Genomic DNA, 144,179 nt, shown 5'->3' with positions numbered 1-144,179 from the left:
AGGCCCAGTAAAGACAAGGGGATTAATCCCCCCTTGATAAGGGGGAGAAGGCCGGCGAGATAACCGCAACAATATTGTGGTATAACAATTTCACAAAGCCTATAAACTTTTCACCAAAACCAAACTTTTGCAGAACATGGAACATGTAAGTGTGATCAATGCTATCAAAAGCCTTTTCAATGTCTAGGAAAATCAACCCAAGCCCCTCTTCCTCCTTAAGGCCACAGTCAATCAAGTCTCTAATTAAAAAGACATTATCAGAGATTGATCTTCTTGGAATGCTGTAACTCTGATCAGGATGGACAACAGTGCCAATGACAACCTTTAGCCGATTGGCCAACAATTTGGAAAAAAGTTTGTAGTGAGAACACCGTAATGAGATGGGGTGCCAGTTCTCTATCTGATGGAGATCACCACCTTTTGGGAGAAGGCATACCACTGCTCTTCTACAGCTGAGGGGTAGTATGCCAGAGCGTAAGCTTTCTTGTAGCACCAGCAGTACTTCTGGACCTAAAATGTCCCAAAACGCTGCAAAAAAATTCCACTGGAAGGCCGTCTATCCCAGGGGCTTTTCCGTGTTCAAAGCTACGCAGAGCTGTGCTGAGCTCCTCCAAAGTAAACGGCTCTTCAAGACCTTGACACTGGTCACAACTCAACGAAGGCAGGTAATTCGTCATATCATCAACCATATCTTTACACACAGCTTTCTCCGCAAATAAACCAGAAAAAACCTTTTTACAAGCATCTTAACATCACTTTCATTTTGTGTAATATTCCCCTTCTAACAAGGAAAACATTTGCCTTTGGGACTTCTTAACCCTTTCTAACTGGAAAAAACTTTTGTTTGGGGTGTCAGAGAACTTCACATTTTGGATTCTGAGTCTAACTGACCTCCCTCCCCATTACGTTTTCATGAATCAGTTCTGTTAAATAAGCTTTTTTCTCCAATAATAACTGAAGTTTCCTGCCATTTTGAGACTTAGCCAAGTCTTCCTCCAAGTGTAAAATTTCAGTTTCTAAGAGAGAAACAGCAATCTTACTCTTGCTTGTGGAAAGGGACTTAAAATATTGACAAAAGACGCGAATCTGGGCTTTCACGTTATCCCACCATAACTGAACAGAAGAGTAACAAGGTTTTCTTTGGATGAGTGTTTCCCAAAAACTACGAAAAGCATCCTTAAAACAGCAATCCTCCAACAGGCTGGTATTGAAAGTCGAATACGCACTTTTACGAGTTGACTGAGAAAAGGATAGACCAAGTACAACCAGGTGGTGATCAGAGAAAGTAGAAGGGAAATGATTGCAAGACACGCGTACGTTTCTAAAAGTGGAATTAATATACCATCTATCAAGCCTTGCAAGTGTTATTAACCCACTAGCAATGTAGACTGTTGAAAAAGAAAGAAAAATTTTAATCAAATACAAAATGTTTGCCTAATAATGGCTAAAATTATTTATTAATTATAAATTAATATATAAAATTATATCGAAAATATTATTTTTTTTAAATTTTATTAATATTGATCATGCAACATCTGTTTACTTATTTTGAGGTGACTGATCTCAACTGATTGCGTCAACTTAGACCATAGGAAGATGTGCATTATCGTTCCATTTCGTAGTCCCTTGCTTGGTATTACAATATGAGCGCATGTAAATTCGTTAAATATTATTTCTGAACATATTATGAATGTTGCTTGGCGTTTATAACGAGCGTTTCCGAGAAAATGAAATAAAATCACCGATAATTATTGTAAAAATTTCATTGACCAACATCTAGCTCGTCCAATTAAATCGCGCCGTAGATCGGTTCGTTGGCCGTTCATGCCGTCCGTGAACCAATCAGCGTTCGTTTCCTGGATATTGAGCAGCCTCGGTCGCGCGCACAAAAATCTTGTTGACAGCTAACATGGCACTGGCCATGGCGTCCCACGTCGTTCCGAAGTGGTGTTGTATGCACCGAAAGGGGATCTAATTGCATTTAAGCAAAAAAGCTGGAAGAAGTTTCTTGAATGTGGATCACGCTGGCAAAGTATCGCGTATCGTTTCGCGATATCGTTATCGCGTTATCGCGATATCGTTATCGCGTATCGCAAAGTATCGTTCAGAAGGTGCAACTATCCTGAAAGCATCCCAGTTACTGAGCATCAATTTCAACGCCGACATTGCCGATGGCGATGTGTTGCCGTTGGAAACACCAATTGAGGTTGCTGTAGAAAATAGGGCCGGCTATCATCGTGAGTGTTATCAACTTATTTGCAACATCAGCAAGCTAGCAGCAGCGGAAATCAAGAAACGAAAAATTGACGAAGTTGACGGTAAGCTTAATTGTTGGTGTTTTAATAGAGATAGACATCGTGCCATGGCGTTCAAAATAATAAATAAGCTTCAAGTTCACATCATTCTGACCAGGCATGACTTGAGTCACTTGAGTTGAGCATGTTGACGATTGTTTACAAATTGCAACCTTGAAGTGAACAGAGTCCTAGTTGGGCCACACACACAGTGTCTCTCTGACTAAAATTTGTCTCTTATGTTATGAACTACCGATGTCTGAATGGCTATTAATATGACCATCGTGTATAATGTAATTTTCAGAATTATAAATAAAAATTAAAGATTAGCCAGGCCCAGGCCTAGTGTTTTGCTTTGCCCTTGGGTACATTTTCTTTCTGTGCGGATACAAATGCATAGAAATCTACTGCTCTTCGTGGTGTGTCATTTATTTGCATGTAGGCCTAGATCTAGATCTATTTGTAATTTCTGGCCTGTGCCTAAGACTAAGTAGACCTAGAGGGACCATGCTGTCCGTTGAAATTTAAGCATTTTTTTTATTTATAGGTATGCACAACTTTAAGATAAAAATTCAATTCCTGAAAGTGGAGGATGTTGACCATGTAAATATTTGTGAATCATCAAGCAAAGTGAATCACTTGTTGAACAAACTTCATTGTGTATTTCTTCAAAAGTGTTGTATAATCTCATGAATGCTAACATCCCATCTAAATTAAAGTTCCAGAGAGATGGTCAGTCAATTGAATGCAGGGTAGAATAATTAAATACAACTGTAGGCCATACTTCATTTCATCTTGAGCTTGGTTGTGATGTCAGTGCTTTTATGTGGTTGCGTCGTAAGCGTGCCGACAAACCACCTTGTACGCGTGTGTACACACTCCGCGGGATTAGGTTACCATGTGTGATTCAATACTGCGACGAGCAAAAAATGCAACTACATTACTACCAACCTTTTTGTTGTCCTTTTGGGTTAGATTTTGCTGAGTTTTTATGTAAAAAAAAAAGTGCAACAATTGGGATAATTTTAATAAAAACAGCAATTTCCAAGTTCAAAAACACGTAAAAATTAGTATTTCATATAAGTAAGACAAATGCCAAGACTCTCTAGTAAGTTCCAAATTGGGTTGAATATACTGTAGGCAAGTATATTCTGGTGTTGAATTCTGGTATTCTGGTGTTGAGCCTGGTGTTGGCTTAGCGGTTAGGGTGCCGGCTTGGGATCCTAGGATCCTGGGTTCGAATCCCGGTCGATCGCCGAATTAACGCCAGGGGGGTTGACTCAGCCTGTCATCCTTCCGAGGTCGGCAAATTGAGTACCAGCTTGCTGGGATGAATGATCCCGGTGTGTACCCCGGTTTAGAATAGGTACACCGTATCCCTGCGCATTGTAAGAGGCGACTAAGGGTTGGCGACAGGAAGGGCATCCGGCCATAAAAACATTGCCTCAAACAGGGAACCATGATTGTCATGGGGCCCGCAAGGCTAACCCCCGCTTGAGCGGGGAAAATGGCCTTAAAACGATCATTCATTCATTCATACTGTAGGCAAGAAATTGGGGAAGAAATTGATGTTCGCAGGGACGTTACAGATTTGGGGGAGAATAGACACAATCCTGGTAAGAACTGCAGACTCTTTTCATTGACTATCAAAATAATGAAAATAATGCAAGCATGTTTATTTGTCACAATATTTAATTGTCAATCCAGAATGCTCTATTTCCAAACAATATACAATTTCTCAGATTACTATATCATAGCAAAATGGTTTACTACACAAAGTGAGCTTTATTTCTTATGAGTAGAATCATTGTGAAGTGTACCTATACTTCATTGGTAATATGTTCCATCAGGTATGTTTGCAAAGATTTGGTTTTAACTACAACCAAACGGAAGCAAGCAAAACAAAGTCCACTTAAATTATTTGTCGTCACCAGCAGCATATTATTTTAAAGTGAAGTATGACCACTTCAGTAACAATAAGGTAAAGATCTACACTTTGTTATGTACATACATAAATACATTTATCATTTTTCATTTGTTAAATTATCATATTGTACACACAATGAAAGCTGGAATTAAAAGTTGATAACAGCAAAATAAAGTGGTTTCCATTTGCATTGTTTTCATGTGTTTTTTTCTGAATAAAATCACTGAATTGTTTTTGACCTGTATGCAAACATTTAAAAAGAATTGTCAAGGCGCAGAAGCGAAAAGTACGTAATTTCAAATTCTTTAAATCGGGTCAAAAAAAGTATTTTTCACTGACAACATTGTAAATTTACATCAAGTTCACGCTGTTTTACCTTAACTGTACCTTTCGGGTCCTGCATCATCTCAGTTTGATAGATGTCATTGCAAAATAACATTTTGAGACTCACTGTGCCTGCATAAGCTGTTTAAAAGTTTTAAATACAATTTTGGATGGAAAAATAGTCAAATTTCGAAGAAAAACATCAAGTGACCGTTATAATGAAAACGTGCAGATTTACGGCTTAGCAGCATTCATATTTGGATTCAGAACCATTAAATCTACTTGATCTCTAAATTTCGTGTAATTCCAAGATGGGGATCACAGTTTTAAAAAAAATAGGGTATATTCACCTTTTCATCCTATGGTCTAACTGTAGACAAGAAAGAGATGGCTACCTGTGTGCTGTGCCTGGAGGAAATTAACCTGGACAAGCCTCAGGATTATGCAAAGTTGACAGAAAAAGGCTGTATTGGTATTACTAATGCCAATAGACTGCGCAAATTAGATGTTCCAGACATCATATACACTGAAAACTGCTGCCTTGTTGTACACAAAGAGTGTCGACGTAAGCATATTAACCCAAAAGCAATCAAGGCAGATCAAAAACTTGGTGCATCTACAGATACAGCTCAGAAAACACTTCGATCACATATTACATCATTCACTTTCAAAACTGACTGTTTTCTGTGTGGTATTTCTGTTGACCAGGATGCTGCATACAAACATCCACATAGACGTGTACTTCAGTTCAGCCATGTGATGACACTCGACTTCCAGAAAAACATTGCATCACAATGTGCCCAGAGACACGATGACTGCGCCAGGATGGTACAGGCACGTATTGTGCATATACATGACCTACCAGCTGAGGAAGCTGTCTATCACCATGAATGTGAAACACACTTTTGCTTAGGGAGGCATATTCCTGCAGCATACACTAAACAGGAGGCGGCTCCACCGAAGGAACAGAAACTTGGACGACCAAAGAGTATGTCCAAGATGGCAGCATTTGAGATTGCCATTGCATACTTACAAGAGAATGATGATGAGACTATTACATTAGATAATTTACATTGCATTATGAAAATAAGAAGTGGGCTGAGCGATGATGAATTGTACACGACAGCTCAGCTGAAACGGGAGCTGGCGAATTACTATGGGAACAAGGTGTCCATAACTACAATTAGGCAACAGCCTAACATTGTAACTCTTACATCGAATGTGAACAATACCATACAAGAGGCACGTGTAAATGCTGCAAAAGCCGACCAATCCAACATGGATGACTTGATCAAAATTGTGGGAGAATACATTCGTTCAGAGATAAAAGGTATGGACAAACACGACGATGAATATCCAGACTCTGATCAGATGACATCGATTTACAGAAATCTTGATTATCTCCCACATTCATTTATAATTATCAGACGCTGCCAGATTCCACAGCCAGCGGGTCTACCTCCAAGTGCAGGCCTGGCTCGGCAACAACATGGAGGCGACACAATGGGGCTGGGTGCTCTGCAAGACCCAGCACGAGTCTATCTTGAAGCCACACAGAATGGATCAACTTGCTGCACCTGCATCTCTACTCAAGATCATTAAATCTGTACTGGAATGTGTGCCAAAAACACATGCTCCCGCAGGAAAAATGGACTCAAATGTAACTTGGTGTGTGGTCACTAAAGGGATAACATGCACAAATGGGCAAATTCATGATTCCAGTGACACCACTGACTAATAGTGATGCACTGTGCAACTTTGAGATAAGACATTGTAGGTGCAGAGAGGTATGCTAGTATTAACCTTAATCCAACAATTAAAGTGAATAAGAACATGTTTTAGAGTTCCATTGACATTATAATTTTGTCATCAACATTGAATATATAGATGTCAGGGGTTTGAATATGCTAATTGTAAATTGATAGAGATTTCTAACCACTTTCTAATGCCGTTAGTTATGTACATGTAGATATATTTATTTTGCATTCTTCATCAAATCTTGGTGGCCATTTTGCATTTTATGTAACATTGAACTTGAAAATTACATTCCATAACATGTAAATGTATATGCTGATATGAATAGACTCAGCATACATGTTTTTATCTTGGCTGGTTCCATATTTGAAATTTTTTCCACTTTGGTTAGTTTTGATGGCGGCCATCTTGGGTTTGGCCTATTTTCAGGTAGTTCCCCATGTCATATTTTGGCAAACTTTTTTTTTGTTTAAAGTAGAGGTATCAAAGAGGTGAAACCCATCGAGAAACCTTTTGTACAAATTTTGTTGAACATTGTGGCGGACACAAAAGCCCACTGGCGTGGTGACATCATTCCACGCACCAAGTGGGCGGTGGCCACGCCCGAGGGGTAGGCGTGGCCTCATGATATACACCGGGCGACCAGCCCGGAGGAGTTCAGTGTTACAGTGTAGTCTTACAATAAAGACGTTTATATGTTACCGCTTGTCCGCTTCCTCCTTGCTCACAAGCAGCGCGCGTAACGCCGCGCTTTACTGGTGACCCTCGACGTTGGATCTGCCGGAGCGATCCTTCCACACGCGACGCCATCGCCATGGCCGCCTTCGTCAAACTTCCGGAATTTTGGGAGGCTCAGGCCGAAGTCTGGTTCGTCCAGGCCGAAGCCCAATTTCAGCTTCGGCACCTCACCGGCGATGACACGCGCTACTGCCACGTCGTCGCCTCCCTCGGGCCCGGCACGGCCGCTCGAGTTGTGTCCGTCCTTCGCCACCCACCGGACGGCCACAAGTACGAGGCACTCAAGCGGCTACTCCTAGCCACGTTCAGCCTCACGGACGACGCACGGGCCGACCGCCTCCTGGATCTCCCCGAGCTCGGTGAGACGCGCCCGTCGGTCCGAATGGACCATATGCTGTCACTGTTGGGCGACGAAGCCCCCGGTTCGCTATTCCGGGCGCTTTTCCGTCGCCAACTTCCAGCGCAGGTTCGCCTCGCGTTGGCCGGGACCGGGCTAACGGAACCCCGAGCATTGGCGGCCGAGGCGGACAAGTACTTCGCCGCTTCGGACACGCGGGCGAGCGTTGGCGTGGCCGTCACGGCCTTCGACGCTGATGTTCCACAGCATCATCTTCTACAGCATGCTGAAGTTCAGCAGCATGCTGATACGCACCTCGTGAACGCCGCCACGCCCCGCCCACCGCCGCGGCGAAAACCGCCACCGCGGGGAAACCCGTCGACTCCACCGGCCTGGCGGAGCCAGCCGCGCTCCTCCAGCTCCACCACCTGGTGCTGGTTCCACGCCAAGTTCGGCCACGAAGCTCGGCGGTGTCATCCGCCGTGCTCCTTCACCGGGTCGGGAAATGCCCGGGCCGGCGCTCAATTGTGGCGATGAGCGCCGGCCGTTCGAGCAGCCTGCTGTTCATAACGGACACCTTCTCCGGGCGCCATTACCTGTGCGACACGGGAGCGCAGGTGAGTGTCATTCCCGCCGGCACGTCAGACAAGCACGCCGCGGGTGGGGGCCCCGCGCTGCTTGCCGCGAACGGGACGCCCATCCGTACGTACGGAAAACGCTGCCTCTCTCTGCGGTTTGGAGGGCAGGTTTTCCGATGGACGTTCGTCACCGCCGACATGCCCATGGCACTGCTTGGCGCGGACTTCCTGTGCGCTAATGGGCTCCTGGTCGACGTCAAGCGCAGACGGCTTGTCCAGGCCGATACGTTCAGCTTGCTCGCGTGTGCGTTGCCCAGCTCAACGAGCGGCTTGCCAAGCGGCTTGCCCAACGATTCGGTTCCGGCCACGTTGGTCTGTACGCTTCCGGCAGCGGACGCATTCACCCGCCTCCTCGCCGGCTTCCCGGCCCTCACGCGGCCCACCTTCTCGGCGGGGGCCGTCAAGCACGGGGTGGCCCATCACATCCCCACCGCCGGGCCACCGGTCTACGCCCGGGCACGCCGCCTCGAGCCGACGAAGCTGGCGGTGGCAAAAGCGGAGTTCGCTACCCTGGAGCGACTCGGCATCGTTCGGCGCTCAGAGAGCGCTTGGGCGTCGCCGCTGCACATCGTGCCGAAGCCCGGCGGGGGATGGCGACCGTGCGGGGACTATCGCCGTCTCAATGACGCCACGACTCCCGACCGCTACCCCGTCCCCCACATTCAGGACTTTTCCGCCCGTTTGGCGGGCAGGTCCTTCTTCTCGAAGGTGGACCTCATACGCGGCTACCATCAGGTCCCCGTCAGGCAGGAGGACGTCCCGAAGACGGCGGTCATCACGCCATTCGGACTCTTCGAGTTCCTGCGCATGCCCTTCGGTCTGAAGAATGCGGCTCAGGCGTTCCAGCGACTGATGGACAGCGTCCTGCGCGACTTGGATTTTGTCTACGTCTACCTGGACGATATCCTCGTCGCCAGCGCGTCCCGCGAAGAGCACCTACGCCACCTCCGCACGCTCTTCGAACGCCTGGGCCAGCATGGCCTGATTGTGAACCCCGCAAAGTGCCGGTTCGGCGCCGCCACAATCGATTTTCTGGGGCACCGTGTCACCAGGCACGGCGCCGTCCCCCTGCCGGCCAAGGTGGAGGCGGTGAAGGGGTTTCCGCGCCCCCGCACGATCAGAGGGCTGCAGGAGTTCCTGGGCATGGTGAACTTTTACCATCGGTTCCTGCCCCGTATCGCCCAGCTCCTGCGCCCCCTGCACGAAGCTCTCCGAGGTAAGCCGGGCAAAGGCGACGTTACCTGGACCGAGCAGATGGACACGGCGTTCACGGGCGCGAAGCTCGCCTTGGCTAACGCCACCATGCTCGCGCACCCGGCGCCCGATGCACCGATCGCCCTCACCACCGATGCCTCGGACTACGCGGTGGGCGCGGTGCACGAGCAATGGGTGCGTGGAGCTTGGCAACCGCTGGCATTCTTTAGCCGGCAGCTTCGCCCGCCCGAACGCCGTTACAGTACCTTCGACCGCGAGTTGCTCGGACTTCACTTGGCGGTCAGGCACTTCCGCCATCTGCTCGAGGGCCGGGCGTTCACTGCCTTCATCGACCACAAGCCGCTGATCTTCGCGATGGGCAAGGTCACCGAGCCGTGGTCGGCCCGGCAGCAGCGTCACCTCTCGGCCGTGTCCGAGTACACGACGGACATCCAGCACGTCGTGGGGAAGGACAACCGGTGGCGGATTGCCTTTCCCGGGCCGTCGCCCACGCAGTCCACCTCGGCATCGACTATGCCCGGATGGCAGCGGACCAGGCCGCTGACCCCGACGTCCAGGCCTTGCGGACCGCCGTCACGGGCCTCCGCGTCACCGAGGTGCCGTTCGACGGCACGGGTGCGGCCCTCTTGTGCGACGTCTCCCTCGGGCGTCCTCGCCCCATTGTGCCCGCGGGCTGGCAGCGCCAGGTGTTTGACGCCATCCACGGCCTGTCCCACCCGGGCGCGAGGGCCTCCCAAAGGCTGATCGCCGACAAGTTCGTCTGGCACGGCCTCCGGAAGGCCGTCCGCGGCTGGGCCAGGACGTGCCTCGCGTGCCAGCGCGCCAAGGTGCACCGGCACACCCAGGCCCCGTTGGCCCCGTTCACGGTGCCGGAACGCCGGTTTGACCACGTCCACGTGGACCTGGTGGGACCTCTGCCCCCCTCGCGGGGTTTCACCTACGTCCTCACCATGGTGGACCGCACCACCCGGTGGCCGGAGGCCGTGCCCTTGGCGTCGACAACGGCGGCCGATGTCGCGCAGGCTTTCATCGCCACCTGGGTCGCCCGGTTCGGCGCCCCCTCAGACATCTCATCCGACCGCGGCCCCCAGTTCACCTCGGAGCTCTGGGGGGCGGTTGCGCAGGGGCTCGGGGTCCGGGTGCACCGAACCACGGCCTACCACCCCCAGGCTAACGGCCTGTGTGAGCGATTTCACCGCTCATTGAAGGCCGCGCTCCGGGCCACCCTCCGCGACGGCGGCTGGGTCGACAGGCTCCCCTGGGTCCTGCTGGGCCTCCGGACGGCGCCCAAGGAGGACCTGCGCGCATCCGCGGCGGAGTTGGTCTTCGGGCAACCGCTGCGGGTGCCGGGCGAGTTCCTCCCCGACTCCACGGCACCATGGTCCGCGGCACAGCAGCGCTCCGCTCTGCAAGAGACCGCCCAGAGGTTCGCCCCGGTGCCAACGGCATGCCACGGGCACCCACCGACGCACGTCGCCCCGGAGCTTCGCACGGCGGAGTACGTCTTCGTCCGCCACGATGCCCATCGGACACCACTGCGGCCCCCGTACGACGGGCCTTTCCGCGTGCTGGAGACCGGGGCGAAGCACTTCACCCTGGACATCGGCGGTACTCCTGACCGCGTTTCGGTAGACCGCCTCAAGCCGGCCCACCTCGATGTGGACCATCCACCGCCAGTGGCCCGACCCCCACGTCGGGGCCGCCCTCCTGCGGGCGGACCCCCGGCACCGCTCAGCCCCGCCGCCACGGCGCCCCCCGGTCCTGCACCCATCCCAGGGGCAGCCAGGGGCATCCCACCTGGTATCCCTGCACCCCGGACGCCGCCGATCGCCAGGGGGCGCTTCGGCCGGGTCATTCGTCTGCCCCGCAAACTGGCCCTCCAGGTGCGCGGGAATTCTGGGGGGGGCGCTTGTGGCGGACACAAAAGCCCACTGGCGTGGTGACATCATTCCACGCACCAAGTGGGCGGTGGCCACGCCCGAGGGGTAGGCGTGGCCTCATGATATACACCGGGCGACCAGCCCGGAGGAGTTCAGTGTTACAGTGTAGTCTTACAATAAAGACGTTTATATGTTACCGCTTGTCCGCTTCCTCCTTGCTCACAAGCAGCGCGCGTAACGCCGCGCTTTAACATCAACTATTTAATGACCGGACTATACTCACATAATCATCATTACAGAATACCAAATGACTGAGATGGAAGGCTCTACCAGTTATTGGAGTTACAAAACCAGATTGTAACAATTTAACTATTTCTTACCTTCTTTCTGCATACACATCATGCTCCTTTAAATCGGTCTTAAAAAAAAAAAAAAATACTGTGAATACTCTTGAATTTTTGTCCTTTTTGACGAATGATATCGTTCCGCTTCCGCCATTGTTGTTGTTGGTGTTGTTGTTGTTGATGTTGTTTTATCGGGAATATTTAAATGACAATAACAGAAGCTATACCGAAAATACTGTCCCTAATCGATATCCATCTTGTTCAACAATGTTTAGTAACTAACAGATTCGGATTTTTGACATAATGTGTTGGTACACTTCAAAAACGTATACATAATTAAACACTTTCAGCATTTTATTAAATGTAATTGTTGCACATTTTACGTTTAATTTTAAAAAAAAATACTATTCAGTATTCGGTAGACTAACCTACCTTATTATATACTAGCAGAAGTACCCGGCGTTGCCGGGTGAGGGGGGAGAGAGGAGGGGAGGAGGGAAGGGGAGGAGGAGGGGAGGAGGGAAGGGGAGGGGGGAAGGGGAGGGGAAGGGGAAGGGGAGGGGAGGGGAAGGGGAAGGGGAGGGGAAGGGGAAGGGGAGGGGAGGGGAGGGGAAGGGGAGGGGAGGGGGAGGGGAGGGGAAGGGGAGGGGAGGGGAAGGGGAGGGGAAGGGGGCGGGGAAGGGGAGGGGGAGGGGAGGGGGAAGGGGAGGGGAAGGGGAGGGGGAGGGGAGGGGAAGGGGAGGGGAAGGGGAGGGGAAGGGGGGAGAGCAGGGGGGAGGGGACGGGGAAAGGCGAGGGGGAGTGGGAAAGGGGATGGGGGGGAGGGCAGATGGGGGGGGGAGGGCAGATGGGGGGGGGAGGGCAGATGAGGGGGTGGGGAGGCATGAGAGGAAGGGGGTTCATGTATATGCTGGTGGGTGAATGTGGCTCACGTTTCTGCATTAAGTGTGAAGCCAATCAGGAAGAAGAAGAAGCAGTACTACCAAATTCGTTTTCTTCCGGAATTGTTCGATTTATTTGTATTCAAATGTCTGGTGAATGTTGTACACCGCTCCTTTCCTATGCCATCTCCAGGCATTGCAAATCGTCATTGCCGGGCACCAAAGGGGGCTCGGCAGTGACGCACGCTGAAAGAGAGTACTCAGTTTTCACTCTGGTTTCTTGTTTGTTTGTTTTCTTGGTTGTCCGGACGATATCTCAGCCATCCTTTGAGCTAGGAAGCTGAAATTTCGGCACAGTAGTGAGCAAGTCCTTTGTCAAATACGGTATTTTTTGTTTTTTGAATAATCAATTAATTGAGGAGTTATTTAATTATTAGCGTTTAATTAAGTACTTATTTAATTAATTAAATTTCATTTCTCTTCTGACCATTATTAACTCAGGCACCTTTTGAGTTAGGAAGCTGATATTTGGACATGCCAATGACCAGGTGATTTGGCTGCAAAGGATATTTTTGATTTATTAATTAATCAATTAATCGATTAATTATTTAATTATTCGATTAATGACAAAAAATTTTTTTTTTTTAAGTTACAGATTCTGATGAAATGGTGGTGGTTTATGTGTTCTCTGACCAAATTGATTAATAATTTAATTTTTTTATGATTATTATTTATTTATTTTCATTATTAATCATTTATTTATTTTCTTTCTCATTTGGCCAATATCTCAGGCACGTTTTGAGCTGGGAAGCTAATATTTGGACATGAGTGACCAAGTGATGTGGCTATCAAGGATATTTTTGATTTATTGATTAATCATTTCATCTATTAATTATTTATTGATTAATCGATTAATTATTTATTGAGTAATCAATTAATTATTTAATTTTTTATAAATGACTTATTTAATTAAATTTCTAAAAGATACATCTTCGGATGAAGCACTAGTGGTTTAGTTATGCGATTGGCCAATTGATTATGAAAATATTTTGTGATAATCTTTTATTGATTTTAATTATACAATTAATCAATCAATTAGTGTACACCCCTCCCTCCCAATGCAGCCTTAATGAGCTGCACTGCGGTATTGCCGGGCGCCGGAGGCGCCCCGGCAATGCCGCGCTGCAGCATATTTAATTATTTGGCATGGGGCGGTGTACTTTGAATGTATGTGTACTTGTTTTGTATTTATTTATGCGAATGTGTACTTGTATATAACTGTCATTAATTTTTTTAAGCTTAGGCACGATCGAGCGATTTTTTTTTAACTCCAAAAAACCGATCTTTTTTTTTCAATTTTTTTTTCAATTTTTTTTTTTGCCTAAAACACACCCAGGCACTCACTGATGAACCTCTGAAAGTTTGACGATCCGTTCAGCCATCTCTAAGAAAAATGGTGACAGAGACGGACAGACATCGATATTACATAGTAGATGTGCCCTGTGGCAAACGAAAGAAAAGGCCCCTAAATATGGTGTGTGCCATGCAACAAACTATCGAAAAGGCCACTTTATATGGTGTGTGCCATGTAACAAACTATCGAAAAGGCCACTTTATATGGTGTGTGCCATGTAACAAACTATCGAAAAGGCCACTTTATATGGTGTGTGCCATGTAACAAACTATCGAAAAGGCCACTTTATATGGTGTGTGCCATGTAACAAACTATCGAAAAGACTCCTTTATATGGTGTGTGCCATGTAACAAACTGTCGAAAAGACTCCTTTATATGGTGTGTGCCATGTAACAAACTATCGAAAAGGCCACTTTATATGGTGTGTGCCATGTAACAAAGTATCGAAAAGACTCCTTTATATGGTGTGTGCCATGTAACAAACTATCGAAAAGGCCACTTTATATGGTGTGTGCCATGTAACAAACTATCGAAAAGGCCCTTATATATGGTGTGTGCCATGTAACAAACTATCGAAAAGGCCCCTATATATGGGGTGTGCCATGTGACAAACGAAAGAAAAGGCCCCATTTATATGGTATGTGCCATGTGACAACAGAAAGAAAAGATAGGGGGTGGGGAGGAATGGAAGGAGAGGGGAGGGGAAGAATGGGGGAGGGGGGAAGGGGAGGAGGGGAGGAAGGGGAAGGGGAGAGAGGGCAGGAGGGCAGGGGGAGGGGCATGGTGGGGAGGAAGGAAGGGTAGGAAGGGGGTTCATCACCTTTTCGTTAAATATATGCTATTGAGTGAATGTGGCGTTCATACCGTTTCGGCGATAAGTGTGTTGCGGAACAGAAAGAAGAAGAAGCCGTACTACCAACTTTGTATACTTCCGGAATTGTTTGATTTATTTGTGTTCAAATGTCTGGTGATTGTTTTGTATTTATTTATGCGAATGTGTACTTGTATATAAGTGTCATTAATTTAAAAAAGCATAGGCACTATCGAGCGATTTTTTTTAACTCCAAAAAAACGACCTTTTTTTTTCTTTTTTTTTGCCTAAAACACACCCAGGCACGCACTGATGAACCTCTGAAAGTTTGACGAAGATCTGTTCAGCCATCTCGGAGAAAAATGGCGACACACAGACAGACAGACAGACAGACACACACACACAGACAGACAAACATCTCTCTTATATAGTAGATTGTATTTGCAGTGGAAAATTGTAGAACATTTCAATGCACGAGAGTTTCGTTTCCACATTGCGACATCACATCGTCGGTTATAAACACATGATCACATGTCAAACTAGATGGTATTCATAGAATACTTACCCTGCACAGTCAACTTGTTGCGAGCCAACTCTTCTGTTTTTTTACTTTTTTTCTGTGATCCAATATGGCTGCCAGACAACGTGAGCGATGACATCATAAATTTATATTCTCTAATATAATTGTTGCATAGATCTCGCTCAATGCATTTCAAACTGATCAAAATAAGCGTTGTCCCTGTCGAATTATGACGTCATAATTATGGCACCAATGACGTCATCGTTAACAGTACCTATTCCCCATATGGAGTTCTTTACAATGAGCCATGTTTCAATTTTTTCCATGCAGCGGTTTTGGAGATATAGAGGTGCAACATTTTTCGTTTTTTCCAAGATGGTGCCTGTACCACATGACCGATGACGTCATGATTATCATTAAAATATTCTACAGGAGGATGCCCTTCCATGGTGAAAATTTCGTGGCCATCAGAAAAACAGTTGCTGAGAAAAAAAATTCACAATGATTGGATAAGTGTTGTACTTGTCGAATTATGACGTCACAACGAAGGCACCGATGACATCATCATAAACATATCTAAATCCCCATGAGGAGTACTTGACAATGAGCCATGTTTCAATTTTTTCCATGGAGCAGTTCCGGAGACATAGAGGTGCAATTTTTTTCGATTTTTTCCCAAGATGGCATCTGTACCACGTGACATATGACGTTCTAATTTATCATTAAAAAATTATACAGGTGAAAATTTCGTGGCCATCAGACAAACAGATGCTGAGAAAAAAAAATTCACAATGATTGGATAAGTGTTGTATTTGTCGAATTATGACGTCATAATTAAGGCACCGATGACATCACCATCAACATATCTTATTCACTATGGAGAGTTCTTTACAACGACCCATGTCTCAATTTTTTCTCTGCATTGCTTTTGGAGATACGTATAGAGGTGCAAAGTTTTTCGGTTTTTCCAAGATGGCACTCGTACCACATGACATATATGTGATGTGACCTATAACTGACTTTGACCTTTGACCACTTGGCCCCAAATTATAATCGGTTAATCTTTACATAATTATACATACCTGTACCAAGTTTGAATTGCATCAATTCAGCCGTTCTCAAGTTATAGATCTATAACAGACTTTGAACTTTGACCTCTTGGGCCCCAAATTATAATCAGTTAACCTTTATATCATTATACATATCTGTACCAAGTTTGAATTACATCAATTCAGCTGTTCTCAAGTTATAGACCTATTAGGACTTTGACCTTTGACCTTTGACCTTTGCCCATAAAATCTAATCAGTTGATCTTTACCTAATGATACATACCTGCACCAAGTTTGAATAAGATCCCTTCAGCCGTTCTCAAGTTATCGTGGTAACGAAAACCTATCACGGACAGACGGACGGACGGACAACCTGAAAATATAATGCCTCTGGTGACTTCGTCAACGGAGGCATAAAAAGACATGGGATGTCAAAGCCCCCGTGGTTTTAGTATTTTTTTTGCCTCTGCCCACGAAGGTGGCCGGATTCATTATGTTTCAGGTTGTCCGTCCGTCCTTCCGTCCGTCCTTACGTCCGTATGGGCTAAACCTCCTTTTTCTCAGCAACCACATGGTTGATTGAGACAAAACTGTCAGGGTAGGAGTGACACCTATGCAGAATGTTTTTATGACAATTGTGACGTCATAGGTCACGTGGTATGGCAGCCATCTTGGATTAAACGCAAATAATTTTAAAAATATTTCTCAAAAACCGCTGAATGGAAAAAATTGAAACTTGGCACTGTCAAGAACTCCCAATGGGGAACAAAAGCATGAGAATGATGACATCATAGGTGAAGTGATATACCAGACAAAATGTTTTAATCGAATTCCTTATCCTAAAAATCTGAAATTGCATGCACATGATCTATGACCAATGTGTATTGGAATAATAAATTTATGACATAATTGGTCACATGGTTTGGCAGCCATATTGGATTTATTTAACCTAAAACCCTTAAAAAAAACCTTCTCCCAAACCACCATATCGATTGACTCGAAACTTTACATGTGTCATTGACTAGGCATGGTGATTAAAAGTTGATCAAGAAAATATAATTGGTCACATGGGGTGGCAGCCATATTGGATATAAGAAAAATATTAAATAATTATAACTCTTATACCGCTTACTCTATCGATGCTAAATTTTACAAATATATTCTAACAACATTGTTGCACATCGTTTGAAAATTATGATGTCGTAGGTCACGTGGTTTGGCAGCCATCTTGAATAGAAAAAGGAACCTTATCCGATCAACAAGAAACTTCACAATGTGACCCCCTGCCCAAACATATACAGAGTATACATTTTAAGGTCGTATGTCACGTGGTGTGGCAACCATATTAGCTTGAAAGCCACTATTTAAAAAAATCCCTTATCTGAACGTTTGACCGATCGATGTGAAACCTGTCATGGCTGGTGAAAATGTGATAATTGAAAACAGCTGAAGGGATTTAAATCAAATTTCTTTATTTTTAGGACAATGACCGAGGGCATCTACCCATTGTGGGACCACGTGGAGGCATATTGGCAACACAGTCGCATTGCTCTAGTTCTGTGGCAACCAGCATTAAAGGCCATATTCAGCCATCTTTTGTCCGATTACACAACAAACTCTTCTGCATATGCACATTCTCATGTATTGTCTTTGTGCCAAGTTTGAACAAAATCAGTCCATGCATGTCCGAGAAATGGTTGGGGACACGTTTAAGTAATAAAATGGCTGCCAGTAGCCATCTTGGATCAAACTCGAAAAAAGTGACGTGCATATGTAACTCATCTTTCCTTATCTGCGTGCTATGCTTGAACAAGATCGGTAAATGCATATCCAAGAAATGGTTGAGGACGTGGAAAACGTCGGGCTTTTTACAACTAAAATGGCCGCCAGTCTACCAGCCGGCCATCTTTGATCAAATCACATAATAAAGTGAAGTGCACGTGAACGCCATCATGTGCTGTGCTTGTGCCAAGTTTGAACAAAATTGGGCCATGTTCAACAAATGGTTGGGGATGAAGGAGCTGTGCTCCCACGTAATCGGAGGAATGGACGCGACAAAAAGCTGGAATTCGTCCGAGTTTCTTTATTGTCACAAAACAACTCGGGTACTCTGAAAAGCCCGTTTATCGGGCAGCAATATATATACACACATTATCCCGGAGCGTTTGCCCGGGAAAGGCGAGAGGGGGCGTGGCCGGGCGTCCTGGCCGCGGCCTGGCAAGTCGAGGGCGGGCATGCCCGGGCATGCCCGGGTGTCCCGGACGCGGCCTGGCAAGTCGAGAGCGGGCGTGCCCGGGCATGCCCGGGCGTCCCGGCCGAGGCCTGGCAAGTTGAGCGCAGGCCTGCCCGGGCGTCCTGGACGAGCCCGGCATGGTGATCGCTCCGCATCCTTGGTAGGTGCAAGGCGATTGTGTAAACCCAGCGGTAGCCGCTACACACGTCCCCCCAGAATCGACTTGCACCGGCAGGGTCAATTTGAGGGGGGTCCTGATGACCCGGCCGAAGCGACCCCTGGCGGGTCGTGGGGGGGGGTCCGGTGTGGTGGTGGGCGGTCGAGTGGGGGGCACCGTGGACGGGGGGCAGCCTCGCCGCGGCGGAAGGGCCAACCGTGGCGGTTGGTCGATGTCCACGTGCGCCGGCTTGAGGCGGTCCACCGCAATCTGGTCCGACCTGCCGCCGATGTCGATGACGAACGACTTGTCGTCCCGTCGCAGGACCCGGAAGGGCCCGTCGTACGGCGGCCGGAGTGGCCCCCGATGTGCGTCATGACGCACAAAAACGTACTCCGCTGTGCGAAGCGCTGGGGGGACGTAGGACTGGGGGTCACCGTGGTGGGATGTTGGCACGGGGGCAAACCGTCGGGCGGCCTCCTGGAGGTCCGAGCGCTGGTGAGCTGCGGACCAGGGACTGGTAGCGTCGGGCACGAATTCGCCCGGGACGCGTAGTGCCTGGCCGAAGACAAGCTCGGCGGTGGATGCCCGGAGGTCCTCCTTGGGGGCCGTGCGGAGGCCCAAAAGGACCCACGGCAGCCGGTCGGCCCAACCGCCGTCTTGAAGGCCGGCCATGAGCGTGGCCTTCATGGAGCGGTGGAATCGCTCCCACAACCCGTTGGCTTGGGGGTGGTAGGCCGTAGTACGGTGGAGCTTGACCGCCAGGTTGCGGGCGACCACGCCCCACAGCTCGGAGGTGAACTGCGGTCCGCGGTCTGACGAGATGTCTGCCGGTGCGCCGAAGCGGGCGACCCAGGTGGCGATGAAAGCCTGCGCCACATCGGCGGTGGTGGTGGACATGAGGGGAACGGCCTCCGGCCACCTGGTGGTCCTGTCCACCATGGTGAGCAGGTGTGTGAACCCCCGTGATGGGGGGAGGGGGCCCACCAGATCCACGTTGACGTGGTCGAAACGTCGTTCGGGCATGGTGAAAGGTGCCAGCGGGGCCTGGGTTTGTGGGTGGACCTTGGCATGTTGGCAGGCTGTGCAGGTGCTGTTCCAATCGCGGACGTCCCGTCGAAGGCCGTGCCAGACGAATCGCGCTGACACCAGCTTCTGGGAAGCTTTCCGGCCCGGGTGGGAAAGGCCGTGGAGGGAGGCCAAGATGCGGCGTTGCCAGGTGATGGGCACGATGGGGCGAGGCTGGCCTTGGGAGACGTCGCAGAGCAGGACAGTGTCCGCGAAGGGGATGTCGGCCAGGCGGAGGCCCGTGTCTGCCGCCCGGAGGGCTTGCACCGTGGTGTCGGTGGTTTGGTCCGCCGCCATAAGCGCGAAGTCCACGCCGAGGTGGACCGCGTTCGCGCTGGCCCGAGAAAGACAGTCGGCCACGGCGTTGTTTTTGCCGGTGACGTGCCAGATGTCCGTGGTAAACTCCGACACGGCGGAGAGGTGGCGCTGTTGGCGGGCCGACCATGGCTCCGTGACCTTGGCCATTGCGTAAACCAACGGCTTGTGGTCGACGAACGCCGTGAAGGGTCGGCCCTCCAGGAGGTGGCGGAAATGGCGAACGGCCAGGTGTAGACCGAGGAGCTCCCGGTCAAACGTGCTGTATTTGAGCTCGTTCGGCCGGAGCTGCCGGCTGAAAAAAGCGAGTGGCTGCCAAACCCCGTTCACCCATTGCTCATGTACGGCGCCCACCGCGTAGTCGGAGGCATCCGTGGTGAGGGTGATGGGAGCGTTGAGCACCGGGTGAGCGAGCAGTGTTGCGTCGGCGAGGGCCCGCTTTGAGCTTTGGAAGGCCGCGTCCATTGCTGCGGACCAGACGATGTCGTGCTTGGCCGGCTTGCCCCGGAGGGCTTCGTAGAGGGGCCGCATGAGTTGAGCAGCGCGGGGCACGAATCGGTGATAAAAATTCACCATGCCGAGGAACTCTTGTAGGGCCTTGATGGAACGGGGACGCGGGAACGTGGTGATGGCCTCGACCTTGGTCAGCAGCGGCACGGCCCCGGTCTTGGTGATGCGGTGGCCCAAAAAGTCAACGGTCGTCGTGCCGAAGTGGCATTTGGCCGGGTTGACAATTACGCCGTGCTCGCTGAGGCGACCGAACAGTGTTCGGAGGTGGAGGAGGTGCTCGGCCCGGGACGTGCTGGCGACGAGGATGTCGTCCAGGTAAACGAAGAGGAACGGCAGGTCACGCAGCACGCCGTCCATCAAGCGCTGGAACGCCTGAGCCGCGTTCTTGAGGCCAAACGGCATCCGTAGGAATTCGAATAAGCCGAACGGCCTTGATGACGGCCGTTTTAGGGACGTCGGCCGCCCTGACAGGTACCTGGTGATATCCCCGTATGAGATCGATTTTTGAAAAAATGACCCGTCCTGCCAGACGGGCGGAGAAGTCTTGGATGTGCGGGATCGGATACCTGTCGGGGGTGGTAGCGTCGTTAAGGCGGCGGTAGTCGCCACATGGGTGCCAGCCGCCCCCTGGCTTTGGGACGATGTGTAGTGGCGAAGCCCACGCGCTATCGGAGCGCCGCACGATGCCGAGGTGTTCCAAAGCGTCGAACTCGGCTTTGGCCACGGCGAGCTTGGCTGGGTCGAGGCGGCGGGCTCTGGCGTAGACTGGCGGGCCCGTGGTTGGTATGTGGTGCTCGATCCCATGTCGTACCGCGACGGCCAAAAACGTCGGCCGCGTGAGGGCCGGGAACTCCGTGAGCAGGCGAGCAAACTCGTTCGCCGCTGGGAGGGCGCGTGCCAGCTCGGTCGGAGTGGAGCTGCTCAATGTGCATACCAGGGAGCTGAAGGTCTCGGCGTTGATGAGGCGACGCCGTTGGACGTCCACCAGCAGTCCGTGTGCGCAGAGGAAGTCGGCGCCTAGCAGAGCCATGGGCACGTTTGCGGTTACAAACGTTCAAGTAAAGCGTTGGCCGCCGAAGCAGAGGGTGACGTTGCACAGGCCGAAGGTGCGGATGGCTGATCCGTTGGCCGCAACCAAGGAGGGGCCGCAAACCGCGGACTGCCTGTCCTGATCAGAGGCGGGTATGACGCTCAGTTGGGCGCCGGTGTCGCACAGGAAGCGCCGTCCGGACGCTTTGTCCGTGATGAAAAGTAAGTTGCCTGTGTGGCCGGCGCTCATGGCTGGTAATGAACGCCGGCCCGGCCGTTTCCCGGCCTGCCGAAGGTGCACGGGGGTCGGCATGTCCGGGCCTTCTGTCCGAACCTGGCATGATAGTAACACCACGCTTGGTCAGGTGGAGGCCCCGGTCGTCGTGCTGGAGGTGGTCGGCTCGGCGTTGCGGCCGCCAATTGTGTCGGCAGTTCGGTCGTCGACCGTGCCGGGTGCTCAGGCGCCATGGGCGTTGCGTCGGATGGCGGTGGGCCCCAGGTCGCTGCTGCAATGCGTTGGCCTGCCGCGGAGATCTTGTCGGCTTCCCTGGCGAGGGCGCGGGGATCCGTGATCGTCGTGCTCGCCAGGGCGAGGCGTACCGGGCTAGGCAGCTGACGGAGGAACAGCTCCCGGAACAGGTATGCCGGAGAGTGCTCGCCGAGCAGCGAAAGCATGTAGTCCATTCGCTCGGACGGGCGTGTGTCGCCGAGCTCGGGCAGGTCGAGCAGACGCCGTGCGCGTTCCGCCAATGAGAGGGCGAAAGCTTCGAGGAGGAGCTTTTTAATCGCGCCGTATTTGTCAGCGGCTGGCGGGCTCTCGAGGAGGCTCAGGGCACGGGCCGCGGTGGCTGAACCGAGCGCTGCTACCACATGGTGGAAGCGGGTGTCGTCAGCCGTGATGCCTCGCAGGGCGAACAGGGAGTCCGCCTGGGCGAACCAAACCGCCGCGTGAGCCTCCCAGAAGGTAGGCAGTTTAAGGGCAACTGCCGTGTCCATGTCGGTAGGTCACCAATGAAGGAGCTGTGCTCCCACGTAATCGGAAGAATAGACGAGACAAAAAGCTGGAATTCGTCCGAGTTTCTTTATTGTCACAAAACAACTCGGGTACTCTGAAAAGCCCGTTTATCGGGCAGCAATATATATACACACATTATCCCGGAGCGTTTGCCCGGGAAAGGCGAGAGGGGGCGTAGCCGGGCGTCCCGGACGCGGCCTGGCAAGTCGAGAGCGGGTGTGGCCGGGCGTGCCCGGGCATGCCCGGGCGTCCCGGCCGAGGCCTGGCAAGTTGAGCGCGGGCCTGCCCGGGCGTCCTGGACGAGCCCGGCATGGTGATCGCTCCGCGTCCTTGGTAGGTGCAAGGCGATTGTGTAAACCCAGCGGTAGCCGCTACAGGGACACATTTAAGTAACAAAATGGCTGCCAGTCAGACATCTTGCATCTAATCTCTAAAGGAAATGAGGTGCCTATGCAGGCCATAATTCTTTATCTGTGTGCCAAATTTGAACATCATCGGAAAATGCAAGTCCGAGAAATGCTTGAGGACGTGTTCAATGTCAGGTTTTTTACAACGAAAATGGCCGCTAATCGGCCAACTTTGATTGCATCGCGAAACAAAATGATGTGCATATGTATACCTTCATGTATTGTCTTTATACCAAGTATGAACAAAATCGGTCCATACATCTCCGAGATTCCACAGCACAATAATTTTTTTCTCCATGGTGGTGATTACGTGGTGGTGAGGTGTTTTAAATTACGTGGTGGTGATGTGTTTTTAATTACGTGGTGGTGAGCTGTTTTTAATTACGTGGTGGTGAGATATTTTAAATTATGTGGTGGTGAGATGTTTTTAATTACGTGGTGGTGAGGTGTTTTTAATTACGTGGTGGTGAGGTGTTTTTAATTACGTGGTGGTGAGGTGTTTTTATTACGTGGTGGTGAGGTGTTTTAAATTACGTGGTGGTGATATATTTTTAATTACATGGTGGTGATATGTTTTAAATTATGTGGTGGTGAGATGTTTTTAATTACGTGGTGGTGAGGTGTTTTTAATTATGTGGTGGTGAGGTGTTTTTAATTACGTGGTGGTGAGGTGTTTTTAATTACGTGGTGGTGATATGTTTTTAATTACGTGGTGGTGAGGGGTTTAAATTACGTGGTGGTGAGATGTTTTTAATTATATGGTGGTGAGGTGTTTTAAATTATGTGGTGGTGAGGTGTTTTAAATTATGTGGTAGTGAGGTGTTTTGAATTATGTGGTGGTGAGGTGTTTTTAAATACGTGGTGGTGATGTGTTTTAAATTACGTGGTGGTGAGGTGTTTTAAATTACGTGGTGGTGATGTGTTTTTAATTACGTGGTGGTGAGATTTTTAAAATTAAGTGGTGGTGAGGCGTTTTAAATTACGTGGTGGTGAGATGTTTTTAATTACGTGGTGGTGAGGTGTTTTTAATTATGTGGTGGTGAGGTGTTTTTAATTACATGGTGGTGAGGTGTTTTAAATTACGTGGTGGTGATGTGTTTTTAATTACGTGGTGGTGAGGCGTTTTAAATTACGTGGTGGTGATGTGTTTTTAATTACGTGGTGGTGAGGTGTTTTTAATTACGTGGTGGTGAGATGTTTTAATTACGTGGTGGTGAGGTGTTTCCAATTACGTGGTGGTGAGATGTTTTTAATTACATGGTGGTGATGTGTTTTTAATTATTTGGTGGTGAGGTGTTTTTAATCACGTGGTGGTGAGGTGTTTTAAATTACGTGGTGGTGATGTGTTTTTAATTACGTGGTGGTGAGGCGTTTTAAATTACGTGGTGGTGAGGTGTTTTGAATTACGTGGTGGTGAGGCATTTTAAATTACGTGGTGGTAGGTGTTTTGAATTACGTGGTGGTGAGATGATTTTAATTACGTGGTGGTGAGGTGTTTTTAATTACGTGGTGGTGAGATGTTTTTAATTACGTGGTGGTGAGATGTTTTTAATTACATGGTGGTGAGGCGTTTTAAATTACGTGGTGGTGAGAAGTTTTTAATTATGTGGTGGTGAGATGATTTTAATTACGTGGTGGTGAGGTGTTTTTAATTACGTGGTGGTGAGATGTTTTTAATTACGTGGTGGTGAGGTGTTTTAAATTACGTGGTGGTGAGGTGTTTTGAATGATGTGGTGGTGAGGTGTTTTAAATTATGAGGTGGTGAGGTGTTTTGAATTATGTGGTGGTGAGGTGTTTTGAATTATGTGGTGGTGAGGTGTTTTAAATTATGTGGTGGTGAGGTGTTTTAAATTACGTGGTGGTCAGGTGTAATCGTCCCAAACTTCCAGTGTGCACCTACCCCTCCCCTATGTATGTACTGAGGAGTTGTTGTTTTTTTAAATTTAATTTTTTTTTAATTTTCAACCTAAATTTCTCATAAAATGTAATATCACAAACACTACAAATAAATTTGTTTAAAATAATTGTTTGTATTATGATTGGTGTAAATCATGACAACACAGTAACTCAGGTACAGTCATTATCCTCAGGTAAAACAAACCTGTTTTTCTGGAATGACGCGTGGTGAGGTGAGCTCGTATATATAGACAAATTATATTTCGAAAAGTTGTGGACGAGTTATATTAAAACTTGGTGGATGAGTTGGGCAGGTGAGAAGAACAAGCAATTAAATGTTGGTTCATGTCGGATCCAGATCCAGCCTAACAGTGGATACAAAATATAAACTGTTCAGCCTGGTGCAGGTATGAGGTGCACGTGGCCGTTTGTAACACATTATTCAACATTCGCCACACCGCAGCATCATGTGATCAGGTCACAATGACATCGATGTGTGATCATTCAGCGTCCATATCTATGTTTGTCAGAGGTTTGCATCTCATTTGTGTTCCATGACGTCACGTCACGCTTGTTCCATGACGTCTCATAAATATGATGCGCTTGCAATGATGTAACCCGCACCTCCACCCGCTCAAGTCATCTATTTTATTTTATACAGACTTGGCATTTAATTTGGAATATTTTTTTTTTCTTGACTTGGGTTTACTTTCTTAACTCAGTATATCAATCTGGTGAGTTTCTTTTACACTTTGGTGATTTATTTGTTAAAAGAACCATGTCACTGATTGTCTGTCGCAGCAAGAAGTCAGCAACAGGATTATATCACAGGTGGCGTGGCAAAATGTACGGACAGGTACATTTGATGATTGGCTTCACCGTCGGGTATACAAGGGTTGTTGCGTTCTGTATTAGTGGAAAACAACTGCTGCACGTCTCCAAAAGTTATTGCCGCTTCCTCTGGAGATGGTCCGTCAACTCGACAATGCTGTTTGCCATGGAGTGCTGGCTTTACGAAATTACGGCATGAAAGAGCGTGCTATTGCTCGGCAGTATGGCATCACTCAAGGTCATGTGTCAAAGATCCTGAAACGAAATGCTCAGAGGGGTGGCCCTACTCCAATACCGAGGCCAGGATGTCCCCGCAGAACCACAAGGAGGGATGATCGCCAGCTGCACCAGTTAGTCCGCAATGGCCGTACCAAGTCAGCTAATCGGCTGAGTGGCAGCAACTGACAGCAACTGACAAATATGAGTGACAAATATGACAAATGGCTGCTGGTCCATGGCTGCTGGTCCAATGGCTGCTGCGTCAAATATGACAAATATGACAAATATGAGTGGTAGCAACTGACAAATATGCCTGTATCCAGAAGGCTAGTCAACCAACGACTGGTTCAAGCAGGCTATCGTGCCAGGCGTCCCCTGAGAAAGCCACGCCTGACCAGACAACACCGCCAGTGCCGATTGCATTGAGCCAGAGAGCACCGTCAATGGCAGCCAGGACACTGGAATCACGTGATCCTCAGTGACGAGTCTAGATTTCTGGTCTATCGTCAAGATGGCCACGTCCGAGTGCGCAGACAAGTGCATGAAGCCTACAACGAAGATTGTATAGTGCCAAGAGTCGAAGCTGGAGGTGGTGGGGTGACCGATTGGGCTGCTTTTCATGCAGGGGGCAAAACTGACCTGGTTGTTCTGAATGGAAACCTGAACCAGTTCAAATACAGGGCCATTCTGGAAGAAACATTGCTTCCATTTGCTCGTGCAGCCTTTCGAGGAAACTTTGTCTTCCAAGATGCCTCATCATGCTCGCATGATCCAACACTTTCTTGCTGACCGTGGTGTAGAGCATATGGAGTGGCCTGCCATGTCCCCGGATATGAATCCGATAGAGAACTTGTGGGCAGAATTAACGCGTAAAATAGACCACTTGGACCAGCAGCCGACCTCTGTGCGTGAATTGCATCAGACTATTGTCACTGCATGGCAAGCGATTCCTGTCCAAACCTTGGCAAATCTCGTGAACAGCATGCCTCAACGTGTACGTGCTCTCCTGAATGCTCGTGGGGGTTACACGAAGTACTGAACTGTAATTTTACTGTCCGTAATCCCTGTCGTAATTTAACTTTGTGTTTGTCACAAATTTTTTTGGCTAATGTGCAAAATAAAGAGATACTTCTGGGAAACGTACAGAAGTTTAACACAGTACTGTCCATGAATTGAGTTCGATATCAGTTTACATCACTTTCAAGGATCAATTTATTTGTTTCGAAATGTCAAATGTGGTTTTTGTTTCTTTTGAAGGTCACATTAACAAAATCTAGAATAATTTCAACATAATTCCAATGAACTTTTGGTTCTAAGACATCTTGAAAAGTAAGTTCACCCCCACAAAAAAATTTATCCATATTAAATGCCAAGTCTGTATATATTTTTCCCATTTTATTGAAGGTCACGATAAGTTGTGTGTATCCGGCAGACATATCATGTTATTCAACGAGAACGTCATTAGGTAGAGCGCACACCTCCGCCAGGTGAACAGTTTACGTTTTGTATCCCAGTGATATGACGGATCTGGACCTGGATCTTCACCAAATCGAATCAATTAGTCCTTGTCACACATCCAACCTGTACACCAAGTTTCACCCTAATCCGTCCATAACCTCATGAGATACCTGTAATAATTGCCTCAACTCGATCATCCCGATCATTAATTTCTTATTTCCCATGAGGCCCCATTCCATTAACATTGCGTCCCCTTTTCCCCCAGGTTGCCCCGCTGGACCCAACTTACCATACCATCTCCCAAATTAAAGCAAACTAGCGATTTATGTGTAACGCAACAACCAGTTATTAGATAAATTAATCTAATTAATTAGTTAGATAATTAGTCTAATTACCTTTCGGGTGGTTTAGGGTACTCGTGTCCACCTGTCATTACCTTTCGGGTGGTTTAGGGTACTCGTGTCCACCTGTCATTACCTTTCGGGTGGTTGATGCATGAGGGTACTCGTTCAACTCGTTACTCGTACTCGTTAGGGTACTCGTTCGTTTAGGGTCAAATTAAAGCAAACTAGCGATTTATGTGTAACGCAACAACCAGTTATTAGATAATTCATCAAATTAATTAGTTAGATAATTAGTCTAATTACCTTTCGGGTGGTTTAGTGTACTCGTGTCCACCTGTCATTCTGCTCTGTGCCCAGGTGCAGCTTAAATTGATCTCTCGAAAGCGAAATGAGATAATGTCCGTCAATTATTCAAACATTTCGGGCCGGAGATGACTCGCCTACTCTTCGTGAAGGACACCGTAGGATCTTTAACGCCCACCGACGAGTGCTGGCAGATAGGACACCCGGCTTAACTTTCATTCGACGGACGGCACAAACATCGATGATTCAGTCTACCTGTGAAGCATCGGGATGACGGTTTATAGCTGGATCGGCATTCGGACCCAGGCACAGAGGCAGGTGTGCACACCTCTAGGCCATCATGGCAGCCCTGAGATCGATTTCACCATAAAATACGATCACGTCAATCCGTTAATTTTGAAAACAAAATATATACTGTGTCGATAACGGGGACCGAAGATCCCAACTACCCCCGTCCCAGATATCAGATACAGAAAGTCACGATTAGCCCCCTCCACTCCCCCGGACCCCCGCCCCCGTCGCGCCTGCGCCCTGAGCCCATGGACTGCGGCGCCGGCTCCGCGTGCTCCAGGGTCGACCCGCACACGGGGTTTAGGGGTCGCGTCTCGAAGCTATGACCGCCCGCGGAGCGTCCGAAAATCGCGGGTGATGCTGCGTCGCCATGGAGCCGCCATCGGCTGCTGGAAGGGCGGACGGAACCCGCAGGCGGCTCTCCCGTCCGCTGTCCCCGGCTCGGCCTCAAGACGCGCCTCCGCATCGCTTGGCTCTGGGAAGAACGCGTCCGCCGCCCACGAAGGTCACCGTGAACGCGCCAGGTGCCGCGGCCTCTGCGGCACCGGCTCGAGGGGCGGGTCGGGTCGGTGACCGGGGGTCTCCACGCGGAGTCGCGTCCGCGGGGGGGATTCGACGAGCGCAGGGCAGGCTCGGTCGTCACGGACTCGCATCGGCGGGAATCGACCGGCGCCGGGAGTCGGTCGGAGATCCAGGTTGGACGCGACCGTCGGATAGCGGCTCAGACGTGTCAGACAGTCCCTCGGAGCATCTCTCGGACGATCCTCGTCCGGCGGCTCCAGGCAGCGACGCCGACTCTCCCACGGGCTCCAGCGATGCCGAGCCAGGACGAGCGGATAGACGGGACCCCCCTGCCGGAGAAGCGAGTGGCGCGAAAAGACCCTGGAGCTCTGCACGAAGTCCCGAACCACGTCTGGGTTTGGATCCCGAGACAGGATCCGGGGTGAAGGGTGGTCGAGCATGTGGAACGGAGAACCGCGGCATTTTAAAAGGCGAGAAGCCGTCCTACAAGGAGATGGTGCGGGATGCAGAGACCCTTCGCACAGAGAATACCTACCTGAAGGTGCGAGGATCGGTGCGCGCCCTGGTACGGGGCTTCGTTATCTCGCGGTCTTATCCTTGTGGATCTTGAACCGCATAACCGCCATTAAAAAAAAAAATTCGGACTTCTGTGGTCGACCTTGCTCTACCACAACCCCTGGCACAACAAAACCTGCCAAAACAAAATGTTAAATGCGGTAAAACAACGGAGAATGCATTACTCATCTCCATATGGACGGACACACATGACCACATGCATCACCATATGGACGGACACACATGATCACACGCATCCCAATATGGACACACGTGGCCGCACGCATCTCAATATGGACACACGTGGCCGCACGCATCGGCATATGGACACACGTGGCCACACGCATCTCAATATGGACACACGTGGCCGCACGCATCTCCATATGGACACACGTGGCCGCACGCATCTCCATATGGACACACTTGGCCGCATGCATCGGCATATGGACATACGTGGCTGCACTCATCTCCATATGGACGCACGTGACCGCACACATCTCCATATGGACACACGTGATCGTACGCATCTCCATATGGACACGTGACCGCATGCATCTCCATATGGACACGTGACCGCATGCATCTCCATATGGACACACATGGCCGCACGCATCTCCATATGGACGCACGTGACCGCACACATCTCCATACGGACACACGTGATCGTACGCATCTCCATATGGACACGTGGCCGCATGCATCTCCATATAGACACACGTGACCGCATGCATCTCCATATAGACACATGTGACCGCACGCATCTCCATGTGGACACACGTGACCGCACACATCTCCATATGGACACACGTGACCGCACTCATCTCCATATGGACACACTTGGCCGCATGCATCGCCATATCGACAAACGTGGCCGCACACATCTCAATCTGGACACAGGTGGCCGCACGCATCTCCATGTGGACACAAGTGACTACATGCATCTCCATATGGACACACGTGACCGCACACATCCCCATATGGACACACGTGGCCGCACTCATCTCCATATGTAGACACTTTTCCGCCTGCATCTCCATATGGGCACACGTGGCCGCACCCATCTCCATATGGACACACTTGACCGCACGCATCTCCATATGGACACATGTGACCGCACACATGTCCATATGGACACATGTGACCGTACGCATCTCCATATGGACACACGTGACCGCACTCATCTCCATATGGACACACGTGGCCGCACGCATCTCCATATTGACACACGTGGCAACACTCATCTCCATATCGACACACATGACCGCACGCATCTCCATATGGACACATGTGACCGCACTCATCTCCATATGGACACACGTGTCCGCAATCATCTCCATATCGACACACATGACCGCATGCATCTCCATTTGGACCCACGTGACCGCACACATCTCCATATGGACACACGTGGCCGCAAACTTCTCCATATGGACACACGTGGCCGCACACATCTCCATATGGACACACGTGCGCACTCATCTACATACGGACACACATGCGCACTCATCTCCATACAGACACACGTGACTGCACGCATCTCCATATGGACACACATGGTCGCACTCATCTCCATATGGACACACGTGACCGCACTCATCTCCATATGGACACACGTGACCGCACTCATCTCCATATGGACACACGTGGCCGCACTCATCTCCATATCGACACACATGACCGCACGCATCTCCATATGGACACACGTGACCGCACTCATCTCCATATGGACACACGTGGCCGCAATCATCTCCATATCCACACACATGACCGCATGAATCTCCATTTGGACCCACGTGACCGCACACATCTCCATATGGACACACGTGGTCGCAAACATCTCCATATGGACACACGTGGCCGCACACATCTCCATATGGACACACGTGCGCACTCATCTACATACGGACACACGTGCGCATTCATCTCCATACAGACACACGTGACTGCACGCATCTCCATATGGACACACATGGTCGCACTCATCTCCATATGGACACACGTGACCGCACTCATCTCCATATGGACACACGTGACTGCACTCATCTCCATATGGACACACGTCGCCGCGCGCATCTCCATATGGACACACATGACCGCACACATCTCCATATGGACACACGTGACCGCACACATCTCCATATGGACACACGTGACCACACATATCTCCATATAGACACACGTGATCGGATACACGTGACCGCACGCATCTCCATATCGACACACGTGACCGCACGCATCTCCATATGGACACACGTGCGCACTCATCTCCATATAGACACATGTGACCGCACGCATGTCCAGATAGACACACGTGGCCACACCAAGCGTATATTAATATGGCCCATGAAGGGAGTGCCACCTGTATATCATAGCATGGTTCTCCACTTCTGTGGGTTATGTATGTCCTGCACGGAATCCTCATCACTTTAACGCATTTCTCACTGCGCTCTCCAAGCCAATAATCCACGATCATAGCTCCTCGTTTAACAGGGCCTTGTTTAATGGTGTTCTCACATCCTGTCTGACTTGTGTTAAAGGTTAACGCTAACAAGGCCACGTATGCATCATGAAAACATGTATACAGGAGGAGGTCATTTGGCCCACAGACCTGTTTTGCCCAGTCCATTATATGTGATGTGTTGAAACACTCGGTTTGACCCGTTTTCCATTTCTGCATCTTCAGTTACCTATACATTTCAATATCGGTCCCCATTGGAACTTTATAACCCACCTCATTCCACAATCAAGCAGGAGTTCAGTAATGTCATGGACATGTCAGGGTGTTCATCAAAGGTCAAATCCACCCCCCTCCCAACCCATAGTGTTCAACCCATCCCCCCACCCCACCTCCCTTCCACACCCCAAGTCTTACACTCTGCCCCCCAAACCCCAAGTCCTCCACGACCCCCCCCCCCCCAAACACCAAGTCCTCAACCCCACACCCCAAGTCCTCCATTACCTCCCTCCCAACCGCAAGTCCTCCACTCCCACCTCCCTCCCCACAAACCCCAGGCCCTCAACCTTCCCTCTCGACGCCAAGTCTTTAATCCCTCCCTCCTCAATCCACCCCCCCCCCTCACCCCATGCCTCCGGGCCAAGATCTCAATCCCTCTTTCCCAAATCTCTACCACTTCCATCCCCAACTACAACCCTCTGTCCTCCCCTCCTCCTTTCTCCTTCAAGTGCTCAACTCCTCCCTCCCACCTCTCAAACACCAAGTCCGTAGCCACCCACCCCTCCCAACCTCAACTCCCAACACCTCAGAACCGCTCTCCCACCTCTCTGCCCCACTCCCACCCCGAGCTCTCTGTCCTCTCCTCCCCCTTTCTTCCCATTAACAATGTTCCTGTACTTGTTCATTAGAACAATGTTGAAGGTAAAAAGAAAAAGTTTATTTACGAATCTTACGAGATTCCGTCATTTCACGATTCTTCAGTAAGGAATAGCGGTTAAGGAAGCTAAAGGATTTTTAAAAAACATACAAGGTCATTTGTTATGGAAAAATTAATATACAACCACAACTCCTCGGACAAAGGCCTTTATATATGGTTTTATGGTCCCTGGTCGAGTTGAGAAAATTGTCGGAAAGACAGACAAACAAACAAACAGAATAAGCATTTTATTTATTTAGAAAAAGATAATTACTTTGTGCATAATATTGAAAATGTGGGCTGCCAGGATGGCCTCGAGGTACCGACATTTTTTTTTTTTTTTTTTTTTTTTTTTTGTATACAAGATCGAGGCTCGTGAAAGAGCGAACATTAATCACACAGAAAGACAAACCGACACATAAAACATATAACATAGGGAGCGGTAGACAAGATGGGGAGAGAGGGGGAAGGACACAAACACAACATTTGAGAGCAGGGACCGAGAGACATGGAGACATCGAGAGATCTGAGAGAGGGCGAGGGCTTTGGGGGGGGGGGGGCGCGTGGGAAGGGGGCGGTGGGAGAGGTATAAAACATATGGACACTGCCAGGACTTCCAGGAAAGAAGTTGGAATTTCAAACAAGGTGGATCTGGGGTGAATTAGCGGGGGTAAAGTCCTCAACCCCACACCCCAAGTCCTCAACCCCACACTTCCAGGACAGATGAGAGAAACCCAGCTATAAAACCGATTCATCAATGTGTGCGCCATCCCATCCCTGCGGTGAGTGAGTGAGAGGCCCTTGGAGTTAGCTTCATCGCGGGAGATTCCAATGATTCTGAATGCTTTGGCTTCAACAGCGTGAAGACGAGCTAGGTGTGAGGCTGGAGCACCAGCCCAGAGTCGGTCTTTTATACTTGCGTCTAAGCCGTCTAACCTGGGTGTGAATCCCGACCCAGCTATAAAACCGATTCATCAATGTGTGTGCCATCCCTCAGATGAACGTTAAACTGGACGTCCCATCTGCTAGCATTAGTTGGTGGGCGTTGATGACCCCATGGTGTCCTTCAGGAAACGTAGTGGAGCTATCACCGGCACCCTGAACAAATAAAAATATGATGCCCTGATTATTGCTGGGATGATAAAATCATCAATTTTCATGCGATTGACCTAAATTTTAACAATTTGTATATTGGGCCAAATAATTTGTTCACCAATCAAAAGCTAGAAGTAGATTGTTTTTTTTTTTGATCCAAAGCTCAAAGGCTGCATAAAATCATCAATTTTCATTTTGTATTTTTTTATAACTATTTTCGTTATTTTGAGCACACATAAGAAGTAGAAGAAGAAGAACAGGAAGAATAAGAGGAAGAAGATGTCTGAATACAGACGGACACGGGCGAACTTTGCATTTTCAGATGCTTTCTGGTTTAGCAGTTGCAACTGTGAGGGCCGCAGAGAGCCAGAAGGGGCCCCGGGGCAATACCAACGGTGGAGCCCCCTTCATCTGGCCCCCTTCAAAAGTTTTTTTAAATTGATCAACCTATAGCCAAGGTTTCTGTATTTTCGTCAGACCAAACAAATGCCATGGTTAAGGGAAACCAATTTGTTTTGTTTTTTTTCCACTTTCTTGTAGGTGCCAAAAACACTCCCCAACAGACACCCAATAAATAAAAATTTATATTGAATATTAAACACACACACACACACTCGAGTTACACACACACCAGACACACACACCACACACACACACACCTCTCTTATGGTATAAAGACACGGATTCGTTTATTTACTCGCGAACTTCCCTGAAAATGTCTGCTGCTCTTCTTCTGCTCCAATCGGCTCATTGATCATGTGTTTGTTAAAGTGGACATCTCTCTGACCATTCTCAGAGAGCCATTCTCAGCGTTGACGAGTCTGGCATTTCACTCAGGCCGACTGGCATGGTCTTCAATTGCTTGCTTGCTTGCTTTGTCTGTCTGTCTGTCTGTCTGTCTCTCTCTCTCTCTCTCTCTCTCTCTCTCTCTCTCTCTCTCTCTCTCTCTCTCTCTCTCATACACAGATTTATTCCCTCCCGTCTTTTTATTTTTATTTTTTATACTGAATCGAGGCTCGTGAAAGAGCTAACATTTACTTCACAAACAAATCAACCAGACAAACAAAATATATAAAAAGAGGGAGCGGAAGACAAGATGGGGAGAGAAGGGGAAGCACAAAAACACTTGAGAGCACACAACATTTGAGAGCAGGGAGATGTGTGGGAGGGAGAGGGCTTGGGGGGAGGAGGCGTGGGCAGGGGTGGGGGGGGGGGGGGGGGGTGGAGAAGTATAAAACACAAGGACACCAAGGACTTCCAGGACAGAAGTTGGTATTTCAAAAAAGTGGAATTGGGGTGAAATTAGCGGGGGTAGAAAAGATCAAGGTTTTGGATGGGGGAAGATAAGAGATGGTGGTGAACAGCTGTTTTAAAGACCTGGAGGGTGGAGTGGGATTGAAGAGAGTGAGTGAGTTTGTTCCAGAGGCGGAAGAAAAGAGGAATGAAAGAGTGAAGGTGAGCAGAGAGCCTAGATTTTGGCAGTTTAACCATGAGAGGGTTGCAGGCAGATCTTGTGCGACCTGTAGGAATATTTGCGGGACAGAGCCCAGAGAGAGCTGGGGGGGCAAGGCCAGAGAGGAGTCAGTAGAAGACGGAAAGACAACCAACCTGCCTGCGGTGAGTGAGTGAGAGGCCCTTGGAGTTAGCTTCATCGCGGCAGATTCCAATGATTCTGAATGCTTTGGCTTCAACAGCGTGAAGACGAGCTAGGTGTGAGGCTGGAGCACCAGCCCAGAGGGGAGAGCAGTATTCCATTGAGCTGTGGATGAAAGCCTTGTATGTGGTGAGGAGCTCAGGTGTGCCAAGAAAGGACTTCACACGACGGAGGATGCCCAGTCGGCGACTGGCTTTGGAGGCCAGATTTGAAATGTGGTTTTCCCAGGAAAGATCATGGCAGATAGTGAGACCCAAAAGCTTGAGTGACAGAACTCCTTGGAGAGGATTATTCAGAAAGTGGATGGGAGGGTTGTCCAGTCGGTCTTTTCGGAGAGACATCGTAAGAGTGTGAGATTTGTCAGGATTGAAAGACATGTTCCACTTGTTTGCCCAGTCTGTGATTTTGTCCAGGTCTGCAGAGAGTGAGGAGGCTGCAGACTGCCGATCTGAGGGATGAAGAATGGAGCGACAGAGAGTAGAGTCATCAGCAAAGAGATAGAGAGGATTTTCAAGAGAGTCAGAGAGATCATTGATGAAGACCAGAAAAAGCACAGGGCCCAGAACACTGCCTTGGGGAACTCCAGCCTGAACAGGAAGAGGAGATGAGAGAAACCAATTCAGGGGCCCACGTTGACTACGACTAGAGAGGAAGTCCGCCAGCCATGCGTGGAGATTTCCATGGATACCAAAAGAGGAGAGTTTGATGAGCAGAGCGGGGTGCCAGACCGTATCGAAGGCACGTGATATGTCAAGGGAGACAGCTCTAATTTCCTGTTTGGCATTGAGGACCTCCATCCATTGTTGAGAAAGCAGAAGCAGCATGTCCAGAGTAGAGTGACCAGGTCTGAAACCAAATTGATGATCAGAGATCAAGCCATTGGAGAAGAGGAAAGATTTCATATCTGAAGCAATGATGGATTCCATGACTTTGCTGATAATTGGGAGAAGGCTGATTGGTCTGTAGTTGCTGGGATCTGTTTTTGCACCTTTTTTGTGCAAAGCGGTGATGTTGGCAGATTTCCAAGCAGATGGCAGATGACCTTGAGCAAAAGAGAGGGTGAAGAGAACAGAGAGAGGGAGTGAAAGAGCGGAAGAACAGGATTTTAGGACCCGTGGGCTGATGCCGTCAGGTCCAGTTGCAGAATCAGAGTCGAGGGTTGACAGAAACTTTTCCACCTTGTCAGGAGGAAAGGAAACAGAGTCCAGGAGCAGCGGGGTACGACTGGGTACGGTGGGTACAGAGAGGGATGGGTTTTGGACACAAGATTTAGAGGCAAACACAGAGTTGAGGCATTCAGCTTTTTCACGTGCGGAGTCAGCCGTGTGGCCGTTTGAGGTGAGGGAGGGGATGGAGGAGGGAACAAACACCAGAAACAGATTTGACCAGATGCCACCAGGATTTGGAAGAGGGAGACAGGTAAGACAGTTCTGTCCTGAGCACGGAGAGATATTGTTTCCTGGCTCTCCTGAGGGTGGACACACACTTGTTTCGGGCTTTGTGGAAGGAAATGAGATTTCCTTCCGTTGGATTTGCTTTCCAGGGGACGAAAGCAAGTTGTTTCTGGGCAATAGCCTCACCACAAGATTCCGTGTACATGCTGCTTCTGTTGTCTCAACAATGGATGGAGGTCCTCAATGCCAAACAGGAAATTAGAGCTGTCTCCCTTGACATATCACATGCCTTCAATGTGGTCTGGCACCCAGATCTGCTCACCAAACTCTCCTCTTACATTATCCATGGAAATCTCCACACATGGCTTGCGGACATCCTCTCTAGTCGTAGTCAACGTGTGGCCCTGAATGGGTTTCTCTCATCTCCCCTTCCTGTTCAGGCTGTAGTTCCCCAAGGCAGCGTTCTGGGCCCAGTGCTATTTCTGGTCTTCATCCATGATCTCTCTGACTCTCTTGAAAATCCTCTCTATCTCTTTGCTGATGACTCCACTCTCTGCCATTCCCTTCCTCATCCCTCAGAACCGCAGTCTGCAGTCTCCTCACACTATGCAGACCTGGACAAAATCACAGACTGGTCAAACAGGTGGAACATGGAACAGTGGAACTTTAAATCCTGACAAATCTCACACTCTTACTATGTGTCTCCGAAAATACCGACAAAGACAGAAAAAGACACAAAAATAAACAGACACATAAAACATATAATAAAGCGAGCGGGAGACAAGATGGGGAGAGAGGGGGAAGCACACAAGTACAACATTTGAGAGCAGGGAGATCTGTGGGAAGGAGAGGGCTTTGGGGGAGAAGGCGTGGGAAGGGGGGGGGGGGGGAGAAGTTTAAAACACAAGGATACTGCAAGGACTTCCAAGAAAAAGTTGGTATTTCAATAAAGTGGATTTGGTGTGAATTAACGGGGGGGTAGAAAAGATCAAGGTTTTGGATGGGGGAAGATAAGAGATGGTGATGAACAGCTGTTTTAAAGACCTGGAGGGAGGAGTGGGCTTGAAGAGAGTGAGGGAGTTTGTTCCAGAGGCAGGAGAAAAGAGGAATGAAAGAGTGCAGGTGAGCAGAGAGTCTTGATTTTGGCAGTTTCACCAGAAGAGGGTTGCTGGCAGATCTTGGTGACCTGTAGCAATATTTGGGAGACAGAGCACGGACCAAGCTGGGGGAGCTAGGTTGGAGAGGAGTCGGTAGAAGACAGCAAGACCACCAACCAGCCTGTGATGAGAGAGTGAAAGGCCCACAGTTAGCTTCATCGTGGGAAATTCCAATGATTCTGAAAGCTTTGGTTTCAACAGCGTGAAGCCGAGCTAGGTGTGAGGCAGGAGCACCAGCCCAGAGGAGGGAGAGAGTAGTATTCCATCGAGCTGCGAATGAAAGCTTTGTATGTGGCGAGGAGCTCAGGTGTGCCAAGGAAGGACTTCGCACGACGGAATATGCCCAGTCAGCCACTGGATTTGGAGGCCAGTTTGGAAAAGTGGTTTTCCCAGGAAAGATCATGGCAGATAGTGAGACCCAAGAGCTTGAGTGACAGAACTCCTTGTAGAGGATTGTTGAGAAAGTAGATGGGAGGGTTGCCCGGGTGGTCTTTTCGGAGAGACATAATGAGAGTGTGAGATTTGTCAGGATTGAAAGACATGTTCCACTTCTTTCATCAGTGTGATTTTTGTCCAGGTCTGCATAGAGTGAGGAGGCTGCAGACTGCCGATCTGAGGGATGCGGTATGGAGCGCCAGAGAGTGGAGTCATCAGCGAAGAGATAGAGAGGATTTATAGCAAAGTGATAGCAAAGAGATAGAGATTCTTGGCCTGGATTGTTGACCGAGCACGTGTGCCTAGTACTCTTGACCTAGCACTCTTGGCCTGGGTCACTCTGCGTGCTGACTATCTACCTCACTCTGCCTGTCCGTGCTGGGATCGTCATTGCCTGTTTGTATTGCTCAGTGGCATCAACGGGATGGGGGGCGTCGCGAGGAGAGGCATCCGGAGCATCGTAGCCTTGGTGCTATCAGGTTTCCTACGTTCGTTTGTTCGTTCCCCTCCCCTCCCCTCCCCCGTGAAAACTTGCTGGGCCCATGTGGTGTTTATTTGTTGTAATCATAATAAGGCATAGAATAAGCTAAGTTCCTGCCTCTCGTCCGTTTTTCTTTCCCATTGAATAATTATATTGTAAATATCTGTAATAAATCAAATTGTCAAACGTTTCCTTTCTCTGTCCGTGAAAGTCTTTTCCTTCATTGATCTGCCATTGCCCGTGCCCAGGTTAACATCGGCCATAACGACATTACCATTACTCCGGCGGTTACCAACGGTTTTCGCTCGACCATCTAAATTGGTGTACCGCCGGATGGTACGGTGTGTTCCCCGATTGGGACCATCACGTGGTACAGGTAAGCTATCGCGTGACATACCAATCGGCGTTCATAGTTGCTGATTCACAACCTGCTAAGTACAAAGTTATTCGTGCGTGGCAGCCGCAGGTCCGGTAAGTTCGGGAGGGAACAGAGGTTAACCCCTCGTAGTAAGCCGAACCCCGGGCCGTAACAATATACTTTGTAATTAATATAATAATTTATTTTAATAATTCATTCATAATTTTGTAAATAAATAATCATTTTGTAAATTTGTAAGTAATGTATAATAAATTGTAATAAAATAATTTGTAAATAAATTTGTAAAAATTAATTTCATGATAAAAATTTAAATTATAAAATTAAAGGATAAAATGAAATTAATCTTACTAATGAGGTACCCGTGCTATGCATGAGGTACCCGTGCTATGCATGAGGTACCCGTGCTACGCATGAGGTACCCGTGCTATGCACGGGTGGGAGGCCAGAAGCAAACAGACAATGCAGAAACGGCGAATGCTGAAGCATGAAACCAATAAATTCCACATTACTGTAGCACCTTCAGTCGCACGTCAGACATGGACAGCAAGTTCGTGAAGGACTTCCATGAAAAACGTAACCGTTCGCAAACAAACGGGTACATTTGTTCCATACCCAGTCAATGGCGAATCTGCAAATGGCGATCCGCGAATTCACGTTTAGAAAGTAGAAACCATCACGGCATTCCGTCATTCACTTGAATTCGATATCTATTTTTCATTCCAAACAGCATAACTCCAATCACAAATTAAACAAGCATTCTGAGTATTGCGTTGCAATACATGTCCCCTAGCAGCAGTCTGTCGTCCGGAAAATTGTTAGGGAAATTACCAAAGTTCAAAGTGCCATAACTTTGTCAAAAATGATCGAAACGTCGTGAAGTTCGAACTTGATCTGTAACTTATCATGAGGAAACCATCTACCAAGTTTGAAATCATTAGCGTTAAGAGTTTATAAAAAAAGTCCGGAAAACTGTTCTTTGCGTGACGGACGGACAGACTGACAGACGGAGGGACGGAGTGCAAACCTATAGTCCCCTCTTGTGTACACCGGTCGAGGACTAATAAACTTCTATACTGTATAACAAAGGTGTCATGGCTAGCACGTATATACAGGATGAGAAAATTTTCTCATTGACCCCCACCTACGAACGGCACACTGAACAGACGGATCTCAAAAAATATGCAAATTTATGCACGGTTCATGCTGGTTTTCAAACTTGATCTGAGTTATGCTGAGACACATGTGTGTACAAAATTTTGTTGAAATCAGCCAATATTTGGTGGTTATCGCACGGACACCAGTGTGGCAGACGAACCTCATTAAATATGCAAATTTATGCACGGTTGAATGTGGGCGCGGATGATGTGAGACCGGGTTATCCTGACGGGCTTATCCGCTGACCGTGGAAGCTAGGTTACTTCTGACGCGTACTGTATATACTGCTAAGAGGGCAGAGTATCAGATACATATTTAAAGAAGTATTCACGCAGATTATACGCACAGAAGCATATGGTAAAGTGGCACTCCAACCTCCCTAGATGTAGTTGATTTATTGGTAAACGATGTGAATTCAATGTATTCTTGCCTGATATGAAGAATTGTGTTAATGGAAACAAAATTCAGTGAAAACGTTTTTGACTTGATGCTTATTCTAGGAAAGCATTTTAAAGAACAGTCCACGATTACAGCATATTGTACACAAGGAATATTAACAGCTTTGACTGACCGCACTCCAAATTATAGTCTGGAAAACTGTTGGGGAAATTACCAAAGTTCAAAGTGCCATAACTTTGTCAAAAATGATCGAAACGTCGTGAAGTTCGAACTTGATCTGTAACTTATCATGAGGAAACCATGTACCAAGTTTGAAATCATTAGCATTAAGAGTTTAGAAAAAAAGTCCGGAAAACTGTTCTTTGCGTGACGGACTGACAGACGGACAGACTGACAGACGGAGGGACGGAGTGCAAACCTATAGTCCCCTCCGGTGTACACCGGTAGGGGACTAATAAGATTAATATAAAAAATAAACTTTTAACAACATTCGTGACAAACAAATATTTAAATCCTGATGTGAAGTTCCGTACAGTTAGGTGAACACAATTACGAATTCAAAATCGTAATTGTATTCACTCAATTCCAATCATCAATTGATACTTTAACAAAACGATTGACACGATAAACGTTTAACGACTTAACATTACGAATGAATGACCATTGTATTGGGATATTATCAAACCCGCGCATTGCTGTCATCTGTCCACTTCCGCATTCGCGGCAGGTTCATAATTCTCATCAAAATCTAAACAGTATTTGTAGAATTTCAATAAAAGCCACATCACTTTCATATCGGTAAATATTATTCCATCGTGTTTGGAAAAACTATAAAATTGGAAAACTTTGAAAAATTGGAAAAACAATATAGCCTATTTTACTCCAGGAGGTCCTAAGATTACCCACCCAAAATATCGTTGTGATCGGTTCAGCCGTTTTTGTGGTACCTTCGAACGGACAGACAGACGGACATTTGTTGGTGAATTATAGTAAAATTCACCTGGGAAGGTACTATGTAACAAGTAAATCATTTTTATATACACCATAGTTTGCAATGATGCAAACAACCAGTCAGCTCTGTCAGCTGGTATTGGAAGATGTTTAAGGTCATGCAGTCGGTCGATATTTGCATAAATGATCAACACTTGGTTGAGACAGACATTTATGCTCCCATGATCCTTTACAGGATGAACTGGAGGAGCTACGTGCTGAGATGGAGGAGATGAGAGACGGTTTCCTTGAAGAGGACGTCCAGCAGCTGCAGGAACTGCGTCGCGAGCTGGACCGCTCGTACAAGACCTGCCGCATCTTGCAATATCGTCTCCGCAAAGTGGACCGTCGTGGGGTACGCACCACCCAGGCGGGGTACCCCGATGAGGATGCGGTGCGTGGCCTTGAACAGGATCTCAAGGTGAATGTGCTTCCTGGAAAACAATAGAATCATATCATCAAGTGCATACACCTCGTTTTCATTATCCTTTAGTGGATGCACACACACACATTTATATTTCATTTTCTTCATAATAATTTTCAGCCTTCAATAACATCTTCATCATTTAAAAGTCTATAAATCTACACTTTCTGCCATTAAAAAACAGAATGCGTCATTGTTGTCGATGAGATTTATTTATGTGACGTCATGGGACACAGATGAGATGCAAACCACCGAGATAAATGCTGAATGATCACACATCCATTTCATTGTGACCTGATCACGTAATGCTGCGTTGTGGCAAATGTTTTCACATGGGGATCCAACTTGGAAGTAACAATCTCAATACCAGGTATATCCACCTCCGGCAAATCACTGCACTCAAATCTGGGCCTAGGGAATGGCATTCCACTCCAGAATCAGCTGTTTCAGCTCGTCGAGTCTTGGCAAGGTTCAAACAAAACGATCAATGATATCCCAGAGATGTTCAATTGTACTTAAATGTGGCGAGATGGCAGGCCAGGGTGTCACAACATTAATGTTGGTATGGAAAAGAACGTCACTTGTTTGAATGGCCCTGTGAGCAGGAGCAATAGCATGCGTAAAGATGAATCCTGCACCATGTTGTTGAAGGTTAAGGAACTCATGTTTCTGTAAGATCTCATGAAGAATCCCAGATTGTCATGGACATGGATCAAGACGGTATGGAATATTTCAGTAATACTATTCCACATCATGACACTTCCATGCCCAATATTTATGACGTCCTGGACACAGATGGGCATATCGCTCATTGTGTTTTCTGTCGACCATCGGATGTCCTGATTTGACCACTGCAAGCAGGCTTGAATGTTTTGAGGTGCAAATCTTGGACGCGAAACTGGGAAAAGAGCACGGATCCCTGCATCATGGAGAAGCCTCAAGGTGGTGTGGAATCCTATCCTGTGAGGTCCTGGAAGTGTGCTTGCAGTATTCTGGGCAGTTTGAAACCGATTGCGTAGATGGGTCATGTGAATGCATCAGTCCTGAGTGGGAGTCGTTATCCTGGGATGTCCCCTTCTTGGCATATCTCTTGTTGATCCAGTGGCTTGATATTACCCGTGGTCATAAAGTTCCTCTCCTCTCATTAGAGACCCTTGCACCATGGCTCATGGATGACTATGCTTGAAGGTGTCCAATGGTTTGATTACTCTCATTTTCCGATCGACGTGGCATCATAATGGATCGTTACATCCGCCATCGAAGGTGGATGTAGGTCAGTTATTTGTTTTAACTATTTGTTGTTTGTCTGTCTGTGAGCGGGATATCTCAAAAAGTTATTAACGGATTCGGACGAAACATGGTGGACAGGTTGGGTGTGTGACAAGAACAAACCAATTCGATTTTGCTTCAGGTCAGCACATCCAGTACTATCAGTGGGATACAAAACGTAAACTGTTCAGCCTGGTGGAGATACGCACTCTACGGGGTGATGTTTTACTTAAATAATGTAATCGTTTTTTTTTTTGGATTATCCAAACGTTGCGATCTTGGAAAGACTTTTAAATTTGCTCAAATGCCTTGTGTCACCTCTAAAAAGGTACGGGTGCACGGGATTCTCGTGTTGAATGATTTATTGCACAGGGGAATTGCCCCATGTGTAAACTTGCAATCAGGTGGTGTTTTGCCCATCCCTCGTACTAAAAAAGAACTTGGAATGTGAATGCTTTAACAGTCCTTCAACATTTGCATTAATCAATTATACATGTTCGGTTTTCAATTTTAGGGCTAGGGTTAAGGTTAATCACTTTTGCAATTTTACATGGTGGAGAGTTTATATCTACATTTTAGTGGGGCATGCTTACACATTGTGTAAGCAATAACAGATTGTGCGTCGTACATGGATATATAATAAATAGAAGCTTTATGATTATAGGCAATCATCACCGAACTGCTGCTAGATATCAATTTAGGTGTGTTTATTTTATTTTGTTTCATTACCTCCGCCACGAAAGGTGGATGGAGTTTACGTTTTTACCCTTGTCTGTCTGTTTGTTACTTGCCGGAAAAGATTCCGGCAAGTATGTTGGTTGGTTGGTTTGTCTGTCTGTCTGTTTGTTTGTGTGCAGCACTACGTCTACATCGTTGCACATAGCATCGCCATACTTTACACACATATGTGTCTTGCCCTGGAATAGACTGTGCCCAATTTTTAACTCTCTAGGCCCAAGGCTTCCATTATGACGTCATAATTCGATAATTCGACAAGTACAAAACTTCATCCAAACAAGATGCAATTTCTTGAGCGCCATGACGGCATAAACTGGTGGAGAAAAAAAAAAGATGACGTCATCGGTCACGTAGTTCGGCCGCCATCTTCGAAAACCTTAAAAACTTTGCACCTCTATATCTCCGAAATTGCTGAATAGAAAAAATTGAGACATGGCTCATTGTAAAGAACTCTCCATGGGGAATAAAATATGTTGATGATGATGTCATAGGTGCCTCCATTATGACGTCATAATTCGACAAGTACAAAACTTCATCCGATCAAGATGAAATTTCTTGAGCATAATCTAGGAATAAATTAGTTTAGAAAACAAATAATGATGACGTCATCGGTCACGTGGTTTGGCCGCCATATTTGTCCAAAATGGCCGATAAAAAAATTACATTCCGGCAAGTCCTCGGTCTCTGACAAATTTTTCATCTGTTTATCTGCCTGTTTGTGCGCAGTACTATGTCTACATCGTTGCACATAGAATCACCATACTTTACACATATTTGTCTTGCCCTGGAATAGACTGTGCCCAATTTTTAACTCTCTAGGCCCAAGGCCTCCATTATGACATCATAATTCGATAAATCGACAAGTACAAAACTTCATCCAATCAAGATGCAATTTCCTGAGCGCCATGTCAGCATAATGGGGAATAATGGCGCAAGATTGGAGGTCACGTCTCTTCAAAGTTGTCCATGCGTGCACGCTTTCGAAGTGAAGTAATTTTTCCACAATTGTGTTTTTGTCGAAAATGTATCTTTCCTTCAGTGTGTGTAACTATTGGTGTGTCTTTAATAGGATTCTCGGTGTTGGTTTTTCATACCTGTGTACAGAATCGTCGGTTAGTTCGTGTCACGTATTCTGAGGCCTAGTGTAGTACTAGTAGGCTACCGTGTCCGACCTTGGCTTGAGGCTTTGTTTTTGTCTCAGCGGTTCTTCGATTGCACTGCAATTACTTTCTGTCTCTGTTTTTCACGGTCTTTTCACCCCATACTTCCTTGTTTTAAAATCTCAACTCAAAAAAAAAAAAAACCCCAAAAATATTTCCTTCTCTGTTCTTATCCGTTTGTTCGTTCGTATTTGTTCGTTCGTTCTTCGACCACGTTGTTCGTGATCACGTTGTTAAAAAATGTTTAAACTGTCCCCTGAAGAACTGTTTTCTGTCGTATACGATAACACCTTTTTCTTCTTCTTCTATAAAAGGATGCTTTCGAATTGCTCACCAAATCTATTCATTCCAAAAAAAAAATCCATCTCTTACAGTGCCTCTTTCATACATTCCCTAAACTCTCCAGCACTCCACCCATCCTTCAGCGTCCTCAAACGTATTTTTGACTCGAAGGTCTCAAGAAACTCATTTTGCAATAAATGTTCGTTTCCCATTAATCGTACACTTTTCAAAATCCAATCTCACCCCTCCCCTCCAAATCTTCCCCATCACCCCTTCCCTCCAAAACTTCCCCATCACCCCTTCCCTCCAAAACTTCCCCATCACCCCTCCCCTTCAAAACTTCCCCATCACCCCTCCCCCTCCAAATCTACCGACTTGCCCCTCCCCTCCAAATCTTCCCCATCACCCATCTCTTTCAAATATTTGCCCTTGCCCCTCCTCTCCAAATCTTCCCCATCACCCATCCCTTTCAAATCATCCCCCTTTCCCCTCCCCTCCAAATCTTCCCCATCACCCCTTCCCTCCAAAACTTCCCCATCACCCCTCCCCTCGAAACTTCCCCATCATCCCTCCCCTCTAAATCTACCCCCTTGCCCTTCCCCTCCAAATCATCCCCATCACCCATCCCTTTCAAATGTCCCCCCTTGCCCCTTCCCTCCTAAACTCCCCCCACACCCCTCCCCTCCGAGACTCTCCCTCACTCCTCCCCTCCTAGACTCCCCTCTCACCCCTCCTCCTCAAAGCGTCCTCCCCGCTTCTTCCCCCTTCCAACTTTCACCTTAATCTCCCTCAACATTCTGCCTCACTCTTCCTCCTCCTCAAATAACACCTCACTGCACCTCAGCCAATCATCATCAAACCTTTTTGTCCGCCCCATTCTTCCCTTTCTCCAAGCTATTCTGAAATGTCTGACACACCTTCAACAGCTCTCCCTACCTCTTCCTCCTCTTCCACATCTTACCCTACCCCCCCCCCCTGTTCTGGTATCCGATGCTCCCCCTTCCTCTTCTTTAACAGTATGGACCTCAAACATCCGGAGCCTTCGCTCAAACTTGACTGATCTCTCCATACAGTTTGCTTCTGACAAACCAGACGTGATCTGCTTAACAGAAACTTTCCTCCTTCATGATGTCTCTGATTCCTTGGTATCTCTCCCAGGTTACTCCCTCCTCTGGTAAGATAGACCTGAGCTTCGTCCTGGAGGTGGGGTTGCTATCTTTATAAAAAAACTCTCTTCCTCACTCGCCCTGCACTGCCCTCTCTCCACCTCACCCCCAGGAATACCTTTGGCTATGGCTTCCCCTTCGCTCCCACCTTTTGTTCATATGTGTGTTGTACCATCCACCAACCAGTGATGACTCCATCGACATCTTGCTGTCTGATAATATGGACCAACTTCTATCTGCCCATCCCAACTCTCTCTTCCTCATATGTGGTGATTTCAATTGTCACCATGCCAGTTGGCTGTGTGTGGATACCTCTCTCACCAGCCATGGCTCTTCAGCAAAGGACTTTTGTGACTCACTGGGACTAACACAATCTGTCAATTTCCCGACCCGGATCTCAGTCAACGGAGCATCTTCTCTTCTGGACTTGGTTATGACGAACTTCCCTGAAAATGTCTGCTGCTCTTCTTCTGCTCCAATCGACTCATCTGATCATGTGCTTGTTAAAGTGGACACCTCTCTGACAATTCTCAGAGAGCCTCCTCACCGTCGACGAGTCTGGCATTTCACTCAGGCCAACTGGCACGGTCTTCAAGCAGCCATCAATCATCTGGACTGGTCTCCCATCTCTACCGCCTCTGACATCAACTCATCCTGAGAATTCTTCCAAAGTAAATTGCTTTCTCTCATGCACAGATTTGTCCCATCTCGTCTTCAGTTGTCATACCCTTCCTCCCGTCCATGGTACACGGAATCCTGTGGTGAGGCTATTGCCCAGAAACAACTTGCTTTCGTCTCCTGGAAAGCAAATCCAATGCAAGGAAATCTCATTTCCTTTCACAAAGCCCGGAACAAGTGTGTGTCCACCCTCAGGAGAGCCAGAAAACAATATCTCTCCGTTCTCAGGACCGAACTCTCTTATCTGTCTCCCTCTTCCAAATCCTGGTGGCGTCTGGTCAAATCTGTTTCTGGTGTTTGTTCCCCCTCCATCCCCTCCCTCACCTCAAACGGCCACACGGCTGACTCCACACGTGAAAAAGCTGAATGCCTCAACTCTGTGTTTGCCTCTAAATCTGATGTCCCAAACCCATCCCTCTCTGTACCCACCGTACCCAGTCGTACCCAGCTGCTCCTGGACTCTGTGTCCTTTCCTCCTGACAAGGTGGAAAAGTTTCCGTCAACCCTCGACTCTGATTCTGCAACTGGACCTGACGGCATCAGCCCACAGGTCCGAAAATCCTGTTCTTCCGCTCTTTCACTCCCTCTCTCTGTTCTCTTCACCCTCTCTTTTGCTCAAGGTCATCTGCCATCTGCTTGGAAATCTGCCAACATCACCACTTTGCACAAAAAAGGTGCAAAAACAGATCTCAGCAACTACCGACCAATCAGCCTTCTCCCAATTATCAGCAAAGTCATGGATTCCATCATTGCTTCAGATATGAAATCTTTCCTCTTCTCCAATGGCTTGATCTCTGATCATCAATTTGGTTTCAGACCTGGTCACTCTACTCTGGACATGTTGCTTCTGCTTTCTTAACAATGGATGGAGGTCCTCAATGCCAAACAGGAAATTAGAGCTGTCACCCTTGACATATCACGTGCCTTCGATATGGTCTGGCACTCCGCCCTGCTCACCAAACTCTCCTCTTTTGGTATCCATGGAAATCTCCATGCATGGCTGGTGGACTTCCTCTCTAGTCGTAGTCAACGTGTGGCCCTGAATGGGTTTCTCTCATCTCCTCTTCCTGTTCAGGCTGGAGTTCCCCAAGGCAGTGTTCTGGGCCCTGTGCTTTTTCTGGTCTTCATCAATGATCTCTCTGACTCTCTTGAAAATCCTCTCTATCTCTTTGCTGATGACTCTACTCTCTGTCGCTCCATTCTTCATCCCTCAGATCGGCAGTCTGCAGCCTCCTCACTCTCTGCAGACCTGGACAAAATCACAGACTGGGCAAACAAGTGGAACATGTCTTTCAATCCTGACAAATCTCACACTCTTACGATGTCTCTCCGAAAAGACCGACTGGACAACCCTCCCATCCACTTTCTGAATAATCCTCTCCAAGAAGTTCTGTCACTCAAGCTTTTGGGTCTCACTATCTGCCATGATCTTTCCTGGGAAAATCACATTTCAAATCTGGCCTCCAAAGCCAGTCGCTGACTGGGCATCCTCCGTCGTGCGAAGTCCTTCTTTGGCACACCTGAGCTCCTCACCACATACAAGGCTTTCATCCGCAGCTCAATGGAATACTGCTCTCCCCTCTGGGCTGGTGCTCCTGCCTCACACCTAGCTCATCTTCACGCTGTTCACCATTCAGCAGAAACCAAAGCATTCAGAATCATTGGAATCTCCCGCGATGAAGCTAACTCCAAAGGCCTCTCACTCACTCACCGCAGGCAGGTTGGTGGTCTTTCCGTCTTCTACCGACTCCTCTCTGGGCTTGCCCCCCCAGCTCTCTCTGGGCTCTGTCCCGCAAATATTCCTACAGGTCGCACAAGATCTGCCTGCAACCCTCTTATGGTTAAACTGCCAAAATCAAGACTCTTCATTCCTCTTTTCTCCTGCCTCTGGAACAAACTCCCTCACTCTCTTCAATCCCACTCCACCCTCCAGGTCTTTAAAACAGCGGTTCACCACCATCTCTTATCTTCACCCATCCAAAACCTTGATCTTTTCTATCCCCGCTAATTTCACCCCAATTCCACTTTTTTGAAATACCAACTTCTGTCCTGGAAGTCCTTGGTGTCCTTGTGTTTTATACTTCTCCCACCCCCCCCCCCCTTCCCACGCCTCCTCCCCCCAAGCCCTCTCCCTCCCACACATCTCCCTGCTCTCAAATGTTGTGTTTGTGTGCTTCCCCTTCTCTCCCCATCTTGTCTTCCACTCTCTCTTTTTATATATTTTGTTTGTCTGGTTGATTTGTTTGTGAAGTAAATGTTAGCTTTTTCACGAGCCTCGATTCAGTATCCAAAAAAAAAAAAAAAAAAACTGGAGAAAAAAATAATAAGGATGACGTCATCGGTTTTTCATCTGCTTGTCTGTTTGCCTGTCCGTTTGTGAAAAAAATATCTCAAAAAGTTGTGGACGGATTTGTACAAAATTTGGCAGAGATGTAGCGTGTGTGACAAGGCCGAAATGATTAGATTTTGGTGAAGATCCTGATTCGGATCCGGCTCTGATCATTTTTCGAGTGATTCTTCACCATAGGGAGATAGGGTCAAAAACGATACATAGCAGGATATCTCAAAAAGTTGTAGATGGATTTGGACGAAACTTGGTGGACAGGTCAGGTGTGACAAGGACGAATTGATTCGATTTTGGAAAAGATCTGAATATGGATTCGATATGAGAATTATTTAATTTTCTAAGTGATTCTCCACCATTGGGAGATCGGGCCAAAACCGATATACAGCTCAAAAAGTATATGTCAAAAAGTTGTGGACAGATGATTTTGATTAAATGTGATTCTGTATTGTGATTTTTCTGGTCTACTCTGGGATACAAAACGTAAACTGTTCACCTGGCGGAGGTATGCTCTCTACTGCGTGCCGTTCTAGTTTTACGGATGCATTTATGGTTTTTACATAAATTTTCATTGAGATTATTATTTCACTTTTTGAGATATCATGCTATGTATAGGTTTTATACCTATCACCCAATGGTGAATTATCACTTGCAAATTTCTCGTATACGAATCCATATTCAGATCTTCACCAAAATCGAACCAATTTTTACCTCCACCAAGTTTCCTCCAAATCGGTCCACAACTTTTTGAGATGTCCTGCTGTATATCGTTTTTGGCCCTATCTCCCAATGGTGAAGAATCACTTTAAAAATTCTACTCGCCGGATCAAGATCTGGATCTTCACCAAAATCTAATCATTTCGTCTGCGTCACATACACGACCTCTCTGACAAATTTCGTCTCAATTCGTCCACAAACTTTTGAGATGTCTTGTTCACAGACAGACAGACAGACAGACAAACAAACAGACAGACAGACAGGGGTGAAACCATAACCTCCATCCGCCTTTGGTGGTGGAGGTAACAAACACAAGCAAAGATACAGGGAGACTGAGGAGAGATGCAAACCTTGGAAAGAAAGGTGAAGACGCAATTTCAACATTTGCATCTCCATGCACTGAGGCAGGTGCTAAGGGTTTTAATAATCACCTAACCTAGGTGTGAAAGAAAAAGCACGAGTTATAACACATTTCACAGTTAGGGGTTAAGCTCAGACGCCAAGTGTGACAAAATCATTGTCTCTGTCTATTGAGCAACTGTGAGCGTGCGTTCATGCATGTGTGTGTCTGTGTACCCACATCAACAGGTAGCCAAGGATGTTTCAGTGCGACTGCACCAAGAGCTTGAGGCGGTGGAAGAGAAGCGGGGAAAGGTGGAAGATGAGAACGAGGCATTGAGGCAGAAATTGCTGGAACTGGAAATCGCCAAGCAAGCTCTCCAGAAAGAGCTCGAGAAGGGCCGAGAGGTGCTCTCAATACATATCAATACCCGACTCGTGTTACCAATAGTGTAGAATATACCTGTATATGGTCAGGAATGAAAATTTGGGAACTAATTCATGCCACGTCTCCACTTGCCAGAATCATGCAGGAACCATTTCAGAAATCAGGAAAATAGCTCCGACAAATATCAGTTCAGACCGCAATATTGGGAGCACATTGAAGTCTTTGGTGTGGTGTCGAAACGTGCACCTCTGATATGCCATTACGTGCATCCATTACCTTGATTGGTGTAGCGTTGGTAGCCATTTTGTCGGCTGTGGGAAATAAAAAACATATAATTGTAATCTGAGACTACTATTGGTTATTGTATTTTACTGCTAGTTAAGAGCATAGATTACACCACAAGTCCTATGCACCTGAAGTTCATAAATACCACAATGAAGGCCTTGCCCATGTGTTGCAAAGTGTCCGCAGGGATAGTTTTACAAAATGAAACGGCGCCATTTTCAAACCAGTAGGGTTTAATTTGAAATCCAATTTGCCAGCTTGATACATGGCCCAGGACAAAACAAACAATGTGGATCAGTGACTACTCGTCAAGATGATCACAAACGCTATAGAGTAGGACATTGAGTATTTTATTATTGAACTAGAAAAAGCCTGTCAAAAATGATGGGTTGGAAGAGTTTATTTGACGGCGCAGCCTTGTGGGCGTGCCAAAGTCTGAAGCCTCGGCCTAGTGTCAGGTGTGCTTATTTCTTCTTTATTTATTAGACATCCTATGGATGTAAATGAACACTCGTTTTACTCTGTGCATGTTGCACATGACCTGCAGCAAATTTCTCCTCCTATGCCTTGTATTTATTGGTATTTTTAAAAAAATGCTTCTGTACATTGCCCTTGAGGCTCGGTTTGCAAGCCACCGTCTACAATTCCAAAAGAAGAAACAAAATTTCTCTTTTGTGGAAAATGTTTGTCGAGTTGTTTTATCCTCAAAAATAGACCGTAGTGACCACATATTCATGTTAAAAGATTGGCCTTTAAAACCTGCCCGTATGAAGGAGGAGAGACATCTGCACAAACACACAAACTGACATTGTGTTTTATATGGTAAAAAAGAGATTTCACAATGTGGGCAGTTCACTGAGTTCTTCCTCTACAAGGCTGATGAGTGGTTGTTATGATGAGTAGGACACAGCACATATGAGAAACACACGGCACACGTGTGCTTTGGCCTATTAGCACACAGATTATGCTGCAATCGCAGATTCAAATCCCATAAACTCTTCCACTTGACAATTGTCTGTTAATGTCCTTGTAATTCATGCAAAAGTACACCGTATCCTAACGTGCCTGTCTTGAAACGCAATTTAGGTACAAGCTGAACAAGTCCTATATATCTGAACCCTTGGATGCAGTGACTGTGCCTCGGAGGCCCACAAGGTTTTATTTTTGTTGCAAAAACTAAGTGGTACAATTTTTTTTGGTAATGAGCCTCATTTTCACCGACTTTCATGTTGTTACACAAAATTCAGTGACATAAATGAAATAAAATTTCATTCAGGGTCGTGGGAAAATCTTCATTCTTCACTTATATCACGAAAATCCTAAACGAATGCAGGCCTGGGGCCTTCGAGGCCCCGCATAAATGTCGTTGTACTACTATGTTATATCATTATTTTCTTGATATGACCCTCATTATATGCTCCTCTAACTTAGTTACAAATAATTCAGTTACAAAAATATGAAAATTTCATTCAGGTTCGTGGGAAAATCTTCATTCTTCACTCATAACACGAATGCAGGCCAGGGCCTTAGAGACCAGGCATAAATGTTGTTGTACTACTATGTTATATCATTATTTTCTTGATATGAGCCTCATTATATGCTCCGATAACTTGGTTACAAATAATTCAGTGACAACAATATGAAAATTTTCATTCAGGTTTGTAGGAAAAAGCTTCGTTCTTCATTCATATCACTAATGCAGGCCTGGGGCATTAGAGGCACCTCATAATTTTTCTTGTGTTATATCCATGTTATATAATTATTTTCTTTGCATGAGCCTTCTTGTATTCTCCTATAACTTCGATATAAATAATTTGATGGAATAAATGTGAAAATATTTCATTCAGATTCGAGGTAAAACCTTCACTCAGAACACATTACACATTACCCATAACACATTACACATTACCCATAACACATTACACATTACCCATAACACATTACCCATAACACATTACCCATTACCCATAACACATTACACATTACCCATAACACATTACACATTACCCATAACACATTACACATTACCCATAACACATTACACATTACCCATAACACATTACACATTACACATTACCCATAACACATTACACATTACCCATAACACATTACACATTACACATTACCCATAACACATTACACATTACCCATAACACATTACACATTACCCATAACACATTACACATTACCCATAACACATTACACATTACCCATAACACATTACACATTACACATTACCCATAACACATTACACATTACCCATAACACATTACACATTACACATTACCCATAACACATTACACATTACACATTACCCATAACACATTACACATTACCCATAACACATTACACATTACCCATAACACATTACACATTACCCATAACACATTACACATTACCCATAACACATTACACATTACCCATAACACATTACACATTACCCATAACACATTACACATTACACATTACCCATAACACATTACCCATAACACATTACACATTACACATTACCCATAACACATTACACATTACCCATAACACATTACACATTACACATTACCCATAACACATTACACATTACCCATAACACATTACACATTACCCATAACACATTACACATTACCCATAACACATTACACATTACCCATAACACATTACACATTACCCATAACACATTACACATTACCCATAACACATTACACATTACACATTACCCATAACACATTACACATTACCCATAACACATTACACATTACACATTACCCATAACACATTACACATTACCCATAACACATCACCCATTACACATTACCCATAACACATCACCCATTACACATTACAAATTACACATTACACTTACTAGCAACGGTACCCACCCTATGGGCGGGGCTTCAATTGGGAGGCCCAAATGAAAAGGCAAAATATCAGAAATTGAAGGCTTTTTTATTTTAAACGATTCATATAAACATCCGTTAAATCATATCACACACAAATCATCAAAATCTAAACAATATTTGTAGAATTTCAATAAAAGCCACATCACTGTTCATATCGGTAAATATTATTCCATCGGGTTTGGAAAAACTGGAAAATTGGAAAATTGGAAGAAAAAAAAACTTGTGATTCAGAGAAATTGGAGTGAATACATCATCACATGAGCTATGCTGATTAAAAGGTCCCTGTAAGGATAAGGAATTTGTAAAAAAAAAAATCATCGATTGAGAATGTCGGACGATGAGTATGAACAAGGAGCCAAAGTTCACTTTATTACTCCCGCCAGGGAGTAATGCATTCGATCGTATGCGTCCATGTGTGTGTGTGTGTGTGTGTGTGTGTGTGTGTGTGTTCGTATGTTCGTGAACAAGATATCTGGAAAAGTTCTGAACGGATTTGGATGAAAGTTGGTGGGATGATTGCCCTTGGGATAAGGAAGAATTGATTCGTTTTTGGTGAATCTCAGGATATTATTCTGGATCCAGGAATTTTTTGAAGGATTTTTTTTACCATTGGAGGATAGGGCTCAGCAGCGGCCACCCACGGCGGGAGTATGCGCTCTACTGAGTGTCGTTCTAGTTTTACCTTGTGCTGGCTATTGCAGGCTTTGCAGAAAAGGAGGACTGGTCGAGATCTACACAGAACAGACCGGAAATCAGGCCCACAGGTAGGTTTGGCATGTAATCTCACTTTTAGTCAAGTGCTTCTTGCAGCTCATTTCATTTGTTTTTTCACCTCTTTTAATGGTGTATTACTACTATCACCAGGGCATCACACAAAATGATGATGCAAGAAAATAAGCAGAAGGTAACACAGGAAACTACCCCTAGGTCTAAAGCACTTGTCACAAAAACAAGACCGATAGTCCAACAACCGAGCTGGGCTTAGATCTGCTGAGTGGAAGATCTGCTGTCCCCACTGTCTTGTGACCAGATCGTCTGCTCTGATTGGTGGACGTTTGTGAGGGACATACATAGAAACACCAGATAGACAGACAAACGCTGTTCCAGACAGCATTGCCCCACGGCTACATCATAAAAATATGGCTACCGAACCACGTGACAGATGACGTCATCATTTTTTGTTTCTCAACCAATGTATCTCTGGGTCATGATCAAGAAATTTCATACAGATTAGCTTAAGCGTTCTACTTGTCTATTTAGTATTATAATTTAGTATTACAGAGTCTTAGTATTATAATTACGAGCAGAGTACCCACCATACGGGCGATCTTGTTCCAAGCGTGCAACACATTTTCCTGCCATCTGATATTTTCTGCTGACACAACTACTTTGACTTGGATTTCTTGTTGGTTTCCTTTGGTAATATTGCTCTTGCTGATGTCTGTTCAACATCGGTGTCCTTGATTTTTTAGGCATCTCAATTTTCCAGAAATAAAAAAAAATCAAACATCACCTGAGTTACAATACACACACCCTCCTCTTTCCCCTCCCCTCCACCATCCTCACAATCCCCCATAAAGCATCAACCTACCTAACAATACCCATAATAACCCCCCACCCTCCCCACACTCCACTTCCCCCCACAACGGTCACCCTAGCTAAAAATACCCATGACCACCCCACACCCCACTCCACCATCCCCTCACAATCCCCTATCAACCATCACCCCCAGCTAACAATACCCACAACCCCAACCCATCCCCCAACCCCTCTTCACCATCCCCTCACATTCTCCCATAAACCATCACCCTAGCAAACAATACCCATGACCACCCTACACCCCTTACCCCACTCCACCATCCCCTCACAATCCCCTATCAACCATCACCCTAGCTAACAATACCCACAACCCCAACCCATCCCCCAACCCCTCTTCACCATCCCCTCACAATCCCCTATCAACCATCACCCTAGCTAACAATACCCACAACCCCAACCCCCCTTCCTACCCCCCTTCACATTCTCCCATAAACCATCACGCTAGCTAACAATACCCACAACCCCCACCCCCCTCCCTACCCCCCTGCACATTCTCCCATAAACCATCACCCTACCTAACAATACCCAAGACCACCCCACACTCCTTACCCTCACTCCACCATCCCCTCACAACCATCACCCTAGCTAACAATACCCCTCCCCCAACCCCCTTCACCATCCCCTCACAATCCCCTATCAACCGCCACCCTAGCTAACAATACCCATGATCCCAACCTTTGGGTATTCAGGTCTTTCTGGGTATTCAGCATCTTTTCAGTCTTTGGGGTCTTTTCTGTTTTTGGAGTATTTTTGTTTTTTGGGGTCTTGTCGGTTTTAGGGGTCTTTTCATTATTTGGAGTTTTTTGGGACTTTAAGGATCTTTGGCGTCTTTTCAGTCTTTTGGATATTTTTGGTCTTTGGGGTCTTTAAGGGTCTTTGGGGGTATTTTGGGTCTTCAGGGCCTTTGGGGTCCATTGGGTCTTTGGGTCCTTTCGGCTTTTTGGGTCTAAGGGGTCTTTTCGGTCTTGTTATGAAATCAAGTCGAGACCTCAGTTTCCAGATATGAGGTTTTATTGAAATCTATCTCCACATACCCTAAATAAACAGAACAAAGAATAATATCAGAACTACAGCAAAGATTCTACCAGCATTTCATTGTTCATAAGCAAGCAAATAATGCATTCCCCGTCATACCTTTCTCAAGCGTCTGCTTACAACAGACAGATATCAAACCAAACCCCCTTCTTTCTCGGCAACCCGTTATATTCCCTTCTCAAGGCCATTCCATTCGAAGCCTCTTCTTCACATTTTTATTACAGGTCATTTGGGTCTTCAAGGATCTTTGGGATATTTTGGGTCTTCGGGGTCTTTTGGATCTTTAAGGTTATTTGGAGTATTTTGGGTCTTCAGAGTCTTTTGGGTTATCTGGGTCTTTTGGTTCTTCAGGGTATTTAAGGGTCTTTGGGGTACTTTGGGTATTCGAGGTCTTTAAGGGTCTTTGGGGTATTTTGGGTATTCAGGGTGTTTTGGTTATCTTGGGTCCTTGGGGTCTTTAAGGGTCTTTGGGGTCTTTTGGGTATTTGGGGTTGTTAAGGGTCTTTGAAATATTTTCAGTCTTTGGGGTCTTTTGGGAGTTTGGGGTCAATTGGTTATTTTCAGTCTTTTTGGTATTTTAGATCTTTGGGGTATTTGGGGTCTTTAAGGGTCTTCTGGGTCTTCAGGGTCTTTTGGTTCTCTTGGGCCTTTGGGGTTTTTAAGGGTCTTTTGGGTCTTCAGGATTGTTAAGGGTCTTTGGAATATTTTCAGTCTTTGGGGTATTTTAGGTCTTCGGGGTCTTTTTAGGCTTTGGGGTCCATTGGTTCTTTTCAGTCTTTTAGGTCTTTGGGGTTTTTCAGGTATTTTGGGTCTTTGGAGTCCATTGGGTCTTCGGGGTCTTTTCAGTTGTTGGGGTCTTTTAGTTCGTCGGGGGCCTTTGCGTCCTCGGGGTCTTTTGGGGGTATTTAGGGTCCATGGGGTCTTTTGGCTCCGCTGGGTCTTCACAGTCTTGTAGGTCCTCTGAGTGTTGAGGGGAGGTGGGGGGTCGGTCTTTTGGGCCCTCTGGGTACTTTGGTTTAAGTATTTCAGGATACATTTGTGGGTGGAGTCAGGTCAGCTGTCCAAACAATGGGTGAAGAGCGGACATACATACATACATACATACATACATACATACATACATACATACATACATAGATACATACATACATACATACATACATACATACATACATACAAGCAAACACTTACTCCATTATATACAGATGTCTTAACCTCACTTGAGCCAACCCATCACGTTGCATCCACAAGATCCTTGATAATCATTAAATGATAACCTTTCCTTTCCCAACCTGACAATGAAACCATTTGCATATACTGTGCTATGCTCCTTGGGTGTTTAACCCAATGCTGTCTGTTATTTTACGCTACCCATCGGATTTATTTATACTGTGGACTCGACGTACAGCATACTCTTGTTGAGGTTTTTTCCTGCATTGCTTATCCATCCCGGGCAGGAGGATGCAGCCGACCTGCAGTGTCAAGTACAGCTTCTCCGGGAAGAGGCCTCACTCATGCGTAAGAAAATGGTACACGTGGGCCGAGAGCGAGACTGCCTTGAACGAGACCTCGAGAACTACAAGAGTGTCTACGGTGACCTGCGAGATGCAAAAGGGGTGGGTTCTGGTCCTAGTGATCCCACTGCACCGCCCGGTGCACGAGAAGCTGAGCTGAGGCTTCGTTTGGGTTTTCTCGAAGAGGAAGCCTCCATATTGGGGAGAAAGGTAGTGCAGCTGGAGGTGGAAAATCGGGGACTTCATGCTGAGCTGGATGAAGGCAGAAGCGGCCAGGTAAAACTCTCTATTGAGTGGGGAGTTTGATGATATCTGCTCAGATTGTGATTTTTACTGTTTCCGGCAATTATACTGTCATCCCCAGTACTCAAAGTATGCTGAATAAGTAGGAGGGGTTTTTATTGAAAGTTGTCATATTTTTTAGAGGATGAGGCAAAGTTCCGGTTTTAAACACCACCTAGGCCATCAACATATACAAGTCAGAAAAAAACGTAAAAAAAGGGGGAAAAAAATTATGTGTTGAAGTACTATATATCGGTTCGTGCACGTATTGTATTCAAATAAAAAAATGCATGAAACAATCTTACGATAATGCAGCGATCGCGCATGTGGGTATGCATGTTTGTATGGATACATGTATGTATGTATGTATGTATGTATGTATGTATGTATGTATGTAGCCGAAATACAGTCCCCTGATGGTGTGTGCTCGTCCAAAAGTGGATGGAAAACTTAAGCTAGAATTCAGTTGTAGAGATACATGTGCACAAAATATAATTTAATTTGAAACTAAATAAATGATGCAACTGTCACAGAACATGGTTATATGAGCTGCTTGAGAAGAACAGTAATTAAGTGCCCATCATGGATGCGCTCTTGAGCTAGTATCAGTAACACAGATGAAACTGCAGGTTTATGTGGATGCAACTCATGCTGTTGCATCCCCATTACATTCTACTAAACAAATGCAGAGGCGAGCCTGAGCTAATATGTGAAGTATGAATATGTGAAGTATGAATATGTGAAGTATGACTAGGCAAAGTTGAAACAAAGCAACGTGTGACCTCGTAACTCAATAACATTACCATCAGCATCTCTGCGAGCAACTGTGGTGCATGTGGATTCTAAGTGACAGAAGTGACATTATCTCTGGGGCAATGCACTCGAACAACAACAAAAAAATGAACGCCATTTGAAATAAAAACATATATATAACCTGTGCTGGAAAAGGAAGAAGAAGATTCAGTTGAGATGTGCGACTTGCAGGGGATTATATACAGCCTTGGCATTTAATATAGAATATATTTTTATTCTTGACTTGGGTTTCCTTTCTGAACTCAGTATATCAATCTGGTGAGTTTCTTTTACGCTTCGGTGATTTCTTTGTTAAAAGAACCATGTCACTGATTGTCTGTCGCAGCAAGAAGTCAACAACAGGATTATATCACAGGTGGCGTGACAAAATGTACGGACAGGTACATTTGACGATTGGCTTCACAATCAAGTATATAAGGGTTGTTGCGTTCTGTATTGGTGGAAAACAACTTCTGCACGTCTACAAAAGTTATTGCCGCTTCCTCTGGAGATGGTCCGTCAGCTCGACAATGCTGTTTGTCATGGAGTGGTGGCTTTACGAAATTCCGGCATGAAACAGCGTGCTATTGCTCGGCAGTATGGCATCACTCAAGGTCAGGTGTCAAAGATCCCGAAACGAAATGCTCAGAGGGGTGTCCCTACTCCAATATCGAGGCCAGGACATCCCCGCAGAACCACAAGGAGGGATGATCGCCAGCTGCACCGGTTAGTCCGCAATTGCCGTACCAAGTCAGCTAATCGGCTTAGGGCTGAGTGGCAGCAACTGACAAATGTGCCTGTATCCAGAAGGCTAGTCAACCAACGACTGGTTCAAGCAGGCTATCGTGCCAGGCGTCGCTTGAGAAAGCCACGCCTGACAAGACAACACCGCCAGCGCCGATTGCAGTGGGCCAGAGAGCACCGTCAATGGCAGCCAGGACACTGGAATCACATGATCTTCAGTGACGAGTCTTGATTTCTGGTCTATCGTCAAGATGGCCATGTCCGAGTGCGCAGACAAATGCATGATGCCTCCAACGAAGATTGTATAGTGCCAAGAGTCCAAGCTGGAGGTGGTGGGGTGACCGTTTGGGCTGCTTTTCATGCAGGGGGCAAACCTGACCTGGGTGTTCTGAATGGAAACCTGAACGAGTTCAAGTACAGGGCCGTTCTGGAAGAAACATTGCTTCCATTTGCTTGTGCAGCCTTTCGAGGAAACTTTGTCTTCCAAGATGACAATGCACGGCCTCATCGTGCTCGCATGATCCAACACTTTCTTGCTGACCGTGGTGTAGAGCATATGGAGTGGCCTGCCATGTCCCCGGATATGAATCCGATGGAGAACTTGTGGGCAGAATTAACGCGTCAAATCGACAACTTGGACCAGCAGCCGACCTCTGTGCGTGAATTGCAGCAGGCTATTGTCACTGCATGGCAAGATATTCCTGTCCAAACCTTGGCAAATCTCGTGAACAGCATTCCTCAATGTGTACGTGCTCTCCTGAATGCTCGTGGGGGTTGCACGACGTACTGAACTGTAATTTTACTGTCCGTAATCCCAGTCGTAATTTAACTTTTGTTTTTGTTAAAAAAAATTTGGCTAATGTGCAAAATAAAGAAATACTTCTGGAAAACGTACAGAAGTTTAACACAGTACTGTCCATGAATCGAGTTCAATATCAGTTTTCATCACTTTCAAGGATCAATTTATTTGCTTCGAAATGTCAAATGTGGTTTTTGTTTCTTTTAAAGGTCACATTAACAAAATCTAGAATAATTTCAACATAATTCCAATGAACTTTTGGTTCTAAGTCAACTTGAAAAGTAAGTTCACCCCCACAAAAAAATATTCCATATTAAATGCCAAGTCTGTATATTAGAGCGCTGAGTGTGAAGTGAGGAGGAGATTACTGTTTTGCTGTGAGCTGAGATGACTGCTGTGAACGGACTCTTGAGTTGGTAAGAGGATGCTATGAATTGCTTGCATACAAATGAGTTAGGAATGCTTTTGATTTCTTTACTTTTGTAGTTCCAATGATCCGTTTATTCTGTGTTGTAGGATAAGTGGAGATTGATTTCAATAAAGCCTCATATCTTGGAAAGAGGTTTTGGATTGATTCATTACAATTTATTGAAATCCATCTCAACGCTCAAGAACCATGGATAAACTAATCAAACTGGAGTGGTTTAACAGCGATCTGAATGCCAGCGATGCCGCGAGCCAGTGGTTGCATTGGGTCCGTTCTCTTGAACTCTACATGGAAGCGGTTCCGGACATCGCAGACCCACAGAAGCTGATCGGCCTCATCTGCAATGTATCTAATATGGTCTTCGACTATTTCACCCACAGTGCGACCTACGTGGACGCTGTGGCTACCTTGTAGGCGCTCTATGTGAAACCGCAAAGCGCTATTTACTCTCAACATTTGCTCGCTACGCGCCAACAATAACCAGTTGAGACATTGGAGCAGTATACGCAAGTCTTGCGACAGCTCAGCAAGGACTGCGTGGTACCGGCATGATCAGCCGCTGAAGGCACCGATGATCTCATGCGAGATGAATTCATAACTGGCCTCCAATCGCCCGCGATTCGCCAGCACCTGCTTGAAAACGAGGTGGCTTTGACCTTTCAAGTGGCGTATGAACAGGCCAGGGTCCAGCAGTTAGCTCAGGTCAGATCTGAGACGTACGGCCAGCCATATCTGACAGCTAGTACTACGACTGTGGAGAATCGCAGGAAAGAGGTACCCGTCGCTGGGCAGGCCCCCGCGCGGACAGCGGGGTGTTTAGATCCTCCCGGCGAGAGCTCGGACGCCGAGCAGAGCGGGTCGAGCACCGCGGCCACTGCGACCTCTGCTGTGGCGATAGCCAAATGTTTCTTTTGCGGGAATTGCCGACATCACATGACCCAATGTCCAGCACGGGATGTGCTATGCAACAATTGGGGAAGAAAGGTAATTTTGCCAAAGTCTGTCGATCGACCAAGGCCCGACGAACGACGCTTGCGGGAGCGCATGCGCCGAGGGCAGCTCCAGTCTCAGGAAGCGTTCCCAGCGGCCTAGCACGGGCTGTTATCCCAGTAGTAATCAAAGGCGGAGCTGCGAAAGCCTTGATCGACACGGGCAGCAACAAGAGCTATGTCAGCCAAGCTCTAGTCGGGAGACATGGGTGGCCCATGGTTTTGACGACTCAGTGCGTATACATGGTGACTACAGCTATGTGGCAGCGCTCCAAAGGATTTTGTGTTGTGAACTTGGTGGCTAATGATATATTGTACACCGATGTTAAGTTGATGGTGCTTCAAAACCTATGCTCCGATGTTCTTCTTGGCCCTGACTTCTTGAATCGGCACGGCCGTCTAGAGATGCAGTTCAATGGGGCTGAAACTTTCTCAGTATGCAGTTTGGCGGCGATGGCTATTGAGCCAACCCCACTTTTTCCGAGCTTAACTCCTAATTGCCATCCTATCTCCGTGAAGTCTAGACGGTATTCGCGGCCGCATGTCCAATTTATCGCCGACGAGACAAAGCAGCTGTTACGCGAGGGAGTCATTGAGGCCAGTAGCTCACCTTGGAGAGCACAAGTGCTTGTAGTCAAGAGCCATAATCACCAGAAGCGGATGGTCATAGATTATTCGCAAACGATTAATCACTTTACCCAACTCGATGCCTACCCACTTTACAAGATGGACGATATGGTCAGGAATGTATCCGCCTACAGGGTATTTAGCACCCTGGATCTTTGAAGCACCGATCACCAGATACCTATCAGGGAAACTGGTCTCCCTTATACCACCTTCGAGTCTGGTCAGCGGTTGTACCAGTTCCGTAGGATTCCTTTCGGGCTAACTAATGGAGTCTCCTGCTTTCAATGGGCGATGGATGACATCATATCAAAAGAGCAATTTAAATATGTATTCGTGTATGTTGAAAATGTCACAGTTTGCGGCCGGGACCAGGTCGACCATGATGCTAATCTGTGATGCTTCTTGGACGTGGCTCGGAAGTACAATGTAACCTTCAACGGGGCTAAATGCTGCTATTCAGTTAAGACAAAAGATATCTTGGGGTATAGCATGACCGGAGGGGAGATATGGCCCGACGCTGCATGGCCGCGGCCCCTGCTCGACTTGTCCCCGCCCGACGACCGCGTGGCTTTGAAGAGAGCAATGGAATTGTTTGCATATTATTCGAAGTGGGTTCCACGGTTTTCAGAAAAGATATGTCCCTTGGTGGAATGTAAAATATTTCCGTTAACCTTGGACGCTCTGGCTTCCTTTCAACAACTGAAGGACGACATAGCTGGCGCTGTTGTGACTACTATTGACGAAACTGTCCCTTTCATGGTGGAGACAGACGTGTCGGACAGCACGATTGTGGCGACGCTGAACCAGGTGGGAAGGCCAGTAGCTTTCTTCTCTCGAACTTTGTCTGATAGTGAGAAGCGACATTCTGCCATTGAGAAGGAAGCTTATGCAATTGAAGAAGCAGTCTGAAGGTGGCACCATTTCCTTCTCGGCAAGCACTTTCGGTTGGTTATGGACCAACGGTCTGTTGTTTTCATGTTCGACGGACGACATCCGCAGAAGATTAAAAACGAGAAATTCGCACGCTGGCGTATCGAGTTAGCCGATTACAGCTTCGACATTGTGTATAGACCGGGACGGGATAACCTGGCTGACGAGGTGCTGTCTCGGCCCGTCTGTTTGGGCATGACACACGGCGAGCTGCGCACTGTTCACGAATCGCTTTGCCATCCCGGCATCGCTCGGATGGCTCGGATGGAATCTGCCTTTCTCCATAGATGATATCCGGACTTTATGAAAATCGTGCCTCGTATGTGCGGAGGTCAAGCCGAGTTTCTTTCGGCCTCCTATGGGAACATTGATTCATGCCGGACTGCATTGTGAGAGGCTGAACGTAGACTTCAAAGGTCTATTGCCGACCGGTGGAGCGCACCGATACATTCTCATGATCGTCAATGAGTATTTCTGGTTCCCATTCGCTTTCCCGTGTGTCGATATATCTTCCGCCACTGTTATTAAATGTCTCCGACAGTTGTTTTTGATGTTCAGCTACCCGGCATTTGTCCACTCTGATAGAGGTACGGCCTTCTTGTCACGGGAGATTAAGCAGTTTCTTCTAGAATGGGGCATTGCCTCAAGTCCCACTACCGCGTACAATCCCCAGGGAAAGGGCTTGGTCAAATGACACAACAGGATTATTTGGAGAGCGGTTACAAGGGGACTGAAAATGAGGGGTTTGTCTGCTCATTTGTGGAAGCGCGTTTTGCCTGAGGCGTTGCACGCCACCCAGTCACTTCTTTGTACTGCCACGATCGAGACACCTCACGAGCGGCTGTTCCGATATCAGCAGCGTAGTTCGAGTGGACAAGCTCTGCCCTCTTTGTTGGCTGAGCCTGGACTGGCCATACTGAAACGAGCGGTCACACAAAGTAAATATGAACCGTTGGTTGATCGCGTGGAGATCCTGGAAGCTAATCCCGATTACGCACATGTTCAGTTTCCCGACGGACATGAGACGACGGTGTCGGTCCGGCATCTCGCACCTTGCGGGGATGCAAATCAGCGGGCCGACGCGATTGACCAAGCCGAATTGATCTCTGATACCCTTGTCAAAGTAGAGTCGTGGCAGGGTGATGAAGTAATTAACAGTGACGCATTGGTTCCCGGGGGTTTGGGCTCTTCTGCGTCTGGGAGCCTGCAGAGAAAGTCGTCCAATGAGGGGGGGCCCACCATTAGAAAGCTCTGGGGGTCCGGGGACTGAAGGGCTTTATCGCACTAATTCTGGTCGATTGTGTCAGGAGCCCACTCATTTTGGCTGGTAGAGATATGTTCTCTGCTGTTACAGCTCTTCCTAGATTGATTGCAATTTTACGGAGGGAGAATGTGTGGCAAAAGGAAGAAGATTCGTTTGAGAGGTCCGACTTGCAGGGGATTATATATATTATAGCTCTTAGTGTGAAGTGAGGAGGATATTACTGTTTTGCTGTTAGCTGAGATGACCGCTGTGCATGGACTCTTGAGTTGGTAAGAGGATGTTATTAATTGCTCGCATACAAATGAGTTTGGAATACTTTTTATTTCTTTACTTTCGTAGTTCTAATGCTACATTTATTCTGTGTTGTAGGATAAGTGGAGATTGATTTCAATAAAGCCTTATATCTTGGAAAGAGGTTTTGGATTGAATCATTACATAACCACAATATGGCACGATGAACGCCATTTATGTATGAGCATACTGAGAATCTGCCGTAATAATCTCTGCCGTAATAATCTCTGCCCTAATAATTTCCCCCGTAATGATCTCTGCCGTAATGATCTCCGCCAGAATGATCTCCGCCGTAATGATCTCCGTCATAATAATCTCTGCCGTAATAATCTCTGCCGTAATAATCTCTGCCGTAATAATATCTGCCGTAATTATCTCCCCCGTAATTATCTCCGCCGTAATAATCTCTGCCGTAATAATCTCCCCCGTAATGATCTCCGTCATAATAATCTCTGCCGTAATAATATCCACAGTAATAATCTCTGCCGTAATAATAATTGATGCCATAATAATCTCCCCCATATTAATCTCCACCGTAATAATATCTGACATAATAATCTCTGCCGCAATAATCTCCCCCGTAATAATCTCCATGTTGTCCGACAGCGAGATATGGAGTCATCACTGCTTGGTGGACGGTACAGAACACATATGAACAGAAGGTGGAAGCGGAGAGGAAGCTTTAGCCAGAATAAACAGAATGATAATTAAAACAAAGAACGAAGAACTGCGGAGATAATAACGGTAGAGATTATGCTGGCAGAGATTATTACGGCAGATATTATTACAGTGGAGCTTATTACGGCAGAGATTATTACAGCGGAGATTATTACGGCAGAGATTATTACGGCGGAGATTATTACGGCAGATATTATTACAGTGGAGATTGTTACGGCAGAGATTTTTATGGCAGAGATTATTTGGGCAGAGATTATTTGGGCAGAGATTATTACGGCAGAGATTATTTCGGCAGAGACTATTATGGCGGAGATTATTACGGCAGAGAGTATTTCGGCAGGGATTATTTCAGCAGAGATTATTACTGCAGAGTTTTTTTTACGGCAGATACTCAGTCTACGCATGCGTAAATGGCGTTCAACTGGTTGTCATGTCATATTGCGGTTATATATGTTTTTATTTCAAATGGTGTTCATTTTTTGTTGTGGTAAAAGCACATAGCCCCAGAGATAATGCCACGTCCTCCTGTTAGAATCATTATAATTGCATCAGCCATTATTGTGCTGGACCGGCTGACAAAAAAAGAATAAAGAAGTACAATTTGGCAGTTTAGCGATCTCCCGATTTGGTTCTTTAGTGATGTATTCTGGCATCTTTATCAGTCTTGATAGTTCTGAAAACACTCGAGAACTACGCTGGTCAGTCAATAAGTAACCTTAAAATATTTTTCACAACTTGTTTATTGCATGTGCGTGTGTAACAACTGTGTTATTTTTCAACATAATCTCCATTGCGTTAAATGCATTTTTTCCAGCGCTTTACTAAGGCCTGGATTCCTCTAGAAAAAAAAAAATTGGCTGCCTGTGTAGCCATTCGTACACCGCCTCTTGGACCTCTTCGTTGGATTGGAAAGTGGTTCCACCAAGCATCTCTTTAAGTGGCCCAAATGTGTGGTCATCTGATGGGTTGAGGTCTGGTGAGTAGGGTGGATGAGGAAGACACTCAAAATGCAGGTCCTCGATTGTTGCAGCTGTAGCGCGGGCAGTATGGCGCCGAGCATTGTCATTCTGTAGCAAAAACCGGTAGTGAGTAGTCCACGATGTTTTGATCTGATTGCTTGCTTCAGATGATTTTAAGGAGGTCACAGTATGATGCACTGGTGACTGTGGTCCCTCTGGGCATGTAATGCTCTACAAGTGGGACTCGGCTATCCCAGAAGAGTGTCAGCATCACTTTTCCAGCAGATGGCTGTGTGGAATTTTTTGGGCTTCGGTGAAGTTGAATGGCACCACTCTTTGCTTGCCCTCTTCGTTTCTAGCTGAATGTAGTGGACCCAGCTTCATCCCCAGTCACTACGCGCTGTAAGAAAGCGTCGCCTTCTGTTTTGTAATGTCGCAGAAGTTCTTCACATGCGTCTACTCGTCGTTCTTTCAGTTCCGGTGTGATTTGTCTAGGCACCCACCTTGCAGACACTTTGCGGAACACCAGCACGTTGTGAATAATATGGTGTGCTGAACCATAGCTTATGGTCAATTCGGAGACCAGCGCAATGTGACGGTTTTCCCTTAGCATGCGCTCAACTCCTGCAACCATTTCTGGTGTGTCGGCTGTGTGAGGCCGGCCCGAGCGAGCAGAGTCTGCCACACTGGACACTCCACTTTTAAACTTCCTGTCCAAGTCGCACACCTGCTGCAGCGATAAACATGCGTCACCATATTGCAGTTTTAATCTGCGATGGATTTCACTGGGATTCACCCCTTCACTTCCCAAGAAACGGATGAGAGAATGTTGCTCCTCCCTGGTGCATGCTTCTAAGGGAGCCGCCGTCTTGGAACTGCTCTACTGACGTCATACGCTCAATGTTGCCAGATCTAAAACAGGCAAAACATGACTCTTACCCATAGATATAACATACAGTCACGTGAAAAGGTAAGTACACCCCATGTAAAGTTTTGAATTTTTCAACATATTTCAACATACAGCTATTTGATCTTCATTTCAACAATTTGATAGATAAAGGTGATATAATATAACAAATATCATGAAACATTTACATTTTGTAGTCCATTGTATAATTTAAATAAACATAAATGCAAATTTCGCATGTGGAAAAAGTAAGTACACCCCTACATTTATCACTACTTCAAATACCTAAAATTAGAATCAGGTGCACCAGCTCAGTTGCAAATGATTAGAACATCGTCAGAGAGGATCTTGGAGGAACCTGTCTTATTTAAATCTCAGACATTTAGTTTGGTTTGCTCTTTGTTGTTGAAGTGTGCGGCGTCACCATGCTTAGATCAAAAGAGCTCTCTGAGGCCTTCAGAAAGAAGGTTATAGATGCCTACGAGTCTGGGAAGGAATTTAAAAAGATCTTTAAAACTTAAACAATTTGAAATCAATCATTCAACTGTCCGGAAGATCATCTACAAGTAGAGAAGATTCCAAACAACTGCCAACTTGTTCAGGCCAGGCCTCCCCAGCAAGTTCAGCCCGAGAGCAGACCGCAAGATGCTGAAAGAAGTCTCTAAGAACCCCAGAATGTCATCACTGGACCTAGAGGTAGCTCTTTCCACTGTTGATGTCAAAATGCACGAGTCTACCATTAGAAAGAGGCTGCACAAATTTGATCTACATGGGAGGTGTGCCAGGAGGAAACCTTTGCAGTCCAGAAAGAACATCAGGGCAAGACTAAAGTTTGCCAATGAACACCTGGGCAAAGACCAGCACTTCTGGAACAATGTGCTCTGGACAGATGAGTCAAACGTAGAGCTATTTGACCACAGTACCAGAAGACATGTTTGGCGAAAACCAAAGACAGCATTTGACCACAAGAACCTGATACCAACTGTAAAGCATGGTGGTGGAAATATTATGGTTTGGGGCAGCTTTGCTGCATCAGGGCCTGGGCAGCTCACCATCATATAATCCACTATTAATTCTTCATTGTACCAGAGGGTGCTTGAGGATAATGTGAGGGCATCTGTCGGAAAGTTGAAGCTCAACCGAAGGTGGACCTTGCAACATGACAATGACCCTAAATATACCAGTAAATCCACCAAGGATTGGCTGAAAAGAAAGAAATGGAGGGTTCTGGAATGGCCAAGTCAAAGCCCGGATCTAAATCCCATCGAGATGTTGTGGGGGATTTGAAACGAGCTGTGCATGCAAGAAACCACTCAAACATCGCACAGCTGAAAGAATTCTGCATGGAGGAGTGGGCAAAAATTTCTCCCAGTCGATGTCAGAGACTGGTAGACAGTTATAAGAAACGCCTACTTGAGGTTGTTTCTGCCAAAGGGGGCAATACCACCTATTAGAGCCAAGGGTGTACTTACTTTTTCCACATGCGAAATTTGCATTCATGTTTATTTAAATTATACAATGGACTACAAAATGTAAATGTTTCATGATATTTGTTATATTATATCACCTTTATCTATCAATGTTGTTGAAATGAAGATCAAATAGCTGTATGTTGAAATATGTTGAAAAAGTCAAAACTTTACATGGGGTGTACTTACTTTTTCACGTGACTGTATGTCGTCTACAACTACACACATTACATTCTTGAAGTAATATCGCCATTTTGAGGTTACTTATTGACTGACCCTCGTAGAACGGCACTCAGTAGAAAGCATACATCCGCCTGGTTGACCATATCACTCAATGGTAAAGAATCACTTTTAAAATTATGCTAGCTGTATCCGGATCCGGATCTTCACCAAAATCGAATCATTTTGTCCTTGTCACATACGCTAGATCTCTGCCAAATTTTGTCCGAATCCGTCCACAAGTTTTTGAGATATTTTGTTCACAAACGGACAGACAACCGGACAGACAAACGGACAGACAGGGGTGAAAACATAACCTCCATCCACCTTTGGTGGTGGATGTAATGAAAGGAAAGGCTTATGACGTCAATCTCCATATGAAGTACCATCGTATTCCATGGTTACTAAAAGAATCAGTGTGTATGTGACAATTTAATGTGATTGTTATATAATGGAATGCGTGATGATAGTTATGAATATGTGATAATACATGAAATCCTTTCGCATGTTTGCGGGTGTGTGTGTGTGTGTGTTTGTGTGTGTGTGTGTGTTTGTGTGTGTGTGACACTTTATTCTAAATGGCTCCTGCTGTCATAGAGTAACAAAAATGGTGCCGTTGGAAAGCTAATAATCGATTTACATGGAACAAAAATTTCGAAGTTGTAAAATGTCACGTCCATTTAATCATAAAAATACCTTTAACAGGAATTGAAGCTGAATGTAGTGGTTCCAACAGTGCCATTTTTTTTTTTAATCATCATTATACGACAGCAGAAACCTTTTAGAATGAAGCGCGATGCACATGGAAGGAGCACACAAAATTATATAGAACAATATTTCTCAAATGAATATAAAAAAATATAAAAGAACACAGAAGGAACACACAAGCAACAAACATCATAGCCAGGATTACGGCAACAATAACACCAAGAACGTGTTATAAAATATCCATTTTCATGTGTTTCACTTCATTTTAAATCCTGATTGAGACTCACAGATGGACTTGCAATTTACGCTTGTGAAATGCACCATGCTGTGTTTTGATTAAAACAAAGTAACGCGTAAGCATGGCTAGTTTCTTGTAAGGAAACTACTTGACATATTAAACATTTCAGTATAAATTGCATAGTTTGCATGGTTCCTACCCTTATAATTCGAGCTCTAGCCATTCCTTCTTGATTGCTTGCTCATGTACCCTGACCAGGCACAGGTGTGTGATCAGGCACCATCTGGAACGTCGCATGCAATTTCGGTGGCTGTGGAACCCACTGGAGAGGGAAGCTCAGAACTACGGAGGCAGCTGCAGTTTGTGGAGGAAGAAGCTGAGGTTCTGCGGCGTGCAGTGTCTGAAGCTGAAGAGCAGAATCAACAGCTTGTTAATGAACTCAACAGGTGTGCAGTTTGAAGATAAATGATAAAAAGGATGGGTAAAGGGTTTGTGTTGCAAATATGGATGACTTTGTCCATTAAGGAATGACATTGGAGGACAAACTTCATCCATATTTGTTGCTTGAGTGCATGTTTAGCACTTACCATTGTATTACCTTGTTATATCAAATAAACAAATTCCTTAAATTGTGGCCAAACAAGTTGTACCTTGTGTTAACGGAGTTCATTCTGTTCTTCTGGCAAGCTTTTCTTAAGTATGAGCAAAACCATTTTGTTCAAGCATTTGCAATCCTGACAATGGCCGGATGGATACGTATAGGTTACACCAACATTTCAATCTCTAACTGGCACATTAATATGTGGAGTTTTGAACTTCTAAATTAATTGAAGTAGTTGCTGGATGTACGTCCATACATGGTCAAACACTAAGGGTGAATATCTTTTATCATTGCTTTCACAGGTGCAAGTCTTGCATGAAGGACAATAACTCATCACAGGGGGAGTCAGAGTCCAGATTTTCAGCAGGAAGTGCGCTCGAAGAGCTCAGGATGGGCCAGGCAAACTTTTCCAAGCACGTTATCAAGGCCTCTCGGCCTGAGTGCAAAAGCGGTACTACTTTATCAAATGAGCAGAATCAAGAACTCAATATAGAGTTGGATGGTGATGGAGAGCAAGCAGGAGATAGTGATGGGAATAAAACACCGTCACCACAGCCTCCACAGCGCAAACGTGAAGGCCCTATTGGTGGTGAGAGCATAGGGCAGCATAGCTGCTGGGAGGGCAGCAGTGTGATGGACAAGATAGCACGAGACCAAAACCCCACCAGCATGGAGCTCAAAGCTCTACGAGATGAGCTGCACAGAAAGGGAGATGTCCGAGGAGATGCAGAGGGACTAGGACGCACCATCGACCGACTCGTAGCTGACACAGATGTGCTGCTGGTTGGTGGACAGGGAGGGTTTCCGCAGGCTGAAGTTCTGGAACGGGTCAAAGCAAACTTGAAAGAGTTTCGCCTTGAGCTCAGAGTTTTCTTGGAGCGCCTGCGTGGAGAGGAGGGGATGCCTGAAGGTGACAAGGGCTCTGTGACTACATCACAGGGTCAATCAGACTCTGGTCTAAGTCCACTGTCATGGAAGGATACGGCATCCTTCCTTACTACAGAGACATCGACCAGTGGGGAGCCAACCAGCACTCAGGTACATTCTTTCCCACAATTGTATTTGCGGCATTATCTTTCTGGGCTCAAGTAACTACAGATAATCCTTCCCACTGTTTGAAGATTATTAACAGATTGTTACCGTTTGTGTCAAATTGAGCAAACCTCCATCTGTGTTTTCCAGGCAATGAGCATCAGTGTCAATTATTTATATATTTTGGAAATTCGTGACTGCCATGCCTTCGGAAGCAAGCAGAGTATTTTAAGAGTCTCCAGTTTGAATCCTAGTATCGTTTTATAAAGAATGGTGGTGAAATGTTGAATTATTCTCATATTAAGAGTATAACCAGTTAAGTAAGGAATGTAGAAATCCAGGATGTATGGCAGAGTAAACGGTATTTCCAACGACCCAAAATTTTAATTTACGAGATGGAGCGAAATGTACCTGTAGCGTATTATATTTATGAGATGGACTGCCGAAATAGAAATGCCCTCGTGACCGAGTATGTAAATAGAAAGCAAATAAATAACAAGTAGAGATGCATTCAAATTACACCACCCTATGTCAAATGAATAAATAGCCTATACTCCAGCACGCGACATTGCTGGGGTGCCTACAGTGCCCGGTGATGCCACCTTGCAGCACATGAAGACGGAATGGGGAAAGAGCGGTGTACAATAATTGATTGATTAATTGTGGTATTAAAACAAATAAATATTGAACGTAACATAATACAATAATTAATTTCTTAATCAGTTGGCAGATAGCATACCAAAACCACCAATATTTAATACGAATCTGCAACTTTTCAAAAATTAATCAATCGAAAATTTAAAGAAGAAATTTATTAATTATTTAATCAATAAATCAAAAATACCCTTTATAGCCAAATCACGTGGTCACTGTCGTGTCCAAATATCAGCTTCCGAGCTCAAAATATTGCCCAGATGAGAAAGAAAAGAAATAATTGATTGATTAATTGTGTAATTAAAATAAATAAATAATAATCGTACACTAATTCATTTAGTAACCAATTGGCTAATTGCATACTTAAACCACCAGTCTTTCATCAGAATCTATAACTTTTTGAAAATTAATTAAATGATTAATCAATCGAAAAAAAACAAGTAATTAATCAAATAATTAAATAATTATTCGATTAATCAATAAATCAAAAATACTCTTTACAGCCAAATCACTTGTTCACTGTCATGGCCAAATAACAGATTCCTAACACAAAAGGTGCCCGAGACATTGCCCAGATGAGAAAGAAAATAAATAAATACTTCATAAAACGAGAACGGTACTCAGTAGAGAGCATACTTCCGCTGGTTGGCCATATCACTCAATGGTGAAGAATCACTTTAAAAATATATATACTAGCTGGATCCGGATCTTCACCAAAATTGAATAGATTCTTCCTTGTCACACACACAACCTGTCCAACAAGTTTCGTCCAAATCCATCCTTAACATTTTAAGATATCCCGCTATGTAGCGTTTTTGGCCCTATCTCCCAATGTTGAAGAACCACTTACAAAATTTTAAATAATTCTCATATCCGAATACATATTCAGATCTACACCAAAATCGAATCGAATCATCCTTGTCAGACATCCAACCGGTCCACAAAGTTTCGTCCAAATCCGTCCAATATTTTTTGAGATATCCTGCTATGTATTGTTTTTGGCCCTATCTCCCAATGGTGAAGAATCACTTTAAAATTCTAGTAGCCGCATCCGATTCCGGATCTTCACCAAAATCCAATCATTTCGTCCTTGTCACATACGCTACATCTCTGCTAAATTTCATCCGAATCCGTCCACAACCTTTTGAGATATTTTGTTCACAAACTGACAGACAAACGGACAGACAGACAAACGGACAGATAAACGGACAGACAAACGGACAGACAGGAGTGAAAACATAACCTCCATCCACCTTTGATGATGGAGGTAAAAATAAGTACTTAATAATAATCAAGTAATTAATCAATTAATTGAGTCATTAAAAAATAAAGTAGATGGTATTCATAGAATACTTACCCCGCACCATCAACGTGGTGCGAGCCAACTCTTTTTAAAATAAGCCAACTCAAGCCAAAAAGTGTTTTTGAACACTTTTTTTCTTTGATTCAATTGATCCAAAAAAACACTGCCAGACCACGTGAGCGATGACATCAATTTATATTCTCTAATATTGTTGCGTAGATCACGCTCAATAAATTTAAAACTGATCAGACTAAGCGTTGTACCTGTCGAATTATGACATAATTAAGATACCAAGGATGTCACCGTTAACAACACTTATTCCCAATGCAGAGATCTTTACAATGAGGCACGTTTCAGTTTTTCCATGGAGCATTTTCGGAAATATATAGGTGCAACGTTTATCGGTTTTTCCAAGATGGCGCCAATACCACGTGGCCTATGACATCATAATTATGACAAATTGTACAGGATGAGTCATTCCGATGGTGAAAATTTAATGTCAATTGGACCAGCAGTTGCAGAAAAAAACAAACTCATGCTGATCAGATCAAGCATTGTACTTGTCAAATGATGACGTCATAATGAAGGTACCGATGACATAATCATTAACATATCTTATTCCCCATGGTGAGTACTTCACAACGCACCACGTTTCAATTTTTGCATGGAGCGGTTTCGGAGATATGGAAGTGTAACGTTTTTCAAGATGGCGTCCGCACCATGTGACTTAGGATGTCATAATTGTGAATAAAATAATTCTACAGGCGGAGGCACTCCTATGGTAAAATTTTGTCTGTAAAAAAAACGCAGACACGCACGTACATACATATGCCACACGTACGCACACAACCAATCGCTTAACTTCGCTTTTCGCTTTACTAGTCCAGGTAAAAATACCGTTTGTGCCCAAGCACGTGCTCACTATTGTTTCAGCTTCCTATCTCAAATGATGGCTGAGATATCGCCCGGGAAAAAAACAACAACAAGCAAGAAAACAAACAGAGTGAAAACCGAGTACAGTACTCCCTTTCAGCGCACGCCCCCTTCGGTGCCCGGCGATGACGCCACGCAGCGCCTGGAGATGGAATAGGAAAGGAGTGGTGTACAATACAAGCAAATAAAGACAAAACAGGGCATCAGTGCTCGTGACTCGTTCGGTCCAGACTTCCAGAATAAGTGTCGTTCCAAAGAAAAAAAAAGAGCCACAATAATACGTATACATATTACATACTCCTATTAAGCACGATCTTTGCACGAAATATGTCGGTGAACTATTATCAGGCACAACATCGCTTGTGCTTTCTTCAGTAATATCACAATTAACAACATATGGAAACTTTTGGATATTCAGTCAAACAAACTGCAACCAAGAAGAGTTTATTCATACACGTGCATTGCATTCGTTCCGTTTGTTAAGAGTGATTTGTATCTGTTTATTATGTACTCAAAAATAGTGGGACTTTTCAACCACTTTCCCCACCCTCCATGGAATATCACTTCATCTTCCTTTCCTTCATCTCCAAATCTCCCTTACCTTATTTTCTCATTTCCCATCCCCACACTACCCTACCATCCTCTCTACACATCACAGACACAGCATAACAGACATGCTGATTGGCAGCCTGACTAATTGAATCTGTCATTTGGCAGACTGAAAAGGTCTGGATGGAAGTCATTCCACATTCTGGAAGGTTTACGGATGAAGGTGTGCCACGATGCTGGCCAGAGACATGGGATACTGTGCCTGTATAGGACGGTAGTGCTGTAGTCCTTCATGTTCTCTGAGTGTCCTCCACAAAGTCCTCGGGCCTAAGGCTGTGGTTGGCTGATGGTCAGCTGCTTTTAAATGGTGCCAGGGTTCCAACCATTCTGTGATGTTGCAGTGGTTGGATTTTCATTTGTCTCATCAGCTGAGCTTTATCAAGGGGTAACATAAAGGTGGAGCTCGGATGAGGTTCCTTATCTCTAAGACTAATGAAGATCGTTACTTTCCGCTTGCAACTATCAAGGCTGGGACCTGAGCATGACTCATGACTGAACAACACCAGCTGAGTGTCAGCTCGCATAATAATTACCCTGCGCTCGCGAAGCAAAAATCAGGGTTAGGCATTCGGTTATGTACGTGTGGCATACGTGCGTACGTGACGTACGTACGTGTGACATGCTTACGTCTGCGTCTGCATTGTTAAAATTCATTTTCTCGGCAACCGTTGGTTCGATTGACACGAAATTTTACCATAGGAGCGCTTCCGCCTGTAGAATTTTTAATAATTATGACGTCATATGTCACGTGGTACAGGCGCCATCTTGGAAAAATTGAAAAAGGTTGCAGCTCTATATCTCCGAAACTGCTACATGGAAAAAATTGAAACATGGTGCCTTGTGAAGTACTCCCCATGGGGAATAAGATATGTTAATGATGATGTCATCGGTACCTTAATGATGACGTCATCATTCGACAAGTACAACGCTTGATTCGATCAGTATGAATTTTTTTTTTCACTGCAGTTCTTGGTCCGATTGATATTAAATTTTCACCTGAGGAGCGCTTCCTCTTGTAGAATATTTCAATGATAATTATGACGTCAAAGGTCACGTGGTACATGCACCATCTTGGAAAAACCGAAAAACGTTGCACCTTAATATCTCCGAAACCGCTCCATGGAATCAAATTGAAATGTGGCTCATTATAAAGATCTCTGCATGGGGAATAAGTGTTGTTAATGAGAACATCATTGGTGCTGTAATTATGATGTCATAATTCGACAGGGACCATGCTTAGTCTGGTCAGTTTCTAAATTTATGGAGCATGATCTACACAATAATTATATTAGAGAATATAAATTTACTAGTGGGGTCACCCGTGGGAATCCCACGGGCATGGACGTGTGTGACATTTCGACATCTTGATTTAGATGCTGCACATTAAATTTTACAAAATGGTTACTGGCAATTCATCAGATCCAGAAATGGTGTAATGAACACAATTTATTTATTTCACATAATATGTAACCCCTCACTCCTCTCCACCCTCACGCCTCTCCAATGCCACTCCTCCTCACACTCCTCTCCAATACCTCCTCACACTCCTCTCCAATACATCCTCACACTCCTCTCCAATACCTCCTCACATGCCTCTCCAATACCTCCTCACACTCCTCTCCAATACCACCTCACACTCCTCTCCAATACCTCCTCACACTCCTCGCCAACCCCTCACACTCCTCGCCAACCCCTCACACTCCTCGCCAACCCCTCACACTCCTCGCCAACCCCTCACACTCCTCGCCAACCCCTCACACTCCTCTCCAACCCCTCACACTCCTCTCCAACCCCTCACACTCCTCTCCAACCCCTTACACTCAATTCCAAGCCCTCACACTCCTCTCCAATCCCTCACACTCCTCTCCAATCCCCCACACTCCTCTCCAATCCCTCACACTCCTCTCCAATCCCTCACACTCCTCTCCAATCCCTCACACTCCTCTCCAATCCCTCACACTCCTCTCCAATCCCTCACACTCCTCTCAAATCCCTCACACTCCTCTCAAATCCCTCACACTCCTCTCAAATCCCTCACACTCCTCTCCAATCGCACCTCACTCGCCTCTCCAATCGCTCCTCACTCTCCTCTCCAATCGCTCCTCACTCAACTCTCCAACACCTCCTCACACTCCTCTCCAACACCTCCTCACACTCCTATCCAACACTTCCTCACACTCCTCTCCAATACCTCCTCACTCTCCTCTCCAATACCTCCTCACACTCCTCTCCAATACCTCCTCACACTCCTCTCCAATACCTCCTCACACTCCTCTCCAATACCTCCTCACACCCTCTCCAATAGCTCCTCACACCCTCTCCAATACCTCCTCACACTCCTCTCCAATACCCCTCACACTCCTCTCCAATACCTCCTCACACTCCTCTCCAATCGCGCCTCACACTCCTCTCCAATCGCGCCTCACTCGCCTCTCCAATCGCGCCTCACTCGCCTCTCCAATCGCTCCTCACTCGCCTCTCCAATCGCTCCTCACTCGCCTCTCCAATCGCTCCTCACTCGCCTCTCCAATCGGCCCTCACTCTCCAACCCCTCGCTCCTCTCCAACCCCTCACTCCTCTCCAACACCTCCTCACACTCCTCTCCAACACCGCCTCACACTCCTCTCCAACACCTCACACTCCTCTCCAACACCCCCTCACACTCCTCTCCAACACCGCCTCACACTCCTATCCAATACCTCCTCTCCAACACCTCCTCACACTCCTATCCAATACCGCCTCTCCAATACCTCCTCACACTCCTCTCCAATACCTCCTCACACTCCTCTCCAATCGCACCTCACTTGCCTCTCCAATCGCACCTCACCAATCGCTCCTCACCCGCCTCTCCAATCGCTCCTCACTCGCCTCACCAATCGCTCCTCACCCGCCTCTCCAATCGCCTCTCCAATCGCCCCTCACTCCCTCTCCAATCGCCCCTCACTCCCTCTCCAATCGCTCCTCACTCGCCTCTCCAATCGCCCCTCACTCCCTCTCCAATCGCCCCTCACTCCCTCTCCAATCGCCCCTCACTCGCCTCTCCAATCGCACCTCACTCCCTCTCCAATCGCCCCTCACTCCCTCTCCAATCGCCCCTCACTCGCCTCTCCAATCGCTCCTCACTCTCCTCTCCAATCGGCTTTTTCCCGTCTCGTTTCTCTCGTTTTTCTCCCGTCTAATTCTTTTTCTTGCTGCATCATGTTCAAGTCTACGTTCTTCATCGACCGTCTCATTCATTTTGGAAATGTAATAGAGTTGAAATGGAGTAGAAGTTTCCACGCAACGCATGAATTGTCACGATCCTCTTGAAAGAGGAAGTGTCTCGTAATCATCAAATGACAAATGGCAAGTAAATTACATTGTGAAAATTAAAGATTTCAAATGAACCTATTTAAAGCGTATGCGCACATAACTACTAAAAAAAAAAACCGAAGAAATATCTCTCGGTAATTTCCTGAAACATTTTACTTTCGGATAATAATGTTGAATGAAATAAGAACGAAGAAATATATGTCGTTTTTGTGACGACTGTAAAAGTAAAAGTAATATATCTTAACGGAAAAGAAAAAGCGAATTTTTAATATATGTCGACATTTTCCCCGACTGTTATTTTAGGCGGTGTATTTTCGTGTATCATCATGGCGCGATTTTTATAAATATATCTCTGCATTTTCCCGTGTGTGCGTGAATGTTCTCAATTATTTCTGACACCGAGTCTAAAACCATCGATAAAAGTTAAATCAGATGGTGAATTCGAGATAAAATCGTGAGGGTGACTCAATGAATGGGCTTTATTTTACAGGCTTTTGAGAAATCATTTCGTTCTATAAACGGAAACTTTCATGGGATTCTCTTCCCGTTTTTTTTCAGCCGAGTCTAAAACTATGTTAGCGACTGTTAAAAATGAAATTATATATCGAATTCGAGTTGAAATAAACCTGTGTGAGAAAGAAAGACAACACAGGCCTAACTAAACAGGCCTCAAAGCTATTCGAGTTAATAAAATGGTGGATATTTGTTTACATGAAGCCTCTCCAAGAATGGGTGGAGCTACTCTGTAAACGGAGTAAGCCACACCCCCCGGACAGACAGACAGACAGAATCACCGTAGCCTATTATAATATAGATGATGGAATCGCTCACGTGGTCTGGCAGCCATATTGGATCAAAAAAAAAAACCTTTCAAAAACAGGAGAGTTGGCTCGCACCAAGTTGACTGCACAGGTTAAGTATTCTATGAATACCATCGAGTTCAATCCAGTTTTTCATTTCCAGAGCAGAATCTTCTCCGAGGCATTAAAATGAACTGAATACTTCTGTGAAGTGGAGTTGCTGTCCATACCATTGCCATCAGCAAAGAGTAACTCCGAGAGAGAGAGAGTGAGGGTGAGCAATGTCATTTCTAACTAGAATGACCCTCTTCAACATCGCGACGTCGACCGACTATGCCTCTGCCCACATTATTACATCATTATCATCCCTTCAGCTGTTCTCAAGTATCACATTTTCACCTGAAATGATGCCGAAATCCTGATTTGAAGGGTGTCTCAAGTATCACTTAAGTATCACTCTGACCTTTGATGCCAAAATCAAATCAGTTCATCTTTTCATCGTTATACAATATCCATACTTGTACCAAGTTTGACTTAGTTCCTTTTAGCCATTCTTAGGTTATCACGGTAACGAAAACCTATTACAGACTCTGACCTTTTAGCTCTTGGGCCCAAAAGCAAATCAGTTAATCTTTGCATCATCATACATACTTGTGCCAACTTCAGTCAAAATTCCATCACTAGTTCACAAGTTATTGGGGTAACATAATTTTTACCTAACATGACCTTTGACCCGTGACTCCAAAATCGAATCAGTTCATCTTTATATCATTATTACAAGTGTGGATCAACTCGCTGCGCTTGCCTCACCACACATCACTGCAGAGGCACAGGCTTGTTTTAACTGAGGATAATGACCTGATTGAACTTGAGTTGCTGTGTTTTCATGAGTTACACCAATCATAATACAAACATTTGTTTTGTACAAATTTATTTGTACTATTGGTGATATTATTTATTTGTAATTTATTTGTAATCAGAATAGGTCCAAGTGGTGTAAAGCTCTAAATGGGAAAGGGTCCAAGCTGTCTAATCGGTCTGAAGGGTGTAAGTGGTCTAAATGGTGTTAAGATCTAAGCTAAGGGGTCAAAAGGGACTTAAGGGGTGTAATGGGTTAAAGGTCATAAAAGGTTTGAAGAGTGAAGGGATCTAAAGGTGTCCAAAGTACTGAAAGGGTCTTAAAGGTAAAAGTGGTCTTAAGGGTATTGGGCGTTTTCAGGATATTGGGGTCTAATGAGTCTTCAGGGTCTTTTTGGGTCTTTTGGGTCTTCTGGGTATTTAAGGGTCTTCAGCCTATTTTTGGTCTTTGGGATCTTCGGGGTCTTTTGGGGCATCATGGTCTTTAAGGGTCTTTTGGGTGTTTTGGGTCTTCGGGAATTTTTTGGGACTTTAGGGGCTCAGGGTCTTTTGGATATTTTGGCTCTTCATGGTATTTTGGGTCTTTAAGGGTATATTGGGTATTTTGGGCCTTTTTGGGCCTTTTGGGGGTATTTTGGGCCTTTTGGGGTCTTCAGGATATTTTGGGCATTTTGGGGTCTTCGGGATATTTTGTCCCTTTTGGGTATTTTATGTCTTTTGGGTCTTTAAGGGTTTTTAGGGTATTTTGGATCTTTGTGGTGTTTTGGGTGTTCATGGTATTTTGGGTCCTTTGGGGTCTTTAAGGGATTTCTGAGTCTGCAGGGTGTTTTGGGTCTTCGGGGTATTTTGGGTCTTCGGGGTATTTTGGGTCTTCGGGGTATTTTTGATCTTCAGGATATTTTTGGTCTTCAGGGTCTTTTGGGTCTTTAGGTTGGTTATTCAGGGTCTTTTGGGTCCTCTGGGTCTTTAAGGGTTTTTGAGGTATATTGGGGTCTTCAGGGTCTTCGGGTTATTTTAGGTCCCCTGGGTCTTCGGGTTATTTTAGGTCCCCTGGGTCTTTTGAGTCTTTAAGGGTCTTCGGGGTCTTTGTGGTCTTAAGGGTCTTGGGGGACTTAAAGGGTCTTCAAAGGTCTAAGGGAACTCAGCAGTCAAAGGGTCAAAAGGTATATTCCAACAATACGTAATTAATAGAAGAACATAATTAATCGACAGGATAGAATCGGTGTTCAAACAGTACGTAATTAATAGACACATAATCACAGCTTCACAGCTTCCTCCCGGACGGGCAGATGGCTTCCCAGATAGTGGGGCGGCTTAGCCCAAATATTCAAAAGAATTGTGCATTTTGTGATACAAGCACCAAATTTGGCACAAATGTACATTAATATGTTGCGAACATTTTCAGATATTGGGCCACTTGAAATTCCGTAATTTTTTTTTTCAAATTTTTTCAAATTTCGTAATTTCAAATTTTTCGGGTGACACCGTCACAATTTCGGTCTTCGAGGCCGGCCGATAGGCAAAGTGTGACCGGAAGGGACGAGGTTCTCCTGACCACGTGGCCCTCGATCTGGGAAGCGAGAGGCGTTCCATTAGTGGACGCGCCCCTCACGCCCGACTTTTGGGCGGCCCCGGCAGGCCGTTTGTTTTGACGTTCCGTGACAGGCCCCGCACCCCCACCTCCGGGCCGACCGGAAGCTTGTGCTGAGTACATCATACCTGAACAACTCAGTGAGGCAGAACACAGCAGTGCACACCAGGGTGACCCCTTCAGTGCATAAACCAATTAACCTGTCCACTGCAGGGCATATAGAAATGAAGTTATTTTCTGCATATAATAATAATATAAGTTCAGTTCTATATAACAATTTCTGTTATCACCACTACCACTACAACTACCACTACTACAAGCTTTGTCTGGAATTTTGTGGACTAACAGACAAACAGACATACAGACAAGCTGGGATCAAAACATTACCTCCTTCCACCATTGAGTGTAGAGGTAAACATCATGGAAATTATATCATGCCCTAGATTTAATTCATGCTTACCCGTGTATTTGCTTCACTGGTTCACAAGGTCTTTTGCATACATGTAATTCAGACTCTCGTCTTCATTGCTGACCACACAATGTTCGCAACATATTAATGTACATTTGTGCCAAATTTGGTGCTTGTATCACAAAATGCACAATTCTTTTGAATATTTGGGCTAAGCCGCCCCACTATATCGGCCGGCCTCGAAGACCGAAATTGTGACGGTGTCACCCGAAAAATGTGAAATTACGAAATTTGAAAAAATTTGAAAAAAAAAATTACGGAATTTCAAGTGGCCCAATATCTGAAAATGTTCGCAACATATTAATGTACATTTGTGCCAAATTTGGTGCTTGTATCACAAAATGCACAACAGGTTTGCTATGCTGCAACACTAAGACGTGTGCACTGCTTCACAACAAACAACAACAACATGCATTTTAAGGCCATTTTCCCTGCTAGAGTGGGGGTTAGCCATATATATATATATATATCGGGAGATTAAATCAGACGCGGACGTAGCTTCAGGACGTCGATCTTTAATTTTCGACAAGCTTTCGACCAACAAAAGTCTTCTTCTTCGTCGTCCCCAAGTTCAACTTGACCCAACAAGTTCAACTTGGGGCCGACTAAGAAGAAGACCTTTATTGGTCGAAAGCTTGTCGAAAATTAAAGATCGACGTCCTGAAGCTACGTCCGCATCTGATTTAATCTCCCGATTATTTATTTAAGACAAATGAGGCGCCCTGCTCGCACTGTGGAGTTTCTACTATTTCTCACAGATATATATATATATATACACAGACTTGGCATTTAATATGGAATATTTTTTTTTTATTGACGGGTTTACTTTCTGAACTCGGTATATCAATCTGGTGTTTCCTTTACGCTTCGGTGATTTCTTTGTTAAAAGAACCATGTTGTAGCGGTTCCCGCTGAATGTACACAATCGCCTTGCACCTGCCAGGACGCGATCGCCATGCCGGGCTCGTCCGGACGGGCCCAGACGCACCTCTCCTGGGCATGCCCGGACTCGCTGTTCCCGGGCACGCCCGGTCTCGTCTTTCCCGAGCATGCCCGCTCTCGCCTTTCCAGGGCTCGCCCAGAGCGCCCGGGCACGCCCAGCCTCGACTTGCCAGGCCGCGTCCAGGACGCCCGGGCATGTCCAGACTCGCCTTTCCAGGGCTCGCCCAGAGCATCCGGGCATGCCCGCTCTCGCCTTTCCAGGGCTCGCCCAGAGCGCTCGGGCACGCCCAGCCTCGACTTGCCAGGCCGCATCCAGGACGCCCGGGCATGTCCAGACTCGCCTTTCCAGGACTCGCCCTTGACACCCGGGCATGCCCGGTCTCGGTTTTCCCGGGCAAACACCCCGGCATAAATGTGTATATATATTGCTGCCCGATAAACGGGCTTGTCAGAATACCTGAGCTGTTTTGTTTCAATAAAGCAACTCGGACGAATTCCGTCTTTGGTCGCGTCAATTCTTTCGACTCGTGTTGGAGCGCAGCTCCTTCACTGGTGACCTACCGACATGGACACGGCAGTGACTCTTAAACTGCCTACCTTCTGTGAGGCTCACGCGGCTGTTTGGTTCGCCCAGGCGGACTCCCAGTTCGCCCTGCGAGGCATCACCGCGGAAGACACCCGCTTCCACCACGTCGTGGCAGCGCTCGGTTCCGCCACCGCGGCCCGCGCCCTGAGCCTCCTCGAGCACCCGCCGGCTGCTGACAAGTATGACGCGCTGAAGACGCTCCTCCTCAACGCTTTCGCCCTCTCACCGGCGGCACGCGCACGGCGCCTGCTCGACCTGCCCAAGCTCGGCGACACGCGCCCGTCCGAGCACATGGACTATATGCTCTCATTGCTCGGTGAGCACTCTCTGGATTTTCTGTTCCGCGAGCTGTTCCTTCGCCAGCTGCCTCACCCGGTACGCCTCGCCCTGGTAGTAAGGGCATTTTATGAGATATTTCACAAATCTGTTAACTAAATTGTTACCAAAAAATTTCTTCACCAATATGTTTGCAAATGTGTGTAATAACATGTGTTAAAATGTTGAAGTTCAACTCCCGTGGGAAACCCAGAAAAAAAGCTGTTGAATTCGGGTACCGAAAAATTATTTTCGAGAATTTTTTTTTTTTTAAATCGGCCCTTAAGTAACTTATGAGGGGTCAAATACGGGTTTTTCATGATTCTGAGTTGATTGTTAACATTTATATTTTCACTTTTACATTTACACACAAAGTAGCTTTTATTTCACATACATATATAATACTCAAGAGTTATTTCTCATTCACAATGTCAGAAGTTTCAACAGTCATTGTCTATGTCTTCTTCAGACTCAACAACATCATGACTGCAGTTTCTGCATGTAATGCCATTACAGACTCCACAGGCCGAGATGCACGTGACCCCATTCTTCTTGCAGCTGCATCGCCGGTTGCTGCAATCTCCATGACAATTACAGCTCGTGAACTGCAATAGCTCCTCAGGAGCCGTGGGGTCCAGTGTTGGAACTGGCTCATACCCATGCAAACCCATGCTCATACCCATGTAAATGGAATAATCTTTACTTCAGTTCCTCTCAGGATCTTAGCTTTGTCGAGTGCCTTCAACTTCACGCGGGGGAAAGCTGCTGTTGTCTGTGGATCTGGCAAAGGTGGTGCCGGAGAGGTGACTTCGATCCAACCCATTGAGTGAAAGGGAGTGTTTCCGTGAATAGAGACAATGTTTAAATCTATATTGTCTCCAACAAACTGAGTGACTGCATTGTTTGTTTCCCCAACCTCCATAAAGACCACCTGATCATTACTTGACAATTCACTTTCACTGGCTGGCACTTTGGCTGTCATCACTGATTGATCCTCAAGCGCAGCATCAACCGCAACCTCATCATTGATCTGTTCATCGGTTTCCTCCACAATGGTGTCAAGAGTGCCAGAAGTATCTGGAACATCATCTCCACTCCTACTATTAAGGAAGCAGTATTTGTAGTTTTGTGTCTCCGTGTAAGACTCAGTGTATCCCAGCCGGTGGAACTTGTTGAGCATCCATTTTGACCCAAATCTATGATCAAGTTGTATGGCAAGCCCCATTTGGTGTGGCAATACTCCAGACCGAGGTCGACAGGCCTTAATAAAATTCTGCCCCCAAACGGCAACTCTTTCGTCTGTCTTGACAATCGGTCTCAAGAACATCTGAAGGCTTGCAGGAACAAGTGTCAGCTGACTATCGATGTCAGTCATAGGTGGGGTATGACTTTGGACCTAAATCAATCAAGGCAATATCATTGGATATGAACTTGAGTGCCGTCTTTATGATCTGAGTCTTCTCATCTCCATGGTCAAGATTAGCATGATGCGCTCGCAGAATATTGTCGGTGCCATCTTTGAGACAGAGTACATCTGCCCTTCTTTCCTGTGTTGTGAAATACAAGGTGTCTTCCAGAGGTGGGCGGTCCGCTTCGAAAGTCCGCTTATCCGCTTATCCGCTGCAGCGGACTAACGTTTTCGAAGCGGATAAGCGAATCGGAACAACCCCCGGAAACCGAAGCGGATAAGCGTAAGCGGACTACCGAAAAATTAAAGCGCATCGCGATTCGCCAAATCAGCTGTTAGCCTGAGCCGTTACTCTAGAATTGTGAATATTTATTTAAGTGAATAATAAGTGAAACCCTAACAACTCGGCTCTTGCGACATAACGCATTATATCATAACGTTATGTTCACGTCATGGTTTACGACATGGTTGTAACATAACGCATTACATCATGACGTTATGTTCACGTCATGGTTTACGGCATGTTCACGACACCATGACGAATAAACGGCAGTCCGTTGGCCCGCCATCTTGTTGACTTGTTTGTGTCTGAATAACCAAACGTTACAGCTCTCGCCCAATCTCTTCCCGCTCGAGTTCCGTGATGCTTGGGTAACTCTGTTTCTCAGGCATAACACGCCGCTCCAGAGCTCTGCCTCGGTCGAGCGCGTGTTCAGCTACGGGTCGGACATCCTCAGGCCTAAGAGGTCGGCCCTGGCTGCACCGAACTTCGAGGCCCTCGTCTTCATGAAGGGCAACCTCCAAATCCTCAAGAAGGCCCACGAGGTGGAGGAGGAAGACGAGGACTAGTCAACAGACTGCTAGTGCTAGTCTGTTGACTAGTAGACTCTCTTGTCAAAGAAAGGACGGGCAAATTGATTTTTCTTTAATGTAACTTGCATATATTAAAATTATATTTAAATTAACTGTAGAGTAGAGTAGAGTCGAGTGGAAAACTTTATTTCAATAAATTTTGAATAAATTTTATTTAAATAAAAATGTATATTTTTGATCTTAAAAGCTTTGTTTGTCTTTGTAGTAGTTAGAAATGGCTATTTAGGCTTAAAAAGCATTAAATTCCCTTTAGAAACGTCAAAAATCGCTTTAAAAACGTCGAAGCGCTTTAAAAAAATCGAATCGAAGCGGATAAGCGGATAAGCGGTAAGCGGACTAAGATTTTCGGCCGCTGAAGCGGATAAGCGAATCGGACTACACGGGCTGGCGGAGCGGATAAGCGGTAAGCGGACTTAAAATTTTCCGAATCGCGCCCACCTATGGTGTCTTCGTATTTCTCTAGAAGTTTTATCTTTAGCCAATGCTTTGAATAAGAAAGGCTCTTCTCTGGTGACTGATCAAACTCCTGCAGCTTTTCATGGACTTGGTCCATGTTCATTACCCCATGCTCTAATTCTGAGTCTAACCATTCGCAGAATTCAATAAAAACTGCCTCTCGCTCCTCATCAATACTCCTCTGTCCTCTCTTCCTTTTTCCTTCCTCATCAGTCTTGGACAAACTATCACCTCTCGCAAACATAAGTTTGCATCGCAAATGGTACAGTGTTTCTTCTGCTACCAAGTCGTTGATCCCTTCCAGGCGTCCAGTGACTTCAGTGCCCCAGTCATCCCCGCGACTCCGTGCTGTCTTCAGCAAGCTTGCCTTCAGTGTATCTGCAGTCAAATTATCTGGCACTCTGTATTTCTTTCTAGCTTGTGCTGGATTATTTTTGTAGAGCTGGGCTGGTTGGTTGCAAAGAATGCATACATCCTTATACAGGAGGTCAACTGACTGTGATCTTCTAGAACTGCAGCCAGTTGATGAACTGAACTCACAAGTAGTGCGTCTTCTCTTCAACTTTGATGACTCTTTCTCTGCCTTTGATGCTTGAGCTGACTTCTTGGTGGTTGCAACAAAGTTGTTGTACAGATCATTTTTACACTTCTGGTGGTACCTCAGTTTTCCTTCCTTTTGAGCCTCCTTCATACGTTCCACAACAGTAACATTTTCGACAGTTTCTGCTTGTTTCAATAAAGTTGAGTATCCCTTTGGAGTTGCCTGTATGAGCCTTTCAGCTGGTGTATCCGAGCGTGCACAGATGAAGCAATTGAGCACAGGTGGAGTAACGTCTTCATCCATATTGCTAGACTCCATGTCCTGCAAAGTAGAAAATGAGATATATTTAGAAATTATTTTTCCACAAAGGAGTGTCTGTGGTGAAATATAAATGTTAACAATCAACTCAGAATCATGAAAAACCCTTATTTGACCCCTCATAAGTTACTTAAGGACCGATTTAAAAAAATAAAAATTCTCGAAAATAATTTTTCGGTACCCGAATTCAACAGCTTTTTTTCTGGGTTGCCCACCCCACGGGAGTTGACCTTCAACATTTTAACACATGTTATTACACACCTTTACAAACATATTGGTGAAGAAATTTTTTGGTAACAATTTAGTTAACAGATTTTCATATGTTTCCCTTACTATGGCTGGCACGTCGATCACCGATCCCCGCGCCCTCGCCAGGGAAGCCGATAAGATCTCCTCGGCGGGCCAACACATCGGCGCGGCTACCTGGAGCCTGCCGCCGTCCGAGGCGATGCCCACGACGCCCGAGCGCCCTGCGCGGTTGGAGGCCGAACTGCCGGTGCAACTGGCGGCTGCCACGCCGCGCCGACCGCTTCCGACACGACGGCCGGGGCCTCCACCTGACCAGGCGTGGTGTTATTACCACGCCAGGTGCGGACACAAGGCTCGGACGTGCCGACCCCCGTGCACTTTCGGCAAGTCGGGAAACGGCCGGGCCGGTGTTCATTCCCACCCATGAGCGCCGGCCACTCGGGCAACTTGCTTTTTATTCGGGACAAAGCGTCCGGGCGGCGTTTCCTTTGTGACACCGGCGCCCAACTGAGCGTCATACCCGCCTCCGAGCAGGACAGGCGGGACGCCGTTTGCGGCCCCTCTTTGGTCGCTGCTAATGGCTCGGCCATACGCACTTTCGGCCCACGCGACGTCACCCTCTGCTTCGGCAGCCAGCGCTTTCAGTGGACCTTTGTGACCGCCTGCGTCCCCATGGCTTTGCTGGGCGCCGACTTCCTCTGCGCGCACGGGCTGCTGGTCGACGTCAAACGACGTCGCCTTGTCAACGCCGAGACCTTCAGCTCCCTGGCGTGCATGATGAGCAGCTCCGCGCCGACCGAACTGGCGTGCGCCCTCCCGACGGCGAACGAGTTCGCTCGCCTGCTCGCGGAATTCCCGGCCCTCACGCGGCTGACGTTTTCGGCCGTCGCAGTGCGGCATGGGATCGAGCACCACATACCCACTACAGGCCCGCCGGTCTACGCCAGGGCCCGCCGCCTCGACCCGGCCAAGCTCGCCGTGGCAAAGGCCGAGTTTGACACGTTGGAGCACCTCGGCATTGTGCGGCGCTCCAATAGCGCGTGGGCCTCACCACTGCACATAGTGCCAAAGCCGGGGGGCCGATGGCACCCGTGTGGCGACTACCGCCGCCTCAACGACTCTACCACCCCCGACAGGTACCCGATCCCGCACATCCAGGACTTTTCCGCCCGTTTGGCGGGACGGTTCATATTTTCCAAAATTGACCTGATACGGGGATACCACCAGGTACCTGTCCGGGCGGCCGACGTCCCGAAGATGGCCGTCATCACGCCGTTCGGCCTGTTCGAATTTTTGAGGATGCCATTTGGCCTCAAGAACACGGCCCAGGCGTTCCAGCGCTTAATGGACGGCGTGCTGCGCGACCTGCCATTTCTTTTCGTCTATCTGGACGACATCCTCGTCGCCAGCACGTCCCGCGCCGAGCACCTCCTCCACCTCCGAACACTGTTCGGTCGCCTCAGCGAGCACGGCTTAATTGTCAACCCGGCCAAATGCCACTTCGGCACGACGACCGTTGACTTTTTGGGCCACCGCATCACCAAGACCGGGGCCCTGCCGCTGCTGACCAAAGTCGAGGCCATCACCACGTTCCCGCGTCCCCGTTCCATCAAGGCCCTACAAGAGTTCCTCGGCGTGGTGAATTTTTATCACCGATTCGTGCCCCGCGCTGCTCAGCTCATGCGGCCCCTTTACGAGGCCCTCCGGGGCAAGCCGGCCAAGCATGACATCGTTTGGTCCGCGGCCATGGACGCGGCCTTCGCGAGCGCAAAACGGGCCCTCGCCGACACAACGCTGCTGGCTCACCCGGTGCTCAACGCGCCCATCGCCTTCACTACGGACGCCTCCAACTACGCGGTGGGCGCCGTCCATGAACAATGGGTGGACGGGGTTTGGCAGCCACTCGCTTTTTTCAGCCGGCAACTCTGGCCGAACGAGTTAAAATACAGCACGTTCGACCGCGAGCTGCTCGGTCTATTCCTGGCCGTTCGCCATTTCCGACACCTCCTGGAGGGCCACCCGTTCACGGCTTTCGTCGACCACAAGCCGTTGGTCTATGCAATGGCCAAAGTCACGGAGCCGTGGTCGGCCCACCAGCAGCGCCACCTTTCCGCCGTGTCGGAATTCACCACGGACATCCGGCACGTCGCCGGCAAAGACAACGCCGTGGCCGACTGTCTTTCTCAGGCCAGCGCGAACGCGGTCCACCTCGGCGTGGACTTCGCGCTCATGGCCCGCCGACCAGACCACCGACACCTCGGTGCAGGCCCTCCGGGCGGTGGACATGGGCCTCCGCCTGGCCGACATCCCCTTCGCAGGCACCGTCCTGCTCTGCGACGTCTCCCAGGGCCAGCCTCGCCCCATCGTGCCCGTTTCCTGGCAGCGCCGCATCTTCGCCTCCATCCACGGCCTTTCTCACCCGGGCTGGAAAGCTTCTCAGAAGCTGGTGTCGGCGCATTTCGTCTGGCATGGCCTTCGACGGAACGTCCGCGACTGGGCCAACGCCTGCACGGCCTGCCAGCGGGCCAAGGTCCACCGCCACACCCAGGCCCTGCTAGCCCCTTTCACCGTGCCTGCACAGTGTTTCGACCACGTCCACGTGGACCTGGTGGGTCCCCTGCCCCCATCGCGGGGGTTCACCCACCTGCTCACCATGGTGGACAGGACCACCAGGTGGCCGGAGGCCGTGCCCCTCACCTCCACCACCACCGCCGACGTGGCGCAGGCGTTCATCGCCACCTGAGTCGCGCGCTTCGGCGCACCGGCGGACATCTCGTCCGACCGCGGCCCACAGTTCACGTCCGAACTTTGGGGCGCGGTCGCCCGCTCATTGGGGGTCACGCTGCCCCGCACCACGGCCTACCACCCCCAAGCCAACGGGTTGTGCGAGCGGTTTCACCGCTCCATGAAGGCCGCACTCATGGCCGGCCTTCAGGACGACGGTTGGACCGACCGGCTGCCGTGGGTCCTTTTGGGCCTCCGCACGGCCCCCAAGGAGGACCTCCGGGCGTCCGCCGCCGAGCTCGTCTACGGCCAGCCGCTCCGCGTCCCGGGCGAGTTCGTGCCCGACGCTACCAGTCCCTGGTCCGCCGCACACCAGCGCTCGGACCTCCAGGAGGCCGCCCGACGATTTGCCCCCGTGCCAACGTCCCGCCACGGTGGCCCCCAGTCCTACGTCCCCCCCGGCGCTTCGCACAGTGGAGTACGTCTTTGTGCATCATGACGCGCACTGGGGGCCACTCCGGCCGCCGTACGACGGGCCCTTCTGGGTCCTGCGACGGGGCGACAAGTCCTTCGTCGCCGACGTCGGCGGCTGGTCGGACCGGATCTCTGTGGACCGCCTCAAACTGGCGCACGTGGACGTCAACCGACCACCACGTTTGGCCCTTCCTCCGCGGCGAGGCCGCCCCCCGTCCACAGTTCCCCCCGCTCGACCACCCACCACCAGATCGGACCCCCCCCCCCCCACGACCCTCCAGGGGTCGCTTTGGCCGGGTCATCCGGACCCCCCTTAAATTGACCCTGCCGGTGTAGGTCGATTCTGGAGGGGCGTGTGTAGCGGTTCCCGCTGAATGTACACAATCGCCTTGCACCTGCCAGGACGCGGCCAGGGCGCGATCGCCATGCCGGGCTCGTCCGGACGGGTTCAGACGCACCTCTCCTGGGCATGCCCGGACTCACTGTTCCCGGGAATGCCCGCTCTCGCCTTTCCAGGGCTCGCCCAGCGCGCCCGGGCACGCCCAGCCTCGACTTGCCAGGCTGCGTCCAGGACGCCCGGGCATGTCCAGACTCGCCTTTCCAGGGCTCGCCCAGAGCGTCCGGGCATGCCCGCTCTCGCCTTTCCAGGGCTCGCCCAGAGCGCTCGGGCACGCCCAGCCTCGACTTGCCAGGCCGCGTCCAGGACGCCCGGGCATGTCCAGACTCGCCTTTCCAGGACTCGCCCTTGACACCCGGGCATGCCCGGTCTCGGTTTTCCCGGGCAAACGCCCCGGCATAAATGTGTATATATATTGCTGCCCGATAAACGGGCTTGTCAGAATACCTGAGCTGTTTTGTTTCAACTAGGGCATGCCCGTACGTGGGTGCAATGCCCGTACGTGGGTACGTGGGTACGTGGGTGCGAGTACGGTGACAATCCCCCCCCCCCCTCTATTTACATGAAATGGTTTGGTCCATGAAATGTTTTGGTCCATTCGCAACGCCAAAGCGAACGGCGAACGGCTTGCGAGTACAGTGACAATCCCCCCCCTCTATTTACATGAAATGGTTTGGTCCATTCGCAACGACCACAGAACCCCCCCCTCTATTTACATGAAATGGTTTGGTCCATTCGCAACGCCAAAGCGAACGGCGAACGGCTAAATCGCCATAGCTCGGTAACTACTTGTCCGATTAATTTCAAACCTTGAAAAGGCACATCCTCGGGTCCCCAGCAATATACCTGGCAAGTTTAAAGTATATCGGACCCGTGGTTGTCGAGAAACAGCGGTCACAGACATACAAACATACAAACATACAAACATACAAACATACACACAGAGATTACTGGAATTATAGATAGATAAAGCAACTCGGACGAATTCCGTCTTTGGTCGCGTCAATTCTTTCGACTCGCGTTGGAGCGCAGCTCCTTCAATGTCACTGATTGTCTGTCGCAGCAAGAAGTCACCAACAGGATTATATCAAAGGTGGCGTGACAAAATGTACGGACAGGTACATTTGACGATTGGCTTCACAACTGGGTATATAAGGGTTGTTGCGTTCTGTATTAGTGGAAAACAACTGCTGCACATCTACAAAAGTTATTGCCGCTTCCCCTGGAGATGGTCCGTCAACTCGACAATGCTGTTTGTCATTTAGTGGTGGCTTTACGAAATTCCAGTTATGAAACAGCGTGCTATTGCTTGGCAGTATGGCATTACTCAAGGTCAGGTGTCAAATATCCTGAAACGAAATGCCCAGAGGATTGTCCCTACTCCAATACCGAGGGCAGGACGTCCCCGCAGAACCACAAGGAGGGATGATTGCCAGCTGCACCGGGTAGTCCGCAATGGCTGTACCAAGTCAGCTAATCGGCTTAGGGCTGAGTGGCAGCAACTGACAAATGTGCCTGTATCCAGAAGGCTAGTCAACCAACGACTGGTTCAAGCAGGCTATCGTGCCAGGCGTCCCCTGAGAAAGCCACGTCTGACCAGACAACACCGCCAGTGCCGATGGCAGTGGGCCAGAGAGCACCGCCAATGGCAGCCAGTACACTGGAATCACGTGATCTTCAGTGACGAGTCTAGATTTCTGGTCTATCGTCAAGATGGCCGCGTCCGAGTGCGCAGACAAGTGCATGAAGCCTACAACGAAGATTGTATAGTGCCAAGAGTCCAAGCTGGAGGTGGTGGGGTGACCGTTTGGGCTGCTTTTCATGTGTGGAGGAATATATTATTTCATATATCTCTGTGTATGTATATATGTGTTTCTGATTTCTTTATCCAAATGTATGTTTTGTATAACTCTGGAGAGATGGAATTTGGAGGAGGAAAGAGCTTGCGTGCAGAGGTCAGAAAGTGACCTACAAAAGATAGATAAAGGTGTTCCATCTCCTTAACTGTGACAGCTGTCTAAAGAAAAAGCCCTTAGAATTCTGTGAGATGGAACACAGATCTCCCACTGTCTGGGCAAGAAAGTCTGTGCGGAGCCCCAAATATCATCCCATATATGGAAGTGAGTTTTTCGGATAAAAGGGGAAAGTGTGGGACTTCGGAGAAGATGTGCTACGCTGGACCAGGAGCGAAACTGACCTGGTTGTTCTGAATGGAAACCTGAACCAGTTCAAGCACAGGGCCATTCTGGAAGAAACATTGCTTCCATTTGTTCGTGCAGCCTTTCGAGGAAACTTTGTCTTCCAAGATGACAATGCACGGCCTCATCGTGCTCGCATGATCCAACACTTTCTTGCTGACCGTGGTGTAGAGCATATGGAGTGGCCTGCCATGTCCCCGGATATGAATCCGATAGAGAACTTGTGGGCAGAATTAACGCGTCAAATCGACAACTTGGACCAGCAGCCTGCCTCTGTGCATGAATTGCAGCAGGCTATTGTAACTGCATGGCAAGCAATTCCTGTCCAAACCTTGGCAAATCTCGTGAACAGCATGCCTCAACGTGTACGTGCTCTCCTGAATGATCGTGGGGGTTACACGAAGTACTGAACTGTAATTTTACTGTCCGTAATCCCAGTCGTAATTTAACTTTTGTTTTTGTTTAAAAAATTTTTGGCTAATGTGCAAAATAAAGAGATACTTCTGGAAAACGCACAGAAGTTTAACACAGTACTGTCTGTGAATTGAGTTCGATATCAGTTTACATCACTTTCAAGGATCAATTTATTTGCTTCGAAATGTAAAATGTGGTTTTTGTTTCTTTTAAAGGTCACATTAACAAAATCTCGAATAATTTCAACATAATTCCAATGAACTTTTGGTTCTAAGTCATCTTGAAAAGTAAGTTCACCCCCACAAAAAAATATTCCATATTAAATGCCAAGTCTGTATATATATATATATATATATATATATATATGTATATACTAGCTTGGCTCGGCTGGCTACGCTCACCTCACCGAGCGTCGTTACTGAGGAACGGGCTTATTTTAGCTGAGGATAATGACTGTACCTGATTTGCTGTGTTGTCATGATTTACACCAATCATAATACAAACAACTATTTTGCACAAATTTATTTGTCGTGTTTGTGATATTACATTTTTATAGGCAATTTAGGTTGAAGATTTAGGTTGAAAATATATTTAAAATTCAAAATGAACCCCTCAGCACGTACATAAGGGAGGGGTAGGTGCAGACTGGAGGTTTGGGATGATTACACCTCACCACCACGTAAATCAAAACATCTCACCACCACGTAATTCAAAACACCTCACCACAACGTAATTCAAAACACCTCACCACCACGTAATTCAAAACACCTCACCTTTACGTAATTCAAAACACCTCACCACCATGTAATTCAAAACACCTCACCACCACGTAATTCAAAACACCTCACCACCACGTAATTCAAAACACCTAACCACCACTTAATTCAAAACACCTCACCCCCACCTAATTTAAAACACCTCACCACCAAGTAATTTAAAACACCTCACCCCCACCTAATTTAAAACACCTCAGCCGCATGTAACTTAAAACACCTCACCCCCACCTAATTTAAAACACCTCACCACCAAGTAATTTAAAACACCTCACCCCCACCTAATTTAAAACACCTCAGCCCCATGGAACTTAAAACACCTCACCCCCACCTAATTTAAAACACCTCACCCCCACGTAAGTTAAAACACCTCACCCCCACGTAATTTAAAACACCTCACCCCCATGTAATTTCAAACACCTCACCCCCACCTAATTTTAAAAACCTCACCACCAAGTAATTTGAAACACCTCACCACCACGTAATTCAAAACACCTCACCACCAAGTAATTTAAAACACCTCACCACCACTTAATTCAAAACATCTTACCACCAATTAATTTAAAACACCTCACCATCACGTAATTCAAAACACCTCACCACCAAGTAATTTAAAACACCTCACCACCACGTAATTCAAAACACCTCACCACCACATAATTCAAAACACCTCACCACCACGTAATCCAAAACACCTCACCCCCATGGAATTCAAAACACCTCACCACCATGTAATTCAAAACATCTCACCCCCATGTAATTCAAAACACATCACCATCACGTAATTCAAAACACATCACCACCACGTGATTTAAAAACACCTCACCACCACATGATTTAAAAACACCTCACCACCACATAATTCAAAACACCTCACCACCCCCTGATTCAAAACCACCACCACGTTATTAAAAACACTTCACAACCACGGAAACAAAAGTTTCAGGGAGTAGTTCAGTGACAACAGACACTGCCCAGATATGTAGATTTATAGATAAATGACTGTACCTGAGTTGCTGTTTTGTCATGGTTTACACCAATCATAATTCAAACAATCATAATGCACAAATGTATTTGTAATATACGTGATATTACATTTTATAAACAATTCAAGTTGAAAATTTAAGTTGAAAAAAGATATATTTTTCGCAAAAAATTACCCCCCCCCAAAAAAAAAAATTGGAAAGGTTTTCAAAAAAATACCCTTATAGTGTAGCAGCACAGCAAACCTGTTGTGCATTTTGTGATACAAGCACCAAATTTGGCACAAATGTACATTAATATGTTGCGAACATTTTCAGATATTGGGCCACTTGAAATTCCGTAATTTTTTTTTCCAAATTTTTTCAAATTTCGTAATTTCACATTTTTCGGGTGACACCGTCACAATTTCGGTCTTCGAGGCCGGCCGATATAGTGGGGCGGCTTAGCCCAAATATTCAAAAGAATTGTGCATTTTGTGATACAAGCACCAAATTTGGCACAAATGTACATTAATATGTTGCGAACATTGTGTGGTCAGCAATGAAGACGAGAGTCTGAATTACATGTATGCAAAAGACCTTGTGCACCAGTGAAGCAAATACACGGGTAAGCATGAATTAAATCTAGGGCATGATATAATTTCCATGATGTTTACCTCTACACTCAATGGTGGAAGGAGGTAATGTTTTGATCCCAGCTTGTCTGTATGTCTGTTTGTCTGTTAGTCCACAAAATTCCAGACAAAGCTTGTAGTAGTGGTAGTTGTAGTGGTAGTGGTGATAACAGAAATTGTTATATAGAACTGAACTTATATTATTATTATATGCAGAAAATAACTTCATTTCTATATGCCCTGCAGTGGACAGGTTAATTGGTTTATGCACTGAAGGGGTCACCCTGGTGTGCACTGCTGTGTTCTGCCTCACTGAGTTGTTCAGGTATGATGTACTCAGCACAAGCTTCCGGTCGGCCCGGAGGTGGGGGTGCGGGACCTGTCACGGAACGTCAAAACAAACGGCCTGCCGGGGCCGCCCAAAAGTCGGGCGTGAGGGGCGCGTCCACTAATGGAACGCCTCTCGCTTCCCAGATCGAGGGCCACGTGGTCAGGAGAACCTCGTCCCTTCCGGTCACACTTTGCCTATCGGCCGGCCTCGAAGACCGAAATTGTGACGGTGTCACCCGAAAAATTTGAAATTACGAAATTTGAAAAAATTTGAAAAAAAAATTACGGAATTTCAAGTGGCCCAATATCTGAAAATGTTCGCAACATATTAATGTACATTTGTGCCAAATTTGGTGCTTGTATCACAAAATGCACAATTCTTTTGAATATTTGGGCTAAGCCACCCCACTATTAGGACATACCGATGGGAGAGGTAGGTGCATACCAGAAGTTTGGTAGGATTTCACAAAAGTTTGAGAAAGTAGTTCAGTGACAACACAGGACAGACACTGCACAGATATCTACATAGATATATGTATATGTATCTTTATATACGGGTATGTATGTGTATATATTGTTGTGGATATGAGGACTGTATATATTTTTTTTTTATTGTGTGCTGTATGATTATTATTATTGTTGTTGTGCTGTGCCTCCTGCCTCCGGAGCTGTGTAAGATCAAAAGGGCGTCCCATAGTCCACAAGCATACACGTCAGCCAATCATAGGATATTCATGTTCGATAGTTATATCTTATTCTGTGTTTTAGGATAAGGCTGTGTCTCCCATTAATTGAAGTACTCCATTGCACCAGTGAAAGAGAATAGATCCCCTTCCATTCCCATCCCCAAAAATCCCCATTTCCTTCACACCCCCCTTTCGTGATTGCCGACCCTCGATTGCCGTATTACATCCCCTCTCGTCATTACTGAGCCCTCGATTCCCAATCACCTCCCCTCCAATAACCGCCATTGACCACGAGGCTCGAGTCAGGGAAGAAAGGCGTGTCTCCACCTCGTCAGAGGAGGGGAGGGGCGCGCCCGCCCGTCGTCGTCCGGGGCGGAGCCCGAGGGTCGTGCGACCAGCCAGGGCCGAGGTGAGCGCCCCGATGGGCGTGTCCAAAGCGCCGGGGGCGTGATCGCTGGGGGCGCTATAAAAGGGCGCAACCGGAAGTGGAGGAAAGGAGAAGAAGAAAGGGAGATGCACTCTGGGTTGGTCGGAGAAAGAGAGAGAGAGGAGGAGTTGGTTGCACCGAGAGAGAAAGAGAGAGAGAAGAGTTGGTCTGAGTCGGGTGCCAAAAAGGAGGGTCAGTGGTCACAGTTGGTTGCGGTGGTGAGAAGTCGGTGGTGAGAAGCGAGTAAGACAAGGCCTGGCAAGGCAACTGCAGGCCGCCGCAGCAGCGACACCCGGCAACCGCAAAAGGGGGCAGGAACGGCGGCTGCTGAACGCGCCGGTTGTGCGGCGGGACCCCCCCTTGGACCTCTCCCTCTCCCTCCAGCCATCCACATCCTGCGATTCCTGCAATTCCCCGTGTGAGTCGTCTTTGTTTGTTCTGTCCTGGGTAATAAGTTAAGTCTGTAGATAAGCTAAATTTGCACTGTGTCACCTGCGTCTTGTACTTGTAAATAAACTGAATTGCTTTTTGTTGCTTGTGTGTAAATAGTAGAAATAAATTCAGTAGTAATATTTCAAACCTTTTTTTTGTCTCCGTTTTCCTCTTGCATTGCGTCGCTTTTGTCTTTTCCCTCATTGAGCAGCTAGGGTGCGATACAACCCACGTTCGGGTGGAATCGGGTGAGTTTTGTTAGGTCGCCGTTTTAAACCACCGCTCGGTCTATAACATCCTAACCGCGATCTATAACAATTGGTGTCGGGGAGTGAGATCGACCCGGAGCGCGCTTCACGCGCTCAAAATTATAAAGTACGAAATTTGTTTTGTTTTAAAGGAAAAGCCCGAATTTTGAAATCGCGCCATGGCTGTCCAAGGCGACGGGATGCCGGTGGGAGAGATAGAGGGGTTAGAAGTAACCCAGGACTTCGGGGAAGAAAGGGAGGAGGAAAATGGCAATGTGGTTGCGGGAATATCAGGCGCGCAAAATGGCGCGCTCGCTCACGTGGTTGAAGGGTCCCAAAATAGCGGCGCCGCGGAGGGCGAGCCCGCGGTGGCGGCTGGGGACGCTGGGCAAACCGGGTTTGACCTCAGATTATTCTTGACCCAACTGAATGCAAAAATGGATCAAATGGGGAACCGGATGGAGGCTCAGAATAAGCAATTGGGGGTAATGGGAAACGAAATGGGGGTAATGGGAAACCAAATGGGGGTAATGAGGGACGAAGCGAGGGGTACCGGTGAGAAGTTAGACAATAATTTTGAGGGGTTAGACAACGGGATAAAAGAGGTGAGAAATGGGTTAATGGGGGTAGAAAATAGAATGGCTGCCCAGGAGAATCAGTTAGAGGGGGTGAAAAATGGGTTAATGGGGTTAGAAAATAGGATGGAGGACAAATTGCGGGAAATAGGGGAACAATCCGCCCGGGAAATCGAACAGATGGGGAACCAGATGGAGGAAATACGACGAGGGGTGAGTGAGGAGGTCTCGGGGCTACGCGAGGAGGTAAAGCGAGGCGAAAAGCGTATAGAGAAAGAAGTGAGGAATAATACGGCTAAGTTACAAGGGGGAATAGAAGATCTGACGGAGGAGGTGGAACAGCTGACAGAGGGACAAACGAAGTTAGTGGAGCAGGTTCAAAAGAACACTGCGGTACTAGGAGGGTTAAAGGCGACACAAAAAGAAATTAAAAACGAATTAATAGCGACGCAGAGGCAATGTCAGATGGTAAGGGAGGAACTGACAATGAGGGTGGACGAGGTGACAGAAGTAATGGAGACGAAGGACCGGGAGGTAAGGACGCACGTAGAAACGGTCACGGTAGCCTTAGAGGACGAACTTGAGGAGACGCACCGAGAAATAAAAGAGGTTAAACAAAAATTAGAGGAAGTGGGAGAAGAGGTGAGTGAAATTAAGAAGGGACGAACAGAAACTAAGAGAGAAATCCGGGAGGAGGTGATGGAATGTGTACAAGGTCTGTGTTCAAATCATGATGTGATGCTCACTAACCAAATAAAGAGTTTGCAGGTGGCAAAGGAGGTGCGGAGACAAAGTACGGAGGTGAGTGGCAATGTATATGATGTGAGGAAAGCTTCAGTCGGCTTGGGGATTGGTTTGGATCCGGGTGTTCGTGAAAGGCCGTTGGTGAGGTGTGCGACAGGTCTGGTGTGCGAAAAAAGAGGTGTGCGAGAATGTCCGACCATGGGGTGTGTGAGGAAAAAGTGCACGCCGAGGAGTGAGTGTGCCGTCAGGAGTGAGCCGGTCGTAGCGCGTGTGCGAGGGAGCACAGGGAAGCGCGGTGTGGTGAGTGTTACGGAGGAAGTAACGAAAAAGTGTGCGCGAGAGGATGCGCGAGAAAGGTGTGTAACGGACGGGTGCATGGGGAAAGCGCATGCTGTCAAGAGTAAGGGTGAGTGCGCGACCGAGAGTGGAGGTGAGAGTAGTGAGAGTGAAACGGAGCGTGAGTTGGTTGTGGCAGGTGAGCGAGGATGTACACCTGGGATGGAAGGATGCACACCTGGAATGGTAGAGCGTGAGTGGGAATGCACGCTGGAGTTGGTGGTGAGGCACGTGGTTGGGTGTGCGAATGAGGGCACACCTGTGATTGTCACAGAGGAGGTGACCGAGGAGGGGGCGCGAAGCGGTGTATTGGTGAGGTGTGCGAGCAACGAATGTGTGCCAAAGTGTTCGGTGGTCAGGTGTGTGACCAAGGCTGTGAGTGGAATGGGTGTACCTGGGTGTGTAAGGAAAGGTACGAGGAGCAAGGGCACGGCTGGATGTGTGAGCAAGGAACGGGCTGCGGGGTGTAAGCGTCCAGGTGAAGCATCGACGTTAGACGGGGTAGAGTTTAGAACGACTTATAGCCGAATCGGGCCCTCGGTGCGTGCCGGGCTTCGCGTGCCGCGAGAACCAGCGGGGATCCGAACCACGGCGGTTTCGAAAGAACTGCCGTGCGCGATCCACGCTGGGCCTCGCGTGGAACGGCCGCGTCCGGGCTCCACTAGACGGAGCGGGCCGCCCGATAGGAAGGGTCGTCATGGCGACCACTTTCTATTGAGACGTGCCGGCAGGTCGAGATCGGGACATTGGATGGCTCCACGCCGAAGTGGTGCGTGGGATCTCGGCCCGGGTAAGCCCCCATCCCTGCCACGAATGCGGGACGTATCCAGCCGCTGGCACAAAAGAACCCGCGTTCATGGCTCGGCTGTACGAAGCCGAGCTTTCCAAGGAAATTGGCGCACCGAGAGGATGTAATAAGTAGACGGGTGATGGTGATAGTGATAGTGATTTAAAACGAAATTTAGAAAAGTGAATAGAATTGGCAGTAAATGGAAAATTTTTGAATTGTTGGATTTGGACGAGCGAAATTGGTAGTGAGAGACCCCCGATGTGGTGGGATGGCAAATCCACCATCCCTCACAGGTGATGGGGGCAAAGGAGCAATATTTTATGGGGTGTATGGCAGTGAAAACTAGCCCGGATGGGTTAGGTTATATTGTAGGGATCTAGAAAGATGACATTAGGTGACGTTAAGTTTAGTTAGTGACTGATACCTGTAGTGGGGACGCAGGTAGTTTAGTGTGGATGATAATGACGTGGGAGCGCAATAGTTTAAAGGGACGACTGGGAAGCGCAAGTTTCAGAGGGGAGTAGTTAGCTGAGATGATGCCGTGTGTGTGAGGATTGAACAGGTGAGAATGGAACAGGTGTGATTGCACAGGTGTGCAACTGAACAGGTGAATGGAGCAGTGTATGAGTGAGTGATGGTGATGTGTGTTGCGTTGACCAACTGGTCCAGAAAGAGGAGGAGGGTGCAGGTGGCACCAGGTGAGATTGCACAGGTGTGCAACGACAGGTGAATGGAGGACAGGTGTATGGAATAAATGGTATGGAGTATGGGCCAATGGATGGTCGTGGAGTGGGTATGGTGGAAATTGTGGAGTGGAGTGGATGGTGCGAAGGTGTGAATGGGGGAAGAGTGAACCCCCCATCACGGATACCCGGGGCGGGTAGTGTAAGAGTTAGGTAGAGGGTACAGGTAAATTGTGGTTGGATATTGGCATCTGTGGTGCGGTTGGAAGAATGATGTTTGGATGGGTGCATTAGTGTTGTGGAAATGGCTGGGCGTGTAGCCTGTTAGTGTGTGCAGTTGGTTTGGGCACTCCACCACTGTAAGGATGTCGGCCAGGTGAGGCCGCAGGTGGGCTCTGGGAGCCGGTAGTAGTTGTTGTGGATGGGGCCCGAGGATCCGGAGGACGGACCCGGGTGGCCCAGTGCCAGAGGGCACCATGGGGTGACAGAGCCAGGAGAGGGGCTGCCCCCAGTTAGATAGGTTAGGGTGAGGAGCTAGGTAAGCTCGGGTGGCAACTACAGTGGTGGAGGTGTGCAGGTGGGTAGACCTGTTGGGAGAGCTACACGTCGCGGCCCAGAAATTGTGCGAGGGCACCGGGAGATGAATCGGGGGAGTGAGACCCCAAATTGAAAAGCACCACAGTTTGGCCAATGGGAATTGGTTTTTAGAACCCATAGTGTAAGAGGGCCAATGGATTGGCCGGAGAAAGACCCCGGGTAGTGTAAAGTGTGTTAAAGTCATTTAGAGGATAGTTAGGATGAAGGATCTCCTCGCACCATCTGCACCCACTCACCGGAGGTGACAGGTAACTCCACACCATGCCATGTTTTATTATTTTTTATTGTGCAAATGTTTGGAATGTGAGACGCATCATGACGTGGGTGTGACATTGTGCTTTGATGTTCCATCTCTGCCTCCTTATGAGGATTGATGATGAATTGATGATGGCAAATTTTTGAAGTAGAGGGATTGTGGTGACGAATTTGATATAGGGGAAATATGGGGAAGACGTGACAGTAGTGACGAATTGGTAATGTGTAGGTTTTGTACATATGGGGTAAGGGCAAGGGTGGGCTAGGTAACAGGGGGGTGACGTACGGTAGGGACGAGCTTTCTCACTGCGCCCTCCGTACGCATTTCGCCTTGCATTGCCTTTTTGATGTGTACCCTTGAGACCTTACCCCTCGCTCATTTGTCTTGTCCCCCTTTTGTCTCCCACATGACCTGTGCGCCGTTGGGCGCCGAGGGGAGCGTGCGTGGGTCGGCCATTGTGCGCCCGAAATTCCCAGAACCAGCTGTCTGCATCGATGCACCACATTATGGACCACATGTCAGTGGCCGAGCACCACTTATGGACCCCATGGGTTGGGGCATGGCCCCTCTGCTGGAACCGGCCATGAGGGCCCGAAATCTTGCTGGCGGACCTTGGCCACAGGGCACCAATGCCCCACAGGTGAACCATACACATAGTCGGCCTGGTGGGCCATAAATAAATAAAAAGGACACATTGGGTGCAAGTTTTATTGAAAATAGGCCGCCAGTAAGCAAAGCAAAGGAAATGACAACATCTGGAAGAGAAATATTAATAACCAGCAGAGGGAGCCGAAGAGCCAGAGACACCTGCAGGGTTCGGGGTTGTTGGTTTTATTTTATTCATTGAACAATGGTGACTGCACCGATTGGTGCTTGGGTGTGTATTGGTGCGTTTTTGGGTGCTTTAATGGTGCATTGATGCAGAGCAGACTGTCCTCCCCCCAGAAAGAACAATTACAGGTCCTGGGTTAGTCAGTGTAAATAATGCTCCCCACCGTCAGTGTATAGTTTGAAGACCATTCCGCAATTCGGTTAACTGTGGGCGAAAGTCTGTTAGGCAGGGTGCAATGGAGCAGCGGGACACATTTATTTATGTTTAAACTGTCGCACTCAGGGTCAGGTTAAAAATAGAGGGAACTACACCTACGTGTCACGCTAAAGCTAAAAGTTGTAGGCCCGGGACGTGCCTAAGAGGAGGAGAGTGCAGTGTTGTGGATATGAGGACTGTATATATATTTTTTTTATTGTGTGCTGCATGATTATTATTATTGTTGTTGTGCTGTGCCTCCTGCCTCCGGAGCTGTGTAAGATCAAAAGGGCGTCCCATATTCCACAAGCATACACGTCAGCCAATCATAGGATATTCATGTTCGATAGTTATATCTTATTCTGTGTTTTAGGATAAGGCTGTGTCTCCCATTAATTGAAGTACTCCATTGCACCAGTGAAAGAGAATAGATCCCCTTCCATTCCCATCCCCAAAAATCCCCATTTCCTTCACACCCCCCTTTCGTGATTGCCGACCCTCGATTGCCATATTACATCCCCTCTCGTCATTACTGAGCCCTCGATTCCCAATCACCTCCCCTCCAATAACCGCCATTGACCACGAGGCTCGAGTCAGGGAAGAAAGGCGTGTCTCCACCTCGTCAGAGGAGGGGAGGGGCGCGCCCGCCCGTCGTCGTCCGGGGCGGAGCCCGAGGGTCGTGCGACCAGCCAGGGCCGAGGTGAGCGCCCCGATGGGCGTGTCCAAAGCGCCGGGGGCGTGATCGTTGGGGGCGCTATAAAAGGGCGCAACCGGAAGTGGAGGAAAGGAGAAGAAGAAAGGGAGATGCACTCTGGGTTGGTCGGAGAAAGAGAGAGAGAGGAGGAGTTGGTTGCACCGAGAGAGAAAGAGAGAGAGAGAGAAGAGTTGGTCTGAGTCGGGTGCCAAAAAGGAGGGTCAGTGGTCACAGTTGGTTGCGGTGGTGAGAAGTCGGTGGTGAGAAGCGAGTAAGACAAGGCCTGGCAAGGCAACTGCAGGCCGCCGCAGCAGCGACACCCGGCAACCGCAAAAGGGGGCAGGAACGGCGGCTGCTGAACGCGCCGGTTGTGCGGCGGGACCCCCCCTTGGACCTCTCCCTCTCCCTCCAGCCATCCACATCCTGCGATTCCTGCAATTCCCCGTGTGAGTCGTCTTTGTTTGTTCTGTCCTGGGTAATAAGTTAAGTCTGTAGATAAGCTAAATTTGCACTGTGTCACCTGCGTCTTGTACTTGTAAATAAACTGAATTGCTTTTTGTTGCTTGTGTGTAAATAGTAGAAATAAATTCAGTAGTAATATTTCAAACCTTTTTTTTGTCTCCGTTTTCCTCTTGCATTGCGTCGCTTTTGTCTTTTCCCTCATTGAGCAGCTAGGGTGCGATACAACCCACGTTCGGGTGGAATCGGGTGAGTTTTGTTAGGTCGCGGTTTTAAACCACCGCTCGGTCTATAACATCCTAACCGCGATCTATAACAATATATATATATATATATATATATATATATATATATATATATATATATATCTGTGCAGTGTCTGTCCTGTGTTGTCACTGAACTACTTTCTCAAACTTTTGTGAAATCCTACCAAACTTCTGGTATGCACCTACCTCTCCAGTCGGTATGTCATAAGCGTATTTTTTGGAAAATTTTTCCAATTTTTTGTTTTTGGGGGGGGGGGATTTTTTTTGGAAAATATATATTTTTTCAACTATTTTTCAACTATATATATATGTATGTATGTATATATATATATATATATATATATATATATATATATACACATACATACCCGTATATATAGATACATACACTACATGGCCAAAAGTCTGTGGACCGGACACCCATTTTAATTAATGGATTCGGCTGTTTCAGCCACACCCATTGCTAACAGGTATATATAATCAAGCACACAGCCATGCAATCTCCATAGACAAGCATAGGCAATAGAATGGGCCATACTGAAGAGCTGAGTGACTTTCAACGTGGCACTGTCATATGATGCCACCTTTCTAACAAGTCAGTTTGTCAAATTTCTGCCCTGCTAAAGCTGCCCTGGTCAACTGTAAGTGCTGTTATTGTGAAGTGGCAACGTCAAGGAGCAACAACAGTTCAGCCACGAAGTGATAGGCCACACAAGCTCACAGAACGGGACCGCCGAGTGCTGAAGTGCATAAGCGCGTAAAAATCGTCTGTCCTCGGTTGCAACACTCACTACCAAGTTTCAAACTGCCTCTGGAAGCAACGTCAGCAAAACATCTGTACGTCAGGTGCTTCATGAAATGGGTTTCCATGGCTGAGCAGCCGCACACAAGCCGAAGATCACCGTGCGCAATGCCAAGCGTCGGTTGGAGTGGTGTAAAGCTTGCCGCCATTGGACTCTGGAGCAGTGGAAATGCGTTCTCTGGAGTGATGAATCATGCTTCACCATCTGGCAGTCTGACGGACGAATCTGGGTTTGACAGATGCCAGGAGAACGCTACCTGCCCGAATGCATAGTGCCAACTGCAACATTTGGTGGAGGAGGAATAATGTTCTGGGGCTGGTTTCATGGCTTGGGCTAGGGCCCTTAGTTCCAGTGAAGGGAAATCTTAACAACAACAGCATACAATGACATTCTAGACGATTGTGCGCTTCCAACTTTGTGGCAACAGTTTGGGGAAGGCCCTTTCCTGTTTCAGCATGACAATGCCCCCGTGCACAAAGCAGTCCATACAGAAATGGTTTGTTGAGATCAGTGTGGAAGAACTTGACTGGCCTGCACAGAGCCCTGACCTCAACCCCATCGAGCACCTTTGGGATGAATTGGAACGCCGACTGCGAGCCAAGCCTAATTGCCCAACATCGGTGCCCGATCTCACTAATGCTCTTGTGGCTGAATGGAAGCAAATCCCCGCAGCAATGTTTCAACATCTAGTGGAAAGCCTTCTCAGAAGAGTGGAGGCTGTTATATAGCAGCAAAGAGGGGACCACCTCCATATGAATGCCCATTATTTTGGAATGAGATGTTCGACAAGCACATACGGGTGTGATGTTTGGGTGTCCACATACTTTTGACCACGTAGTGTACCTGTGTCAAGTTTGACTTAGATCCCTTCAGCCATTCTCACAATATCGTGGTAACGAAAACCTATCATGAACGGCCAGACAAACAGCCAGATGGACGACCCGAAAACATAATACCGACAGCAACTTCATTGGCGGAGGCATAAAAATCAAGAACAATATGGACCTAAGAATGCCTCTTTGGGGAACTCCAGCTTATGAGTGGAATCTCTACCTTTATTGTCACTAATTGTTTTGGTCTGATCGGTAAGATGTCAACAACTAAAACCATGGGTGTAAGTTCACTTCAACTTAATTGCTTAATTTTACCAAACTGATTCATCAAATGCTGGGCTTATGTCAAGTCCACAACCACTGCTCATCTCTATTTAAATCCAGAACCGCTGTTCACCTACACTCATTTATTCCTGTTTTCCCACCTGTGGAACCACCTTCCACACTCTCTTCAATCTCATTCTTCCCTCCCGCCGGTCTTCAAGAAAGCTGTTCACCACCGTCTCAGGTCATCCCCCATCCAAACACAAGATATTTTCTACACCCGTTAAACCACCCTCCACCCCTCCCAAAAAATTTGCTTTTGTATTCATCTCGTCCACCCATTCCGTACTTCACTGCCCTTCATCGTTACCTGCATGCCTTGTGTTTGTCCGTCTCAGTCGACTTTCCCCCTCCACCCTGTTGTTGGCATTTCTCCTTTCTCCTGCTGTTCCCTTTGCTATGTTGTGTCTTGATCTGTTCTGTGTCCTATCGATACCATTAGCCTAGACCATGTATAAACTAGAACGGCACTCAGTAGAGTCCATACCTCCGCCAAGCTGAACAGTTTATGTTTTGTATCCCAATTATAAGGTCGGATCTGGATTCAGACCTGAACCAAAATCGAATCAGCTTGTTCTTGTCACCTAAGCAACTCGTCCACCAGGTTTAGTAATAACTCGTCCATAACTTTTTTAAATATCATGTTATATATCGTTTTTGGCCCTATCTCTCAATGGTGAAGAATCACTTAAAAAATTAAATAAGTCTCATATCCGAATTAATATTCAGATCCTCACCAAAATCTAATAATTTCGTCCTTGTCACATACGCGACCTCTCTGCCAAATTTCATCCGAATCCGTTCACAACTTTTTGAGATATCTTGTTCACAGACAAACAGACAGACAGACAGACAGACAGGGGTGAAAACATAACCTCCATCCACCTTTGGTGGCAGCGGTAAAAAAATAAAAAAAATAATTGCAACTACTCAAAACTCCCCACCTTGAACAAGGGTATCATAAATAACCTAAACGAGATAAATAGAACATCCAAAGTGCTTTGATTTGGATGGAAACCAAATTGTTCTGCTATGATATTTGAGTTTTTGAGAAGGAATGTTTGTAGTTGTTTTTTGGAAAAAATTTAAATCACTACATATCAGGGAAAGAACCGAGACCATTGTTTTTGTGGATAGAGATAACAAATGCAACTCTCCACTGGTGACGAAAGTGTCGAGCACCTAAATGAAGCTATAGTACCATTGTTCTACTGCCAATACTATAGTACCTATAGTAGTAGCTATAGTAAAATGGAGAGGGGGGGAGGGGGGGTTGAATAAAAGTACCAAAAATATAATAAAAAAATAGTATAGGAAATAAATACAATAGTAATAGTAAATAGAAAAGAAAAGTAGAATAAAAGTGAAAAAAGTAGTATAGTAAAAGTAGCTACCAATGGGCGATTGTTTGAGCTATTGTACCATTTTGTTGAGAGGTTTTGAGGTTATCATGCACCACTCAACCAGCAAGCCTGTCACACATTTGGCTCTCTATGCAGAGTGAGGTTCGGAAACTCCATGCAAATAAAGAGATGACGGAAGAGCCTTGCTGGAAATTGCAGGCTGAGGTTCCAGGTGCGATTCGTGAATATGATAACGAGCTGTGTAGTCCTGAACTTACATCAGACACTGGACAATTGATTGCACGAGAGGTAAGGTCCTCCACATCCATGACACAACAACATACTTGGAATAGTCGTTAAAATGAGCCAGACCCAAAATTGCAATGAGGGTATATTGGCTTGAAACATGCTGCAGACGATGATGTAATCATGAACTCAACATTTCACCAATTTATCAATACCTGTAAACAGAGGTGTTTAAGGAAATGTAACAAATGACATGGTGGAACTGTCTCCTTGCTGTCCTGCCTGGAGTTGTGGGAGTCCCAGCAGGTATTGGCTGAAGCACAGGAGAGCATTGCTAAACTCAAGACACAGGTAGAACAAGAGCAGAATCTGCGCCGCGAGGATGCCTGGAAGTATGAACAGTCCATTGTTCAGGTTAGTAACATCATGATGACATCCACAGCCTTCATTTTTAACATCTAATGGCGGTATGCATTAACATGATGTCACTGAAGGTTGATACGACCAAAGGCATTTCTAGATTGCTTCTTTAATCTAACAGACTCATAGAGTTAAAAAAAAAAGTGAATTCTCATTAGATTCCCATCGAAAAGTCTCACGAGAACTGCAGTGGACTTTTTTTTTGCTGGAGGAGCACCTGCAAGTAATGGGGTCAGATTGCTTCCTGTACTCTCCACGGGATGGCATGCTACATGATGTGCTTGGGCACATGACTGACGGTTTAACCGATCTTCGATGGTAGCGAGTGGCATATTGTTTTAGCCTCTCAACCTGGAGGGCACATCTGCCCTGTCATAGGAAGACATTGTATGGAGCATTTTTAGACAGGAGTCGAGGCTCGCAGAGAAGCTAGAATTTCCAAAATTTGCAGACAAACGAGAAGAAGAAACTTTTGGAGAGAATGTCTGAAAAGGTAGTTCTTAGTTTGTGAAATGTAAATGATCCAGTTGCTTTTATTTATTTTTTCTAAAGAGTCAAGGCTCATGGAAGAGCTTGTACACTGAATGGACCTGGACGTAACAAGACAAAAGTAACAGAGAGAGGGAGGAAACACCAACAGCAGAGTTGGAGGACAAGATAGAGGAAGATTTGGACAAACGAGTGGTGTGGGGAGCAATGGGGGGGGGGGGGGGGAGACAGCAAAGGACACATGGGATGGACAGGATGGATACAGAAGGGAACTCTCAGGAGGGAAAAACCGTTATCATTTAGACCCCTTTTACTGTGTCCCATAGACCCTTTAGACCCGTAGACCCATTAGATGCCCTTAAGCATTTCTACCCCTTAATTTCGACTCTTTTTATTCCTTTCAAGACCCTTTCAACACTTTAGATTAATTTCGTCCATTACACCCTTTAGACCTCTTCAACCCTTTATAATCTAAAAGGGTTTAAAGGTCCTTCACTGGATAAAAACAAATGGAACTATTTTCATCAATTCAGGACCCGCTCATCCTATACAGAGAAATGAGTTCTGTAGATATTTTGGCAACTTTAACACGATGATCCTCCATGATTAACACCTTGATTTGGACAACTGTAAGGGTTCTGTCAGTCGTGCTGAACTGAGGACATTTTCAAGGGACACCAATCCAGGCTTGGTGTCAGCCACACAATTGGCTCCTGTAGAAGTCAAAGGGGGATCTTTTTCCATGCATTACGATCCACAACTCAAGACCAGGCAGCCTTCTTCCAAACATTAGAAATAGCTCCCAGGAGGCTGATGAAAGTCATATATTGAGGTTGCAGTTCAGACCTCTGCTCATTTGAGGGAACCTCACTCTCACCCAACCCCCGGGAGCTCCCTGATCTGGAATCAAAATTTTTTTAAGACCGAGTGATCCTGTGTGCTATCGAATAGAAGGGCTGTATCGGGTTTCAGAGCAATCAGAGTTGGTAAATGAGGGCCAAGTAGGGATTTAAAGTTTCAGGGGTACCTCCCCCCTCCTCCTTTCCCCTCCCCATGACCGCACGCCCTGGGATACTGCAGACCATCGTATAAGACTGAGCTATCCTGCCGACAATCGTATAAGACTGAGCTATCCTGTGGACAATCGCATATGACTGAGCTTTCCTGCGGACAATCGCATACGACTGAGCTATCCTGCAGAGAATCGTATAAGACTGAGCTATCCTGCGGACAATCGTATAAGACTGAGCTATCCTGCGGACAATCGTAAACCACTGAGCTATCCTGCAGACCATCGTATAAGACTGAGCTATCCTGCCGACAATCGTATTAGACTGAGCTATCCTGCAGACAATTGTATAAGACTGAGCTATGCTGCGGACAATCGTGTACGACTAAGCTATCCTGCGGACAATCGTATAAGACTGAGCTATCCTGCGGACAATCGTATAAGACTGAGCTATCCTGCGGACAATCGTATAAGACTGAGCTATCCTGCAGACCATCGTATAAGACTGAGCTATCCTGCGGACAATCGTATAAGACTGAGCTATCCTGCGGACAATCGTATATGACTGAGCTATCCTGCAGACAATCGTATAAGACTGAGCTATCCTGCGGACAATCGTATAAGACTGAGTTATCCTGCGGACAATCGTATACGACTGAGCTATCCTGCAGACCATCGTATAAGACTGAGCTATCCTGCCGACAATCGTATAAGAATGAGCTATCCTGCAGACAATTGTATAACACTGAGCTATCCTGCGGACAATCGTATATGACTGAGCTATCCTGCGGACAATCGTATAAGACTGAGCTATCCTGGGGACAATCGTATGAGACTGAGCTATCCTGCGGACAATCGTATAAGACTGAGCTATCCTGCAGACAATCGTATACGACTGAGCTATCCTGCAGACAATCGTATAAGACTGAGCTATCCTGCAGACAATCGTATACGACTGAGCTATCCTGCAGACAATCGTATAAGACTGAACTATCCTGCAGACAATCGTATAAGACTGAGCTATCCTGTGGACAATCGTATACGACTGAGCTATCCTGCAGACCATCGTATAAGACTGAGCTATCCTGCCAACAATCGTATAAGACTGAGCTATCCTGCAGACAATTGTATAAGACTGAGCTATCCTGCGGACAATCGTATACGACTGAGCTATCCTGCGGACAATCGTATAAGACTGAGCTATCCTGCGGACAATCGTATAAGACTGAGCTATCCTGTGGATAATGGTATAAGACTGAGCTATCCTGCAGACCATCACGTAAGACTGAGCTATCCTGCAGACCATCACGTAAGACTGAGCTATCCTGCCGACCATCGTATAAGACTGAGCTATCCTGCCGACCATCGTATAAGACTGAGCTATCCTGCCGACCATCGTATAAGACTGAGCTATCCTGCAGACCATCCTACAAGACTGAGCTATCCTGCAGACCATCGTTTAAGAATGAGCTGTCCTGCAGACCATCGTATAAGACTGAGCTGTCCTGCAGACCATCGTATAAGACTGAGCTGTCCTGCAGACCATCGTATAAGACTGAGCTATCCTGGGACAATCGTATACGACTGAGCTATCCTGCGGACAATCGTATAAGACTGAGCTATCCTGCGGACAATCGTATAAGACTGAGATATCCTGCGGACAATCGTATAAGACTGAGCTATCCTGCAGACAATCGTATAAGACAGCTGTCCTGCAGACCATCGTATAAGACTGAGCTGTCCTGCAGACCATCGTATAAGACTGAGCTATCCTGCAGACAATCGTATGAGACTGAGCTGTCCTGCAGACCATCGTATAAGACTGAGCTATCCTGCCGACAATCGTATAAGACTGAGCTATCCTGCAGACAAACGTATAAGACTGAGCTATCCTGCGGACAATCGTATATGACTGAGCTATCCTGCAGACAATCGTATAAGACTGAGCTATCCTGCGGACAATCGTATAAGACTGAGTTATCCTGCGGACAATCGTATAAGACTGAGCTATCCTGCCGACAATCGTATAAGACTGAGCTATCCTGCAGACAATTGTATAACACTGGCTCCTGCCTGCGGACCATCGCAGACCTATCCTGCAGACCATCGTTTAAGAATGAGCTGTCCTGCAGACCATCGTATAAGACTGAGCTGTCCTGCAGACAATCGTATAAGACTGAGCTGTCCTGCAGACCATCGTATAAGACTGAGCTGTCCTGCAGACCATCGTATAAGACTGAGCCGTCCTGCAGACCATCGTATAAGACTGAGCTGTCCTGCAGACCATCGTATAAGACTGAGCTATCCTGCAGACCATCACGTAAGACTGAGCTATCCTGCGGACAATCGAGTAGAAGGGGTTTATCGGGTTTCAGAGCAATCGGTTGGCAAATAAGGAACGAGTAGGGATCCAAATTTTGGGGGTTAATCCACCCACCTCCCCCTGCCTCCCCTGGGAGCCCCAATGATCCTAAATTGAAAAATTGAAGCCCGAGTGATTGTGCGGGCTTGTATTCATGTGTCAAGTTTCAGAACAATCAGCCGGGCGATAATGGAGGAGTAGCAAAAAGAGCAAAACGTTAATGGACGGACGGACGAGGCCCAATCCATAAACCCCCGTTTTGGACGAAGTCCAATGGGGGATAATAATGGACGAGTAGGGATCCAAGGTTTCAGGGGGTAACTCCCCCTATCCACTCCGTCCCCCTACCCCCTGTGAATCCCAATGACCCGAAATCGAATATTCGAAGCCCGAGCGATTTGTCATAAGGGAGGAGGAGCAAAAATAGCAAAACGTTAACGGATGGACGGATAGATGGAAGACTGTACGGACAGGACGACCTATTTCATAAGTTCATATTTTCGAGAATCGAGATGAGATGACCTAAAAAAACACTGCATCATCAAATTGACACTAGAGATAAAACTAAGGTCTATATTGCATAGGACAACTGTCCACATAATCTTATAAGGACTTCCTTATTCACATATTCAAAACATTTCTATGAAGGTAATATGGTCCATAATTACAAGCAATCTTACCTTTGTTACTCTTTTCTCCTGCTTTTAGAACCACATTCCTCCACCTGTTCAATCACTCTTACCTTCAAGGATTGAAGTTGGTAATATACCACAACCTAATGTTGCTTACCATCCCTACCGGTGATGTTTTCAAACCTCATTAATTTCCCCTCCCTCTCACCCTTTACCTCTCCCCATCTATTTGCAGGTTGCTGTGCTTCCTTTCCTCTTCTCTCTCCTCCTGTTCGTTCATTCCATTATAATAGCCACTCGATGCCCCCACGGCTCCACTCTCAGTGTGTTGCCTTTTACCCTCGATAACCTCGATCTTCCATTAATGTAGGATTTGTATACAAAGTGACTTGGAGGCCTTCTTGTAAATACCTTGGTACTACTCTTCTGATATTTCCACACTATCAGTCATGCATTGGCCCATCCCACTGAAATAATATTTGGGTTCGAATTGAAGAAACAATTGCCATTGTGGATCTTGTTTCACTGAAACTGTGTACACAAGGAGGAAGGAAGGAAAAACACAAAAACAAGTAACAGTGGCTCGGAAAGGATCAGAATGAACGAACTTGTGTCGAGAAGACCATGGATGTGGATGGTGAAGTAGTGATGGGTGGCACGTTTGAAAGACTAAAATAAGGATGAGACAATGGACACAGGGAGACTATTCCACAACTGGGAGAATAAGGTGACAAATGAATGCAGGTGGCTAACCAGTTTGGACTTTGGGAGGGAGAGCAGATGAATGTTTCCACATTAATGGGGTATGCAACAACCTGGAATGGTAGGGTGTGCTTGGGGATGGTTAATGAGGGTAGAAAGTATCATGAGTATGAATGGGGAATGACCTTTGACTTTTTGAAAAGTTGAATCCATCCATGATGGAGTGAATTTGTTTGCAAAAGAGAAATTAGTCTGTAATGGAAGAAATTCCAGGAGCAGTCTATGATGGGAGTTTGTTTGGAGGGAGCAGATTTCAGGCCAAATTGTGATGCATGTCTGCCTCGAATAACTGCAAACGAAACGTGCACCTTTATCAACACATTCAGAACAGCCTAGGGGAGCTGAAGGTTTGACAAAAAGTTTGACAACTTGACATTTTGACATGACGTGACATCCAGAAATGAAGGTTTGCTCTTTTTTTTTCTTTTTTTTCTTTTTTTGTATACTGAATCGAGGCTCGTGAAAGAGCTAACATTTATTTCACAAACAAATCAACCAGACAAACAAAATATACAAAAGAGGGAGCGGAAGACAAGATGGGGAGAGAAGGGGAAGCACACAACCACAACATTTGAGAGCAGGGAGAAGTGTGGGAGGGAGAGGGCTTGGGGGCAGGAGGCGTGGGAAGGGGAGGGGTCGGGGGGGGGGAGAGTATCGGCCCGGCCGTGGCCGAAGCCGTTGATTCCGCCGTAGCACGCTAACGCGTAGGCTCGCGCGTCCCTGGTCCGCCTTTGGGGTTAGAAAAGAAACAAAGTAGGCAAGTCCTGTCATTCCACAAAACGACTTTTACTTAAAAGTAAAATGTTGGAGTAACAAATGTTTTCTCCTTTTGGAATAGCAAATGTTCTTTCTCCTTGGACCAATATTCCTAATATCCGCTTCCCTCCAGCTGAAGGAAGACCACCAGCGTGCTTTGCAATGCCGGGACTTCAGGGTGCAAAGCTTGCAGCTACAATGGCGACTGGAACGTCAAGGGCCCAAGTCTGAGGGACCTCTTGCTCTTGAGGCTCATCGCTTGCAGCAGCTGTCACTCGGGGTCTGCATCGAGCTCAGACGCCTTCTCAGGCATTGGAGGCTTGGTCGTCGTTTCGCCTTCAGCTCACCGGGATACCTACAGGTACATCGGTGTTATGGTGCACTCTAATTGCACGCTGCAGGAGATGAATGAAATCCAGAAGACGTTTGCCCACTCGAGGACCTATTTCACCAACTTTGTCATCACCTTTTGTTTCCAAATCTTCAGTCACATCATGATGCGCTGTTGTCGTGGGTATTCCCTGCAACTTGAAAGTTTAATCATAAAGCGTCCATGAAAATGTTTGTCTGAATTTGGCTTGTTGTGCACATCCCTCATACCCACCTGAAAAGGATGAAATCCAAGATGTTTTCAAAATGGCTAAAAGGTTTCATGAAATGCATCACTGGGCATGTTGTCCAAGGTGTTTTTGATGATCCATAAAGTACCTCGTTTTCTACAAGCAATTCCACAAGACTAAATTTTAAACATAAAAAGCAATTAGTTACTCCACTATTTCACTAAAACAAATTCAACCAAAGAGGAAGAACATTTTGTTTTCCTTCTCAATTCAACGCGCTTTATGAGGAAGAAGAGGAATTTTGTTTTTCAAGTGTTTTTGTATCTGTCGTGCTTTAAGAAGTTGTGGATGGATGCACAGCGCGCGCATACCTGCATGCTAGAGCGAGCGCGTGGGAGAGCTGGGAGCACTGGTAATGCGGGGAGACCTGTGGTTGGACTCTTCGGAGCGTTCTGCCGGATTATGCAAGGAAGCAGTATTTCGTGGAGTTCCAGAGTGGGATGAAACTGCTCAGGTCAGGATATGCCTCACCAAGACTTCATCCTTTGTGTTGTGGGTATCCTATCATCCAATGACAACACATACAGTATGTCTTGCTTGTTTGGTGAAGAAATAGAATCAAGTCTTGTAAATATAACAAAGATTGCAACAAACTTCTCTCACTTACCTAAGATATAGTCAGGGTTTGCATGATGCAGAAGGTCCCTGTTCATGGTGACAGTGGAAATAGAACTGATATTGTTTATAAAGTTTTCTGATGGATGATAAAGTGAAAAATCAAATCACTTTTTCTCGACAGTGCATAAGGCTCAAAAGACATAAGAGAAAATGAACAATTTGACACAACATATGGGATTTGACCCTAGAATTACAACATCATGAGATATGTACTCAGATAGCAACATCAGACAGGACAAACTACTTTTCTGCTTCATGGTTTTTAACAGTGAAGCAACCCATCCCCATGTTGATGAACACACCAAGCAAACAGAACCATCTGATGATTAAACAAAACCACTGGCATGCATTGTTAATGATGAATGAACGAATGATCGGCACGTTTAAAGTGGACATTCCACTGAGCTAATAGATGTGACGTCATTGGGGACATTTGTCCTCAGGAATGGATGTGTGTGCCCTATGATACTCACACAGAGTAAAATGGTGAGTTCATGCATATTGGAGTCCTTCACATTGTTAGCACAGAAAAATTCCTTCGATGCAATAAGATCCTTAATTGAAGTAATTAGATGTTTCAAATTTAACTAAATTTAAAACTCAGGTATATGTGGAGAATGATTAAGTGGATGAATGATGTTGAAAATTGTGTGCGTGTGTGTGCGTCCGTCCGTGCGTGCGTCCGTCCGTGCGTGTACCTTTGCAAGCAGGCTGGAGATAGCCGACAGTTAGCATTGGAGCTGAGTACTGTGGTGGAAGATCTGCAGGCAGAGGCACGTGGTGAGGTCCGCCGCAGATGCCAGATGCAGCAGCAGTACGCTGGTGACCGTGCCACCTGGGAGATTGAGCGCTCTGAACTACGGCTACAAATGTCTCAGGTCTGGAGCTCCGAGGCTGCTCCTTCTCATGACATCATAATTCTCACTAAATACCATCGCAGAATATAATGTCTGGATGAAAATGACACTGACAGCTACTATTGTATTTCCCTCAGACTCTAAGTTAACCAGGCAATAATCAACAGGTAGAGTTAGGATTTAAAAAAACACCAAACAGTGCATGTGGATTGGCAGTTCAGTGGCTGACATATCTGAGAGTTATGACAGTAAAGCTATTACACTCAGTAGAGAGCATACCTCCGCCAGGATGAACAGTTTATGTTTTGTATCCACCGATAGGTCGGATCTGGATTCAGACCTGAACCAAAATCTAATTGGCTTGTTCTTGTCACCTAATCAATTCATCCACCAAGTTTTGTCATAATCCATCAACAACTTTTTTAAATATCGGACTACATACCGCTTTGGCCCGATCACTCAATGGTGAAGAATCATTTGAAAAATTAAAATATATATTCTTTTTTTATGCAGTGAACAAACTTTAGTCACAACACAACAAATATAATTTGTGCCAAGTTTGGTCACAATCCCTTCAGCGGTTTCAGAGAAGAAGCTGCAAGTGTTTACGGACGGACGGACGGACAGACGGACGGACAACGCGCCATCGCATAAGCTCCCCTGCACTTCGATCCAGGTGAGCTAAAAATTGGACAAGGAAAAAATTGTGGCGGATTAGTGTTCTATTTTCTCACTGCTTAACCCGAAATCATGACTATCAAAGCATCCCTCGGATAGGATGTAAAGTAATATACAGTCACGTGAAAAAGTAAGTACACCCCATGTAAAGTTTTGACTTTTTCACCATATTTCAACATACAGCTATTTGATCTTCATTTCAACAATATTGATAGATAAAGGTGATATAATATAACAAATATCATGAAACAATTACATTTTGTAGTCCATTGTATAATTTAAATAAACATAAATGCAAATTTCGCATGTGGAAAAAGTAAGTACACCCCCACATTTATCATTTACCATCACTACTTCAAATACCTACAATTAGAATCAGGTGCACCAGTTCAGGTGCAAATCATTAGAACATCGTTAGAGAGGATCTTGGAGGAACCTGTCTTATTTAAACCTCAGACATTTAGTTTGGTTTGCTCTTTGTTGTTGAAGTGTGCGGCGTCACCATGCCTAGATCAAAAGAGCTCTCTGAGGCCTTCAGAAAGAAGGTTATAGATGCCTAAAGTCTGGGAAGAAAGAAGGTTATAGTCTGGGAAGGGATTTAAAAAGATATCCAAACAATTTGAAATCAATCATTCGACTGTCCGGAAGATCATCTACAAGTGGAGAAGATTCCAAACAACTGCCAACTTGTTCAGGCCAGGCCACCCCAGCAAGTTCAGCCCGAGAGCAGACCGCAAGATACTGAAAGAAGTCTCTAAGAACCCCAGAATGTCATCACGGGACCGACAGGTAGCTCTAGCCACTGTTGATGTCAAAGTGCACGAGTCTACCATTAGAAAGAGGCTGCACAAATTTGATCTACATGGGAGGTGTGCCAGGAGGAAACCTTTGCTGTCCAGAAAGAACATCAGGGCAAGACTAAAGTTTGCCAATGAACACCCAGGCAAAGACCAGCACTTCTGGAACAATGCACTCTGGACAGATGAGTCAAAGGTAGGGCTATTTGGCCACAGTACCAGAAGACGTTTGGCGAAAACCAAAGACAGCATTTGACCACAAGAACCTGATACCAACTGTAAAGCATGGTGGTGGAAATATTATGGTTTGGGACAGCTTTGCTGCATCAGGGCCTGGGCAGCTCACCATCAAATAATCCACTAAGAATTCTTCATTGTACCAGAGGGTGCTTGAGGATAATGTGAGGCCATCCGTCGGAAAGTTGAAGCTCAACCGAAGTTGGACCTTGCAACATGACAATGACCCTAAACATACCAGTAAATCCACCAAGGAATGGCTGTAAAGAAAGAAATGGTAGATTCTGGAATGGCCAAGTCAAAGCCCGTATCTAAATCCCATCGAGATGTTGTGGGGGATTTGAAACGAGCTGTGCATGCAAGAAACCCCTCAAACATCGCACAGCTGAAAGAATTCTGCATGAAGGAGTGGGCAAAAATTTCTCCCAGTCGATGTCAGAGACTGGTAGACAGTTATAAGAAACGCCTACTTGAGGTTGTTTCTGCCAAAGGGGGCAATACCACCTATTAGAGCCAAGGGTGTACTTACTTTTCCACATGCGAAATTTTCACTTATGTTTATTTAAATTATACAATGGACTACAAAATGTAAATGTTTCATGATATTTGTTGTATTATATCACCTTTATCTATCAATATTGTTGAAATGAAGATCAAATAGCTGTATGTTGAAATATGTTGAAAAAGTCAAAACTTTACATGGGGTGTACTTACTTTTTCACGACTGTATCTTCTTAGATCATAGACAATTTGCTTGCGATGATATATTTGAGGTTTCATACTCAGTTTGTCCTTCATTTGAGCAGTAATTCCTTGAAAACAGTAATTCCTAATTGTACCTCCATGTCCTCTGTGGGACACAAGAGGGCTAAAAACAAAAATTATGAATACTAATTGGTGTGCAAGTTTTATCCTTGACGGCTTTGTGTGCTTATTCACTCTATTTTTCTTCACTTGTCATCCAAATTTCATGTAGTTGCCAGTTGGTGGTTGCAAGTTTCAAGAAATAGAGCTCTTACTGCTTATTGCATTGCGGTCTACCTGTAAGGTTTCGGCTACCTACTTTTTGCTGACTCACAAAGTTGAGGGTTCAGCAGGCCAAGAGTTTTCAGTGATTTTATCCATTTCCCCAATGACATATTGGTAGGCGATGGGTCGGAAGATACTGTATGTACAGTATTGATTTGACATTTCGATCAGGATGATTTTTGTCTGAACTTGGTACTCTTTTATAGCTGACCACCATTTACTCATATTTTGATTTTAATCAGAATATGAGTAAATGACCATCATATACTTTATTTAATGTGGCAGTTATACACGAAACACCAGTTGTTTTATCTTAGCGGATCAGGATGAACAGCAGCCATGGCAGAATAGTGTCCGACTGTGGCGCCATCTTGATTTACATTTTTCGGAAATTATAATTCCCGGGAAAATGGTTTGAAAGTGAAAGATAATTCCCGTGAATATTAAGATTATATTACATTATGAGATTTTAACTCTGTGCTTTCTGTGGGGAATCATTGCTCAGACTGCTTGGCTAGAGATATTAGGAATTTCATTTTAAATGCTGGCACGCCATGGCACCTTTCTTGTTTGTTGTTTTCTCTCAGCTTGAAGGTCGTGCCACCAAAGGCCCAGCTAACAAGGTGGGAGCTGTTGAGGTACCTGAAGAACAGCGGCGCCGCCTGGCAGAGCTGCACATCTCCACAATGGAACTGAGACACCAGCTCGACGCATGTGAACGTCTGTGGACCCGTGAGCGTCTAGACCTACTGCAGAGGTTCAACCGAGAGCGCAGCGAATGGGAGCAGCAGCGGAAGAAGCTGCAACAGCAGCTTGAACAAGTGTGTTATAGCAGAATGCAGCTTAACAAGGTGTACCTTTTTATCAGCTTTACGAGGTGTATCTTGCACACACGCCGATGATGTTGAGAATATTTTTCCAACAGAAATACCATCTCTTGGCTGTTTGGCACTTTGGCACAATGTGGGCATTTTACTTATTTCTGAGGACAGTACTTGCAATCAAGCAAACAGTGCACCTAAAGTGTGTTATTACCAGTACGCCGTCAACTACCCATTGACCACATTCACACATTTCTGGTACGTAGTTCTGATTCACGCTCTGATTTTGGGAATACTGCATCCTGAAACGAACATAATCAAACCGGTCCTCTGGAAATGATATACACCTAATGGATTCCTTGATACAGAAGAACACGAGACTTTGTAAAGGTGAATGTCGGTCTGTATTGGCAGAGAATTCAAACAACAGATTTTGCTCTTGCTCTGGGGAAGGTCTAATGCCAGAAACGTCAGCATTACTGTGATTCATTGGGAGGCCTCGGCTCATTGAAACACACACACAAAAAAAAAAACAGGAAATAATACACCGTCCCAACCTCCCCCCTGTCCGCACTGTGTGACCCCCCAAAATCTGAGACCTCTGCTCCAACCTGACGGATCGGATCTCTGGATCCAGCCCACTGCTCATACTCTGGACATCATCTGTTTCTTCCTTCCTTCCTAACAGAATCCTTCCTAACACAGGACGTCCGCGACTCCTTAGTGTCTCTTCCTGGCTATTGTCACCTCCAATTTCACAGGCTTGAATCCCGCCCTAGCGGCAGAGTTGTATTTTACATTAATAACTCAATTTCTTACTGTCTGTGTACTGATCTTACACCTCCCAACCCTCAGGAGTACCTTTGGTTGTGATTTCCCTACCAGTCACATACGAGTATCTTCTTTGTCTGTGTATTGTACTGTCCTATAAACAGTGACGATTCCATTTACATCTCTATCTCTATCTCACACACGCACACACACACACAGACAACATGGAAAAACTATTAACCACTCATCCCAATGCTCTTACTCATACAGTATATGAAGATTTTAATTTTGACACCATGCAACTAGTTGTGTGTTGGTACCTCTCTCACCAGCCAAATAACTTATGCAAAGGACTTCTGTGACTCCATGGAACTGATTAAATCTGTGAACTTTCCAACCAGGATTTCTCCTTATGGCAAATCCTCCCTTTGCACTTGGTGATGACAGGCTTCCCTGCAAATGTCTCCTGCTCTTCCTCTGCTCCAATTAGTTCATCTGATCATGTGCTTGTGAGAGTCGCCATATTTATGGATATTCTCAGAGAGCTGCCTCAATGCCCAGCAGTTCTCAAGGAGATTGGCAGAGACTATACGCAGCCATCTCTCTTCAGGACTGGTCTCCCATATCTACCGCCCCTGATGTTACTCGGCCTGGGAATTCTTCCACAGATACTTTCTTTCTCTTTTTCTTTTCTTTCTGTGTTTCTTTCTTTTCTCTTTCTCTTTCTCTCTCTCTTTCTCTCTCTCTCTCTCTCTGAGATTCATCCCATCTCCTGTTATCCTACCCTTCTTCCTGCAGATGGTACACTGAATCCTGTAGTGAGGCAGTTGCTCTGAAACAACTTGCCTTCTCTTCCTGGAAAGCAAATCCAACCAAAGGCCATCTCGGATCATTCCACAATAGCCCGCAACAAGTGTGTGTCCACTCTCAGGAGATCTAATAAACAACGTCTGTTCAACTTCAAGAATGAAATTTCAGAACTTTTTTCCCTCCTCTAAAACCTGGTGGCACCTTGTTACGTGTGTCTCTGGTGTATGCTCCCCTTCCATCCCTTCCCTCTCCTCAAATGGAACCACAGCAGACTCCACTCTTGAGAAGGCCGAATGTCGCAATTCTGAGATTGCTTTCTGTGTTCCAAACCCCTTGCTCTCTGTATACATCCTACCCAGTCATACCCAACTGCTGCTGGACTCTGTGTCCTTTGCACTTGAGAGGGTGGATAAGTTTCTGGCAACCCTCACCTCTGATTCTGCAACTTGTACTGGGCAGCATCAGCTCACTACTCACCTCCACTCATTTGTTCCTATTTTTCCCCACCTGTAGAATCAACTTTCACATTCTCTTCAATCTCATTCCTCACTCCAGGTCTACAAGACAGCAGTTCACCACCATCTCAGATCATCCCCAATCCAAAGCCATGCTCTTTTCTAACCTTATCTGTTGTAAAATAATCAGATCTACAACAGGGTCTCCGAAGGTGAGTTTCATCTGTATCGAACACCAGCAATATCTGAAAGAGAATTAGCAATCATAGGATCAATATATGTCAAGCATATAAGCAATAAGAGTATCATAGTCAAGCACGCAAGCAAGCGACATGAAAAGTGTTTCCCTTACCATTCTGAGCATACACGTGGATAAAGCATGATAAATGTCTCAGGACTGCGCTTCACGTCTCGGAGCTAAGTTCTTATAATAGCCACGTAGTGGAGAGAAGCGGTAATGGCGCCTGGGCGCAACTTGGATCTGATTTCCCCACACTATCAACCTTCCACCTTCAAGTCCTCCACCTTCCAAATTTCCAGTTTTTCCTTTCTGAGAGTCCGCTTCTCTATAAATATTGTCCCTCTGTACCTCTCTTTCCTCCCCACTTCCCTTAATTGTCTAAGTCTCCCCTCTGTCCTTCAACCTTGCTGTTGGTATTTAAAGAAAATAATACACAGGCAGGCTATTGATACCCAGCAATAAAACTAAATAAGGACAAGGTGAAGAGGAACAGCAATTACTCTTTTGTATCTTTTATACTTTATATCACATCATTCCCCATCCCTAACCACCATAATTTTTCCCCCATTAACCTGACCTAGCGAGCCCTGTTATTTTCAGGTTACTGTGTTTCCTCCTCTCTTTCTCTCTCCTCTTTTCCTGTTCACACCTTCCCCTGCTTGTTGCATCCACCTGTTGCCCCACTACCCCCAACGTCAGTACGTTGTCTTTTTAACTCCTGTCACCTACCTTGTATTTCCATGAGCCTCAATATGGTATCGGTGAAAAGACAAAAAAAGAATCTATGGAATCGAAAGACATGGGAAACTAGAACGGCACTCGGGAGAGCGCATACCTCTGCCAGGTAGAAGAGTTTACGTTTTGTGTCCAATGATAGGTCGGATCTGAATTTGGACCTGTTGGTTGTCAGAATCTGTCTGGACACAACTTTTTGAAGTATCATGCTCCAGATAATTTTTGGCCCAATCACTCAATGGTGAAGAATCACTCATAAATATATTTTAAAAACTCATATCCAGATCCAGATCTTCACCAAAATCAAATAAATTTGTCATCGTCACACTCACAACCTTTCCTCCAAGTTTCGTACAAATTCGTGCACAACCTTTTGAGATGTCCTGCTTACAAACAAACAGACAGACAGAAAGGGGTGAAAACAAACAGACAGAGAAAGAGATTTAAATAAAAAATACTGAGATAGACAGACTCGTCTCAAACATTTCATTGAAACCCTTTTGCTTCTCCTTGTGGGTCGACACGGATAGTTGGCGCGTAACATATGATGTTAAGAATCACACACAGACAAAGTTGAATAATGGACAGAGTTTACTTATGGATAAATCCCTTGATTGAACAGCTCCATAAACAAAGGCAGCAACACAGAAGACACGGAGAATCGAGACTGTGCAGGAACCGCTCGCTGGACGATGCAGAGCAAGTGGACACGCCGTGCGGACAAAAAGGATCTCGTTTCGTTGAAGCGCTGCTGGTCGAGCCTCTAGAAAGACACGTTGAAGTCCTTGGACAGTCGGACGTGAAAGCACAGCCTCTGGGGAAAAGAAAGGTAAATATTGTCAGGTATAATACATCAGAAAAGCACGAAAATCCGTTTTGTTCATCATGTTGCAGCATCATGTATGACTCAGACTCATGACTATCGAAGTATATAATGTATGGGGTTTGTTATAAAATTGTAACTTTCTCAATAATCTCTACGCACTCAGTTGTTGTTTATGGAACAAAAAATGAAGCGCAGAGGGATGGATGTACGGAGGCATTACCTTTGGGCATAGACTTTGTACCATCGCTGTTCTACTTGTTACTCAAAATGTCTCTTTATCTGTCCTCTGTCTCTTTATCTTCTTACGTTCATCCCAATCATGTCCCAGTCTGAACCGGATAAAGTTTCAAACCAGAGCACCCTACGCAGGTAAGGAGCATTAACAACCAGAAGTCATAGTGACTAACATTCCAAATGTCTGTTCCACTCCCTGCAGTGAAAATTTCTCATTGTGCACCTGCGATATGATTTCAGCAATTTTGTGCAGTGTCAATAGGATCAGAAGTCATTGAAGGTTCAAGTTGGTTTCTGATAGAACAAGAAGAAAAATACGTAAAATGTCATAGCCCCCGTGGTTTTAGTAATTTTGCTGCATGGAGGTAAAGGCCGTCAGTCGGCCATCTTTGGTCAGATTACAAAACAAAATCTTCTGCATATCTATACTCTCATGTATTGTATGCTATTACTCATTTTGCCGACCTCAAAAGGATGACAGGCTGAGTCAACCGATCTGGCGTTATTTCAACTGCACGGCAGGGGCTCAACCTCAAGACCCTACGATCTTAAGCCAGCTATCTTAACCGTTAAGCCAATAACTGGCATGTTTGTTTTTTTTAATACCTGGGCTAAGTCTCGTAATAGAGCGCACGCACGCATGCACGAACACACACACACACACTCACACACACCACCCCCCCCCCCCCCGCCCCCCCCCCCCGAGCTTGGGGGAATTGCCATCACTTCACGGGATACTCTGGGTACCAGCAACATCACAATAATGGCGCCGCTTTTCTCACCGTACTCAGAGGGGCATTTCCTCAAGAGGAATTTCCTCCTCCCCATGGATGCCAACCGATAGGGATTGTCTGTGCTCTATCCTTTTCAAGCAAGGAAGCAGCACATACCATTGTTAAAGTCTTTGGTATGATTTCAACCGGTCCAAACCAGAATGGGGTTTTTAGGACCATCTCCTTAGTGGATGGCTTTTGGCTCCTTACGGGAGCTCATTTGCCCTTTGCCAGGTGTTGTTTTTGGTCCTGGCAGGATGTCACAGTCACCCTCGCCACGAGCAAAGCCAGTGAGGGGTGTCGGTTTAGTTGCGACAACCTGACAATGCGGCTGGTAGCACTGGGTTACATGCTACCAGTGGCAGTACAAAAAGACTGACATGACAAAAATAGACCAAAATAGTTTCAGATAGAACACAACCTTAAAGTGAATCTTCCCCTCTTCAGTGACTTATAAAACTAGAATATCTTCAAACACAGTGGCATGGTATCGCATGTGTGTGCACAATTTTTTAAAATGGCTAAAATCTAACCTACAAACAATATTGTTTTCAGAATATCATTTACTAGCCAGGAAATGCTCAGTTTGTGAGTAAAGCTTCCAATTGTTTACTCAAACATTACTTTTGACAGCCATGGTAGTACTTGGTCTAAAGGGTTTCCCTGTGTCTGCAGAGTGTGTTCCGTGTCCTGCATGGCGGAGTTTGAGACACTCATGGACAAATCTCCATTCCTCCCTGCTGAGCCCAATAGACCCATGTCACCACTTTCACCAAATGAAGGAGACATTGCTGAGCTTGGTCGGACATCTGACACGCGCAGCCCGCAGGTGGCAGCAACAACATGGCTAAGTGAACCCTGGGATATGCTTTCCTTTTATCCGGCAGACAGATCTTTGCCTACCAACATGGCTTCAAAGTAAGGATCATGTGGAGGGTTGTGTGTTTCAATTTGCTTAACACAACCACATGTCAACATGTTTATCACTCAAGTGCAATGAACAGTAACTGTGTATTTTGTCTCTTGTGATTAATTTGGGTTGTTCCTTTCTATTCTTTAAAGAATCCCCAGACCAGGTCACGACAGTAGGATTGAATGCCCAAGAATGGTGTCCCGAGGAGGCCTAAAAGTACAAGGAAAAGACACCAGACGCCGGGCATCTCACCTTTCTCCACATCATGGAACCTTCAGCGATTTGGAAAATGTGGCCGCCCTGGCACGGGGAGCTGTTCGCTCACGCTCGCTTGAAAGGCCCACTCATGACGCAGCATGCCAGGCTTGCTGGAAAGGCCGTGAAGTAGCCACACAGACATTGAATTCTTCCATAGACCATCAGAGCACTTTGCGTACAACAGCAATCTCCGCGAGTCCTTTACGACGTAATGGTGGTGGTCGAGGAGGTATTGCAATGATTTCATCTCCTTGCCGCACACCACGAAAAGTGGCTAAAACTCCAACATCTCCAGTGCAAACACGCTTTGAGAGGCCCTGCTGCTCCCCTAAATATGGTTCACCTCGACTCCAAAGGAAACCTCCCCCTTTGCGCCATGAAACGAGTGGACCTGCGAGTTCACTCCCTCATGCTGATCCTTCTTCACCACAGTTACGGCATGAACCAATGCCAGCTGCAAAACCTGAGCACAAGGCGTGCGCACCCATGTCGCCCCGCTTAGATCCATATCGATCACGTGGTGATCCAGCATCACCGAGGCTAGCAGCGACTCAGAGATTACCGGTATATAGACAGGATCCTAGTTCTCTGCAGTCGCCACGACTGCGCCGTGAACCTTGTTCCCCCAAGCGAGGTGGTATTGAGGTTTCTTCTCCAGCCCGGGTCCGACAACAGAATGAGTCGGCATGGGCACGCTCAACAACGACACGGGACAGCCCCGTGCACTCACCATCGGATGAATCTAGCGAGTCATTACACAGCTTCTCCAGCCTCTTCAGCTTTATTGATCACACTCCAACCCTGCTCGACACTGTCCGCCGCTTTGGCTTGGGTATATTGAAATCGAGTCGTGACAAAGCCCTGCAGCCACGTGGGCCAGAAAAAGCTGAAATTTGGCCAGGGGACCAGACGAGAGGGCCGCAAGGCTGTAAAGATTCCTGCAAGAAAGGTCAAATTGATCTGGAGGACCAAGCAAGAGCCCCGCAAGATGGCAGATCACAGGACAAGGGTTTGGCTCCAACTGCTGCTGTCCCAATGACTCCTGGGAATCCATATAAAGCTTAATCCTTCAATCATATTGTCACAATGACCATTTATGCAACCAATGTTGCCATGAAAGTGTCCAACTTTCTTACAGAATCACACAATTATCAAGACTCAGGGCAAAGTTACACTTTGTCTTTTTAAACCATCAAATGGTGTTTAACTTTTCTTGTCATGATCTGCTCAGCTATATTTTCAGACAAAGGACGATTGTGCCTTTTTGAGGCACATCTACAAGTCATGGGACTCTGGTGAATTATAAATATTTCATTGTATTGTTACTTTTCCGGCACACGACTAATTGGTGAGTTTTTCTGGTGAGTGAAGAAAATAATAGAGAACCAGCTCATGTTGATTAGATCTCTCTAGGACTCAAATTACACAAGTCCTCCATCTTCATAAATTATGGCTACCTGATCCTTCCCCAAATTCACACCTTGTTTGGACTCCCGGACGGACGAACGCACGCACACACACACACACACACACACACACACACACACACACACACACACACACACACACACACACACACACACACATTTTGATCCACAGGAAAGCAATCTCTTCACATGAATTATGATCAAATGTTTTACATCATATAAACTGGCTTCTAAAAATCCACAGTATAAGCAAAAAAGTCCACAGTAATAAAGAAACAAGAAAAACGTCATGCAGAGCACGATATTTGCAAAAGCCACCCCTCCCCCCCCACCCCCTTCCTCAAAAAAAAAAAGTTACCATTGATACATCAAATTGTCCATTTTATAAAGATATAAATTGTTGATCTTAATCAAAGCTTGGTTCAATTGGATGGAAATTGATTGTTTTTCAGATGAAAATCGATTTTAGAAGTGTGACCTTCAGTTGACCTTTGACCTTTTGACCTCAAAAATAGTTGCTTTCCCAATTCAGTGAAGCACTATGCAATTACTTTTTACTTTTCAAGTTAATAGGATGAAAAGTAACGATTTTACAGATGAAAATTTATGATTTTAGAAGTTTGATTTTGAGTTGACCTTTGACCTTTTGACCTCAAAAATAGTTTGTTTTCCCAATTTAGTGACTCGGTGTGCAAGTTCAATTTTCAAGTCAATCGGATGAAAAATGGCAATTTTAGAAATGTGATTTAGAAATTTTAGAAAAATGGCTTTCACCTCAAAATCAATAGACATTCCTTATGACCAACTCCACCATTTTGTGAAGTTTGCTGAATATCTGTTTAAAATTGTGACCTGTAGGAGATTAACAGACAGACAGAATAACACACAAGACCAACCGATACACTTGAAAAATCTTCGACTTTGCAAGTAACGATGTGAGGATTATGTTGTGCGAGATAAGGAAATGTTTCCTTTCTTGGAAATAAGTCAATGCAATATTAAAAACAGGAAATGTCAAATTGCTCATTCCCTCCCCATCTCCACCTACAGTCACGTGAAAAAGTAAGTACACCCCATGTAAAGTTTTGACTTTTTCAACATATTTCAACATACAGCTATTTGATCTTCATTTCAACAATATTGATAGATAAAGGTGATATAATATAACAAATATCATGAAACATTTACATTTTGTAGTCCATTGTATAATTTAAATAAACATAAATGCAAATTTCGCATGTGGAAAAAGTAAGTACACCCCTACATTTATCACTACTTCAAATACCTAAAATTAGAATCAGGTGCACCAGCTCAGGTGCAAATGATTAGAACATCGTCAGAGAGGATCTTGGAGGAACCTGGCTTATTTAAAACTCAGACATTTCGTTTGGTTTGCTCTTTGTTGTTGGAGTGTGCGGCGTCACCATGCCTAGATCAAAAGAGCTCTCTGAGTCCTTCAGAAAGAAGGTTATAGATGCCTCCGAGTCTGGGAAGGGATTTAAAAAGATCTCTAAACAATTTGAAATCAATCATCCGACTGTCTGGAAGATCATCTACAAGTGGAGAAGATTCCAAACAACTGCCAACTTGTTCAGGCCAGGCCGCCCCAGCAAGTTCAGCCCTAGAGCAGACCGCAAGATGCTGAAATAAGTCTCTAAGGACCCCAGAATGTCATCGCGGGACCTACAGGTAGCTCTTGCCACTGTTGATGTCAAAGTGAATGAGTCTACCATTAGAAAGAGGCTGCACAAATTTGATCTACATGGGAGGTGTTCCAGGAGGAAACCGTTGCTGTCCAGAAAGAACATCAGGGCAAGACTAAAGTTTGCCAATGAACACCTCAGCAAAGACCAGCACTTATGGAACAATGTAATCTGGACAGATGAGTCAAAGGTGGAGCTATTTGGCCACAGTACTAGAAGACATGTTTGGCGAAAACCAAAGACAGCATTTGACCAGAAGAACCTGATACCAAATGTAAAGCATGATGGTGGAAATATTATGGTTTGGGGCAGCTTTGCTGCATCACAGCCTGGGCAGCTCACCATCATAGAATTCACTATGAATTCTTCATTGCACCAGAGGGTGCTTGAGGATAATGTGAGGCCATCTGTCAGAAAGTTGAAGCTCAACCAAAGGTGGACCTTGCAACATGATAATAACCCTAAACATACCAGTAAATCCACCAAGGAATGGCTGAAAAGAAAGAAATGGAGGGTTCTGGAATGGCCAAGTCAAAGCCCGGATCTAAATCCCATCGAGATGTTGTGGGGGGATTTCAAATGAGCTGTGCATGCAAGAAACCCCTCAAACATCGCAAGGCTGAAAGAATTCTGCATGGAAGAGTGGGCAAAAAATTCTCCCAGTCGATGTCAGAGACTGGTAGACAGTTATACGAAACGCCTACTTGAGGTTGTTTCTGCCAAAGGGGGCAATACCACCTATGAGATCTACCTACTTTTTCCACATGCGAAATTTGCATTTATGTTTATTTAAATTATACAATGGACTACAAAATGTAAATGTTCATGATATTTGTTATATTATATCACCTTTATCTATCAATATTGTTGAAATGAAGATCAAATAGCTGTATGTTGAAATATGTTGAAAAAGTCAAAACTTTACATGGGGTGCACTTACTTTTTCACGTGTCTGTATATGGCTCCCTCAGTATGAACAAATAGTTACGAGATAATCATTTCAAGGTGGACGATGTGTTCTCCACCCAAATGAGGAGTTATTGAGCACTTTATAAGACTGTGTATGGACTTGGCGATGCATTATGTTCCCCCAACCTGAGCTCAGTCGTTTAACCCTCCAAGAGCTGCTGCTGTTATGACACATCTGTGTTCATTTCCATGTTTGCAAAGCTTCCAGTGTTGTCCAGATGATCGAGTCCTTCGCTTCACGGTAAAACATACATGTCTAACATACACCGTGGCACTCTGTAACTTATTTTAAATGTCCATCATGCAATCATTGCATGGCTACATGGTTCAGCCCTTAGCCCACAATGGCACTTCATCAGTGTCACAACTGACGTCCTATTGATCATTTCTGCCTTGGAATTGATGACAACGCGTAAAGTTTTGTAAGAAAGTCTTACAGAAAGATACTTTACAATTTAATTATTCTTGGCTTGGATGAGTAAATTAATTATATCACTAAAATATGCAAGAGCCCATCTCTAGATTCATCAATGTCTAAATATTTCTACTACATCACTGAATCCCACATCCTAACCTCAATTTGTCCTCGTTCGCTCAATTTCCAGTTCCCATTCCCATTAACCGAATATCTTGAATCAAAATACATCAGTGCAGTCTCTGTTGAATCATGTTGTGCTCCAGCTGTCCTGTCGACTACAACTCGTTCATGTTAAAGATCTCACAGTAGCTTTTGTAGAGTAGTCCACGCGTGCTGTTAGCCAGGCTACAGTCAAAATTTCTCCCTCATCTACAGACACGTGCTAAAGCCTTAGTAATGACGCAACCAGCAGATCGAATTTGTAATCCAATCCTGGCAAAATATGCATTTGCTAGAGGGATCTGTAACCTTCAAATCATTACACACTGACAATACATATAATCAAATGCCTGCATATATTATATACAGCTCTAATGTGATCACAAAAGGTATACAATCTGGAAGGGGTCACTCTGATTGGCAGAGAGGAGGGGAGTGTGGCGAATGTGTGCAGGACACAATTGCACAGCAATTGGCTGCTTCGCTTGCTCCATTGACGGCTGCGCCTACGCCAATGACAGCTGCCACAGCGCAAATTGATGGCTGCTCCTGCACCACTAACTGCTGCTATTGCTGCAACATTGACTGCTACGCCATTTGTCAACTGCGACTGTCGGCTATATCATTGACTGCTGGGCCATCGATTGCTGTGCCATCGTCGGCTGTGCAAATGTCAGTTGTCATCGACTGCTGCATTATCAACTTCTGCACCATTGTCGGCTGCAGCATTATTGGCTGCGTCATGGTCGAACGCGTCATTGACAGCTGCGTCATTGCCTGCTGTGCCATTGCCGGCTGAACCATTGACGGCAGCACCATTGAAGGCTGCGTCATTGTCCGCTCCGCCATTGACTGCTGAGTAATGACTGCTGCACAATTGACTGCTATGTCATTGACTGCTGAGTAATGACTGCTGCACCATTGACTGCTGAGCATTGACTGCTGCACCAATGACTGCTATGTCATTGACTACTGAGTAATGCCTGCTGCACCATTGATCTCATTGCCTCCCTAAGACGATCTACCAACAACACATTTTAAACCACTGATGTCGAGATCACGTTTTCTTAGCTCTGACCTAAGATCACCGACATGCCAATCAGCGAGTTCTTTACCTTTTACAGACACTACCACCTTGGCATTTGCCATTGACACTCATTTTCTAATTTGGGCTAAGATCCCACACCTGACACCACTTGTTACGACCTGGCCCTTGTGTGAAGGGCTCGGGGTACTGCCTATTGCTCCGGAGATCCTAATTGATGTGCTCGGGAGACCAATACGTTCCCCGTGGGCGGGTCGCGCCGTATGAGCAATCAGAAGTGACCGAGCGAAGCTACCATCCAAATGCTGACATAACTTTTTTTACACCCCCCCACCCCCAATCTTCTACACACAGTATGCCAATTCAGAAATGCAATGCAAATTCAAAACAGGGGAATAAATGCAAATACTTTACTCAAAATCAAGAAAAAACACAGGGTATATCACCAAGGAAAAGATAAATCATAAGTAAAGGAAATCCCGCTGATATGCAGCAGCAAAGTTCAAGTAATAGGTGAGGGCGAGACTACCGGAAGTAAGCTGTAACACGTGCCCCTTTGTGGTTTGTTTTCAACGTATCCAATCATGTGACTGTTGTCGCGAAGGGTGCATTAACTGGAAGTTACGTAGTTCTGCGGGCGGCCATACAAACATTTCGTATTATTTTTCATAAAACTTTATATTGTTAGAAAGAGAATTACTTCTAGCTTGTCGGAAAGTTAAAATTTTAAAGATCAGAGAAGAATTAAGCGAGTTATGATCAAAGAACCCACACCGTTTCCATAATTTCCGGCTGTAACACGTGCCCTTTTGTGGTTTGTTTTCAACGTATCCAATGACGTGACTGTTGTCACAAAGGGTGCACCAACCGGAAGTTATGTAGTTCCGTGGGTGCCTATAAAAGGACAGACAGGCGCCAAGACAAAACAGACAAGACAATTAAATGACTCACCCGGTATCCCTAGCTAATCCCAAAGGGGAGGGAGAGGGAAGCAAAATAACAAAGAAATATTCGCCAGGATATAAAGAAAATAAAAGGTAAAATAAAACCGGGAGAGGGGAGGGGAGGGGAGGGGAGGAGGGGAATTCAGGCCCGTTTCAGATGGCGTCCTGGCTGCCTCGCCCCAGCCACGTGTCCCGAGGGTGGAGCCTCCCCTCCACTCTTCTCTTTTTCAGTGGGTGTCTTCAAACTCCACGAACGACTTGCCCAGATCAGTTTCTGCAAGACCATGAACGATGAAGCCGCACGTTGCCTCCGGCCAGCTCTGACGAAACTTGATGAGCACAAGCTTCGGGCTCCCTCTCCCACTTCCTCACGATCGATCCCACGTGCACCGAGAAAAGCCTACTCCACCCAAATCTCTCCCGCACCGACTGTCCCTCCAACAGGCAGCCCTCAGAGAGATTAATCAAAAATCTTCAAAAAGCTCACAAAGGCCGAGTTTCTCGTCAAAACTTGGACCACGCGTGCTGCGTTCGGTTTTTGCCTTTCTCCACCGATCCGACACACTCTTCTTCCTCCTCCCTCTCCTCCTCTTTCTTTCTTCCCAAAGGTTCTTTCTCTATTCAATTATGTAGAGCTCCGTTGGGAGGGAGAAGGTCGATAAGGAAGATCTTTGTTTTTCTTTTAACAAAAGAATAAAAATAAAATCGATAGGGGAGGAGAAAGAAAAGCAAAATCTGGTTTCACAGCCGGCCCGTAATTTCACATAAGATACATCCCAAACGATCACAGCTTCTCGTCATTGCAAACCCAGCCCCACGAGTGTACCATCATGAAACAATCCACCCCATGAGTGTAACATACACCTTTACTGCTACGCCATAGACTGCTACACCTTGACTGCTGTGTCATTGCCGGCTTCATCATTGACTGCTGAGCTTTGACTGCTGCGCATTTTACTGCTGCACCATTGGCTGCTGCTCCATTGACTGCTACACATTGGCTGCTGCTGACTGCTACACATTGGCTGCTGCACCATTGACTGCTACACTTGACTGCTGCGATATTGACTGCTGAGTAGGCTATTGATTGCTGCACCATTGACTGCTATGTCATTGACTGCTGCGCTATTGACTTATGTCATTGACTGCTACACATTGGCTGCTGTGCCATTGACTGCTACACATTGACTGCTGTGCCATTGACTGCTGCGCCATTGACTGCTACACAGTGGCTGCTGCTCCATTGACTGCTACACATTGACTGCTGTGTCATTGACTGCGACACATTGGCTGCTGCTCCATTGACTGCTACATATTGACTGCTGTGCCATTGACTGCTACACTGTGGCTGCTGCTCCATTGACTGCTACACATTGACTGCTGTGCCATTGACTGCTACACATTGGCTGCTGCTCCATTGACTGCTACACATTGACTGCTGCGATATTGACTGCTGAGTATTGACTGCTGCACCATTGATTGCTATGTCATTGACTGCTGTGCTATTGACTTATTTCATTGACTGCTACACATTGACTGCTGCGATATTGACTGCTGCACCATTGATTGCTATGTCATTGACTGCTGTGCTATTGACTTATTTCATTGACTGCTACACATTGACTGCTGTGCCATTGTCAGCTGCGTCATTGTCGGCTGCGTCATTGTCGGCTGCGTCATTGTCGGCTTCGTCATTGACTGCTGCGCCATTGACTGCTATGTCATTGACTGCTGCGCTATTCACTTATGTCATTGACTGCTACACATTGACTGCTGCGCTATTGACTTATGCCATTGACTGCTACACATTGACTGCTGCGCTATTGACTTATGTCATTGACTGCTATACATTGACTGCTGCGCTATTGACTTATGTCATTGACTGCTGCGCTATTGACTTATGCCATTGACTGCTACACATTGACTGCTGTGCTATTGAGTTACGCCATTGACTGCTACACTTTGACTGCTGCGCTATTGACTTATGTCATTGACTGCTACACATTGACTGCTGCGCTATTGACTTATGCCATTGACTGCTACACATTGACTGCTGCGCTATTGACTTATGTCATTGACTGCTACACATTGACTGCTGCGCTATTGACTTATGCCATTGACTGCTACACATTGACTGCTGCGCTATTGACCTATGTCATTGACTGCTACACATTGACTGCTGCGCTATTGACTTATGTCATTCACTGCTACACATTGACTGCTGCGCTATTGACTTATGCCATTGACTGCTGCGCTATTGACTTATGCCATTGACTGCGACACATTGACTGCTGCGCTGTTGACTTATGCCATTGACTGCTACACATTGACTGCTGCGCCATTGACTTATGTCATTGACTGCTACACATTGACTGCTGTGCCATTGTCGGCTGTGTCATTGTCGGCTGCGTCATTGACTGCTACACATCGACTGCTGCGTCATTGACTTATGTCATTGACTGCTACACATTGACTGCTGCACATGGACTGCTGTGCCATTGTCGGCTGCATCATTGTCGGCTGCGTCATTGTCGGCTGCGTCATTGTCGGCTGCGTCATTGTCGGCTGCGCCATTGCCGGCTGCGTCATTGCCGGCTTCATCATTGACTGCTACACATTGATGGCAGCGCCATTGACGGCAGTGCCATTGACAGCAGCGCCATCGACGGCTGTGTCATTGTCGGCTTCATCATTGAATGCTGAGCATTGAGGGCTGCGCCATTATTGGCTGTGCCATTGACTGCTACATATGGACTGCTGCAACATTGTCGGCTGAGCCATTGTTGGCTGTGTCATTGCCGGCTTCATCATTGACTGCTGCACCATTTTTAGAGAATTTCCCCAGATAGTTTTCACGGTTTACTTTAAAAATGTTTAAACTTTCCCCTGAAGTGTTGTATTCTGTTGTATATTATAACACACTTTTATTCTTCTTCTTTAAAAGGTTGTTTACGATTTGCTCACAAAATCTCTTCATTTCAAATAAAAATTCAATCTCTTACAATTCTTCCTTCCTACATTCTCTGAACTCACCTGCATTCCACCCCTCCTCCAACGTTTTCAAACGTATCTCTGACTTGAAAATCACAAGAAACTCATTTTGCAATAAATGTTCGTTTTCCTTTAATCATCCAACACTTTCTAAAATCCAAACTCATCCTTCCCCTCCTAAACTCCACCCTCACCCATCCCTTTCAAATTTCCCCCCTTGCTCCTCCCCTCTTAAACTCCCTCCTCACCCCTCTAATCCTAAATTCCCTCCTCACCCCTCCAATTCAAAACTCCACCTCCCCCCTCCCCTTCAAATCTCGCCAACCTCCATTTTTCTCCAATTCTCCCCTCTCACCCCTCCTCCTCAAAGCGTCCTCCCCGCTTCCTCTCCCTTCCAACTTTTAACTCCATCTCCTCCAACCTTCTTCCTCGCTCTGCACCCCCCCCCCCCTCAAACAACACTTCACTGTCCCTCATCCAATCACCATCAAACATTTTGTCCTCCTCATCCTTCCCTTTCTCCTAGCTCTTCTGAAATCTCTGACACTTTCAACAGCTCTCCCTACCTCCTCCTCCTCTTCCTCATCTTACCCTACACCTCCCCTGTCCTGTCCTGTATCCGATGCTCCCCCTTCCCCTTCCTTAATGGTATGGACCTCAAACATCCGGGGCCTTCACTCAAACCTGATTGATCTTCCCATACAGGTTGCTTCTGACAAACCAGACTTAATCTGCTTAACAGAAACTTTCCTCCTTCATGATGTCCCTGATTCCGTAATATCTCTCCCTGGTTACTCCCTCCTCCGGTATGATAGACCTGAGCCTCGTCCTGGAGGTGGGGTTACTATCTTTATCAAAAACTCTCTTCCTCACTCTACCTGCACTGCCCTCTCTCCACCTCACCCCCAGGAGTATCTCTGACTACGGCTTCCCCTTCGCTCCCATCTTTTGTTCATATGTGTGTTGTACAGTCCATCAAACAGTAATGACTCCGTCTACATCTCGCTTTCTGATAAAATGGACCAATTTCTGTCTACTCATCCCAACTCTCTCTTCATCGTATGTGGTGATTTCAACTGTCATCATGCCAGCTAGCTGGGTGTGGGTACATCTCTCACCAGCCATGGCACCTCAGCAAAGGACTTCTGCGACTCAATGGAACTGACACAATCTGTCAATTTCCCGACCCGGAAGTCAGTCAACGGAGCATCTTCTCTTCTGGACTTGGTTATGACAAACTTCCATGCAAGTGTCTGCTGCTCTTCTTCTGGTCCAATCGGTTCATCTGACCATATGCTTGTTAAAGTGGACATCTCTCTGGCCATTCTCAGAGAGCCTCCTCAGCATCGACGAGTCTGGCATTTCACTCAGGCCAACTGGCATGGTCTTCAAGCAGCCATAAATCATCTGGACTGGTCTCCCATCTCTACTGCCTCTGACATCAACTTATCCTGGGAATTCTTCCAAAGTAAACTGCTCTCTCTCTCATGCACAGATTTATCCCCTCCCGTCTTCAGTTGTCATACCCTTCCTCCCGTCCATGGTACACGGAATCTTGTGGTGAGGCAGTTGCCCTGAAACAACTTGCCTTCACCTCCTGGAAGGCAAATCCAATGGAAGACAATCTCATTTCCTTTCACAAAGCATGGAACAAGTGTGTGTCTACCCTCAGGAGAGTGAGGAAGCAATATCTCTCCACTCTCAAGAATGAACGCTCAAACCTGTCTCCCTCTTCTAAATCCTGGTGGCATCTTGTAAGATCTGTTTCTGGTGTTTGTCCCCCCTCCATCCCCTCCATTACCTCAAACAGCAACACAGCTGACTCCGCACGTGAAAAAGCTGAATGCCTCAACCGTTCGTTTGCCTCAAAATCTTGGGTCCCAAACCCATCTCTCTCTGTACCCACCTTACCCAGTCGTACCCAGCTGCTCCTGGACTCTGTGTCCTTCTCTCCTGACAAGGTGAAGAAGTTTCTGTCAATGCTCAACTCTGATTCTGCAACTGGACCAGACGGCATCAGCCCACGGGTCCTAAAACCCTGCTCTGCCGTTCGTTCACATCCTCTCCCTGTTCTCTTCATCCTCTCTTTTGCTCAAGGTCATCTGCGATCAGCTTGGAAATCAGGCAACATTACCGCTTTACATAAAAAAAAGGTGCAAAAACAGATCCTTGCAACTACAGACCAATCAGCCTGCTCCCAATTATCGGCAAAGTGATGGAATCCATCATTGCTTTGGACATCAAATCCTTCCTCTTCTCCAATGGCTTGATATCTGATCATCAATTTGGATTTTAACCATGTCACTCTCCTCTGGACATGCTGCTTCTGCTGTCTCAACAATGGATGGAGGTCCTCAATGTCAAACAGGAAATTACAGCTGTCTCCCTTGACATATCACATGCCTTCAATACGGTCTGGCACCCCGCTCAGCTCACCAAACTCTCGTCCAAAGGTATCCATGGAAATCTCCATGCAGGGCGTGCGGACTTCCTCTCTGGTCAGAGTCAACGTGTGGCCCTGAATGGATTTCTCTGATCTCCCCTTCCTGTTCAGGCTGGAGTTCCCCAAGGCAGTGTTCTGGGCCCTGTGCTCTTTCTGGTCTTCATCAATGATCTCTCTGACTCTCTGGAAAATCCTCTCTTTCTCTTTGCTGATGACTCTACCTTCTGCCGCTCCATTCCTCATCCCTCAGATCAGCAGTCTGCAGCCTCCTCACTCTCTGCAGACCTGGACAAAATCACAGACTGGTCAAACAAGTGGAACATGGCTTTCAATCCTGACAAATCTCACACTCTCACTATGTCTTTCCGAAAAGACAGTCTGGACAACCCTCCCATCTACTTTCTCAACAATCCTCTCCAATAAGTTCTGTCACTCAAGCTCCAGGGTCTCACAATCTCCCATGATCTTTCCTGGGAAAACCACATTTCCAAGCTGGCTTCCAAAGCCAGTGCCGACTAGGCTTCCTCTGTCGTACGAAGTCCTTCCATGGCACACCTGAGCTCCTCAGCACATACAAGGCTTTCATCTGCAGCTCAATGGAATACTGCTCTCTCCTCTGGGCTGGTGCTCCTGCCTCACACCTAGATAGGCTTCACGCTTTCTAAACCATAGCTTTCAGAATCATTGGAATCTCCCGCAATGAAGCTAACTCTCTTTCACTCACTCACCACAGGCAGGTTGGTGGTCTTTCTGTCTTCTACAGACTCCTCTCTGGCCTTGCTCCCCCAGCCCTGTCTGTGCTCTGTCCCCCAAATACTCCTGTAGGTCACACAAGATCTGCCAGCAACCCTCTTCTGATGAAACTGCCAAAATCAAGACTCTCATCTCTCCTTCACTCTTTCATTCCTCTTTTTTCCTGCCTCTGAAACAAACTACTTCACTCTCTTCAATCCCACTCCTCCCTCCAGGTCTTTAAAACAGCTGCTCACCACCATCTCTTATCTTCTCCCATCCAAAACCTTGATATTGTCTACCCCCGTTAATTCACCCCAGATCCACTTTTCTGAAATGCCGACTTCTTTCCTGGAAGCCCTAGCTGTGTCCATGTGTTTTTTTTTTTGTTTTTTTTAGCTCTCTCACCCCCCCCCCCTTCCCACGCCTCGTCCCCCCAAGCCCTCTCCCTCCCATAGATCTCCCGATGTCCCTGCTCTCAAATGTTGTACTTGTGTGCTTCCCCCTCTCTCCCCATCTTGTCTCCCACTCCCTTTAGTATGTCTTACGTGTAAATTTGTTTTTGTCATTAATGTTAGCTCTTACACGAGCCTCGATCTTGTATACAAAACAAAACAAACCAAAAAACTGCTGCACATTGACTGCTCCGCTATTGTCGGCTGCGTAGGTGTCGGCTGGGCATTGACTGCTGCGCTATTGACTGCTACACATCGACTGCTGAGCCATTGTCGGTTGTCATTGCCGGCTTCATAATTGACTGCTGAGCAATGAGGGCTGTGCCATTATTGGCTGAGCCATTGACGGCAGCGCCATTGTTGGCTGTGTCATTGCCGGCTTCATCATTGACTGCTGAGCATTGACTGCTGCACTTGACAACTGCACACTTGACAACTGCGCCCTTGACTGCTACATATCGACTGCTGCACCATTGACTGCTAACCATTCACTGCTGCACCATTGACTGCTGTGCCATTATTGCCTGAGCCATTGAGGGCAACACCATTTAAGGCTGCGCCATTGTTGGCTCTGTCATTGTTGGCTGCGTCATTGCCGGTTTCATCACTGATTGCTGAATATTGCCATTGGCTGCTGCTGCCCTTTTGACTGCTACACTTTGCCGCGCAATAGACTGCTACACGTTCACTGCTCCGCCTTTGACTGATACACCTTGACTGCTGTGCCATCGACTGCTACACATTGACTGCTATGTCATTGACTGCTGCACCATTGACCGCTACACATTGACTGCTGCGTTTTGACGGCTCCGCATCATCTATATACAAATTACATCGTACTCAAGTTGTTTTGACATGAATGTGGTTGACACTGAGGCTGCGTTGACCTGCCCAAGGGTACTTCGGAACGAGGTTTCTCCACATAGGCCACTACACAATAAACCTAACACTTCACCCAGCGATCAATGTCATTAGCCACGTGGCTCCTTCTGTGTGTTTTGAATGAAGCCATCAGCAGTTCTGTGGTTGAGCAATTTCTTGTTTGGTGAGAAAATGTCATCTTTTGTTCCCACCCATTAATATCCTTCAAGAGTATGTGGCGGTGGCAGCACTTTTGAGGTAAGTGAGATAAGAGAAGTTCCGAGGCGAGAAATCATTGCCGACACGCCGAGGCGAGCCAGTTGAGTGTTGCCACTTGGCATTTGGCCGAGTACCTGTTGAAGCTCTTCATGGATCGTCATGACATAGCAGTAAAACAGACCTACATCGCTGCACTCTCTTGCCTATTTCTTGCCAACTTACTTGCATGCTCCTGAACATGTGTTATATTTCTTTTTAATTAATTAATTTTACGATATGGATCATGTATTTGAGTTTTTGTGTTCCTGCAAATTGTGTTTTCGTTACACGTAATTGATTTTTATGTGAAGCGCATTGAGACATTTTGTTGAATGTCATAAAAGGTTAAAATTATCACAGATTTCTTGCCAGTTATGAACAAGCCAATGCCTTTCTTTTGAGTTGCAGAGAAGCCCATCAGCTGTAGCTAATATTGGTGAAGTTTTAAATCTAAAAAAAATAACCAAAACATTGCAAAAACACAGTAACCATGGTAGTAATTTTAACATTCCCTGGTAGAATAGGTGAGAGACTGCTTTGCAATACCCGTTAATTTATTTAAATTTAACTACAAATAATTGCTATAATAGAAGACTGCAAATTAGAAAAAACCCCGTTAATTCACCCCAGATCCACTATTTTTGATATACCGACTTCTTTCTTTCCTGGAAGTTCTGGCAGTGTCCATGTGTTTTTATACCTCTCCCACCTGCCCCCCGCCCCCCCTTCCCATGCATCCTCTCCCCAAGCCCTCTCCCTCCCACAGATCTCCCGATGTCCCTGTTCTCAGCTGTTGTACTTGTGTGCTCCTCTCTCTCCCCCCATCTTGTCTCCCGCTCCCATTATTGTATGTTTTGTGTGTCCGTTTTTTTTTTTTTTGTGATTGATGTTCGCTCTTACATGAGCCTCGATGTTGTGTACAAATATATATATATATATATCTATATATAATATACAAATATAAATATTGCTCCCCCTCTCCCCCAAGCCCTCTCCCTCCCACAGATCCCTGTTCTCTACTGTTGTACTTGTATGCTTCCCTATCTCTCCCCATCTTGTCTCCCACTCCCTTTATTATATGTTTTATGTGTCCGTTTATGTTTTTTTTGTCATGAATATTAGCTCTTCCACGAGCCTCGATCTTGAATACAAAAAAAAAGAAGAAAAAAAGGCTGAGGCGTGTTCAAAAATTGCAAAGAATATTTTAGCTTTAGGCCCCCAGTTGCAAAAAAAACACTTGTGATTAGCTCGTGAGATTAATCAGCCACAGCTGCCTTCATGGGTGAGAGACATGACGGACATTGAGTGTTCAATAATAATAATAATAATAATGCATTTATTTTATATAGCGCTTTTCAGGAAGCCCAAAGACGCTTTGACAGAGTGCAAAACATAACGCATAGCAAAACATAAAGACAATTGCAAAAAAAGAAGAATCAATAGGGAAATATTCAAAGCACAAAGGAGGGAGAAGGAGAGGAGATAGTCAGGGGTTAGATGCTGTGGGTTAAATGTTGAATGCAGTGTTGAACAGGTGGGTCTTGAGTGATGTTTTGAATGTGGTGAGTGAGGAGGAGTCTCTGATGGTGTGAGGTAGCGAGTTCCAGAGGGTGGGAGCAGCGATGGAGAAGGCCCTGTCCCCCCAGGATCTAAATTTGGTCCGGATGGGGGGGGTCAGGAGGTTGGTACCAGCAGAGCGGAGGTTGCGGGTGGGAGTGTGTCTGGAGAGGAGGTCAGCCAGGTAGGATGGGGCCAGGTTATGGAGGGCTTTGTAGGTCAAGAGGAGGATTTTGTACTGGATTCAATAGTCATTTTTTTCTTTGGGATAGGCCATCCTGAAATTAAGTGGAGCAGTGAAGTAGGGATGAACTCAAACAAGGAACCCTGTGCGACGAATGATGCACGCCCTGCCGCGTCAGCGCCGCCTGCCTTGTGCTTGCATCCCATCTGTGTACGGTGAAGCATTTGGTGACATTCAAGTCTTGTTTTGGGTCATTTAGCAGTGCAGCGGTGTCAATTCCATCAAATGTACGAAGTCTAATATGTCTGTAGCCATCGCATCCCCATAGCTGCAGGAAAACCACTTCGATCTCCCTTCACTGAGCTCACTGTGCAATTTAAAGTACTTCTAGAGCAGCTGCTTAATTATATGCAAAGGTATTTCATCAGAGACCTGTACAATCGTTTATTGGGGTT

The 144,179-nt window shown here is 46.3% G+C and overlaps 1 protein-coding gene across 4 annotated transcripts; it reads left to right on the top strand.

The window, feature by feature from the left end:
* The first annotated feature begins 28,430 nt into the window (after window positions 1-28,430).
* LOC137438849 (microtubule cross-linking factor 1-like) lies at window positions 28,431-129,327 on the top strand. Of its 4 annotated transcripts, none has more exons than XM_068134271.2 (17): window positions 28,431-29,267; window positions 41,988-42,212; window positions 51,158-51,316; window positions 55,180-55,242; window positions 58,570-58,902; window positions 71,208-71,395; window positions 71,853-72,588; window positions 109,386-109,538; window positions 109,764-109,889; window positions 116,039-116,266; window positions 116,848-116,979; window positions 117,854-118,021; window positions 121,329-121,562; window positions 125,197-125,403; window positions 125,729-125,769; window positions 127,083-127,325; window positions 127,470-129,327. In XM_068134271.2, the coding sequence occupies exons 1-17, from the start codon at window positions 28,575-28,577 to the stop codon at window positions 128,641-128,643; spliced, it is 5,103 nt and encodes a 1,700-aa protein (XP_067990372.2). In that variant the 5' UTR covers window positions 28,431-28,574; the 3' UTR covers window positions 128,644-129,327. The 4 variants fall into 4 exon arrangements, with proteins under 4 accessions (XP_067990372.2, XP_067990371.2, XP_067990374.2 ...); XM_068134270.2 differs by having other exon boundaries at window positions 28,431-29,291; XM_078767323.1 differs by lacking the exon at window positions 28,431-29,267 and adding an exon at window positions 33,334-33,434.
* Window positions 129,328-144,179: the final 14,852 nt, after the last annotated feature.

Source organism: Myxine glutinosa, chromosome 13 (assembly GCF_964187855.1).
Source record: "Myxine glutinosa chromosome 13, kmMyxGlut1.1, whole genome shotgun sequence".
Classification (NCBI taxonomy): domain Eukaryota; kingdom Metazoa; phylum Chordata; class Myxini; order Myxiniformes; family Myxinidae; genus Myxine; species Myxine glutinosa.
This window is presented reverse-complemented; position numbering and strand designations above follow the sequence as displayed.

What these genes read in the sequence shown, in the direction of transcription:
- LOC137438849 (XM_068134270.2), top strand. Translation starts at nt 28,575, where the DNA reads ATGGAGCCGCCATCGGCTGCTGGAAGGGCGGACGGAACCCGCAGGCGG. An exon ending in AGCTCGAGAAGGGCCGAGAG is followed by an intron (nt 51,317 to 55,179) that starts GTGCTCTCAATA and finishes TGGCTATTGCAG; the next exon opens with GCTTTGCAGAAAAGGAGGAC. An exon ending in GCTCACCGGGATACCTACAG is followed by an intron (nt 116,267 to 116,847) that starts GTACATCGGTGT and finishes CCTGCATGCTAG; the next exon opens with AGCGAGCGCGTGGGAGAGCT.